General features: G+C 41.5%; 4 protein-coding genes across 12 annotated transcripts in view; 3 read left to right on the plus strand and 1 right to left on the minus strand.

Annotated features, from left to right (window-relative positions):
• ABCF1 (ATP binding cassette subfamily F member 1) overlaps nt 1-30,913 on the plus strand; it is a 58,823-nt gene extending 27,910 nt beyond the window's left edge. The window contains exons 13-24 of the mRNA XM_070736697.1: nt 3,546-3,694; nt 7,314-7,397; nt 8,650-8,774; nt 11,550-11,662; nt 15,034-15,205; nt 16,676-16,750; nt 20,070-20,140; nt 22,477-22,509; nt 24,487-24,655; nt 26,790-26,854; nt 27,307-27,379; nt 30,397-30,913. Of these exons, the coding sequence (XP_070592798.1) occupies nt 3,546-3,694; nt 7,314-7,397; nt 8,650-8,774; nt 11,550-11,662; nt 15,034-15,205; nt 16,676-16,750; nt 20,070-20,140; nt 22,477-22,509; nt 24,487-24,655; nt 26,790-26,854; nt 27,307-27,379; nt 30,397-30,563 (1,296 nt within the window). The 3' untranslated portion in view covers nt 30,564-30,913. The remainder of the gene's footprint in view (nt 1-3,545; nt 3,695-7,313; nt 7,398-8,649; nt 8,775-11,549; nt 11,663-15,033; nt 15,206-16,675; nt 16,751-20,069; nt 20,141-22,476; nt 22,510-24,486; nt 24,656-26,789; nt 26,855-27,306; nt 27,380-30,396) is intronic.
• A 6,581-nt stretch (nt 30,914-37,494) lies between these two features.
• Nucleotides 37,495-65,404, minus strand: PPP1R10 (protein phosphatase 1 regulatory subunit 10). Of its 6 annotated transcripts, none has more exons than XM_070737892.1 (20): nt 64,964-65,404; nt 64,182-64,546; nt 54,665-54,782; nt 54,185-54,271; nt 52,941-53,076; nt 52,410-52,461; nt 52,207-52,284; nt 51,151-51,324; nt 50,881-50,986; nt 49,721-49,830; nt 49,051-49,151; nt 48,808-48,955; nt 47,829-47,990; nt 46,535-46,781; nt 43,536-43,611; nt 42,882-43,082; nt 42,301-42,415; nt 40,954-41,067; nt 40,543-40,815; nt 37,495-38,642 (listed from the first exon to the last, which is right to left on the minus strand). In XM_070737892.1, the coding sequence occupies exons 3-20, from the start codon at nt 54,769-54,771 to the stop codon at nt 38,533-38,535; spliced, it is 2,397 nt and encodes a 798-aa protein (XP_070593993.1). In that variant the 5' UTR covers nt 54,772-54,782; nt 64,182-64,546; nt 64,964-65,404; the 3' UTR covers nt 37,495-38,532. The 6 variants fall into 6 exon arrangements, with proteins under 6 accessions (XP_070593993.1, XP_070593989.1, XP_070593992.1 ...); XM_070737888.1 differs by having other exon boundaries at nt 40,252-40,815; XM_070737891.1 differs by lacking the exon at nt 42,882-43,082 and having other exon boundaries at nt 40,252-40,815.
• Nucleotides 65,286-78,088, plus strand: MRPS18B (mitochondrial ribosomal protein S18B). Of its 2 annotated transcripts, none has more exons than XM_070737896.1 (7): nt 65,286-65,456; nt 71,267-71,417; nt 74,544-74,641; nt 75,670-75,738; nt 76,219-76,285; nt 76,891-76,950; nt 77,331-78,088. In XM_070737896.1, exons 1-7 carry the CDS (start codon nt 65,370-65,372, stop codon nt 77,540-77,542), a joined length of 744 nt encoding a protein of 247 aa, XP_070593997.1. In that variant the 5' UTR covers nt 65,286-65,369; the 3' UTR covers nt 77,543-78,088. The 2 variants fall into 2 exon arrangements, with proteins under 2 accessions (XP_070593997.1, XP_070593996.1); XM_070737895.1 differs by lacking the exon at nt 65,286-65,456 and adding an exon at nt 65,726-65,860.
• Nucleotides 78,089-81,088: 3,000 nt separating this feature from the next.
• ATAT1 (alpha tubulin acetyltransferase 1) lies at nt 81,089-121,602 on the plus strand. Of its 3 annotated transcripts, XM_070737757.1 has the most exons (12): nt 81,089-81,689; nt 84,566-84,626; nt 86,213-86,304; nt 87,062-87,122; nt 88,702-88,815; nt 91,477-91,578; nt 94,239-94,284; nt 96,824-96,895; nt 99,382-99,601; nt 114,963-115,057; nt 116,312-116,366; nt 120,168-121,602. In XM_070737757.1, exons 1-12 carry the CDS (start codon nt 81,580-81,582, stop codon nt 120,526-120,528), a joined length of 1,389 nt encoding a protein of 462 aa, XP_070593858.1. In that variant the 5' UTR covers nt 81,089-81,579; the 3' UTR covers nt 120,529-121,602. The 3 variants fall into 3 exon arrangements, 2 of the variants coding, with proteins under 2 accessions (XP_070593858.1, XP_070593859.1); XR_011557891.1 differs by lacking the exons at nt 114,963-115,057; nt 116,312-116,366; nt 120,168-121,602 and adding an exon at nt 100,343-101,432 and having other exon boundaries at nt 81,345-81,689; nt 99,382-100,156; XM_070737758.1 differs by lacking the exons at nt 114,963-115,057; nt 116,312-116,366; nt 120,168-121,602 and adding an exon at nt 103,070-103,679 and having other exon boundaries at nt 81,345-81,689.
• The last annotated feature ends 294 nt before the right edge of the window (nt 121,603-121,896 follow it).

Raw genomic sequence — 121,896 nt, forward strand, 5'->3', positions numbered from 1 at the left:
CAGGGTCCGGGTCGCGCCCTCCGCTCTCCCGGCGCTGCCGTGCCTGGAAGGGAGGAGCGGGGAGCCCCGAGGAGGAGGAGGAGAGGAAGGGGGGGCAGTGCAGGGGGGCTCCGGTGGCACGAAGGAGCCGCTCGATGGGGGAGGGCCGGACGGGGGAGGCCGGAAAACCGGGCGCTTCCCAGCAGCGCTCCCCCGCGGGTTAGGGGGTGGTGCCTGAATCCTCTGGCAGGCGGAGGAAGAAGTCGGCCGGCAGGCTCGGACGCCCTTTGGGAACTCTCTCGGGTGCTCGATGGCGCTGAGCAGAACGAGGAGCACGTAGCTGGGGGTGGTGGGCAGGGGGCAGGCATTCTCACAGTGTGGGCCGCCGGCCGGCGAAGGCGATTTTGAATGTCGGGTGTGCGGGCTGACGCGCGCTCTCTCCATCTCCCTGCCAGCCCGCCCGAACATTCAAAGTAAGAGCGAAGTTTTTTCACTTGCGCCAGCCTCCGGAGAACGAGAGAGAGTGAGAGCGACGACAGAACAAGATAGAGAGAAAGTGAGAGAGAGAGAGAGAAATAGGGGGAGAGAAAGAGATAGCAAGAGAAACAGAACGAGAGAGAGAGTGTGTGAGAGAGAAAGCAAGAGAGAGAGAAAGAAAACAAGACAGGGAAAGTGAGAGAAAGAGAGAAAGAGGGGGAGAGATAGAGAAAGAGAGAGAAAGAAAACAGAGAGATGAGAGAGGAAGGAAGAGTGAGAGAGAGGAAGAAAGCAAGATAGATAGAGAAAGTAAGAGATGAGAGAGGAAGGAAGAGAGTGAGAGAGAGGAAGAAAGCAAGATAGAGAAAGAGAGAGAGAGAGAAGGAAAGAAAGAAAGAGATGAGAGAGGAAGGAAGAGAGTGAGAGAAAGAGAAAGAAAGCAAGAGAGAGAAAGAGAAGGAAAGAAAGAGATGAGAGAGGAAGGAAGAGAGTGAGAGAAAGAGAAAGAAAGAAAGAGATGAGAGAGGGAGGAAGAGAGTAAGAGAGAGGAAGAAAGCAAGATAGAGAAAGAAAGAAAGAAAGAGATGAGAGAGTAAGGAAGAGAGTGAGAGAAAGAGAAAGAAAGCAAGAGAGAGAAAGAGAAAGAAAGAAAGAGATGAGAGAGGAAGAAAGAGAGAGAGAGAAGAGTGGAAGGAAGAGAGAGAAAAATGATAGAAAAAAGGGGAGGAAAAAAAGAGAAATGAGAAAATGATTGAGGCAGAGAATGACAGAAAAGAGAGAGAAACAGAGAGAGAAGTGATTCTTGATTCAAAGCATATGGTAAAAGCACTTAAATAATAACAGAGAAAAAAACCCAGCCCTCACCTGTTTTTATTAATAGTTTTGCTGGTTGTTTTAGTTTTAATAGTAATGGATTTTGGTTTTTTTAAATTATTATTGACAAAATTGAATGGGTCCAAAGACGGGCTACAAGAATGGTGGAAGGTCTTAAGCATAAAACGTATCAGGAAAGACTTCATGAACTCAATCTATATAATCTGGAGGACAGAAGGAAAAGGGGGGACATGATCGAAAAATTGAAATATGTTAAAGGGTTAAATAGGGTTCAGGAGGGAAGTGTTTTTAATAGGAAAGTGAACACAAGAACAAGGGGAGACAATCTGAAGTTAGTTGGGGGAAAGATCAAAAGCAACCTGGGAAAACATTATTTCACTGAAAGAGTAGTAGATCCTTGGAACAAACTTCCAGCAGACGTGGTTGGTAAATCCACAGTAACTGAATTTAAACATGCCTGGGATAAACATATATCCATCCTAAGATAAAATACAGGAAATAGTATAAGGGCAGACTAGATGGACCATGAGGTCTTTTTCTGCCATCAGTCTTCTATGTTTCTATTAATTTCTTTTAATAAAAAAGAAGGTATTTATTTATTTATTTATTATTTATTTATTTATTTATTTCTATGCCGCCCAGTCCCAAGTTTTTCCTTATTTCCAGATTGCATTTCTTCTTGGTGAGGTCCCGCCCATTGCTTCTTGTACTACCTTCAGGTGGCATGGAGAATAAATAGATGCCATCTACTCTGTGGCAGCCCTTTAAGGATTGGGAAACTACTATTATATTCCCCCTCAGTTTTCTATTTATTGAGCTAAACATACCCATTCTCTTAGCTCTTGGTCATAGGATTTCGCCTCTAGGCCAGGGGTGTCAAACTCAATTTCATTGAGGGCCACATCAGGGCTGTGTGTGACCTCAGAGGGCCGGGGGAGGGCTTGCCTAGGGTGTGTGGCCATGGTGGCATGGCACGGGATTTGGGGGGCAGTAGTTTTAAAATGGCTGGGTGGGCCCCGGACACTTAGGCTGTATGGGGCCCCAAAATTCCTGATGGCAGCCCTGGGCCCACATGTAACATGTTTTTGCTGATAATGAAAAGGAAGGGAGACTACTATAGATCTATTTCGGGCTTATTTGCCTTCATCAGGTAGCCACAACCTTATTGGGATTCGGAGCGGCCTGGTCCTCTGTCTTGTAAGGCAGTGGCCTTGGCCTCTAGGCTACAGGCTCATCTCCTGTATCAGCTTATAGCAGAGAAGGGTTATGTGTGATTTTTTGCCAAATCAATTTGACCAAAAAAAAATCACACATACAGTATATTACTATTACTATTACTATATATTAGATTTGTATGCTGCTCCTCTCCGTAGACTCAGGGCGGCTCACAACAATAACAAAGACAATGTAAGAACAAATCTAATAATTTAAAAAACACTAAAAACCCCATAATTAAAAGCAAGCATACACACAAACATACCATGTATAAACTGTAAAGGCCCGGGGGAGATGTCTCAGTTCCCCCATGCCTGACGGCAGAGATGGGTCTTAAGAACTTTAGGAAAGGCAAGGAGCTGGTTCCAGAGGGTCGGGGCCGCCACAGAGAAGGCTCTTCTCCTGGGTCCCGCCAAACGACATTGTTTAGTCGACGGGACCCGGAGAAGGCCAACTCTGTGGGACCTAACTGGTCGCTGGGATTCGTGCGGCAGAAGGCGGTCCCGGAGATATTCTGGTCCGATGTCATGAAGGGCTTTGAATTGTGACCGGAAATTGATCGGCAACCAATGCAGACTGCGGAGTGTTGGTGTACTATACAGTACTATATATACTATCTATCTATCTATCTATCTATCTCTATCTATCCATCCTATATATACTATAGTATAGTATATACTATATATTATATATACTATATATATTATATATCTCAGCCCCGAGAGGCAAAAAGGAAAGCCATATGCTTCTTCCCATATTTGGATATATTAGGGTGATTCGACAGAAAAACTATTGTTTGTTTGTTTGTTTGTTTGTTTGTTTTATTTGCTGGAAACCACAATTTTCAGTTTCTTGCCACCCCCCAAAAAACCAAACCCAAAAAAGATTCACCATCACTGTTCTAAGGTTTTTAGGGAATTGAACAGAAGGTGCTAATAGAATTGAAGAACCTGTCTCCACCCTATCCTAACCCTGACCTTAACTCTAGCATCCGGAGCGGCCTGATGTCCTAACATGTCCTTCTTGTTCTTCACTGCCAGGTCTATGAGGAACTGCGGGCTACGGGAGCAGCAGCAGCGGAGGCCAAAGCTCGGAGAATCCTTGCTGGGTTGGGCTTCAACCCTGAGATGCAGAATCGGCAAACCAAGAAATTCTCAGGAGGTTGGCGCATGAGGGTCTCCTTGGCCAGGTACCTGTTGGAAGCCGAATTATCTGCCAGAGGGATGGAAAATAATGTAGAAACTAACTACTCCAAAGCAGTCCTCCTGTTTCACCGCTTTCCTTAGGTTAAGTCCATCCTAATCTGGTTCCCTCCAGGTGGTCAGGCTGTCTGGAGATGGTGAAGATTGTCGCGGGGAGGAAGGAAAATTAATGATCCGTTAGGACCTTAACCTTTAACCCCGTGGAGGTCGATGAATAGAAGCATCAATCCTTTTTTAAACAAGATACAGTGATACCTCATCTTACAAACGCCTCGTCATACAAACTTTTCGAGATACAAACCCGGGGTTTAAGATTTTTTGCCTCTTCTTACAAACTATTTTCACCTTACAAACCCACCCCCGCTGCTGGGATGCCCTGCCTCCGGACTTCCGTTGCCAGCGAAGCACCCATTTTTGCGCTGCTGGGATTCCCCTGAGGCTCCCCTCCATGGGAAACCCCACCTCTGGATTTCCGTGTTTTTGTGATGCTGCAGGGGAATCACAGCAGGGAAATCCCAGCAAAACAGGTGCTTCGCTGGCAACGGAAGTCTGGAGGTGGGGTTTCGAAGACTTTGGTGTTTTTGTGATGCTGCAATTTCACTAATGCTGGGAACCCCCACTTCCGGACCTCCGTTGCCAGGGAAGCGCTCATTTTTGCGCTGCTGGGATTCTCCTGCAGCATCCCAAAAACACAGAAGTCCGGAGGTGGGGTTTCCCATGGAGGGGAGCCTCAGGGGAATCCCAGCAGTGCAAAAACGGGTGCTTCGGCTGGCAAAAGGGGTGAGTTTGGGGCTTGCACGCATTAATCGCTTTTCCATTGATTCCTATGGGAAACATTGTTTCACCTTACGAACTTTTCACCTTAAGAACCTCGTCCCGGAACCAATTAAGTTTGTAAGACAAGGTATCACTGTATATTTATTTTAAAAAAAACAGAAATAAACAAATAAAAGATTGTCTCGAGGGACAACATAATATATACGTCTTACATGATGGAGGTTAGGAAGAGAAGAAGGAGGAAGGAGGAGGAAGTGAAGTAAGATTGGCAGGATATTGCATCATAAGAGGAGGATCTAATAAGGCACACATAGTTAACTCTTTCATTACTAAATGTCTCTGAGGTGCTGTCAATATACAGCGGGACAAAGACTGCATTTTAACACATCTGGGGAGGATCTTCTGCTAGATCAGAGGTCGGCAACCTTAAAAACTCAAAAGAGGCGTTTGGACCCATTTCCCAGAGAAAACAAAACACCGGGAGCCACAAAACCTGGGTGGGCGTGGCCAACGTAATGTCACTCCTACCTAGTCACATGACACACCCACAGAACTACGCCTTATCCAGATTCTGTGGCTCTGTTTTCTATGAGAAAAGGTGGTCTACACCTCTTTTTTTTTTAAATTGGATTTATATGCCGCCCCTCTCCGAAAACTTAGGGCGGCTAACAACAATCATGAAAATATACAATAAAATCCAATACTAAAAGCAAATTAAAACCCCTTAATATATAAAAACCAAACATACATACAAACATACCATGTATACAGTTGTAACGGCCTAGGGGGAGAAAAAAGTCTTAATTCCCCCATGCCTGGCGGCAGAGGTGGGTTTTAAGTAGCTTACGAAAGGCAAGGAGGGTGGGGGCAATTCTAATCTCTGGGGGGAGTTGGTTCCAGAGGGCCGGGGCCGCCACAGAGAAGGCTCTTCTCCTGGGTCCCACCAAGTGGCATTGTTTGGTTGATGGGACCCGGAGAAGACCCACTCTGTGGGACCTAACTGGCCGCTGGGATTCGTGCAGCAGAAGGCGGTCCCTGAGGTAATCTGGTCCGGTGCCATGAAGGGCTTTATAGGTCATAACCAACACTTTGAATTGTGACCGGAAACTGATCGGCAACCAATGCAGACTGCGGAGTGTTGGTGTGACATGGGCATATTTAGGGAAGCCCATGATTGCTCTCGCAGCTGCATTCTGCACGGTCTGAAGTTTCCGAACACTCTTCAAATGTAGCCCCATGTAGAGAGCATTACAGTAGTCGAGCCTTGAGGTGATGAGGGCATGAGTGACTGGGAGCAGTGACCCCCAGTCCAAATAGGGTCGCAACTGATGCACCAGGCGAACCTGGGCAAATGCCCCCCTCGCCACAGCTGAAATATGTTTCTCTAATGTGAGCTGTGGATCGAGGAGGACGCCCAAGTTGCGAACCTTCTCTGAGGGGGCCAGTGATTCTCCCCCTAGGGTAATGGACGGGAGGTAAGACCCACAGCCACTCCGTCTTGTCTGGGTTGACCTTAAGTTTGTTGACACTCATCCAGGCCCCAACAGCCTCCAGGCACCGGCACATCACATCCACTGCTTCGTTGACTGGAGATGGGGTGGAGATGTAAAGCTGGGTATCATCGGCATATTGATGATACCTCACCCCATGCCCTTGGATGATCTCACCCAGCGGTTTCATGTAGATGTTAAGTGCTATTGCTATTGCTTTCCATCTTGCCTCTAATACTTTTCTTCTCCCCCACCCCTGCCTCTCCTTAAATGGATTTATTTTTTTGCTGGTTGCTGGACTGAAGATTCTGCAGCATTTCTTCTATGTTGCTTCTGCTCAGTGAGGCCTCAAAACCTTTGTGCTCTGTTCCTTCGCTCCTGCTTCTGCCTCCTTCCTCAAGTTTCCATTTCAAGTACTCCTCAAATTACAACAAATTGCTTACTGACCATTCAAAGTTATGACAGACTCGTAAAATGGGACTTCTGACCTGATCATTTCCGTTTGGAAATGATTTAGCTTTACTGGATTTAGCTTTACTAGATAAATGGTCAAAGCAATGGAAACTGCAGTTTAATGTTTCCAAATGTAAAATAATGCACTTGAGGAAAAGGAATCCTCAATCTGAGTATTGCATTGGCAGTTCTGTGTTAGCAAAAACTTCAGAAGAGAAGGATTTAGGGGTAGTGATTTCTGACAGTCTCAAAATGGGTGAGCAGTGTGGTTGGGTGGTAGGGAAAGCAAGTAGGATGCTTGGCTGCAAAGCTAGAGGTATAACAAGCAGGAAGAGGGAGATTGTGATCCCGCTATATAGAGCGCTGGTGAGACCACATTTGGAATACTGTGTTCAGTTCTGGAGACCTCACCTACAAAAAGATATTGACAAAATTGAACAGGTCCAAAGACAGGCTACAAGAATGGTGGAAGGTCTTAAGCATAAAACGTATCAGGAAAGACTTAATGAACTCAACCTGTATAGTCTGGAGGACAGAAGGAAAAGGGGGGACATGATCGAAACATTTAAATATGTCAAAGGGTTAAATAAGGTTCAGGAGGGAAGTGTTTTTAATAGGAAAGTGAACACAAGAACAAGGGGACACAATCTGAGGTTAGTTCAGAAGCAACATGAGAAAATATTATTTTACTGAAAGAGTAGTAGATGCTTGGAACAAACTTCCAGCAGAAGTGGTTGGTAAATCCACAGTGACTGAATTTAAACATGCCTGGGATAAACACATATCCATCCTAAGATAAAATACAAGAAATAGTATAAGGGCAGACCAGATGGACCATGAGGTCTTTTTCTGCCGTCAATCTTCTATGTTTCTATGTTTTTTTCAGAGCCCTGTTCATGGAGCCCACGTTGCTGATGCTTGATGAACCTACCAATCACTTGGACCTCAATGCTGTCATCTGGCTTAATAAGTAAGTCATCAGCTAAGCATACCAAGGAAGAGAAAGGCAGTTGCTCCAGCTTATAAGACTCTTTCAAGTAATGAGATATTATTACGGAGCAAATAAATATCTTGGCCAAAATCCCAGGAGAACATTGTAAGGATGTACAGTAGTAGCCAAAATTGTGGAAAACTTTTGGGGAACGTGTACTGTATTTTTGAGGTTTGATGACTAATAACACCATTTTTGGGGGGGAGTAGTACACAGGTGGGTTTCAGCAGGTTCTGACCAGTTCTGGAGCGGAAGTCCAGCCAGTTTCAGACAGTAGCTGAGGGTTCTAATGAATTAAGGTCACAGAGCTGAGGTAAATTAATTTAATTTACCCTTAGCCCTTTTTAAGGCCACACTGTACCATGGAAAAAAGCAGCTCATGAAGAGATATGGCTTGAATATGCAATCTCTCCACCCTACGAGGTGTCAAAAAAGAGGAAAAAATTGCTAGGCACAAGACACTGTGAGAGAGGTTTTGTTTAAATGACATACCAGCAATCAATGATCTTTACAGTACAGTGGTGCCTCTACCTAAGAACGCCTCTACTTACCAAATTTTCTAGATAAGAACCGGGTGTTCGAGATTTTTTTGCCTCTTCTCAAGAACCATTTTCCACTTACAAACCCGAGCCTCCGTGGGGCCTCTCTAGGAATCTTCTGGGAGGAAACAGGGCCAGAAAAGGCAGGGAGAAGCCTCCATGGGGCCTCTCTAGGAATCTCCCGGGAGGAAACAGGGCCGGAAAAGGCGGGGAGAAGCTTCCGTGGAGCCTCTCTAGGAGTCTCCTGGGAGGAAACAGGGCCGGAAAAGGCGGGGAGAAGCCTCCATGGGGCCTCTCTAGGAGTCTCCTGGGAGGAAACAGGGCCGGAAAAGGCGGGGAGAAGCCTCCATGGGGCCTCTCTAGGAGTCTCCTGGGAGGAAACAGGGCCGGAAAAGGCGGGGAGAAGCCTCCATGGGGCCTCTCTAGGAATCTCCGCCCTCCCTGTGCTTTCCCCAATCGCACACATTATTTGCTTTTACATTGATTCCTGTGGGGAAAATTGCTTCTTCTTATAAACTTTTCTACTTAAGAACCTGGTCACGGAATGAATTAAGTTCGTAAGTAGAGGTACCATTGTACAAGTGTTCAGTTAGTGACCATTCCATTTAACAACCAAGTGTGGTTGCTGAAAATGAAGAGACTGAAGAAGTTGTTGTAGCAGTTGTTATTTTAATTCCCTTCTGTTCTTTCAGCTATCTTCAGACATGGAAGAAAACACTGCTCATTGTTTCCCACGACCAGGGATTCTTGGATGATGTGTGTACAGATATCATCCATTTGGACATGCAGAAACTTTTCTACTACCGCGGAAACTACAGTGAGTGGTGATAAGGAAAGGGGCTTTGTGAGATAGATAACCACATAAATCTAAATAAAACAAAAAGCTAAAGAAAGTGACAAATACAAGAACAATAGAACCTAGCTGGAAAACACATATAGTAGTACCTCTAGATACGAGTTTAATTCGTTCCAGATTCGAGCTCGTATGTCGATCAATTCGCATCTCGAACGAATGCCTTTAGACTTAACCAGATAACCAGAAGCAAGGATTCTTGCGCCACCTAGTGGAAGTTCGGCTCGTATCCAGAATTTGAGTTCGGGTGTCGAACAGAAATTTCCCTCGCGTCGTGGCTCGTAACTTGGAATACTCGCATGTGGAGCAGCTTGTATCTAGAGGTACTATTGTACTCTTGTTTTCCCCAAAATAAGACCCTGTCTTATTTTTTTTTTAACCCTAAAATAAACACTTGGCCTTATTGCTATGCATTCAAAAGCTGGATTAGGCTTATTATCAGGGGGTGTCTTATTTTGCAGCAAACAGGGTAAAATATATAATTATTGGATTCATAATGTGAAAAATCTGTATTTCAAGCCACAGAGCTGGAATATTTGTTTTTTTAAATAAATTTTAAAGAAATGTTTTTAAAATCCAACATGCACACTTTGTGATTTCAAATATAGATTTTTAGATTCTGAAGTCAAGAATTATTTAACTTAAAATGGCCCATCTACTTTAAATTAAATGCCAAATGCTTTTAATTATTGGGTGTTTTTTGTTGAAGGAAAAAATGCCCAGGTTTGCAAGCATGCTGTATGTACTTCAAGTATTACTAACTTAAAGAAAGTAAGGTTCTACATTTAGGCAAGAAAAACAAAATGCACAGGTACAGTATACAGTGGTACCTCGGTTCTCAAACGCCTTGGTTTTCGTACATTTTGGATACTGAACAAAATTTTCTGCAAAAATTTGCTTCGGTATCCAAACAGAAATTCGGATACTGAACAGAAAATTTTGTTTACTATCCGAAATGTGCAACCAGAGCAGCTTTGCAAAGCAGCTGCCACAAGATCTGAGGGGACGGGGTGAGAGGGAATGGGAGTCGGGATCCGACACGCCCCTCCTGGCCGCCCTCTTAACAGCCTCCCAGTCTCTACTGTCTAACTACTCCAAGTTGCAGGAAGGGTAGGGCTGGCTGCAATACCGGCAGCTTTGGGGGGCTCCTTTCCTCAACGGTTCAGTTTGTTACCTCCAGGCAGCTGCACCAACTTTTTATTTCCCGGTGGCGGCTGTTCCGGCGGCTTCCCTTCATCACGTGACGTTCCTGACGCTGCTGCTGCTCTTCGAAGGGAAGCCGCCGCCATCACCGCCGCCAGGAAAGAAAAAGTTGGTGCAGCTGCGTGGAGGTAATGAACTGAACCGCTGAGGAAAGGAGCCCCCCGAAGCTGCCGCTATTGCAGCCAGCCCTACCCTTCCGGCAGCTTGGAGCAGTTAAACCGTAGAGACTGGGAGGCTGTTAAGAGGGCGGCCAGGAGGGGCGTGTCGGATCCCAACTCCCATTCCCTCTCACCCCGTCCCCTCAGATCTTTATCCTATAGGAAATAGAGGAAATAGATTTAATTGGTTCCCAGCAAGTCAATGGGCTGGGAACCAATTAAATCCATTTCCATTATTTCCTATGGGATAAATTAATTGGGTTCTCGACCACACTTCTGGAACGAATTGTGGTCGAGAACTGAGGTACCACTATATGTGGTACCTTGCTCAATAGTAGTAACTGAGAGAGGGATCTTGGACTCCTAGTGGACAACCATTGAAATATGAGCCAGCTGTGTGCAGCAGCTGCCAAAAAAGCCAACACAGTTCTAGGCTGCATAAACGGAGGGATAGAATCAGGATACTGTGAAGTGTTAATACCACTTTATAATACCCTGACCTGGAATACTACATCCAGTTTTGGTCGCCACAATCTAAAAAAAATGTGGAAACTCTAGAAAGAGTGCAGAGAAGAGCAACAAAGATGACTAGGAGACTGGAGGATAAAACATAACAACGGTTGCAGGAACTGGGTTTAATGAAAAGAAGGACCAGGGGAGACATGATCGAAGTGTTCCAATATCTCAGGGGCTGCCACAAAGGAGTCAACCTATTCTCCAATGCACCTGAAGGCAGGAAAAAAACTAATGGGTGGAAACTAATCAAGGAGAGAAGTAACTTAATTTATTCGCCGCCTTCTCCTGACGGAATCAGGACGGCGAACAACAATAAAACAATATACAATAGTAAAAAAAAAACACCAATATTAAAAGACATTAATTCATCTATCATTTATTACTTCTGGCTGGAGCAGAATACAATTGCTCAATGGCACTAGGTCTGCCAGCAAAGCCATGTTTTTAAGGCCTTTCGGAAGGCCAGGAGGTTGGGAATCCCTCTGCTAGAGAGAACTTCCCTGAAGATGGGCTCCAGCACGAGTCCAAAAGCTTAGAAGACTAAACCTCTTGTCCCACTGACTGACCCATATGGCAGTGTTTCCCAACTTTGGCAACTTGAAGATATTTGGACTTCAACTCCCAATTCGCTTCAATTCAACTTCAATTCGCTGGCTGGGGAATTCTGGGAGTTGAAGTCCAAATATCTTCAAGTTGCCAAGGTTGGGAAACACTGCCATATTGGATCCTGCAAACTTATATTCGCCTTCATTTGTGAGAAATCCACCCCTTCCTTTGTTCAGTTGATACCAAGCTGTGCAGCAAGGTGGGTATGTAGAAACAGGCCTATCTCAGGATTGTATTTTGTCACGTTCCCTGGCAGTGACTTTCAAGAAGATGTATCAGCAGAAACAGAAGGAGCTGCTCAAACAATACGAGAAGCAAGAGAAGAAGCTCAAAGACCTGAAGGCTGGGGGAAAGTCGACAAAGCAAGCAGTAAGTGTCTAGCTGTGCCAAGAAATATTGCGCAATTACTGTTTTCTCTGGGCTTCCTTTTATTTATTTATTTATTTATTGGATTTGTATGCCGCCCCTCTCCGCAGACTCGGGGCGGCTAACAACAGCAATAAAACAGCATATAATAATAATCCAATACTAAAACAGTTAAAAACCCTTATTATAAAACCAAACATACATACCATACATAAAATTGTGAAGGCCTAGGGGGAAAGAGTATCTCAATTCCCCCATGCCTGGCGGCAGAGGTGGGTTTTAAGCAGCTTACGAAAGGCAAGGAGGGTGGGGGCAATTCTAATCTCTGGGGGAGGTTGGTTCCAGAGGGCCGGGGCCGCCACAGAGAAGGCTCTTCCCCTGGGTCCTGCCAAGCGACATTGTTTAGTTGACTGGACCCGGAGAAGACCCACTCTGTGGGACCTAACAGGTCGCTGGGATTCGTGCAGCAGAAGGCAATCCCTGAGATAATCTGGTCCGGTGCCATGAAGGGCTTTATAGGTCATAAGTAACACTTTGAATTGTGACTGGAAACTGATTGGCAACCAATGCAGACTGCGGAGTGTTGGTGTAACATGGGCATATTTGGGGAAGCCCATGACTGCTCTCGCAGCTGCATTCTGCACGATCTGAAGTTTCCGAACACTTTTCAAAGGTAGCCCCATGTAGAGAGCGTTACAGTAGTTGAGCCTCGAGGTGATGAGGGCATGAGTGACTGTGAGCAGTGAGTCCCGGTCCAGATAGGGCCGCAACTGGTGCACCAGGCGAACCTGGGCAAACGTCCCCCTCACCACAGCTGAAAGATGTTTCTCTAATGTGAGCTGTGGATCGAGGAGGACGCCCAAGTTGCGGACCCTCTCTGAGGGGGTCAATGATTCTCCCCCCAGGGTAATGGACGGACAGATGGGATTGTCCTTGGGAGGCAAGACCCACAGCCACTCCGTCTTGTCTGGGTTGAGTTTGAATTTTGAGTTTGAGTTTTCCTTGCTGAAGTGACTTTTTTGAGGAAGCAGGGCAATTATGCTGGAGCCCCTTCTGACTTTACTAATAGAATACAGCCTTCAGATCAGAATTAAAAACATGCCAGTTGTTAAGCAAATTGTCACACAGCCAACTTGATTTTACATTTATTTTTGCATTGATCATTAAGCAAATCACCATGATTTTTCTCCTTGAGCAGAGGGTTGGACTAGAAGACCTTCAAGGTCCCTTCCAACTCTGTTTTTCTGTTCACTTCATTGTCCTTGGGCCATATCAAAGTGCAGAGTTCCAGACACAAATTATTATTTTAAAATCTGATTCTTTAAAAAAAAAAATGGAATTGGATAAAATACAGTTTAAAATGAAATTGGAATAAAATACAGTTTAAAATGAAATTGGAATAAAAAACAATAATAGGTAGCTAAAATATGATAAAATTATATTTCGGTATCACCCCTACAATCTTTAACCCAATCAATCCCACATATACCAATCTCAGCTGAACCATTTTGCTTAAGTCCTGTGTTGGGTTAAATGTTATTTTAATATTCTGGATGCACATAAGGTAAGTTGTTTGAATATGTGGATCCTAATGGGTCCTTCGTTTGGTATACAGTGTTCCCTCGATTTTCGTGGGGGATGCGTTCCGAGACCGCCCGCAAAAGTCGAATTTCCGCGAAGTAGAGATGCGGAAGTAAATACACTATTTTTTGCTATGATCAGTATCCCAAGCCTTCCCTTAACACTTTAGACCCCTAAATTACAATTTCCCATTCCCTTAGCAACCATTTTAGATTATTACTCACCATGTTTATTTATTAAAGTTTATTTTAAAAAATGTTTTTTAAAGGCAGACGAAAGTTTGGCAATGACAAATGACATCATCGGGCGGGAAAAACCGTGCTATATGGGGAAAAACCGTGAAGTATTTTTTAATTAATATTTTTGAAAAACCGTGGTATAGACGTTCTGCGAAGTTCGAACCCGTGAAAATCGAGGAAACACTGTATACTGTATATAGACCAAGGTATCTGTCTCTCACCCTCTTTATAAGGGCAACAATCAAATAAGATGGGCTTTCCTGTTAATGGTTACAACTTTGAAGTTTCTTTTCTTCTACATTTTCTGATTGTTAAGCAAATCCATGGTTGTTTGCTACACAAGCCCACTGTCTGCATGGGAATTTTGCCAGAAACTGGAAATAAATGCCGATGTTCATTTTTAAAATTCATAAATTGTGGTCATGTGGCTGGAAGAATTCAAATGATGAGAAAACAAAGGCTGGTTGAGGAATGGGATCACCAAAATGTGATTACACGACTGCAGAAGGGCACCTGATCAGAAATTCTGGATTATAAATCCAGGGGTAAAATCCAGCAGGTTCTGACAGGTTCTGGAGAAGCAGTAGTGGAAATTTTGAGTAGTTAAGAAAACCGTCAAATACCACCTCTGGCTGCCCCCATGGTGGGGTGAGAATAGGGATTTTGCAATATCCTTCCCACAGGAGTGGGGTGGGAATGGAGATTTTGAAGTCTCCTTCCCCCCAAAGTGGGGTGAGAATGGAGATTTTGAAGTATCCTTCCCCCAAAAGTGGGGTGGGAATGGAGATTTTGAAGTATCCTTCCCCCAAAAGTGGGATGGGAATGGAGATTTTGAAGTATCCTTCCCCCAAAAGTGGGGTGGGAATGGAGATTTTGAAGTATCCTTCCCCCAAAAGTGGGGTGGGAATGGAGATTTTGAAGTATCCTTCCCCCAAAAGTGGGGTGGGAATGGAGATTTTGAAGTATCCTTCCCCCAAAAGTGGGATGGGAATGGAGATTTTGAAGTATTCTTCCCCCAGGAGTTATTTGGGAATGGAGATTTTGAAGTATTCTTCCCCCAAAAGTGGGGTGGGAATGGAGATTTTGAAGTATCCTTCCCCCAAAAGTGGGGAGGGAATGGAGATTTTGAAGTATCCTTCCCCCAAGAGTGGAGAGGGAATGGAGATTTTGAAGTATCCTTCCCCTTCCATGCCCACAGAATCAGTAGTTTAAAAAAATGGATTTCACCACTGCATAAAAACCTTTGGGGGGGAGGAGTGTCATAACTTCAGAGGGTTGGTAAGCAGCCAATCACAAGTCAAGGACTAATCTGTAGGCCATTCAGGTTTCTGCCTGTTGGAGATGGGCAAATCTGAGCTGATCCATGAAAAGAGCTAATCCCCACTCTGTCAGAAATCCTGAGTCCTGTCTCTGTTTGGCGCCATCAGAATCTTTGCCATAGTTTTTAGCGCTAAAGAAAAAAATGTTATTCTTTTTGAAAAACATGTTTCTGTCACTGCCTCTGTCTCCTCCCCATCCGTGCCCCAAAGAAGTAACCTGTCTTGCTTGATCCAGGAAAAGCAGACCAAGGAGGCCCTGACACGGAAACAGCAAAAATGTCGCAAGAAGAACCCGGATGAGGAATCCAACGAGGCCCCCGAGCTCCTGAAACGGCCCAAGGAATACACCGTGAAATTCACCTTTCCTGACCCACCGCCTCTTGCCCCTCCCATTCTTGGCCTCCATGGTAGGGATTCTCCTTTTGCAGGACAAATTGTAAGGGAAGGGGGGGGGTGCAGGGGTAGGGTTGTATAAAAGAGTGTATAAGATTGTATAGCCGCCCCGAGTTCCCGGAGAGGGGCGGCATCCAATAAATAAATAAATAAATAATAAATAAAAAGTCTGTGGAGAAGAACGGCCTAGAAATTGAATTAATTAATTTATTTATTTAAAAAGTGCATAAAATAGTGTTTACTATAGAAATAGCACAGTCAACACAATAATAATATTACAAGCCTGTCTTTGTCTTACATCTCAGACATATGTTACAGCTTACAAATACATCAAACTATCATCGAACAGACAGAGCTTACTACATCAGTCACAGTGAATCAGCAGAAAGAACAGAGAGAGAGAGACAGAATCATGCTTTCTGGCTCCCTCTTATGGCAATTTGCAGCACTACATCGAAAAGCTATAGTGCTTCAATACAAACAAACATTCCTTGTTAGCTTTTTTATATATTTCAAACCCAACTGTTTTGTACATAGTAGAATAGAATAGAATAAAATAGAATTTTATTGGCCAAGTATGATTGGACACACAAGGAATTTGTCTTGGTGCATATGCTCTCAGCATACATAAAATAAAATATACATTTGTCAAGAATCATGTGGTACAACACTTAATGATTGTCATAGGGGTCAAATAAGCAATGAAGAAGCAATATTAATAAAAATCTTAGGATATAAGCAACAAGTTACAGTCATACAGTCAACATGGGAGGAAATGGGTGAAAGGAATGATGAGAAAAACTAGTAGAATAGAAGTGCAGATTTAGTAGGAAGTCTGACAGTGTTGAGGGAATTATTTGTTTAGTAGAGTGATGGCGTTCGGGGAAAAAACTGTTCTTGCGTCTAGTTGTCTTGGTGTGCAGTGCTCTGTAGCGATGTTTTGAGGGTAGGAGTTGAAACAGTTTGTGTCCAGTATTAGTATTAACAGTATTAACCCAGGAGTGAGCGGGAGGGCTTTTTTCAAAGCAGCCGACAAACCATCAAACACATTAAAAAATGCCGAAAATTCCCCCCCAAAAAAGATGGCAGCACGCACAGCCGGGCACAGACCAAACCGGATCCGTGACGCCATCTTCATGTTACCAGCAGGTCACTGACAGTTTGGGCAATCTGATCCGAACCAGGAGGAACCCAGCCCTGTTCGGTTCAAAGTAAATCACAATCCTTTGCTTGGAGATTCTCAGTTCAGAACAAACATGGGACAAGGAAGGTTAAGCTATTAAAAAAAAATCCCAACAACCTCATTTCAATTTCTAATTGTTCAATCGAAGCTCTGCTATTTTTAACCAGCTGGGCTAAGAACTGTTTTTTGTTTTTCCAGACTGGCTGTTACTTGCTGTTGGTTCCATCTAAATTTTACTTTTGTGTTCTCGAGAAAATGTTTTTTCCTCCTTCTGATCCTTATCTCTTGGCTCCTCTTTTAGCTGTGGACTTCACTTACGAAGGACAGAAGCCCCTTTTCAAAAACTTGGACTTTGGAATTGACATGGAATCACGAAGTAAGTGATGTGGGGGGAGGAGAAGAAGGTAAGGTTTTTCACACTGGTAAGATATCGGATACGGATATCATTTGTCTTTCTTGGTGTCTGAAATCCTCACCAGGAGTTTTCTCCTTTTGAAAAATTCAAAGCGGCTGCAGCTGGGAAAAGTCACCTTTTGATTTAGTCCTCAACTTAGCTACCAAAAGCAAGCCCAAAATATCCATTGCTAAACAAAACAGTTGTTAAGCATAGAAACATAGAAGACGGACGGCAGAAAAAGACCTCATGATCCATCTAGTCTGCCCTTATACTATTTTTTGTATTTTATCTTAGGATGGATATATGTTTATCCCAGGCATGTTTAAATTCAGTGACTGTGGATTTACCAACCACGTCTGCTGGAAGTTTGTTCCAAGCATCTACTACTCTTTCAGTGAAATAATATTTTCCAATTGTTCTGGTAGGAGCCTCCTGAAAATTCAAGGATACAAATTTCAGACACACACACACCTTTGAAAATTCAAAACAATGTTCTTTATCACAAAATTCAAAATAAACTGAGCACTGTTTTTGGATTGCAAAGAGCACTCGTCCCAAAACAACCGGGTAGTCTGTACAATTTCCCTTAAGCAGTCTTTAAGTACTTAGCTAGCAGCCGTGAAGAAACTTCACACCCCTTCTTCTTCCACGAAGTGAAACACTCACACACTTTGCTCTGCATTAGTTTCAAAGACGTGAAAAATCAACAAACAAAGTCAAGGCACGATTCCTGAAGAACTGCGATCAGATACTCTTCCACAATGGCCAAACCCACACACTGCTATTTATAGCAGCAGCCCTAATTACTGGAGCCCCACCCAAACACAGGTGGCCTCTCTTATCTCCGGTAATATGTCCTTACTTGGTCTCTTCTACGCATAATTCTGCGCTTGCGTGGGTCCAAGACGTCTTCATCCAAATCAATGGAAGATAATGGAGATTGACTGCCTGGGCTGTGTGCCAAGCCCCCCTCTTCCAAGTCACTCCCACCTTCTTCTTCATCCGAGGAAACCAAACTCTGAACTGACTGTGTCAGCAATAAAACAGGCCTATGACATGTTGAAGTTTCCCCTGCATCCACCTCCACATTCCCTGGGGCAGGAGCTGGGCCAGAACCAACCACAACACTCATGTTGCTTTTGATCTTTCCCCCAACTAACTTCAGATTGTGTCCCCTTGTTCTTGTATTCTCTTTCCTATTAAAAACACTTCCCTCCTGGACCTTATTTAACCCTTAATTAAAGCAAGTTTGTCTTATTTGATGATCCTTCCTCGCACAATTGTACAGTGAATCACTGCAGTGATTTAAGTTAGTAACCCAGTTGTTTAGTGAATCTGGCTCCCCCTTTGAATTTGCTTGGGGGATCAGTTGACCCTGGGACATTTCAACCATCATAAATATTGGACAGTGGTCAAGCATCTGAATTTTGATCATATGACCACTGGGGGTGTTTCAAAAGTAATAAGTTTTTTTTTTAAATATATTTTTATTGATTTTTATAAAATAGTTACATAAAACAAACATATAACAGTGCACAGTGCATGTGCCCATCACCTAACAACACAACACCCCCCTTCACCCCCACCACCCATACTAGAGGATTCAAGAATTTGAATTTGTTTATCTATAATTCCTTGGCTCTATCTTGCATTGAATATTACTAAAAGAGTGATTGCAGTTTATTTTTCACATTTACATCACAGATTCTACTCAACATATAATCTTTCACCTTATTCCATCGTACCATCAGCTTCTCCAATTTGTTCTCATCAAAATTATTTAATCTTATTTCCATAATTTCGAAATGTATATGGTCCACCATGTACCAGTACCAATTTTGTAATGTCCATTTTGTGGAATCTTTCCAACCCAATACCACCACCGCTTGAGCACTTTCCAATGCTGCAGATTTTATTTCCTTGAATTCTCCTAGTTTTCTTTGTTTAATTAAAATCGCTATTTCTTTTGTAATTGTCCAGTTGATATTTAACATTTTGTTAATTTCATTTTGTACTTCATTCCAGAATTTCTGAATTTCTGCACACTCCCAAAACATATGCATAAAGATTCCCTTTTTTTGGCACCCATGCCAACAATTACCCTTCTCTTTCCCCTGGAAGTGTGCAAGTTGTGCTGGTGTATAGTACCATTTATGTAAAATTTTCCTTCTCATCTCTTTAACTCTCGTATTTTTGATCTTATGTATATTGTCTACTATTTCTTTCATTTCACTTTCATCTATTTGTAAATCATTTTGCCAACATCTTGTCAAACTTTTTGTTACTTCCTCTTCCACCTGCAGTAACATTCTATATATATTACCAGCTTGTGCTTTACTCTCATTAAAGATCAAAAGCAACATGAGAAAATATTATTTTACTGAAAGAGTAGTAGATCCTTGGAACAAATGTCCAGCAGACGTGGTAGTTAAATCCACAGTAACTGAATTTAAACATGCCTGGGATAAACATATATCCATCCTAAGATAAAATACAGAAAATAGTATAAGGGCAGACTAGATGGACCATGAGATCTTTTTCTGCCATCAGACCTCTATGTTTCTACGTTTCTATTCATAAAAATCTTAGGATACAAGCAACAAGTCACAGTCATACAGTCCTAAGTGGGAGGAAAAGGATGATAGGAATGATGAGAAAAACTAGTAGAAATAGAAGTGCAGATTTAGTAAAAAGTCTGACAGTGTTAAGGGAAATATTTGTTTAGTAGAGTGATGGCTTTCGGGGGGAAATGTTCTTGTGTCTAGTTGTCTTGGTGTGCAGTGCTCTGTAGGAGTAGGAGAGAGTGTTGGAAAAGGGAGGTTAGAGGGGAGGAGTGGGGAAAGGGAAGGAGATGAAGAGGAGGAAGAAAAAAATGGAAAAGGAAAGAAGAAGGGAGAGGAGGGGAGAAGAGAAGAGAAAAAAAGAGGGGGAGGATTGTTATGGAATAAGGGAAGGATATGGAATGGTAAAAGATCAATGCCTAACATCGATTTTATGTGTCAACATTGGAAAGGATAAGATCAATGTTTATTAATGGTGAAGAGGTTACATATTTGTGTATTTATATGAGAAACAAAAACTAAACTTTTTTTTAAGTGAAAAATGGCCATAACTCACTTTTTTTCCAGTGCTGCTGTAATTTCGAATGGCCGCTAAACAAATGATCATAATTCCAGCACTACCTGTATTGAAAGATGGGAGAGGGTGCGGAAATATCAGATCCTTTAAAACTTTGTCTGCCTGGCAACCTCTTGTTACTCATTGTAATTCCTTCTTTTCCTTTTCCCCTGCCTCTCAGTCTGTATCGTCGGCCCCAATGGGGTGGGGAAAAGTACACTCCTATTGCTGTTAACCGGGAAGCTTACACCGGTAAGTTCCATCTCTTCAAACTTTGCCTTCTCTACATGTGGATAGTCCTCTTGAGATTTTCTTCTCTCTGTTTTGGGCCCTTTTTGACCAAGCCCTAGATAAACACAAGTGACCATTGGGGAAAGAATTTAGGACGAGTCCTTGAAAAAATGACTTCCCTTTTTTTATTATTATTATTATTATTATTATTATTATTATTATTATTATTATTATTATTATTATTATTATTATAGAAACATAGAAGTCTGACGGCAGAAAAAGACCTCATGATCCACCTAGTCTGCCCTTATACTATTTTCTGTATTTTATCTTAGGATGGATATATGTTTATCCCAGGCATGTTTAAATTCAGTTACTGTGGATTTACCTACCACGTCTGCTGGAAGTTTGTTCCAAGCATCTACTACTCTTTCAGTAAAATAATATTTTCTCATGTTGCTTTTGATCTTTCCCCCAACTTCAGATTGTGTCCCCTTGTTCTTGTGTTCACTTTCCTATTAAAAACACTTCCCTCCTGAACCTTATTTAACCCTTTGACATATTTAAATGTTTCCATCATGTCCCCCCTTTTCCTTCTGTCCTCCAGACTATACAGATTGAGTTCATTAAGTCTTTCCTGATACGTTTTATGCTTAAGACCTTCCACCATTCTTGCAGCCCGTCTTTGGACCCGTTCAATTTTGTCAATATCTTTTTGTAGGTGAGGTCTCCAGAACTGAACACAGTATTCCAAATGGGGTCTCACCAGCGCTCTATACAGCGGGATCACAATCTCCCTCTTCCTGCTTGTTATACCTCTAGCTATGCAGCCAAGCATCCTACTTGCTTTCCCTACTGCCTGACTGCACTGTTCACCCATTTTGAGACTGTCAGAAATCACTACCCCTAAATCCTTTTCTTCTGAAGTATTTGCTAACACAGAACTGCCAATACAATACTCAGATTGAGGATTCCTTTTCCCCAAGTGCATTATTTTACATTTGGAAACATTAAACTGCTGTTTCCATTGCTTTGACCATTTATCTACTAAGGCTAAATCATTTACCATATTACAGACGCCTCCAGGAATATCAACCCTATTGCACACTTTAGAGTTGTTGTTGTTGTTGTTATTATTATTGTTGTTGTTGTTGTTGTTGTTATTATTATTATTATTATTATTATTATTATGTCAGTACAACACAGCAAACAAGATCAATATGCTGGATTTTGTATTTCATCACCAGTCGGGCGCTTCCCAAGCACCTAGGACTGTGTGATGTAGCAGCGAATTACGTTTGCCGATCCCAATAAAGCGGCCTTTTACAATTGACAGATGGAGATTTTGTCAATTCCGATGGTTTTCAAATGTCCGCTGAGATCCTTTGGCACTGCGCCCAGCGTGCCAAGTACCACTGGGACCACTTTCACTGGCTTATGCCAGAGTCGTTGCAGCTCGATTTTTAGATCTTCGTATTTCACTAATTTCTCTAGCTGCTTCTCCTCAATTCTGCTGTCTCCTGGGATTTCAATGTCGATGATCCATACTTTCTTTTTCTCCACGATCACAATGTCTGGTGTATTATGCTTCAGGATTCGTTCAGTCTGAAGTCGGAAGTCCCACAGTAGTTTTGCTTACTCATTTTCGACCACTTTTTCGGGCATATGATCCCACCAGTTCTTTGCCACTGGTAAATGGTAGTTCCAGCACAGGTTCCAGTGGATCATCTGTGCCACAGCATCATGTTTATGCTATTATTATTATTATTATTATTATTATTATTATTATTATTATTATTAATTAGATTTGTATGCCGCCCCTCTCCGTAGACTCGGGGCGGCTCACAACAGTGATAAAAACAATACATGGTAACAAATCTAATAATTAAAATCTAAAATAACAGTTTTACATTAAAAAGTCTAAAAAGAAAAAAAAAACCAATAGATAAAATACATACACACAGTCATATCATGCACAAAATTACATAGGCAAGGGGGGGATGGCTCAGTTCCCCCAAGCCTGACGACAGAGGTGGGTTTTAAGGAGTTTACGAAAGGCAAGGAGGGTGGGGGCAATCCTAATCTCCGGGGGGAGTTGATTCCAAAGGGTCGGAGCCGCCACAGAGAAGGCTCTTCCCCTGGGTCCCACCAGATGACATTGTTTAGTCAATGGGACCCGGAGAAGACCAACTCTGTGGGACCTAACCGGCCGCTGGGATTCGTGCGGCAGAAGGCTGTCTCGCAGATATCCTGGTCCGGCGCCATGAAGGGCTTTTTAGGGATTTGATGGGAATTGCAAGGGCAGAGATCCAAAGCAGTGCTAACTCCCTGTTTTCTTTTTCTTGTCATCTTTCCAGACCAGAGGAGAAATGAGGAAAAACCACAGGCTAGTAAGTATCGGGTGAGATTTCATTTGGGATGTGGTGGGAAGGCAGTGTTGCGTCTTTACACCTATATTTATCTTATCTATTTGGTGTAATTTTCTATTCTCTGTCTTACGTTTTTTTAATTTCTTTAGAGACTTAATTTTATTTTATTTTTTATGGATTTAATTTTATTTTGATTCCATCCTTTTCATTTTAAATTTTTAATATAAAGAAATTAGTAATTAGGTTGGTAATTGGATTAATTAGGCAATATTTGGTGATATTATTGGGTTTATTTTTTTCCCCTTTGACAACACTACTGTAAGAATTTTTCAAAAGTTTTTTTAAGGGTATTTTATTAATAGACGTTAACTACTTGTAAAGGGTATTGATTATATATGAAAATTGATGTGGAAGCGATTAGGAGAGATTTGAAACATTTCAGCCTATCCAATGTGAGATACTAGAATTCGGAACAGCTTAAATGGGGTCTTAGCTAATACAGTAATACCTCGTCTTACGAACCTAATTGGTTCCCGGGGGAGGTTCGTAAGACGAAAAGTTCGTAAGATGAAACATTGTTTCCCATAGGAAACAATGTAAAATCAATTAATCCGTGCAACGAAAAAAAACAATGCAAAAAACCGACGACGCCCGGCTGTCACCTTTTGAAACAGCCGGGGGGCTTCTCAGCGTCCTCCTGAACCCAAACGCCAAACCCGAACTTCCGGGTTCGGTGTTCGGGAGGCCGCCGAGAAGCCCCCCGGCTGTTTTAAAAGGTGACAGCCAGGTGGCAGGGCTTCTCGGCGGCCTCCCGAACCCGAACTTTTGCCGAACTTCCGGGTTCGGGGTTCCGGAGGCCGCCGAGAAGCCCCGCCGCCCAGCTGTCACCTTTTAAAACAGCCGGGGGGCTTCTCGGCGGCCTCCCGAATGCCGAACCCGGAAGTTTCTATAGCATTAAAAAATTGGGCAGCTATTTTTATTCAGATGTCAAAAGTGAAGGTGGTAGCATTGTATTCTATAACTTCCTGAAATTGATTTATTGTAAAACAATTTGATGTTGTTGTTATAATTTTCATTGTACTGCGATTGGAGAGAGAAAAAATAAAAAAGTTCTTTGCCGGAAGGCAGTGTAAAATTTGAGGGAGGATTATTGATGGACTCCTATGGGTATGGTCAGGTTTGCAGAACCAGTAGAAAAAGATTTCAAGTTCTAGTCCAGGAAATTAGGAGGGGTTGCAGACAATTCAATTCAATTTATTAGATTTGTATGCCGCCCCTCTCCGAAGACTCGGGGCGGCTCACAACAATAATAAAAACAATATTCCAGCGAAAACAAATCTAATATTAAAAAGCACATAAAACCCTATCATATTTTTAAAAAGCAAACAACATATACATACCTAAACATAAATATAAAAAAGCCTGGGGGAATGGTGTCTCAACTCCCCCATGCCTGGCAGTATAGATGGGTCTTGAGTAATTTACGAGAGACAAGGAGGGTGGGGGCAGTTCTAATCTCCGGGGGGAGTTGATTCCAGAGGGCCGGGGCTGCCACAGAGAAGGCTCTTCCCCTGGGGCCCGCCAAACGACATTGTTTGGTCGACGGGACCTGGAGAAGGCCAACTCTGTGGGACCTTATCGGTCGCTGGGATTCGTACGGTAGCAGGCGGTTCCGGAGGTACTCTGGTCCAATGCCATGCAGGGCTTTAAAGGTCATAACCAACACTTTGAATTGTGACCGGAAACTGATCGGCAGCCAATGCAAGCGACGGAGTGTTGCAGAAACGTGGGCGAATCTAGGAAGCCCCACAACCCTAACCTTGACCAAAATGAACGGGTTGAAAGAGAGATGGAGAAGATTTCAGAAGCGGAAACACAGAACACACCCTGCAATGCCAGCTATGTCAGATGTGAATGATGTGAGTTAATCTTTCGGGGCAGTTTGAGTGAGGTTTCACCCAATTTTCCTCTCTCTTTTTTCTCCCCTCCTCCTGGTAGAAAGTTGGCTTCTTTAACCAGCAATATGCCGATCAGCTGAACATGCAGGAAACCGCCACTGAATATCTTCAACGCAATTTCAACCTGCCTTATCAAGATGCCCGGAAATGTTTGGGGAGGTTTGGTCTTGAGAGTCATGCCCACACCATCCAGATTTGCAAGCTGTCTGGTAAGGGACACATTTCTTGGGAGAAGAGGGGGTGGGTGGGATGTTGGGTCAAGAAGCTCCACAAGGAAGGATGGGGAGCTGCTAGCATAGCTTTCTCTACCTTGGCATGTCCCAAATGTGTTGGATAATAAACGTTGTAGCTAAGCACCCCAATGTTAAGGAGTGTGCAGAGTTATCTCTCAGTAATCAAGATACACAGACACAGAGGAAACATGGAGGTCTATCAGATATCCAGTTGATAACCCAGAGATATGAGTAATAACTCAGTAATACTTGTAAGACTTGTAGATCTGAAGGTCAGCGGTTCAAATCTCATCACCGACTCAAGGTTGACTCAGCCTTCCATCCTTCCGAGGTGGGTAAAATGAGGACCCAGATTGTGGGGGTAATGGGCTGGCTCTGTTACAAAGGTGCTATTGCTAACATGTTGTAAGCCGCCCTGAGTCTAAGGAGAAGGGCGGCATAAAAATTGAATGAATGAATGAATACAATCCAGATACATTAAGTGTATAAAACATTATTTAGTTTAGCTCTCTACATGGGGCTACCTTTGAAAAGTGTTCGGAAACTTCAGATCGTGCAGAATGCAGCTGCAAGAGCAATCATGGGCTTTCCCAAATATGCCCATGTTACACCAACACTCCGCAGTCTGCATTGGTTGCCGATCAGTTTCCGGTCACAATTCAAAGTGTTGGTTATGACCTATAAAGCCCTTCATGGCACCGGACCAGGTTATCTCAGGGACCGCCTTCTGCTGCACGAATCCCAGCGACCAGTTAGGTCCCACAGAGTGGGTCTTCTCTGGGTCCCGTCGACTAAGCAATGTCGTTTGGCGGGGCCCAGGGGAAGAGCCTTCTCTGTGGCAGCCTCGGCCCTCTGGAACCAACTCCCCCCGGAGATTAGAATTGCCCCCACCCTCCTTGCCTTTCGTAAGCTCCTTAAAACCCACCTCTGCCGCCAGGCATGGGGGAACTGAGATACTCTTTCCCCCTAGGCCTTTACAATTTATGCATGGTATGTTTGCTTGTATGTATGATTAGTTTTACAATAAGGTTTTTTTAGTTGTTTTAGTATTGGATTTACATGCTGTTTTTTATTGTTGTTAGCCGCCCCGAGTCTACGGAGAGGGGCGGCATACAAATCCAATAAATAAAATAAATAAATGAAATAAATATCTTAGTCAAGAACAGCCCTAGTCATACACAATTAAATAAGTCAATACATACAAGCTTACTTGTTCAGCTTATAAATACACTGCTCAAAAAAATATAGGGAAAACTTAAGCAACACAATATTACTCCAAGTAGATCAAACTTCTGTGAAATCAAACAGTCCACTTAAAAAGCAACACTGATTAACAATCAATTTCACATGCTGTTGTGCACATTCAACTTTGTACAGAACAAAGTATTCAATGAGGATATTTCATTCATTCGGATCTAGGATGTGTTATTTGAGTGTTCCCTTTATTTTTTTTTTGAGCAGTATACATTAAACCAGTATTTGAACACACAGTTCTAAATACAGCATAGTCACAAAGACAAACTAGCAGAGAATAGCCGAGAGAGTCACACCTCTGGCTCCCTCTTAAAGCAATAGTGTTCTATGTAACCATATTTCGTTGGTTTGTGTTATATATTGCCAAGCCCCATTAGTTACGTACATAGTACTAACAACCCGGAGGGCACTAATTATTGGAATTTTAGTGATAACCAGTCCATCTGTGTCTTGAGCAAGACATAAGACGCAGGCTGTAGAAAGATAGGCCAACACTGACAGCCTTCAAAGGAGACTTGGTGGGTTCTTAAGAGGCTCAGAAGCTCTGATCCCCATCCCTGTTTACCCTTTCAGATGCCTTTTCAGATTCTGAAAGACGAGGTGCTATCTGCATCAGTTTTGAGGAAGCAAGTTTTTGTTAATTTTCTAATTCAGAGATCTCCAAACATGGCAACTTAAAGACTTGTGGACCTCAATTCCCAGAATTCTGAACAAGTCTTAAAGTTGTGAAGTTTGAAGAGCCCTGTTCTAACTCCTCCTTTCTTTCTTTCTTTCTTTCTTTCTTTCTTTCTTTCTTTCTTTCTTTCTTTCTTTCTCTCTCTCTCTCTCTCTCTCTCTTTTTTCCTTCCATTACCAGGGGGACAAAAAGCTCGTGTAGTATTTGCTGAATTGGCTTGTAGAGAGCCAGACGTCCTTATACTGGTGAGTTTATCCACAATCGTCCTATATTGAAGTCTGTGATATTTCCCCACCAGCAAACCCAAATCCTCACCTTGTCCCCTTCTGCACAAGCATGTTTCATAAGCTATCTGCACCATTATCCCATTGTGGAAGCTGAAGAGAAGCCAAGAGTCCTTAAAGAGAAGCAAGGGGACACAATCTGAAGTTAGTTGGGGGAAAGATCAAAAGCAACATGAGAAAATATTATTTCACTGAAAGAGTAGTAGATCCTTGGAACAAACTTCCAGCAGACGTGGTTGGTAAATCCACAGTAACTGAATTTAAACATGCCTGGGATAAACATATATCCATTGTAAGATTAAATACAGGAAATAGTATAAGGGCAGACTAGATGGACCATGAGGTCTTTTTCTTCCATCAGTCTTCTATGTTTCTATGTTTCTAAATGTCTCTTTGTTCCCTTTTCCCCCCAGGATGAACCTACGAATAACCTGGATATTGAATCAATCGACGCCTTGGGAGATGCTATCAACGATTACAAAGGAGGTGAGCAAAAGCTTGTTGGCTCTGAATTCCAGTGGCAATAATACGTCATAAACATAACTCTGCTTGCTTTTTTTACCATTATGCTGTTCTTACAAATTTGATAGGTGGTACCAAAAGGAAGGGACCAGGCATTCCTGAAGTGACAATGGGTTTGTCCTATCCTGTCCCATATCTTGCATTTGTTATCGTAAATCACCTTTGCTCTATCCAATCACTTGGCAGGATGGGAAAGGCTGAAAATGAGAGGCAACATCTTAGTACCGAAGAATGTTAAGTTTCTGGTCAAGTCACTATGAATGCCAGAACAAATACAGTGGTACCTCGGTTCTCGACCACAATTCGTTCCAGAAGTGTGGTCGAGAACCGATTTGGTCGAGTACCGAATTAATTTATCCCATAGGAAATAATGGAAATGGATTTAATTGGTTCTTAGCCCCTATTTCCTTTATTTCCTATGGGATAAAGATCTGAGGAGCTCTATAGTCTAAGCACTCCAAGCTGTAGGAAGGGTGGGGGCAGCTGCAATACCGGCAGTTTTGGGGGGGCTCCTTTCCTCAGTGGTTCGTCTTGTGCCTTTAGGCAGCTGCACCAACTTTTTCCTTCCCGGCGGTGGCAGCGGCTTTCCTTCAAGCAGCAGCAGCGCCAGGAACGTCACATGAGGAAGGGAAGCTGCTGACGTTCCCGGCGCTGCTGCTGCTCGAAGGAAAGCCGCCGTTGCGGAGAAAGTTGGTGCAGCTGCCTACAGGTAACAAGATGAACCAATGAGGAAAGGAGCACCCCCACCCCCCTGAAGCTGCTGGTATTGCAGCTGCCCCCACCCTTCCTACAGCTTGGAGCGTTTAGATTAGGGACTGGGAGGCTGTTAAGTGAGCGGCCAGGATGGGCGTGTCGGATTCCAACTCCCATTCTGTCTCGTCCCCTCAGATCTTGTAGCATTTCGGATAATAAACAAAATTTTATGTGGCTGTTCGGTATCCAAATTTTTGTTCAGATACCGAAGCAAATTTTTGCTGAAAATTTTCTTCGGTATCCGAAATGTACGAGAACCAAAGCGTTCGAGAACTGAGGTACCACTGTACATTTGTAGGTCAGGATTGAGTAACGGAATAATTTGTACATAAACACAATTTATTTTATTTATTTATTTATCTATCTATCTATCTATCTATCTATCTATTTATTAGATTTGTATGTTGCCCCTCTCCGCAGACTCGGGGCGGCTAACAACACTAAAAAGACAATATAAACAATTGAAGCAGCAGTGCCCAGCCACACCCGGCTTTGCTGCAGATCTGGAAGGCAGAACCCCCAAAATAATCAGGGCTAAGACTTCATATTTTGAGTGGTTTTGAGGATTCTTGGAGATTTCTCAATTACCTCTGTCAACCATTCTTTCCCCCAACGGGTGAAAAAACATAAAGATAAACCAGATTTTTAGCTTTGCTCTTTCTGGTGGCTACTGAAGAAATGTTGATGGGCTGCAATTTTTTGTACCCTCAACCTGGGATATTTGATGTCTTAAGAAATAGTTGCTTTTAAAATGGATACTGTATTTTTCAGAGTATAAAACGCACCCCCCCCCAAAAAAAAGAGACTGAAAATTTGGGTGCCTCTTGTACTCCAAATGTATCTTTTTCAGGAACTTTTTTTTATAGCTGTATTGTGGCACTAACAATCTTACCGGTTCTTCCCAGCTTGCAGGCTTTTTTTTCCTTTTTCATCAATGTTTCTTCCAGCTCTAAGTCCTTGGGGCGCGACTTCTCCCGGGGCGGGGGCAGCTGCGGCTTCTCCTCCTCATCTGCGCTCCCAGCCAGGGGGCTGCGAGAGGATTTTCTCCACGCGCTTCAGGAATGCCCACCCCGCCCCTCTCGCAGCCCCTTCGCTGGGAGCGCTTTCATCCCGAGCTTTCAGCAAGGGGGCTGCAGTAGACAGGGCAGGCATTCCCGAAGCGCTCGGAGAAAGCGCTCTCGCAGCCCCCTCGCTGAGAGACAGAGAGAGAGAGAGAGAGCAACAAACAGAGCAAGATGGAAAGAGAGAGGGAGAGAGAAACTAAGTGAGAAAGAGAAAGGGGGGAGAGAGAGATAGCAAGAGAGAGAACAAGAAAGAGAGAGAAAGCAAGAGAGATAGAAAGAAAGAGTGAGAGAGAAAGAAAGCAATAGAGAGAGAGAGAAAGGAAAGAGGAGAGAAAGAGAGAGAGAGAGAGCAACAGAGCAAGATGGAAAGAGAGAGGGAGAGAGAAACTAAGTGAGAAAGAGAAAGGGGGAGAGAGAGATAGCAATAGAGAGAACAAGAGAGAGAGAGAAAGAAAGAGAGAGAGAAAGAAAGAGTGAGAGAGAAAGAAAGCAATAGAGAGAGAGAGAAAGAAAAGAGGAGAGAAAGAGAGAGAGAGCATCAGACACAGCAAGATGGAAAGAGAGAGGGAGAGAAAAAGTAAGTGAGAAAGAGAGAGAGAGAGAAAGGGGGGAGAGAGAGAGAAAGCAAGAGAGAGAGAAAGAGAGTGAGAGAGAGAGAAAGCAATAGAGAGAGAAAACAAGAGAGAAAGAGTTAGAGAGAGAGAAAGCAACAGACAGAGCAAGAGAGAAAGAGAGGGAGAGAGAAAGTAAGAAAAAGAGAGAGAGAGCATGAGGGGGAGAAAGAGAGAAAAAAAATTAGAGGGAACATTGCCTGACGGCAAAGGTGGGTTTTAAGGAGTTTGCGAAAGGCAAGGATATTCTTCAGCCACCACGAATCACAATAATTCACAAGCCGCTCTAAACCATAAGCCTCAATATCTTCTAGCCACACCTATGCAAAGGTGCACCATGGTGTATACATTTGTCAACCAATCAGATTACATTACAATTTGCAGATTCACCGTGACTAAGCAGTTTTACATTTTTAAAGTCGTTACATTGATTACAGTTCTTCATTCTGTAATTTAGAATATTACATCAGATACATCTCTGATCCTAACACACACCCAAAGAACTTTATTTTTTAATGGAGTTTGGAGGTCTTAACCCATCTGTCTTTTCCAGCGGTGATCATTGTCAGCCACGATGCTCGGCTTATCACGGAGACCAACTGCCATATGTGGGTGGTGGAGGACCGGACAGTCAACCAGATTGATGGCGACTTTGAAGACTACAAGCGTGAAGTGTTGGAAGCGTTGGGTGAAGTCCTGGTCAATCGACCAAGAGAATGAGGCCGTGAGAAGAAGCAGAAGTCATCCGAACATGCAAAGCCTGGTTTCCATTTTTCCAGTGGGAACTCCACCGTCTCAAAAAGCAGAGCTTTTATTTATGTGACACAGAGGGACAGATCTTGAACGTATGCAAGGAATTAAAAACTGTTGATATTTTAACTCTCCTTCCCTTTCTCTCCCACCCGCATGGAAGAGAACTTCTCAAAAGGTGGTGGGTGTCCCATCATGCCCCCCCCCCAAGCAGACTTCTTGGAGACCACTCTCACTTTACAAATCTCCTTTCCTTCCACTGTTTTTAAGAATAGTTGGAACACAACATGTAAACTTAATAAATTAAAATGTGGCCGTCACTGTTGTGGATGAAATTCCCTGATTTTTTTTTTAGTTTGGTCAATTGTGAATTGAAGAAGGTTGGATTGGCAATTAGCTCCCAGTGAGTTCGGAATAAGTTTCAAACACACACACAGTCAAAAGGAATAAAGCAAGTCTATGAGTCTACAGAGAGGGGCGGCATACAAATCCAATAAATAAATAAATAAATAAGTTTATGAAACAGTCTTGAAACAAGCTTCGAGAGGAGTCAAATTACTCTCAAATTACGCTAGGGAATGCGTTTGACCCCAGGGAACATGTGTGGTCCCTCTCGATTGATTCCCCTGACGGGGAGTGTTTTCCCAGTTTGCATGCTGCTCCGAACCCAGATAAGAAGGTGGCTACGTTCAAGGATTACATTGGTTCTTGTTGTTCTCGGTAGACACCATAGTAGCCATGAACAGCGCGGCAAACCTGCTGCTGGACAAGGAAGCTAAACAGAAGCTTTGAACGGCATCCAAAAGCCGCCTCCCACACCATTTGCTGTGTGTGCCGGGCAGAGGCAGCTCTTATGGGCCAGGCCGATGACCCCAAAATACCAGCTTGATTAAGCTGGCCGGGCCCCAGGTCAAAAGAGGGCCCTAACCACGATAGCCTATGCCTGCCTAACCAAAAACAGGCTCTGCGAGTTCAGTGTGACTTACTCCCCGGTCACTGGATAGAGCAGCTTTCCCCAGCCAATCATTTGCTTGCAGCTTCTAATAAGTAAAATAATAAACATTGACACTACAATTCCATTGGGCCCCAGATCGGAGAGTTGTGGGTGTGTGAAATGTTTATTTCTTTTGGGAAGGTTGGGGCTATCAGAAAATAATTGAGAAGCACTGGATTAAATTATCTTTGTGGTCCCTTCCAATTCCATGATTCTTTGGTTCTGTGAGTCCACTATATGGAAGCAAGACCAATGGGGTAAAATAGCATCTTCAAAGAAAACCCGGAAAGTCCAGTTGCTTCTTGAAAAAGCACCTTTGGGTCAACCATGACCTGGATGACTGAGAATCTCCATAGACCAGTGTTTCCCAACCTTGGCAACTTGAAGATCTTTGGACTTCAACTCCCAGAATTCCACACCCAGCATTCGCTGGCTGTGGAATTCTGGGAGTTGAAGTCCAAAGATCTTCAAGTTGCCAAGGTTGGGAAACACTGCCATAGACAACCGCCTTATTGGCTAAAGTTGCCTTGGGTTAAAAAAATGCACTATTAATCGAACATCTGAAAAGAATCTCAGTGAACCATGGAAAATGAATGGAAAATGTAATGGGCTGCTATAGGAATAATCAAACTAGGAACTTTAAAGTGGTTTTGCTTCTCTTCAAGCTACATGTTGACTTTTGCAAAAAGCCAAACAGGCGTGCTCGCTTTGTATGTCAACGTTATTTGTTGAGTTTCACTTTCATCTTTCTGAATTTCAGTATTTGTGTCACGTCTCTTCCAATCCCATTAATATCTGAATAGGGTTCAATCCAAGGCCGTTCATAAGGTTGTTTTATCATAATCCATTAGGGCCATGCAACCTGATTTTCCCACAGTCACCCTCAAGATGCTTCCCACATACCAATAGAAAATAACCTGGGTGTTTTTGGTTTTTGTTTTAACACGTGGCAGAAATGAGCTAAGCTAGATGTCACTGTATGCTTTTTCTCATTTCTAAAGATGTGAAGGGACAATGCTGCCCTGCGATCTGTAATGCCTGTGCATTTGGTTCTGTACAAACCCTGAATTATGCAAAATTAGAAATAATAATAATAACAACAACAGCAGCAGCAGCAGCAGCAAAAACAAGAGTTGGAAGGGACCCTGGAAGTCTTCTAGTCCAACCTCCTGCTTGGACAGGAAACCCTACACCACTTCAGACAAATGGTTATCCAACATCTTCTTAAAAACTTCCAGTGTTGGGGCATTCACAACTTCTGGAGGCAAGCTATTCCACTGATTAAATGCCTGCCAAGCCCCCCTCTGAGGGTCAGCGTTCCCCGTAAGCTGCGCGCATGCACATGCGCGTGTCCCAAAATACCCCCCCCGTGCACCCTTTTCCATGGGTGCGCGCTCCCCATCCCCCTGCCAGCCCGCGGGGGGGTTGCGGGTGCGGGGAGGTGCCGGCAGTAGGAGGAAAGGGAGCCGCGGCCGCCCCTGCCTCCCCAAGGTGCCTCCAGCCCCCTCGCGCCCCTGGCCTCTCGGCCCTGCCCCCTGCCCGCCCGATCCGCCCCCTCTGCTCCTCCGCCGCCTCCTGCCTTGGGGCTGCGAGAGAGGGCTTTCTCCGTGCGCTTTGGGAATGCCCGCCCCGCCCCTCTCGCAGCCCCTTCGCTGGGAGCGCTTTCATCCCGGCTGCAGTAGAGGCAGGGCAGGCATTCCCGAAGCGCTCAGAGAAAGCACTCTCGCAGCCCCCTCGCTGACAGAGAGAGAGGGAGAGAGAAAGTAAGTGAGAAAGAGAGAGAGAGAGAAAGGGGGGAGAGAGATAGCAAGAGAGAGAAGAGAAAGCAAGCAAGAGAGATAGATAGAAAGAGTGAGAGAGAGAAAGCAATAGAAATAAAGAAAACAAGAGAGAGAGAAAGAGAGAGAGAGCAAGATGGGGAGAGAGATAGAGAGGGAGAGAGAAAGTGAGAAAAAGAGAGAGAGAGCAAGAGGGGGAGAGAGAAAGAGAGAGAAATTACTTTTGATTTAAAGCATATGGTAAAAAGCACCCAAAAAATAACAGAAAAAAACCCCCAGCCATTTGTGTGTGTGTGTGTGTGTGTACTCTTGAACCATTTCCAATAGCTCACCTGTTATTGGAAATGGTTCAAGAGTTCACACACAGACACACACACACAAGGGGGAAGGAGACAGGGATGGAAAAAGAGAAGATAGTACAGTAATAATAGTAATAGATTTTGGTTTTGTTTTATTATTAATTTCTTTTAATAAAAATTAGTTTATTAATTAATTTCTTTTAATAAAAAAGAAGGGAATTTTTTTCTATTTATTTATTTATTTATTTATTTATACTTCTATGCCGCCCAGTCCCAAAGAGACTGTCGCTCAGACACTATACTTTTCCGCCCACACCAAAAAAAAATTAGAGGGAACATTGCTGAGGGTCCCATTTCACAGTCGCTCCCTGTTTCCGATGATACTTCACTGATCGAAGCAGTCAGCAGTAAAACAGGCCTCTGACACTGGTAGGATTCACCCGCATCCACCCCCACAGTCCTTGGGGAAGGAGCTGGCCCAGAGCCAACCACAACACACACCAGGGACCCAAAGCTGCACACGCAACGCATCGGTAGCAGCGGTGGCTGCAACCCCTGCCTGAAATCCTTGGTTGTATTTGCACACTGTTCATAGATGACATTTATGTGGATCAAGACACAATATTCATATAATTGATGCAACAGTTCCAGGAGAGAAAAATATTTACAGTCTTTGCAATCCCAAGGTTTAAGCTCTTTTCCTCCATTTTCTCTTTATTAAATTGTACATACATACTAACAATTTATCATTTGAGTTACAAGTAAACAACATTAATACATAACAAAAATAAAAACCAAACAGATATCTAGGATTTGTCGTCAACATTTCCCCAAGCTATTTAAATTTTCCTCCTTTGCTGCAGGATAAGGATGGACTTCCTTGTAGAGAGATTAATACATAGTAATTGGCAAATTGGATGGATTTAGCCTTCTGATATTACACGGTAATTTGCTGGCTTGCTCACCCCTGGAACAATAAGGTCTTGATCAATACTAGTATGTACTAAGGATGTTCCTTCAGCGTGTGCCCATATACACAACAGAGATTTGATTGAAGGCCATTGTACCAGGGTGAACTCTGTACTTTTTAAAAAAATCAATAAATGGCTTTCTAAAAATCCACACCATTATCAGAACACCTAGTGCAAAAGGGAGTATGTACACACCAATGTTTTTACTCAGTCTTGTATTTACATTTTAGCCTTTGCAGTCAGGTGATTTGTTATTGAAACTGACTCTCTTTAGAGAATCATTTCCTTCCATCCTCGACTGAAAGTAACACGTGGCCCTTTCTTTTCCTGTTTACCTAATTCTGTGACGAATTTCTATCTTTTGACCATTTGTATCAAAACATACAAGAGAGAAAAACATACCGACCCTGGATTCATTCACTTGTGGACACATAGATGAGTTTCATCTAAGCATTATTTTAGTTCAATAAAAGTTTCAATAATGCTGCAGATCTCTAGATAAAAATCCCAAGGATGCTTGAGAATTCACAGGGCATGTAAGATACTACTACCCTACCATCTGCACAGAGTAATCAACCTCAAATCCATCCTGCATACGAGATGTGTTTTATGATAGTAACCTATCTCACACGACATGCTGTTATAGTGTTCAGTTTGGGCTTAATCTGTTAGGTGGCTTAACCACTGTGGTTTTAGCAACCTTGTTTTCATGGCATGGTTTTTGTAAGCAAACCATAACTAAATATGTGTAGAGTCCCTGCCTTTAATAAGGAACTCTACCTGTAGTAAACAGTATGTTTACTGCAAGGGGAAGATAATTGAGGTACAGGTATATAATAGTATGCTTTATTGCTTGGAAGTTGCTATCTCTTAAATCAGCCTGTTTGTACCTGTAAATTATTTATTTATTTTTATATGTCACCAATCTCACTGCTAGAGTGACTTGGAGGATGGGGGTGTAATTTAAAGGCAGAGATAATGGCTTTCTTGCTAGAAAATTATAAATGGGCACTGGGCAAAAGCAAGCTAGCTTGGTGTCATCTTAACGACTGCTGACCCAGATCTTTTATATGAACCTATTCTTGATCCCACTTTTATTTCTCGCAAGAGGGATACCTCTATGGAAGGAAATAAAATTATGCCCAAAGATTAATCAGGATATTAACTGTGACCAAAACCATAGAGCCAACCATGATGACACCTCCTACTCCAGGTGTATATACTTGGTTACCTCTTAAGATGGGTGGACACAATAACTGCTCTTTGCAGATTCTAGGAGAATATTTAGCCTCCCTGTTTTTGTGATGTGAACTACCCTGTCTTAAGGCTATCCTGTAGAGCAGAGATCTTCAAACATGGCAACTTTTAAGACTTGTGGGCTTCACTTCCCAGAATTCTCCAGTCTGGTAAAGAAACGGCAACTGTCAAAATCCTTATCTATCTTCTAAGCCTTCTAAGTCACCCTTAATAGTATCAATTCCAAGTTCACTTAAAAGACAGTTGAGTGAAGAATCTTAACTGAATTCTTAGGAAATTATCGGGTGAGGAGTAGCTGATCTTAAGAGATGGACTCATGGTACTGTTTTCAACAAACTCATTAGAAATGTATTTATTATTAACTTGATATGTCACCCATCTCACCCTTACAACATCTAGTTTTATCCTGTGCTGTATTTTGCTTTTTTCTTGAGTTTCTATATTTTGGCCCTCAGCACTTTTCCTCCGAGAAAAGGAAGATCAACACGACTAAACATGTTCTCCACACACCAAATTATGCCTAGTGATCTGCTTTCTTCAAGGAGGAAGCTCAATAAAAGGCAAGAGTTCTTAGGGGAATAGTACTTAAACTTGAGATAATCGGAAGCATAGTAGCATGAAAAAGCTTAGCTACCATTAGAAACAATGGTTACCAAAGGGAACAAGTGTTCTTATTGTTCAATAAGGTCTGGAACATGGAGGGAAAATGCACAAGTTACTCCAAATTATTTTAAGGAACATATTAGTTCAACAGAAAAAAATATAAACAAACAGAAAAAGCAAGGCTTCAATTTTACATAACAAAATTATTTTTCACATAGGGTGGTACTTGGGAAGGATGGATGACACACAAGAAAATATGACTGTTGCATGCTGTAAAAAACACGTGATTCTTCCTTTTAAGTTGTTTTGGTACCCAAAGTGAAATCTTTTTATAAATCTTTGGGAATCTTCTAATCTTTTTACAAAAGGTTATATTATATGCAACTCACTGATCCCATTTGACTGTTCTTAGCTGTGTGTACATACTACCTTCCAAAGAGACTCATATTATCCACAGTACAATTTTTTATTCTTATTCTTTCAAGTCTAAATATCTAACTGAGGAAATAGATATTTAGACTGTATTCTTCCTTCAGGATAATTTTTAAACCATTTGCAAACATTTTTGGAAAAAATACAGAACGTTTGATGTTTCCTAGGAATAGTTTTTTGAAAGAATGTATATGGTCTTTGCCAAAAATTCTTCCAAAGAAATGCTTTTAAAATTTTTAATTGGTGTGATTTTTAACCCAGGGAAATGGGGTCAGGGGCTGGCTTGACCTATAAATGATCCCATCCAAGGAAGGATCTGCTTTATACTCAGGATAATAATGGAAAACAGCTCAGAACTGAGTATGTGGATTCCATCCATTCCCTCCTCCCATCCAAAGAATATAACTATTTATCTAAAAATTGTTCAATAGTGCTAGCATCTTCAAGCTCAATCATAACTGGCTGGTTAATGTACATTTTAAAGACCTGGAAAATTATATTCATTTTTTTTTGCCAACAGAATGCAATTTCCAAGTTCGACAATGAATACGTCCACACTATCCATAGTTAAATTAGATATTTCTTTTTCACCATGTTTATTACTAATGTACAAAATATACAAAACTTAGAGCAAGACATTTTGTTCCCCCTCAGGATAGAGGTTGCTGCACCCACTTCAGGATGAGGGGAGATGAGAGTCCACATCTTAAATGAGACCGTTTAAAATAAAATAAAAACACAACCAACAAAGTAAATCAGGAAAACAAAAAAGTTACCCCTTAAACCATTAAGTCTCCAGATTTGAGTTTTCACAGAAAACAGTTTGTAGGTTTCCCCCAATGGCAGACCTAGCACCAAGGGAAACCACATCTGTGCAGTTCAACATAGGGTACTGCAAGGGGTATTTTTACAATGGGGACATCCTGGTTTCAAGGGAGTATTATTGTGCAAGTGGCTAGAATTCCCCATTCTCCCATTGGGCCTTTTTAGGCAGGATCAATAGATTTCTGACCCTTGGATCTCCCAGAACGATGCATAAGCAGTTGCTGAACCCTCTCCCTTGCCTCACACACACACACGTTCTTTTTTTTCCTGTCGATGCCAGCTCTTCCTCCAGACCAAAGCAATTCATCAATCAGTCTGGTTGATGAAAAGTTGAAGAACACTGCCCAGTTAAATCAAGGCTGCGAGTTAAGAACATCCCCTTCCTTTTTTTTGCTGGTTCCACAGGAATATTTTACATAAATTGCTTTTAGAACAAAAACAACAACACACCACCACCCTCTTTCAAGTCTCTTGTGCTTTTCCAAAGTCATTGGTTGCCTCACCTCCCCAGATGGGGAAGAGGTGGGCGGGGAAGATGCGTCCCAACAGTTTCTCTTTGGAGGGTGTGTCAGTTCGTCAGTAGCAGCAGATGCCGAAGGAGGAAGTAGTCACGTTCCCTTGCTCCAAGCATTCAAAAGGGCCTCACAGAAGCCATAAAAAGCAGACGCAGCATCAGTTCAGAAACGGGGAACCCTGAGGCTCGAGTTCAAGGGTCAGTGGGAATGTGCGTCAGATGCCACAGTCAGGGTAGGTGAGGAGGACGCGCAGGTTCCTCTTATGCTAGGGCAAGGGCGGCCCGTTCACTCCGGGGTGATAGAAGGCACAGTTGTTCTCGTATCTGCAGCTGCCTTTCATGGTGAAGTGACGACACACAGGGCGCTTCGACCTGTCTGGAGGGCAGAAGAGGAAACAAAACAGAGCGGTCAGCCGCTGCAGAAGCAGGAACGTCACGCGCATCACTTCCCCCGGCAAGCCCACTGCTCTCTAATCTAGCAACAACTCCAACCCGGAGCCCCCGACATGCACGGCACAAAGATCATCACTGTTAAAATGGCAAATTGCATGGCTTTAAAATAAAATAGGTTTATTTTAAAACCTACGAGGGTCGCCCAGAAAGTAATGCACCACATTTTTTTTTCTCAGCCTACAGTACGAATGTGAAACTTTAGATATAATTATTTGAATAGTCGACAGTGTGTGTGTGCGTTTCTTCAGACAGATAGCGTAGTTGACCCAGTGTTTCGAAATGGCATCTGTAAGTGATGTACAATGGTACCTCTACCTAAGGCGGCCTCTACTTATGAACTTTTCTAGTTAAGAAATGGGTGTTCAAGATTTTTTTGCCTCTTCTCAAGAACCATTTTCCACTTACAAACCCAAGCCTACGAAACTATAATCAGAAAAGGCGGGGAGAAGCCTCTGGGGGGCCTCTCTAGGAATCTCCTGGGAAGAAACAGGGCCGGAAAAAGTGGGGAGAAGCCTCCATGGAGCCTCTCTAGGAATCTCCTGGGAGGAAACAGGGCGAGAAAAGGCAGGGAGAAGCCTCTGTGGGTCCTCTCTAGGAATCTCCTGGGGTGAAACAGGGCTGGAAAAAGTGGGGAGAAGCCTCCATGGAGCCTCTCTAGGAATCTCCTGGGAGGAAACAGGGCGAGAAAAGGCAGGGAGAAGCCTCTGTGGGGCCTCTGTAGGAATCTCCTAGGAGGATAACAGGGCCGGAAAAGGCGGGGAGAAGCCTGTGGGTCCTCTGTGGGTCCTCTCTAGGAATCTCCTGGGGTGAAACAGGGCCTCCACCCCACTGTGGTTTCCCCAATTGCATGCATTATTTGCTTTTACATTGATTCCTATGGGAAAAATTGCTTCTTCTTACAAACTTTTCTACTTAAGAACCTGGCCACAGAACGAATTAAGTTCGTAAGTAGAGGTACCACTGTATGTTACAAGCAGCGTATTGTCATTGAATTTCTACTGCGGAGAAAGAAACTGTTGGGAAAATTCACAGACGACCTAGCTCTCTCAGACATCCACTTGTTTGGGCCATTAAAGGATGAAATTTTGAGGATGACGAAGAGGTTATTTGCACAGTGCAGAAATGACTTCGTGACCTAAACAAGGAGTGGTACCGACAGGGCATACACGCCCTTGTGTCTCGCTGGAGGAAGGTCAAAGAACGGGATGGAGGTTACGTGGAAAAATAGGAAGTGTAGAAGAAACATCATTCTTTCTTGTGTGTAAGTTTCATTGTGTTCAATGAATAATTGTTGAAGAAAAAAATGTGGTGCATTACTTTCTGGGCGACCCTCATAGATTGACATTACTACACGTTGAAGTATTTGGGTTTTTAGAAGAACTCTCCCACATTCCCACCCACAAATCCCTGTAAATAAAATGCCACTCTTAAAATGTATATTTATGGCTGCCTGCTTCCCCATGCAACTCAGAATGCTAAAACCGATCCCTCTTTAAAAAGCTGATCCGCCCCGTGGGCGCAGAAATATTTACCTCCACCATGGCCGCCTCCGTGCCCCCAGCCGTGGTCCCCTGGGTGACCTCTGCCGTGGTCCCCTGGATGTCCCCTGCCGTGGTCCCCTGGATGTCCCCTGCCGTGATCCCCTGGATGTCCCCTGCTGTGGTCCCCTGGATATCCCCGGTTGTGGTCCCCTGGATGACCACCTGGATGTCCCCGGTTGTGGTCCCCTGGGTGGCCCCCTCCTCCGTGGCCTCCGTGGCCTCCGCTGCCGTGTCCCCCTCCGTGGCCACCGCCCATGTTGTTGTTGGGAGGGCCCCCCCTACCATTGGGGGGACCACCACTCCGTCCGCCTCCTCGCCCTCGGAAAGGAGGCTCTCCACCTCTGCCGCCACGGCCACGATGGAAAGGGCCGGGGCCGGGTCCTGGGCCGGGACTGCCCCCTCTCATGCCTCCGTGGGGCCCACCACGCATGCCGCCATCAGGAGGATCCCAGTATCCATCATTACACTGGGGAGGAGGTGGGCCCATCATCCGGGGTCCATTGGGCACCCCGGGGCCCGGGGGCATGTTAGGACCGCCTGGGCCTCCATGTGGTCCTAAGGAAAGGAGAAGAGGGGTGAGTTGAGTTAGCTTCAAACCCATTAATGCCTCTAAGCTGCCATCTTGGCACCTTTCTATGGACCGTGATGCCACCCCACCTCCTCCCTTTCCCTTATTGACAGATCTCTGCTTACCAGGCATAGGCCCTGGCCCTCCGGGAGGGAAGTGCTGCATGTTTTTGGGCCCTGGTGGGAATCCGTTGGGGACCGGTCCAGGTCCTGGTCCTGGTCCAAGAAGTCCATGTGGGACTGTAACAAAAATAAAGAAGATGTTATCTAAACCAATATCATTTTTTAAAAAACCATTGTTTTTGCTAAATTTTTTATTTATGCCATGATACAGATCTGTTTATAAAGTATTTTCTATGTGTGTATATTTTAAACATCTTGTAATGTATTTGTTTTATATGTAAATATTTAATAAAGATTATTTTTCTTAAAAAACTATCTAGACCACTGATAGCGAACCTTTTTCCCCTCTGGTGCCAAAAGTGTGTGCACATACACTATCGCACCTGCGCGAATGCCCACACCCATAGTTCAATACCTGGGGAGGGTTAAAATTGCTTCCCCTGCCCTCTGGAGGCCAGAAACAGCCCATTTCCCAATTTCTGGTGGGCCCGGTAGGCCCATTTTTCACTCTCCCCAGGCTCTAGAGGTTTCCCATGGAGGCCCCCCGGAAGCCGAAAATGGCCTCCCAAATCCATCGTGCAAGCCAAAAATCAGCTGGCTGGTATGCACATGCTGCTGGAGCTGAGTTAGGGCAACGGTTCGCGTGCCAACAGATATGGCTCCACGTGCCACCTGTGCCATGGGTTCACCATCACTGATCTAGACTAATGCTCAGACTGGATTAAGATATCTTTTTTTTTTTCCTTTTAAGGGCACTAAATTGACTTGCATCTGAGTTCCCATTTTCAAATCTATACGAAGGGGAATAACTATGCCTGACACAACGGATGGGCTTATGGGAATGAAACTAATCCGCCTTCTGCCGCACGAATCCCAGCGGCCGATAAGATCCCACAGAGTTGGCCTTCTCCGGGTCCCGTCGACCAAACAATGTCATTTGGCGGGCCCCAGGGGAAGAGCCTTCTCTGTGGCGGCCCCGGCCCTCTAGAATCAACTCCCCCAAGAGATTAGAACGGCCCCCACCCTCCTTGTCTTTCACAAGTTACTCAAGACCCACCTATATCGCCAGGCATGGGGGAATTAAGTCATCTCCCCCAGGCTTTCTTATATTTTATGTTTGGTATGTATGTGCTGTATGGTTTTTAAATTGTTGGGCTTTTTAAATATAATTTTATTATTAGATTTGTTCCATTGTTATACTGTTTTTATTATTGTTGTGAGCCGCCCCGAGTCTTCGGAGAGGGGCGGCATACAAATCTAATAAATTGAAATTGAATTGAAATTAATTCAGCTGAAGGCAAGTTAACAGCTAAGGAAAAACAGCCCGTCAATCTCGACTATTCTTTTTACCTCCTGAAGGACCTGGTCCAGGCTGGCCCTGCAAATTGCCGAGCAAGTGCTTAATCTTATCAGAGTAATCTGGTTGCTTCATCAGCTCTTCCGTTTTGTGATTGTTTGAGCCGCCCTGCACAAAAATAAAAGAGAAATGGTAGGGATTAGAACATGGGTTGTATCCTACCCCTGCCTTACCTCCCCCATTGCTGCTCTGATCCTACACATGAACCTGTTTGTAAATGCAAGCGAGCGGAGATTCAGTCTCGCACTCTTTGCATGAAGGGTCCCACTTGGAGCAGAAAATGGGCTTCAAGAAAGAATCCCATTTATCAGCTTCACTTACTGATAACTTGGCAATTCTCCTATTATTATTATTTCTTAATTATCCTGGGTCTTACTTTCTGGAACCTACATTTTTGGGAGGTGGTTTGGCCAATACGAGATATACAAGCTGGGGAATCGTTTAGGGTTCTGTACTACCTTCAAGGCAGACGACACGTGTCAATCAAGGGCCATGTTTCACGCTTTCTCAATCGGTCATCATTTCCACTATATATTTTTTTAAACAACAACAATCCTATGACGCTTCTAGTTACCATGATGGAGGTGAGAATCTCCTGCATGTTGATGGAAGAAGAGCTGGGGTTGGGGCCCTGCGGATTCTTGCCTGCCCCCATGCTGCCCATGAGGTTGGCCAGCACCGGGGGCAGCTTGGAGCCCCCAGCTCCGTCCGGAGACTGCGAGGCGGTGGATGGGTCGAGTCTTTCATCGTAGGTGGCCTCATCCATGGAGCATTCCTGAGAGAGGTGACAGAGGAGACACAAGGAGTCAGGAGGGATTGGCTGCTGGGGAGCTGGGTGCTCAAACCCGAGAGAGGTGAGACTGGCAACAAGAACATGGGGGCGTACAAAAAGGGGGGGGGCTGGTGGACCCTAGGGCAGAGCAGCTACGTTAAAAAATGTTCCCCATCTCCACTCTCTTCCTGTTACGCTCAAAGGGAAACAGAGATATAGAGAGGAGAGATAGGTTGCAGCACATAGGACTTAACAGCACCCTTTTAGAAAGTTCTCTGCTAAACATAATGGAACTTGGGAGCCTTATCTGTTAAGTATCCTGAGCTAAAAGAATAGTTGTCCTATTTTAAAATTTAAAGCCGTGCTCTGACCTATCATTCCCACTCTACTACAGCCCACTTAGTTTTGTCTGTTTAAAATAGAGGGTGGGATAAGAAAGAAACCAAGCATATTTACCTCATCTAAAGGAATCAGCTTGGGTGGCAATGGTTCATAGGACTCTGGGTCGGGTTCGTGAGGGCTGTCAGGAACACTGAGAGAAAAAAAGACAAAAAAAACATCAGCCTGATGTTAAATAAAGGGTGAAGAGGGGAAAAAAAGGTCAATTTGTATTATTTTATTTATTGATTGATTGATTGATTAGATTTGTATGCCGCCCCTCTCCGTAGACTCGGGGCGGCTAACAACAATAATAAAACAGCATGTGACAAATCTAATATTAAAATAATTAAAGATCCTTATTAAAAACCAAACATACACACAAACATACCATGCATAAATTGTATAGGCCTGGGGGGAAAGGAATATCTCAATTCCCCCATGCCTGACGACAGAGGTGGGTTTTAAGGAGCTTACGAAAGGCGAGGAGGGTGGGGGCAATTCTGATCTCTGGGGGGAGTTGGTTCCAGAGGGTCGGGGCCGCCACAGAGAAGGCTCTTCCCATGGGTCCCGCCAAACGACATTGTTTAGTCGATGGGACCCGGAGAAGGCCAATTCTGTGGGACCTAACCAGTCGCTGGGATTCGTGCGGCAGAAGGCGGTCCCGGAGATATATTGGTCCAATGCCATGAAGGGCTTCATAGGTCATAACCAACACTTTGAATTGTGACCGGAAAGTGATCGGCAACCAATGCAGACTCCCGAGTGTTGGTGTAACATGGGCATACCTAGGGAAGCCCATGATTGCTCTTGCAGCGGCATTCCGCATGATCTGAAGTTTCCGAACACTTTTCAAAGGTAGCCCCATGCAGGGAGTGTTACAGTAGTCGAACCTCGAGGTGATGAGGGCATGAGTGACTGTGAGCAGTGATTGTCCTTGGGAGGCAAAACCCACAGCCACTCCGTCTTATCCGGGTTGAGTTTGAGTCTGTTGACACCCATCCAGACCCCAACAGCCTCCAGGCACATCACATCCACTCCTTCATTGACTGGACATGGGTTGGAGATGTACAACTGTGTATCATCCGCATACTGATGATACCTCACCCCATGGATGATCTCACCTAGTGGTTTCATGTAGATATTAAATAGCAGGGGGGAGAGGACCGACCCCTGAGGCATCCCACAAGGGAGAAGCCTAGAGGTCGACCTCTGACCCCCCATTAACATCGACTGCGACCGACCGGAGAAGTAGGAGGAGAACCACTGGAGAACAGTGCCTCCCACTCCCAACCCCTCCGGCCGGCACAGAAGGATACCATGGTTGATGGTATCGAAAGCCGCTGAGAGGCCAAGAAGCACCAGGACAGAGGATAAACCCTGTCCTGGGCCTGCCAGAGATCATCCATCAACGCAACCAAAGCAGTTTCCATGCTGTAGCCGGGCTTGAATCCTGACTGTTGAGGGCCTAGATAATCGGCTTCTTCCAAGGACCGCTGGAGCTGGAGCGCCACCACCTTCTCCTTTATGGGGAAGGTTGGAGACTGGCCGATAGTTATTAAGAATGGCTGGGTCCAGGGAAGGCTTCTTGAGGAGGGGGCGCCCAAGTGCTTCCTTGTAGGGAGCCGGGAAGGACCCCCTCCCCAAAGAAGCGTTGACAATCTCCTGGACCGAACTCCGTGTCACCTCCCCGCTGGCCGAAACTAGCCAGGAGGGACACGGATCCAGTAAGCAGGTGGCGGAACTCACAGCTCCAATGGCCTTGTCCACTTCATCAGGTGTCACCAGATCAAACTCTTCCCAGACAGGTGGACAAGTATGGGCCCCAGTCACCTCGACGGACTCATTATCAGTCGACTGTTATCCAATTAAGTCGAGGTCGGCCCGGATCCGAGCAATTTTATCAGCAAAAAACGTGTTAAAATCCTCAGCACTACTCTGCAAGGGCTCCCCAACTCCCCCCTGGTTAAGAAGGGAGCGGGTCACCCTAAACAGAGCGGCCGGGCGGGATTCCGCTGATGCAATCAAGGCGGCATGATACGCGCATCTTGCCACCTTGAGCGCCACTTTGTGAGTCGTATTAGCTGAGATAACTGAGCCTGGAATGTTAAAAGTAGGTGATTTAAATCTCTGGACAATATATGAATTAAAAACTTTCTTCCTCCTCCTCCCACAGAACCACCGTGAGAAGAAAAATCCAAATGATTAGCAACAAAACTGCACTTAATAGAAGTTGAACAGACAAACCACCACTAAACATTTCACTTTAGGATCCAGAGGCTTATTGGAATTGAGAGCATAGCAAACACTCACCTCACAATCACACTGCAATGAGGATCAATCAGGCAAGCAGTCAAAAGGGACAGCTTGAGATCAATTGGCTCCGAATCACTATCTAGCATTACTTTATATAGCTTAAACCCCCAAGCACATGACTATTGTGATTTTGCCATGTTGCGCTGACAACTGGGGTAGTTTCCCTTCCCTTCTACCGCAGTATTTCAACACGGCTACTTCAGCATGTATCGTTAGGATTTAGTTCCCTATTTCCCACAACCCCAGCTCACCACATAGGGTCAAAGAGTGTGGGTGGGGAGAGGAGGCCCACACATTGAAATGTATACTTCAGGTTACAATTTCAACAGAAGGAATAATCTTTACATCCATCTTAGGCTCTTTGGGCCTTACAAATGCTTCACCAGAAAACATAGGTCAGTAAGCCTTTGTCAAAGAGCCGAAGTTTATATGATTATTTTTCTCAAAACGCCAATGCGGGAAGCACAATCAGAACTGCTCAAATAGTAAGCAGTACAGAAAAATTGGACTAGCCATATCATTTCCTTCAGCATTTTTAAACAATTTCTCAGCAATAATTCATCATTGCTCTCTTCCCCAGTGTTTGTGAACTGACCTTTTTATATTTAATAAAAATTGACATAAAATTGAATAAATAAATATTTAATTAATCACTAAGTCAACTATGCATACAAATTTTCCTGTTAAGGAATAGCTTAGAATCTTGAGTAGATATCCCCCGTTACAGATACATTTCAAATATGTCCATTGGTTTTACTCACCTCTCTTTTGAGAGAAAGATCTCCTGTAAAATGCCTTTCTCGCGCTCAGCTTGAGTGAATTTCTCCTGACTCCCACTTCCTGGATGGACCAATGGAGCCAGCAAATCAATAGGCTTTGGGTAGACCCAGGGGACCTTCTCTTCCATCGCATCATGGCTAAGTCGACGGGCGGTCTCAAAGGCATGGCGATCCAACATTATTTCTCGCTTAGCAGCCTCACCAAAGTCCTTGATCTTATTTACATTAACTGTAGGAGATTGGAAAAAAATTATATTCATGTTTTATTTGTTTGTTTTCTCATTCGTTCATTCATCCATTCATTCAATCTAGCCACTTATCTCACTCGCATGTGACTCGGGAAGTATATACAGTAGAATTAAAACACAACAATTAAAACCTTCAACCATTTAAACAGTAAAAAGCTATGGTTAAAAAAATAAAATAACAAAAAGACCGGGGAAAATAATTTTAACCCATGCACAGACCAATCATTTAATGGGCTCCATGCTTCTATGAGACTTTAAAAAGTTCCATGTAATTTAATAAATATCTAAGATTAGCTAATGGACAAAACTTTCTAAGAGCACAAAATGCTTTAAATGTTTTAAATAAAAAAGCAGTGAATAAGCATATTTACAACCAAACATAGAAATGTATATCTTTGTTAAACTTTTGAAACAGAAAAATGTTAAAAAGTGAAACATTGGGGTATATGTGCCTCTCCTGTAAAATTGATGTTTTGAGAGAAGCAACATCCATTATGGCAGATGTTTAAGGAAGCCATCCAAAATATTGTTTAATTGTCCGAATATATTCAAAGTGGGAGATTTCAATTCCTTATCCTATTCCATCCACTTTGATTCTGATATTTGAAAGATCTTTGCCATCAACCTTTTTGTTCTCAGAATAGAAAATGTGTACATCTCTGAACACCCAAACCTATATATCAGGCCTTTGATCAATTTGTCATAGCGATCATGCTTCAATCTCTACATTAGCTTCAGAAGCAGAAATATTACTAGTTTACAATATCTTTACCGCTATGAGATCAGAAAGGTAAATGGGGTGGGGGTGGGGGTCCATGAGCAAATAAAAGTTTAAAGTCCTTGCTCTAGATACCCCGTTCTCCCCAAAATAAGACATCCCCTGATAATAAGCCCAATCGGGATTTTCAGTGCATGGCAGTAAGGTCAAGCGCTTATTTCAGGGTTCAAAAAAATATAAGACAAGTTCTTATTTTTATGGAAATGTGGGTAGATGACTCCGTTTTGTGAGGCTTCCCAGCATCACCCACCTCTTTCTGTCTCATCCAATTCAAAGTAGAAATACTCCCGCAGTTTATTGTCTTCAGGCCAGCTCACAGTTTTCTTCTTTTTGCCTTTCTTTGTCAACTGGGTTGAATCGGCCGGGCTCTCAGTCGGCTTTGAATCCAATAAGCCTCCATGCTCAGAGGAATCTGGAAAAGCAACAATACTTTAAAGCATGCTGAAACAGACTAACTATCCTGGGCCTTGAAAGCTTAGAACTACGACGCCTAAAACACGATTTGAGTATTGCCCACAAGATCATACGCTGCAACGTCCTTCTGGTCAACGACTACTTCAGCTTCAACAGCAACAACACAAGAGCACGCAACAGATTCAAACTTAATATTAATCGCTCCAAACTTGACTGTAAAAAATATGACTTTAACAATCGAATTGTCGAAGTGTGGAACTCATTACCGGACTCAATAGTGTCAACCCCTAACCCCCAACATTTCTCCCTAAGACTCTCCACGATTGACCTCTCCAGGTTCCTAAGAGGCCAGTAAGGGGCGTACATAAGTGCACTGATGTGCCTATCGTCCCCTGTCCAATTGTCTTTCCTTATCCCTTTTATCTTATATATTCTCTCCTTTATATATATTCTCTTCTTATCTACTTCTCTTCTTCTTTACTTCCTATCTTTATATACATTACTTAATGTCTATTCTCTTTCATATGTACTGTATATTGGACAAAGAATAAAATAAAAATAAATAAATAAATAAAATAAATGCTATATGCGTCAAGTACTTGGAATAATAAAAGAAAGAAAATCCACCACCACTCAAAGCACCTTAGGGTTGCCATGGTATTCCAGATATAACTTGCATAAATGAACACCAGTGACCGGCTGGTTAATTTATCTAGGAAAAGGCTGCTAGCCTAGGCAAGTAAGGTGGAAAAAGTATCACGCTACAGATACAGCCCATCTCGTAACACGGAAGACATTGTTCTCCCTTTACTTACTTGTCTCCATAGGTTCAGGCACCTCTACAGCTGGCACAGGGGTACCAGGTCGATCCACCTCCATTGGTTCAGAAACTGGGTTCATCTCTGGTGAAGCTGGCTTGGTGGCAGCGGTTTCTGGAACTGGCTTCCCTTCAAAGGGACTTGGCTGTGAACCACGAGAAACAAAGCAAATCTAGTTGATTTCTAAATTGAAAGCCATCTCTGAAAAAAGTAGGATTGCCGGCTCTGCACGTTTCCTACCTTAGCTGCAGTTGGAGACAGGACTTTCTTTTTCTTTTTAATCTTGATTTCTGGGACAGGGGCAGAGTTTAGGGCATCCAAGAAGCCTAATCCTTCCATAGCTGGAGAGTAAATTGAAAAGGGCTTAAGAATCATTCTGTACTAAAAGTTTCCTAATGAGATCAACAGCCTTCCTGACCCTTCTCTCCCGAGCCACTACTCCTCCACTGATGTCCCAGTGTGGCCTTCCCCTGTCCCACCCCAGGTCAGTGCCACCAACATTTTTGGCTTTTACCCGCTCTTGCTCCCAACCACCTCCCCAAATCACCTCTGTGTAAAATAACTGTTTTTTATATTGAAATAAAATGGCCCTGTTCTGTCTATCAATCAAACAAACATATCCAAGGTTCACAAGTCTATGGAGAGGGGCGGCATACAAATCTAATAAATAATAATAACAACAACAACAACAACAACAATCTGAGCATAAAATTGTTCAAAACCCGGCTAATATGCATGGAACATTTTTCTGCACTATGTTTTGTGCACATTCCTATTCAACATGAAAAGATTTCAGCAGTTGGGGAAACTATAAATCAACTAATGAGCAAGACCTCTGTTCTCACTGCTTTTCCCCTAGAGCCCATGTTGCTCCTTAACTCCATGGCTATGAAAAAGGAGAATGACTTACGCTGTGCGGGGATGATCTTCACTTTAATTTCCTTGGTTGCATTGGGCGTGGTATTGAGGGGTTTGTATTTCTTCTCAACAGGTGGATTTTCTCCCACTGGGTTTGATATGCTATGGAGAAAAACAGTCCACAGGTCACTCAAGAGAGAAGACGCTGAATAGTTTCACAGGGTTGGTAATGTCTTTCATGTCAAACAGATTCCCACTTCCCGGTAAATATTTGATCTACCCACAACAAAACGAAACAAAACCAAACACAGACCCAAACTCAATGTTGCTTCATTGTAGGCCCTTTTGTGAATATGTTGTCTCCATTTGTGCGTGGGATGATGGACTATTTGTAATTTTAAGGGTATGTCATGGGAAGGTTTGGACTATTTGTAATTTTAAGGGCATGTCATGGGAAGGTTTGGAAAGAGCTTGTTTATTTGTATCAAGTGTAGCAGAAGTGATAAACAAAGAAAGTAATCTAACTGGTGTTCTCCCTGCAACCGATTTCTTTCTTGTTTTTTCAAGCCCGGATTAGATTTCTCAGAGCACTTCCTAAATATTTAAATGTTTACATCTAGTTATTACTTTAAAATTAAGTCCTTTTAATTGTTTGAATACCAAAGGATTCCAGTTCATATATTAATTGGAAAATATCAAGCATTTATAAAAATGCAAATTGAACAAACTCAAGGGGTCCTGGGTCTGAACTTGGTTGTTTTCTTATAAACGTTTCACTGCCCTAACTAGTTTCAGTAATGAAATTGTTTGCAAGAAAATCACCAAGCTCAGAGAACACCAACGGCTCCGAATTTCAACCCTGAGCTACAAATATTCTTCTTTTATCAGTGAACAAACTTTCGTCTAGTCTCCAAATACATTTCTTTTGTTATGCACAAGAAGCAAGAGTCTATGGAAAGGGGCGGCATACAAATCAAATCAAATCAAATCAAGAAAGAAAGAAAGAAAGAAAGAAAGAAAGAAAGAAAGAAAGAAAGAAAGAAAGAAAGAAAGAAAGAAAGAAAGAAAGAAAGAAACTTTTCCCCACTAATGTCACTGTTAAGTTTGAGTTACAAAGTAGAAAGATGCAGGCTTGCATCATTTACATTACTGGATTCAGTCCCATGCATGATAAATTAAAAGACAAAGTGAATTTAAGATTGTATTACTTACATCTGTCTTTTCAGTGGTATTGGCTTGAAACTATATTTATCAGGGGCTACTGCAATATTTATGTTCTTTTTCACAGGAATGAGTGATGGCGTTTCCATTTCCAAACCTACAAGCAAACATCAGTAGTAGAATCATTTAAAAATCGCAGAGCGGTTCTATGAGCATGAATTGAGCCGTTTGCTCCAAACTAATGAAATTCTAGCTAGGCTAGATTATTAACCTAATTATTAACTTAACCTTACAGCAATTAACAATTCGAACTGCACTTACCTGTGGAACGAAATTTGGCATGGCTAGGTGCTGTGGTCCGGAGAGATTTTGGTTTTTCTTTCTTTTTTTCAGGAGTTTCCTCGGGCTTCACTTCTGATTTGGTTTCCTGAGGTTTCTCCTGTATGGAAGGTGCTTTGCTTCTGTTTTCTTCCTTTCGTTTTTTCTTTTCTCGTTCTGCGAAGAACAAACGAAGCCAGCGGCTTAGAAGGGCTAAAGGATTAATTGTATGCTGCCCCGAGTCTTCGGAGAGGGGCGGCATACAAATCTAATAAATTATTATTATTATATTATTATTATTATTATTATTATTATTATTATTATTATTAATGCTTTTTAGTCTTTCTGAAAGAACCCCTTTTACAATAAAGCATCCAATCACATTTTCGCCTTACAAAGATACTTATACAAAGTGGATGATACACTTTAAACAACACTGCAGTCCCAGATTATTGTCATAAGAATAAATACAGTGATCCCTCGAGTTTCGTGATCTCGATCTTCGCGAAACGCTATATCGCGATTTTTAAAAAAATATTAATTAAAAAAAAAAAACCACTTCCGGGTTTGGCTTCGGGAGTCAGCTGGGAAGCGGCGCGGCTGTTTTAAAAGGTCGCAGCCGGCCTGGGGGGCTTCCCAGCACCCCCCCGAACCCCCAACCTGGGTCTTCCCGGCCGCCCACGCAAAGGGGAAACCCCGGCTCCTCGCTGATGCCCGCCGCTCGCCCGCCCGCCAGCAAGAGGGGGAAGACCCAGGGAAGGTTCCTTCGGCCGCCCAGCAGCTGATCTGCTTGGTAGCGCAGCAGCAGCGAGGAGCCGAATCGGGGTTTCCCCTTTGCGTGGGCGGCGGGGAACGCAAACTCCACCATCTACGCATGTGCGGCCATAGAAAAAAGGGCGCGCATGCGCAGATGGTGTATTAACTTCCGCAACCCTACATTGCGAAAAACCAATTATCGCGAGGGGTCTTGGAACGGAACCCTCGCGATAATAGAGGGATCACTGTAATACAATAAAGCTTTCACAGTCCATGCTTCTGTAGAAATATAAAGTTACTAACCTGTAGGCTGGGAACTACTCTGAGAGCGGATCACACCCATCCAGTCGCTCACCAGTATGGAAGCCAGTCGACGAAGTTCTAATCAAGGGAGAATGTACAAAGCACTCAATTAATTAAAAAAGATTACGTTGAATAAGACAAATGTCACAAATTCAGAATGGTGTCCGGTATCAGAGATCTGTATATGGACAAGTGACAATTACCTTCATCTTCACTTGTTTTGCTGAGCTGCTTTACCAATTTGGCAGTATTGTTCTGGGGGGAAAAACAGGAAAAGGAGCAGCCTGTTAAATGACTGTTAGGTGGGAAGCAGGCAGGACGGGGTGGAACGCAAAGCAAACTGTCACCCAGAGAGCGACACTGGTGAAGCTGTAAGTGGAGGACTTAACAGTTCACTTGAACAATGATTGTTCAAGCCACTCTCACCTGGTCACATGGCTGGCAAGCCACTCCTACCCAGTCACATGACCACCAAGCCACACCCACAAAATAAGCCACACCCACAGTGTGGCAGTAAAAATTTTGGCTGCCCATGACTGATTACAGGGTGTATCATCGCATATTATGAAACTGGGACTATTGTTTTGAGTCTTGAAATATGTGAACCTGAAGAAAAGTTAAACCCCACAATCCTCTTCCTTCCCTCCAATTTGGGAGAAAACATTTCTTTTTGCTTTGATCCTGGAAAGGTCAAATTAAAATAATAACTTCCACTACTGTGCAGATAAACTAACTTGTTTCAGATGATCCACGGTCAGAGGTAAGTGCTGGAGTGTGAGCAGAATCTGCTGGAGAAGTGGTACGTTACTGGATGCTTTTGAATTTGTTAGCCACGTGTTAAGGAGCTTATAACCACCAACTTTGATGAATCTGTGGAATGAGCAGACAAAGTCGTGGTTCATAGGGAGAATATTAGTTTGCTTAAACCTAACTTGTAGAATAACTACAAGTAGCAGGATCCACACTTAAAGTCAAGTAATAATCATATTACTGTTAATGTCTGGAAAGAATATATGTACTGTCCATATGTGTATACCCACTCGCATGCTTAAATTGCAAAGTTTATATTTTATTGAAGTGTCATAATAGTAGATAAGAATGTCCAGGAATACCGAATTAGAAGAAGTATGTCTTCCTTTCTCATTATCATCACTGCTCCCATCTACTCACATTTATACTCTTTCATTCCATTCCGTTAATAAATTACCAATGTATCAGAATCTGACTAAAAGAAGATCAAGGTAAATAGAGGTGGAGAAAAATGACCAACAGCCATAAAAAAGGTCATGGGGTCAAATTAAAATAATGGTAGTTAGCAGAATTTGTTAATAAAAAAACTCCACTTGTTTTTAATACACTGAACATCTTGCTTTTGAAACTAGAAGATCTAACTTCACTCCCCACAAACATTTATTTATTTATTGGATTTGTATGCCGCCCCTCTCTGTAGACTCGGGGCGGCTAACAACAGTAATAAAAAACAGCATGTAAATCCAATACTAAAACAACTAAAAAACCCTTATTGTAAAACCAGACATACATACAAACAAACCATGCATAAATTGTAAAGGCCTAGGGGAAAGAATATCTCAGTTCCCCCATGCCTGACGGCAGAGGTGGGTTTTAAGGAGGTTACGAAAGACGAGGAGGGTGGGGGCAATTCTAATCTCTGGGGGGAGTTGGTTCCAGAGGGCCGGGGCCGCCACAGAGAAGGCTCTTCCCCTGGGCCCCGCCAAACGACTTTGTTTAGTTGACGGGACCCGGAGAAGGCCAACCCTGTGGGATCTAACCGGCCGTTGGGATTCGTGCAGCAGAAGGCAGTCTTGCAGATATCCTGGTCCGGTACCATGAAGGGCTTTATAGGTCATAACCAACACTTTGAATTGTGACCAGAGACTGATCGGCAACCAATGCAGACTGCGAAGTGTTGGTGTGACATGGGCATTTTTGGGAAAGCCCATGATTTAGCAAAACTTACTTTGAGAGTATATCTTGTGCTCGGGTCTGCAACAGAATGTTCAAGTAGATGCAACGACTAACCATCTTCTGCGCATCTTTCATTAAACTGAAAAACAAAAGCCAAAAATGGAAATTTTCAATTTGATTGCAGATAAAATGAATGATTAGTCTGCCAATAAGTAAAAGCCAGTTAAAATTGGGAGAAATAGTTATTGGGGGTGGGGTGAGGAGGAAATTGATCCACTCAATTATTCCATTCTTGAACATCATGTGTAACATAACAGTAGGAAATTGTGAAATACTGACAAGCTCTTTCTAAAAAATTGGTCTAACGATATTCTTCTATATTTTTTCCACTTAAGTGGACTTATTCAATTCATATCAATTCAAAGAAAAATAAAACTTGGTTTCAACAAAGAATTTAAAGTAATACGGTATTTCAGTATGCCAATATTTTACAGTTGCAGGCCATTAATGGATTCTTAACACTGACACTTACTTAAAAATTTTAGTGATGCCTTCATGAGTTTTTACTTCTCCATCTTTGCCAAGGAAACAATCCAACCCCTTGAGAAGCTCTTTTGGATCTATTGGTCTAGAACCCATGTTTGTAAATTCTGTCAAAAACAGGAGAGAGATTATATTAAGTTCTTCTTTGGGAGGATAAAAAAAAAAATCAAAACTTTAAAAATGATTTAAAAAATTAAAAAAAGGTTAGCAAGGTTTGTCACTATAGCATAGTAAACCAAATGCAAAAACATAGGGGACAAAGTCACTCTCTTACAAGGTGCAAAGTATTATCATATATCTTGAGTAAGCCCTTCAATGGTGATTCTTGAAGTTTGGGAGATCCAATAATATTTTAACATCTATTAATGTTCTGGTAACAGAAAAAAATAAAGAGCCCCAGTCCTTCATGTAAATTCATCTTCACTTGGCCTTAAGCTAGAGTCCATTTCTAAAATATGTAAAATACTTATTTTGTTGGTTCAACTAAAATCAAGTAAATCAATTTAACTAAAGTCCACAGCACCCATTCAGTCCAAATTCTGGAACACTGCCCCTTTGCTTTATTTTTCAATTATATTATTTCTCCTATCTCCAGAATTGCCATTTGTGTCTTCAGCTTAAGAAAGCCAGCCCAAGGAAGATAACATATATGGATTTCAGAGTGCAAGTTTATTCACAAAAAGCCTCACTGAATTCAATTTTATTTATTCCTGATTAAAGTATCCAAGACTATATTCTTAAGATCAGAATGTAATTGCTGAAGATATTATTTCCCCACCTCCCACACTATTTGTCTTGTAGCATGCAGACTATTGCATACAACTACCAACCAAAAGCATGTAAGATACTACCGGTGTTACAAATGTATATCCCAGTGAAACTCCAGGGTCTCATTTGTCTGACATCTAATTGATTAAGCATAGTAATGAAGTTCTGTGCTTAGATTTCTATTACCCTATACTGGTGGCCTCTATAAACACTCATTTGATTCTGGATTCATGCAGTATTTGCTCAGCAAGTGCCAAAAGTACCTAATTTGGTAATAATTCAAATGAAAAGTATTTCAAGCACCCCATATAAATGGTATTTTCCATTTGCCCAGAGGTCTTAAGTGCAGTGGGAATCAATTAGCTGATCCACAAATTATAGCCAAGTGCTCATCATAATCATAGGGTTTATTGTTTGTGCTCAGAAAGTTGTTTAACATAGCTTTCTCTGAGACTGTTACGCAGTTCAGAAACTTGTCAATTTTTTCATGAAAGAGCAGTTTGAAAATCAAACCAACAGAAGGCATCAAAAGATCAGTAATTTGTGAATGTCCTTGATCTTTTGTTCTATATTTTCTATGAACAAAATTTTAAATTAGAAAAATTGCAAACAGGCTTATCTGCTCCAGTAACGTTTGGACCACATGTGGCTGACAGCTATTCAAAAGCTTTGGCCCTTAATTTTAACTATACTTTAGAGCAGCCATTTTTAAATTCCTAATGTGGCTCATCTAAAAACTTTTTAAGGTGTGAAAACATACTGGCATTTCTATCAGTTCATTAAGCTGTGTAAATTAAGACCTATAGTGTGGGATTAGTTTATAAATATTGTGGTAAATGGAGCAATTTATCACCATATTGCACTAAAGATGTACTTGTTGAAATTATGGCAAGCCTGTAGGTTTAACTATCTTCATTCCACTGAATTATATGGACATGTTCGGTAATGGGTTTGCAATTGCATTTAGAAGTATGTAGACAGCATAATCAGGTGCATCTGATTAAATCCTTGTAAGTTTGATGCAATGAAAACTGTCCATCTTAAAGAAATGAGTTTGTCCAGGAAAATTCCGTTTTGAATACAAAATGAAATGAATAAATGTGCCTCAATGAAATAACTTATTTTATGTCATCTTGCAGCACTTTTGCAAAATTAAGTATACTGTACTAGGTTTTTGCCTTCCTCATCAATATGCCAGATATTTTTTTAAAGAACTGTCCACAGCATTAAGTAACTGTATCTGTGGTGGAAGCAATGACCAAGTCAATGGAGGAGTCTTATTTTCCACAGAAAGTATCTTCAGTTCTTCTAATATTGCAAATTGGACTAAGCAGATATCCTATTTTTCCAAAGCCATGTAGATTAAGTAGTGTAGAAATTATCTCCCCCTAAAGCAGGAGGGCCCAGGTCCAGGTGTACTCCTATGTTGGATATAGTAATTCTAGGAAGTCCATGGCCGGAATATATCAATATCCAGTTGTATTTTCATATGGAGGAAAATACTATCCAGGTACAAATTATAGTGGAGTGGGACTTTAAAGTTGTTACCAGCCTGTGGTGACTTGTAGAGTCCTTGTATGGCTTCAGTCCAGTTCTGAGGAATTGCTATTGAAGATCTGTATGGTGAGTTCACCCAGTAATGGAAAGACCAAATGAGGTGGGCTTTGGAGACTGAACTCCTCTTTCACCCACAACATGGCCTTCCACATGCAAGATAGCAATACATTGTTGAGGAAAACTTGCACTGATGAAACTTGGGCTCAGCCTGCTTTGGTGAAGGGGACCTCAGTCTCCAGAGCTGTCATTCTGGCACTTTTTCAGCACTACAACCCCAGGAGAGAATTAAAAATACAAAGGTTACTTATAATTTATGCCATTTGTTTCTAAACCCCACATCGGTAGTGGTTTTGCCAACAGTACTTTGACACCTCCTCCAGTGACCAGGGGAAAGCATTCTTTTCATTCTGCCCTTGATCACGATTGCCTGATAAAAGACTGAAGTCCTGGCTGCTAACTAAAGTTTTGTTAGTTGCAAACCACATTTCAAAAACATTGTTACATAATGACGCTGATTTTATTTTTTGAGATAGAACAAGGCAGGCTTTCATAGATCTGCTCCATTTGACCTGGCACTTAATGATTGAGGTTCTGCAGTTCTATAAGTGAAGTCATTCCAAGTGATGGGTGCATTACAGATCATGTAAGATTCCAGGCTGTTCTAAACTTAACCTTATCTAACAGACTATGATAATGTTACTATGAAAGTTATATATTTATGAATATTAATAAGGAACCTAGGTAATTTGAGAACTTTACATTATAAACCAGTGTTTTTTTTATTTACAGAAGTAAATACTAAGAAATCAGTGTGGCCATCATCTTGAATTTAATCAAGGTTTACAGAATAAAGCTTCACTTTTAAGAAAGGAAAGAATCCAGCAGCCCCTGAAGACTAATATAAGACAAAATATGCTTTCAGAAATAGTACTGGACACGTAGCAAAGAATATATTCAAGATATTCAAAGGATATTCAGCAATATAACCTTTTTAGTTTCCAATTTTTTAAATAAATGTTCTAAAGCAAGCAGCCCAGAATATATCAACTAATTCAACATTTTAACTCAAGTAATATGTAATCTTTCATAAGATTTCCGCCTGATCAAGTGTTAAGATTCTATCAAGATTTCAGTAGGAGTTAAAGGCAATTTAACAAAAAGTAAAAAACTATACTAATATTACTATGTAATTTCTTTGGCAACTACACTTATGTAAAATGAGTTGCAATTCAAGAGCCTTTGGACTAAAAGGATAAGAGTAGTTTAGGCCAGATATACCATTTCAGCAAAACTGCTCATTCTTTCAATCAAATGTTGTTTTAATCTTGGTCCCTTATTTCCAGAGTGTTGGATTACATATTTTAATTTGAGGAACTGAAGTGGCAACCCAGGTGCCATTTTTAAGTTTACATATATATTTTAAAAACTGCGGACTAAACAGGCAGTTTTATGGCAGTTAATTATTTGAATTGTAAAACTATTAAAATGTCCATTTTGAATCAGGTTCTAAAACTATAAAGCTATGAGAAAGGTAATGTTTTAAGACATATCTAATTAGGTTATTATATTAGCAGCAAATATTTTTTTTTTCTGCAACCAATTCCACTTTTAGCACATCTCCATTAATTTAATTTGTTTGAAGCAGGTGTCTTCAAACTTGGCAACTTTTAAGACTTGTGGACTTCAACTTCCAGAATTCCTTGGCCAGCTATGCTGGCCAGAGAATTCTGAGAGTTGAAGTCCATAAGTCTTAAAAGTTGCCAAATTTGGGGACCCCTGGTTTAAAGTAGTTATCGTCTGAATAAAAGTTTCATTCCAAATTTATCAACAGTTCTGTTTCAGAAACATTGTGAAAACATGTTTTCTTATAACTAAAGCCAGTAAAGATATATTCATTTGGAAGCACCTCTCACTAAACCTGCTCTCAAGTATGCAAAGGTGAGCAAAACTACAATTGAACAAAATTAAAATTCAAGAATGTAACTTGTAGTACCAGCTAAATTAGACATTTTAAAATTCATAATAATTACAATTTGGAACCGGGCTTTCTATGAAGTTCAGTGCTGTTCAACACGATTCATTGATAATGTTCATAATTATGCCCATGCTCTTTCACCTCACATCTGAAATGTGACTGAATTAGAAAACCTTTTGGCTCAAATTTGAAACTGTTAGGAGACTGTGACATCATGCTGTTAATAATTCTGCATTTAGTTAAATCTCAAGTAAAATATATGCAAGTCATATGCTGGGGGGTTTTTTGGAGGGGGGGAGGGCTTGAGAAATTAGTTTCCATTCTATTTCTTAATCATTAAATTTTTACAACTTTTGCATTGTCATTAGCCTGTCATCCTATTTTTATTAGTTTAGCATGGATGTGAAAAAAACAATCTACAAGAACATGTAAGCTTAAGCTTTGCACAGCAACCTCATCCTAAATGTACATATAAGAAAAAATTAAAGTACAGTATCTTGTACCTCATTCCATTTTTAAATTTCATTTTAAGAATGTACATGGAACTAATTTTATTATGAAGCACAACATTAACATGGCTGAGCTATGGAGCATCTAATGAATTTTAGATACATTCTATTTGTATCCTAAACTGTTGGGTTTCCAGATCTTTGGTACTTGATGTGCTTAAAATTAAAGGTAATTTTATTATTTCATGAAATTCTCAACTTGATTCAATCTCATACACTTGTTACAAACTTCTTAGTTCAGCTATAGTTCATATAGTTCAGTAAAAAAGCTAATCTGAACAAATTATCTAGTCATCAAGTGGCAAATCTTTAATGTTTCTTTAACCCAAAGATTTAGAAGCTACACCTTAATTTGTTTTTGATGTCTTATTGTTTCTTAGTATTTAATATTATGTCTACATTTTATACCCAGATCTGGTGGATTAATATGGTTCTTTATATTAAGTTTAAGTTACCTTGATCACATTAGGAATTTCAATGGAATAAAACATAATAATACTGTACTTTCATTTTTCCAAAGATCAACCTTCACCAAGGGGATCGGCAAATACTAAATATTTAAGTTACCATCACTCTAATTGTCAGACAACTGCACAGTAACTTTCATAGCCAATTTGCAATACAGACACTATAATTTTTGTACATTGTACAATGCAACAGAATACATTTTAATAGTTATCTATGACCAATGTATAAAAAACATATTTTGAGAGGAACTGTAATTTGAGGGATGTCACGCTATATCCCACCAAGATATTCCCATGAAAAATGTGACAAAAAGCAGGTTGTTAACTGTTGTCAGACGCAAGCCAGTCAGGTCTTCGCCATTATGCTCTTTTGGTTATCACGAAAAAAATCTTAGGACAGCTTTCCAAGAATCTCAGCGCTTGGATTTGCTAGAGCAAAAACAAGTTAACATTTAAGTTCCCAAAGCCTGGATAAAAAAAACAGAAAAATGAAGGATACTGAAGGGGGAGGAGAGGCAAGATTTAGGTACTAGAAACAAACATTATGTTGCATTTCCTCTCCAACGTACTCCAATTTACCCAAAAATTAATTATCCAGGATGACTCCAGAGAATCATTCATTTGTACTCATAGACACTAATATCAAGTTTTTAATCCAAGACATTTTTATATCCTACAATTCTATTAATTTGTTAGCAAAACGCTTTTAAATGTGTTCCCAAGGGAATTGCTAGTTACAATTCCTGTTGGTTTACTAGCTATTACAAATACTGTACTGCTCATTACTGTACCGTGCTAAAAGCCCCCACTCCAAGAATGTCATATCAATCCATCAGTTGTAGAGATATTTGCTACAGATATAAGCAAATAAATCAATTCCATTTGAAGTCAGAATTTCTTGATGGATCCAGCTACTTTCATTTTCAACAGTAAAACTGAGTTTTTATCAAGTCTTATTAAGAGACTAGATGAGCCACTTGAGCAGTAGTCTTTGAATCAGTAATATTTAAAATATATCTTCAGGCATACTTAGAAGCATATCCTTTTAAGAATCAGTTTAGGGAAGAACGTGGCAATACTCTTATGCTGCTGAACACAAAGAATTCCCCATTTAATTGGACATATATTTGAAGCCCTATTAAGTAGATTCATTCAGGGTTCAGTTTCCATCCAAATTATACTTACATGGAAATTAGCAGGTGAAATTTCCAGTAAGTATGTTCAGGAGTAAAGGTTATATTCTTTGTCCATATAAAATGAGTATTTTCTCCTAAGAGATACCTCTCCATTTACTTAGTACTCAGTAAGTAGGGGAATATATTGCCATGTTGAACTATTATCAAATTTACGCACAAGTTCTATTTCAGTCCTGATTTCCTTCAGATGTTTAAAAAAGACCAACTTTGTCTTATATAAAGAGAGCAAGCAAAGAGGGCTGGCTTTCCACGCTTTTACATCACAGAAGGAATTTTACCCAGGTTGTTCAGTGTTATGACATGTCATTGCCTCATCTAACTGACATAATAATGTAGCTCAGTATTTGATACAAGAGCTAAGCCACAATAGTAGTTAAACCTGAAATCTGTGGCAGCACAATTCTGTTGAAATTACAGCTTGACCTTCCATAATTAACATTTAAGAATCCTAAACAAACCAAGATTCTAAATCCATTGTTTCTTATCCATATAAAAGAATTATCTAAATAATGGATTTGGGGAAAACCTTTGTATTTTCCTATGCATCTTTTTAATTAATTTCCTGGCAAGCTGCTATGCTGTTATTCAAACAGTAATTGTATTAAAAACTGAATTTTAATTTCAGAATAGCCCATTTCATGCTAATATTAATAGTTTTAACCCTCAAGACTTATCTGACAGTATCTTTGCCCTATTTTGCTCTAATTTACACTGTTCATTTTTGTAGGTTGTTCTAATCAGACAAGAATTTCATAACCAAGTGTTTTGAATACACGTTACTAAAAACACTTGAGGGAACTTATTTTATGCCAAGTTTAAACTCTAAGCCTTCCTTATGCAGCAGAGCACCTATTTCCTCCCCCATTAAATTGACTTTGTATTGCAGAGTACCTTGAGATGTCATGATGTACCGATTATCAAATTTCAGTCCAACGAATTTAAAAAGGGGGGGAGGGGGATATTTCCATATGAAATGCTACCACCGGAGGCATAGATGGAGGCATTAATTTCAGCTTTGTGAAATATTTCTCCCTCAGTATCAAATAATAATTACTTAAATGAGGAAAAAAATCACAAAGGCAGCATTTCTTAAATGCTATCTGATGCTCATGCAGACCCATTTAAGAAACTTTCATGGAATTAACTAAACTGGGAATAATTTGAGCAGCCTCAATAGATTGGAAAACATTTAAAACCCATTATAGCCTGCATGCATCAGGAGTCACTTCATGGTGTTGACATGGAAGAGAACAGCAGCAAAAATAAATGAATAAAACCAAAGTGGTCTGGAACAGAAATGAAGGTTGTGAAATGTAATTAATACCATAAAGATTTTGCTTACCAGGTGGAATTGTGGCTGTTCCCCTCCCTTTGGTGAGGTAATACAAGAAGCTGGATTCCCATTTTTTCCTAATGAGCACTTCTTTCCTAGTACATTGTACAGGAACGATGGAATGTGGCAAATTAATACAAGACTCCCCCCTAATTTCCTTTGTGTACATATGGCCAAAGAAAATGAAAATGCAACACCCTCCCTTTTTTTGTAGTTCCAGCAAGTGTCAATGACACTAAATATTAGGGATCCAGTGGTAGCATTTCATCTTTCTTAAGAGTTAAATCAGACAAAACTAGAAAACATGCTTCCCTGACCCATAACCCATTTCAGAGACCCCAAGAGGAAAGGGGGAAAGACACAAAAAATGTTGTCGGTCTATCACAAATATAGCCACTTGATAAATTTGTCCCAAAACAAGTATCACAAACACGCAGGTATCACAAAAACCCAAAGTTTGCATGTGATGTTGAAAGCTTAAAAAAAATAATCTGTGGATTTATGATAATACTTTGCACTTCTAGCAAGCTGCGCCTAGAGATTTCCCAAAGATGAAGCAGTAGCGGAAGTTTGTTAAATCATTTTGGAAAAGTGACAAAACGGTTAGCCAGTTCTGCCCTCCCCCAACTGCTTGCTCAGAGCTCTAAACATAAGTGAAGGGGAGGAGCTAGCTACAAGCTGCTTGCATCAGCTCTTGAAAGCCTCGTGGGTTCTTGTATAGGAGAGAAGGCGCCATTTTAGAAGCACAGGCGATTAAGGAAATAAAAGCAAGAGCCTCCAGAATCTAATGAGGAAACTATATAGCAATACAACCCCATCACATGCACAAATTCTATCATTTTATATCAGTTCTACCAACTAGAACCTATTTAACAGTTCAAAAAAGGGGATCCCTTGTTTGTTGAGTGCTCGACTCAAAGAACTTATTATTCATCATTGTAAGGTCAGTACCTCCTGCCCCCTCCTATTTTTTTTCCAGTAGATTAAATAAAAATGGAAACATCCTGTAAAGGAAAACGGTAATGCTGATCGGATTAAAGTAAACACTGCCATACTGCAGCAAGGGGGTGAGAAAAATAGATGAAAACATTTTAAAAGCAAATTAAGAGCATTTGAATCCAATTGGTTTCTATTTTTCCTGTTTTTTTAAAATACCAAGTTTAAAATGATTTTCCAAACTCATTTTGCAATCTTTATTTCTAGATTGCCTTTTTGTAATACAAGCCTACATATACATTAGAAAACCTTCGTTTTTTTAAAAAAAACAAACCCCTTAGCAGACATCCTTAGAAACAGGTGCTGACACATAATCCAATCCTAAAAAAAAATGACTCGATCTGGCTAGTTATTGCTTTCTTTGTCCCAACTCTTGCCCTGCAATCTTTATGTACAGATTGCTTATTTAATTCAAGCATTTGTCTCCCACACAAAGAAGCAGCACTTTATAGTCAGTCACCACCATCTGTTATGTGGGAGCTCATTAACCCTTGACAGTCCTGGAGACGATGGATTTTCTAAGAGACCATCATTCTCCTTATATATACATTTTTGGTGGCAAAATGCCTGCGTCTAAAGGGTTAACACCTCAAACAAAGCCCGCTTTCCCAATTATTTTTTTTGTCTTTTCTTCGTGCCATTAGCTCACTTCGGCACGGACGAATTTTTTTTTTTGGTCAGTTGGTTGAAAATTGCGACACTTACTATCCAATTAATTTTCTCGTCGGCAGCGCTTCAAGGTTTAGCTTTTTTGGATTAAGCTGTGTTTTTAGAGAAAAAAACCGAATTTGGTTTTGCTCATTTTTGAAAAAAAAGCCAACTTTTTGCAATAAAAAGTTGCTTGGTTAAAAAAAAACATCAGGGAAAGTTGTTGCTAAATATTAATTTTGGTTTTATGTTTTTTTGAGTGGCAGTTGGTTCTCCTTCAGATCAAAGAATTTTAACAGCTTCCCAATACAGACGGATCAGAAATGTAGATGGCTTTTTTGTGTCGTCTCAGAGGCTGAATTGTGGGGCAAATTTTTCTTTGGTTTCACGATGTTCAACGGTGTCTCAAGCTCAAAGGAAACCTATAAAATGAAGAAACAATTACAATTAAATTTCAAGAAGTGGAAACTTTTAAAAGCAGATAAAATATAGCATTTGGCCACCAATTGCCTTTTCGCAAATCTACCTTCCCATTGGGTTAAAAGAACCAGAGAGGAAATAATTCATCGGATGATGTTAATTTAATATTTTGACGGCTCGTTTTTGAGTGGCTTGGGATTTTTAATTTTTATTTTTTTTGGGAGGGGGGGTTAGGGAGAATGGAGTTTAGGGCTTCCTTTAAAGGTTCAAGTTTCAAAGAAAGAAATAGGATTGACAAATGTCAATTAACACTATTAGGGGGGAGGAGGAGAGGAAATAAAATTATCAGACCGTAATGCCCTTTTGTCCCCCCCCCACAGCCGCTCCCATAACAACGTTGCCAGAAACACAGTACTCACCTTTAAACAGACCCCAGAATGGCCGAAGGGAGCGCGCGCGGAGGCTTTTATATGACGGCACTCCCTCCGCTCAACGCCTCCTCCCACCGTCGCGCGCCGCGTCCAAAGAACAAAGCCCCGGCCGGTCGCCCCGCCCAACCGGGTCCCCCGTTGCCCTAAATACGCGATGAAATTCAGATCGACGCACACGGTTCGAATCCAATTTTGAAAAGCGGCGCAACGGTCCGCCCGAAATTAAAAAATAACCGGGATTAAGCTCGTGACGCAGTTAGGAAAAAACAGGGACGCGCATGCGCGTTCGGTTGCCAGGCTCGCCCGTCGTAAAGCGTTTTGCGTGCACGCGCGCGGCCACGGGGTTTTCCTCGCGCCCGTGGAGGCTGGGAACCAAGACAGATGGACTCGGAAAATGGGCATGCGCGTAGCTTCGACGCCTTTGAACGCAGAGCCTCCCCCTCCTCCTCCCGAGAGTGAAAACAATTTTTGCTCATGCGCAGTAAGGACCCAGCACTGTTGGCTTCCGGTGGGGGTTTTATTGTAGGAGAGGGGAGGGCAATTGAGGCGGAATTAACTGTGACAAAATATATTGAAGCTCCCAAAATGGATTTTTTTTTAAAAAAAAATTGATGGTGAAGTTTGTTTGCAACACGTGTGATGGCTTTCCCTGGAGTGAACTGGCCGATGATAACTAATTAAAATGACCTGGGGGCGGGAGGAAATACTTCAGGTTTATTTTCAAAGTCACCTTGAAAAAATAATAATAATGAAGCGCAATGGCGCATGCGCAACGGTGTTTGTGCTTTGCGCAAGATGGCGGCCCCCAGTCGAGCCATGTTGCTCTGTGGGAACTTGGTCTCCTTAGCCGCCCGCGCGACTTTTAATAGGACTTGCGGGCCACGGGTAAGGTCGCTTTTTTTAATAGTTAGTGTCATATGTGGTAGATTAACTTTTTTAAAAAGTTAAAGTTTTTATCGTTTTACAAAAAATCCATGGTGTCTTATTATTTTGCATTATCGTTAGTTTACCTGAGGGTTTAGCCATGCTCATCTCCATCTAGTATAAATTGTATTGAGTATTCCCTAAAGTATACTCGTTAGATCACTAAAACATTAGTAAATATAGAACTGTATGTCTTGCATACCCTCCCTGAGTCTGAGGAGAAAGACGGCATGGAAATCTAATATGTACGTACGTACATCCATAACGGCTTAGTTGTAGGATTTCTCCAAGATGATCAGTATCGACCACCGAGGGTCGATGTTGTTATTTATAGTTAAATACGCTACTAATATATAGAATAGATAGAATAGAATCCTTTATTGGCCAAGTGTGATTGAACACACAAGGAATTTGTCTTGGTGCATATACTGTCAGTGTACAAGTATTAAAGTAGTATTTGTTCAATTACTTTCAGATTATAAATATTTGGAGGGCTGATAAACAGTCTGAAACTTCACGAAGGGATGGATCAATGAGCTGAAGGGCTTGGGGGACCCCTATCTGTGCACTCTGCTGTTTCTAAAACCTCTTGGTTTCCTTTCTTCCTTTTTCTCATAATTGATTATTTCCCTTTCTTTAAAAGAGCTGTAATGTTCATAGCTTGTTTTCTGTTCAGTAAGAACAAATGTTCATTCTAGAACATACATTCTGTTAAAAAGATCTCTTTTCTAGAGAATCCCTGTGTTTTCTCCTAGCCTATATTTATTGAAATAACCGATACAGTTTTGCTTTACAGTATTCCCAAAGCCTACATTTTTAAATTGTCTAGATCAGGGGTAAGCAAAGTTGGCTCTTCTATGACATGTGGAGTTGCACTCCCAGAATTCCTGAGCTAGCATGATTGGCTCAGGAATTCTGTGAGTTGAAGTCCACAAGTCATAGAAGAGTCAACTGTGCCTACCCCTGGTCTAGATGATTAAATGCACACATGTTCTACAGTGTAATAGAGTTTTGGTACCATGGTTACAGCATAAAATTAAAATTAAAACCCACCTCTGCCGCCAGGCATGGGGGAATTGAGATCCTCTTTCCCCATCTATGCATGGTATGTATGTATGTTTGGTTTTTATATTAATAGATTTTTAATGTTCAATACCAAATTACTATTGTACACTGTTTTATTGTCGCTGTTAGCCGCCCCGAGTCTCTGGAGAGGGGCGGCATACAAATCCAATAAATAAATAAAGGAAACTGACCCTCAGAGGACTGTTTCAACTAGCCATTGTGATATTGTTGTTGGTAATTCTCACTTGTATCACTATCTTCCCGGGCTGCGATGGCAAACATATGGCACATGTGTCACAGGTGGCACGCGGAGCTATATCTGAGAGCACGTGAGGCATTGCACTATTTCAGCTCCAGCACGCTGGCCAGCTGATTTTCGCCCTCCTCAGGCTTCAGAAAAGCCTAAGGAGCCTGTGGATGGCGAAAAATTTACCTAACAGCCCAACCAGAAGTTCATTTCTGAAAGTGGCCTCCCCTCCACCCAACAGGCCTATTGGAAGTCTGGAGGCTTCAATGAGTTCTGTGCACATGCGCAGGAGGAGCAGTGGGGAGTGTTGTGCACATATGCGTGGGGGGAAGGCATTGCATTATGGGTATGGGCACGTGTGTGTGCCATACCATGTGCATGCATGCCCTTTTGTCACCCAAGCAAAAAAAAAAGATTCACCATCACTGTTCTAGGGGAATACTCAGCTGGCACATCCTCCTCCTCTCTAACCCTGTTGTGAGCCGCTCCAAGTCTTCGGAAAGAGGCGGCATACAAATCTGATTATTTATTTATTTATTTATTTATTTTATTTAATTTATTTATTTAATAATTAATTAATTAATTAATTAGATTTGTATGCCGCCCCTCTCCGTAGACTCAGGGCGGCTCACAACACAATAAAATAATTCATAACAAATCTAATAATTTACAATTTAAAATATTTTAAAAACCCCATTATTAAGCAGACATACATACAAACATACCATACATAAATTGTATAGGCCCGGGGGAGATGTCTCAATTCCCCCATGCCTGACGACAAAGGTGGGTTTTGAGGAGTTTATGAAAGGCAAGGAGGGTAGGGGCAGTTCTAATCTCTGGGGGGAGCTGGTTCCAGAGAGTCGGGGCTGACACAGAGAAGGCTCTTCCCCTGGGGCCCGCCAACTGGCATTGTTTAGTTGACGGGACCTGGAGAAGGCCCACTCTGTGGGACCTAATCGATCGCTGGGATTCGTGCAGCAGAAGGCGGTCTCGGAGATATTCTGGTCCGAAGCCATGAAGGGGCTTTATAGATCATAACCAACACTTTGAATTGTGACCGGAAATTGATCGGCAACCAATGCAGACTGCGGAGTGTTGGTGTAACATGGGCATACCTTGGGAAGCCCATGACTGCTCTCGCAGCTGTATTCTGCACGATAAATAAAATAAATAAACCCTTAGTGTTTGACAAAAATAAGGCTGCTGTTGCTAGCAAATTTTTTAAATGAATACATTTGAGAGTGCCTGGATATATGGGGTGTGAAAATAACCTTTGGAGTCAACCTAGGTCACAAATGATCTGAGTCAAAAGGAGGAACGTGGGTGGGGTAAGAGTCTCAGAAGGGATCCTCCCTTGTTCTCTGGCAAGAAAAAACAAAGCAAAGGAGAGGAGAAGAACTTTCAGACTTCCAAAATTTTGTCACAGTAACTTTACATTAAGGGTAGTATTATTACTCATGATTTTGTTTCCTCTGGGCTGTCTTTCAGATCTGAAAAGCTGGATAGATTTGAGATGTGTGACTAATAGAATCAAGACTTCCTCAGAAGAAAAAATATTTTAAAAAGACCAAATTCCTTTTCGCTTAAAATAATCCCATGCAAAACATTCAGTAGCAAAGTAATAAAAAATATAGAATTGTTCCAATTTCTTATAGAAAAAATGTAAAGGGTTGATGTGTTTCCAATTCAAAAACAACATAGTTATTGAACTTGTCCCGAAAGTATAAAACCAGAAACAAAAGATAAGGCATAAACACATAGGAAATCTGTCTTTCAGAGACAGTTTTTCTGAAACAGTGAAGGAGGACAGCCCATAATGGTGAAGGCGAACCCTTTCAGCACTGAGTGCCCAAAAGGGAGCATGCTCATCTGGGCCACAACCCGGAAGAGGAGCTGCCCAGGGCCCACGCACATGCCCGAAAATGAACATATGTGTTTCTAGTCTTCCAGGTTTCTGGCACATATGTATGTGCAACGATCAGCTAGCCAGCTTGTATGCTCATGCAGGAAAATGGAAGACCAGCTCTTGCAGTTTCTGGCACCACACACAAAAAGACCAGCTCATCATCTCACACGCAAGCACACCAGAAACCTGGAATAGGTGATGCTGCGCATGCCCGGCAATATGGCTCCCCGTGCCACTTCACAAAAGACTATTTGTAGCTCAGAGTTCAACTGCGGGATCATTGGTACTCTCTGAGCTTGGTTGTTTTCTTGCAAATGTTTCATTACTCAGCTCGGTAACTAGAAGAGAGTGGGTTTTGCTCTCTTTAATTACGAGTGGCCTGCCCTGTCAAATTACACCCAAGACACCACTACATTCTAGGACTGATGATGTTACCTAGTTGAGTAATGAAACATCTGCAAGAAAACAACCAGGCTCAGAGCAACAAGGATCTCATGATTCCTAACTGATCCTTTACTGCTTCCATAAGTCTCTGGTTGGTTTCCAGTGAATTTGGGGGTAGATTATGTGCTTTCTTGTACATTAATTACTAAGCCATACTGAGATATTGAATTCCATACTTCCAGGATAATAAAGCAATTACAACGAAGTAGAATCAATCATTCTTAAAGATGAATTTTATATATGTGTTGTGGTTGGCTCTGGCCCAGCTCCTGCTCCAGGGAATGTGGAGGTGGATGCAGGGGAAACATCAACATGTCATAGGCCTGTTTTATTGCCGACAGAGTCAGGTAGTGCGGTTTCCTCGGACGAAGAAGAAGGAGGGAGTGACTTGGAAGATGGGGGCTTGGCACACAGCCCAGGAAGCTAATCTCCATTATCTTTAGTCGATTCGGGTGAGGAAGTGTTAGACCCACGCATGCGCAGAATTATGCATAGAAGAGACCAATTGAAGAAATATTACAGGAGATAAGAGAGGCCATCTGTGTTTGGGTGGGGCTCCAGTAATTAGAGCTGCCGATATAAATAGCAGCGTGCTGGCTTGGCTGTTGTGGAAGATTGTCTGATCGCTGTTCTTCAGGACCGTGCCTTGCTGTTTCCGGACTTTGTTGATTTTTCACGACTTTGAAACCAAAGCGGAGCAAAGTGTGTGTGTTTCACTTCGTGGAAGAAGGAGGGCTGTGACGTTCCTTCACAGCTGCTAGCTAAGTACTTAAGGACTGATTAAGGGGATTGTACAGACTACCAGGTTATTTTGGGACGAGTGCTCTTTGCAATACAAAAAGGGTGCTTTGTTTCTTTTGAATTTTTGTGATAAAGAACATTGTTTTTGAACTTTCAAGTGTGTGTGTGTGTGTGTGTGTGTGTGTGTCTGAAATTTGTACCCTTGAATTTTCGAGAGACTCATACCATAGAGCCCGGCAGAACAATATATATAAGCCGCCCCGAGTTACATGTTGTAAGCCGCTCCAAGTCTCCAAGGCAGCGTATAAACCCGATTAATAAAATAAATAATAAATATACAAACAAACACGGTCTAATATTTGGGGAAATGCAGCTTTGGAGTGCATGGCAATAAGGCCAAGAGCTTATTTCAGAGGATGTATATATGTATCACATATTTTTGCTGATAATGAGAATGAAGACTAGTATAGATCTATTTCAAGCTATTTAGCTCTCACCAGGATTTGAACCTGGGCAGTCTGCCTATAAGAGCTAAATGAGCTGATAGCTTGAAATAGATCTATACTAGTCTTCCTTCATTTTCATTATCCACAAAAATATGTTACACATAGAGAATATAGTTTGTCAGCTATAAAATTAATTGCCTGAGTGCTCCCTCCCATATTTGGGTTTATAGGTTGATTTGACAGGGGAAAAAAACATGTGAGGGACCGTGTGTGTGTGTGTGTGTTTATTTAGTGACTTAAGAAGAGATAACTAGGCATTTTGAGTTTTAGTTTTCATAATCCCTTTACTGCAAATAGCTAGGGGGTAACCATTGCCTACCCATTAGAGATATTGCTCCTGATTTCTGAATGTCTGCTTGAACATGCTTTTTAACTTTTGCTTTTTTTTCTCCTATTATTTCATTGCTAGCCATGCTGGTACCTGTATTTACTACTTACCTTGCCTTGTTTCCTAGCATATACCCACTGCTTCCCTCCTGCTGCCTAAGCAATTGGCCTTTCGTACGTACTGCACAGAAGTCAACCAAGAAGAATCCACAAAGCCAGACGGTCATGAGACAGATTCACTTTACAAAGAAATGCCATGGAAATACTTGGAGAGTGAAGGTATGCATGAATAGAGGTAGAAAGGAAGAGCTTCTGTGGGTCTAGAATCTGATGAAAAATGCAGTTTAAAAATGCAGGTGTTTTTTCTGTAAATTTAGTTAATTTTGGTTACATAACAAACCATGATTGAATAACTGTGGTTTACTGTAGTGTGTTAAATAAGTGTTTTTGTGTTTACAAAATGTCTACAACCACAAAGATCGACAATGAGATTTCTTAATATGTTACATGTACTCACACAGCATGATAGTAAAATAACAGGTAGGTTTTGGCTTACAACCAGCCTTTTGTGGTGTCCCAGGGTCACATGGCCATGAATTATAACACATTTGTTGAAAACTGGTGTTTTTCACTTAACAGCCAGGACATTTGTTTAAAGACTGCAGATTTATTTAACAACCATGGTGATTCATTTAATGACCACTGCAAAAAAAAATTGGTCACTTGTGATGACCTGCTTTATCACTTTGTAAGTTGAGGACTACCTTCATAAAAAATAAAAATGAGCAAACAAACCATTATATAGTTACATATGTTCATTTCTACTTGGGGACAGTATAATTAAAGATCACTGCAGTTGTACCTTTGCCCTCACAAGAGTTAATTTCTGAGAACTCTTCAATCTGGAATAGCAGCACTATAAATTACTGGGTTCACAGCTAAACTGAAATTTCTCACTTAGCCCGAGGTAGGAGCTCGTTCTTCCAGAGACACAAACAATGTGAATGAAAGGATCATTCATGCTACCTTAATTTTCGTGAGGCAAAGGCAGGGAATCGGGATATGTAATATCTTATGGAAGTAACACACATACAAAGCTCATTAAAGAATGTTTCTTAATTTTTAGGATGAGATAATGTATTGAAGTAGATTGTGTGCACAATACAAAACATGTTTTATTTTGAATCTGGAATGACACATTGTAATCTGGACCCTTTTAGGGTGAGGCTCAGTGTGGGAGAAACAAAAACTGGTCCCTTTTGGTTAATTCTAGGTTTTACACAAAACAAAACCCGGAAGGATACTGAGTGGTTTTATAGGCTGCATTAGGATATGACTCATTGGTTAATTATCCCATGCAGGGATTAATTCACACACACTATAGAACATTTTGCATAGTCCTACAGTATGGGTATTTTATGACCTTTCTTGCCACAGTGGTGAAGTGACTTATTTCAACTGGTAAGTTAGTAACCCGATTGTTAAAGGAATGTGGCTTCCCCATTGACTTTTCTTGTTAGAAGCTCACAAATTGTGATCACATGACCCTGCAACCATCATAAATGCTTGCCTGTTGTGCCAAGTTTGTTTTGTTTTTTTATTACGTGGCCAGCAATGGTCATAAGTATGGAAAAACAGACATAAATCAATCTCTGTCATTTTAACTTTGAACAATCACTATACCAAGAATGGTAAGTCATGAAGTACCTGTGATGTGAGTGTTTTGTTTGGCTTAGAAAGCCTAGCAATTGTGACTAAACCGGTAAATGTAGGGTTCGTGTCATGTAATGAAACCTCAGGCGGTTTCATTGCTCATGTTTACATGTTTATAAGCGGACAGCTGCTGCTGTGGAATGCTTTATTCAAGAAAGATGGCGAGATGGACATATAGATGGTCCTGTATGAAGAGTCTTTGCTGTATGGGATAAAAGTTCTACATCTCTCCATTTACTTATTGCAAGTTTGCTTTTCCTTTCTGGAACAATAAAAAGAATTTGGAGGTGATTCCCAAGCTTGTTCTGTTTCAGCATCAGAGGTGGGATTACCATAATTTCCCTACCACTTCGTTCATGTGAGCACACACGCTCTCTTCAGTCCATGCATGCACCTTCCATGCATGCATACAGCCTACTGTGCATTCGTTTTGCTCGGGTGTGCAGCTTGTACCCGTGCACATGGCTTGAAAATGTGGCTAAATGGGACGGCATAATGCTGGGTCACTACTACCGGTTCGCCCAAACCTGCTGAATGGTACCTCTGTTCAGCATATTTTCCTAGTGTCCTAGTTTGCTTTCATCTTTTTTGGGCTGGGCCTATTCATTTGTCCTTGGTTTCCTTCCAGGTGAGGCTGAAAAAAAGGCAAGACCCAGGCCTAGTTCAAAATACGGCAAGGGATACTGCTAGTTAGAAGTCAGCAGAGATCTAAGTGTGCATCTGATTTTTTTTTAGTATAAAATAATTCCTTCTGTTGCTATAGTGCACAAGTCATACAGTCAGGAAAATTGCCTACTCTCATATAATGTTTCTATTTCCTATATCAAAGAAACTAGATATACAGTAATCTCCCGCTACTCCGTGTTTCATCTTTCGTGGATTCGCTACTTCACGGGTTTTCAAAGGGGACTTAAATCCATTAAATCCATTGAAAATTTTAAATCCATTAGAAATTCATAAAATTCTTCTACAGTACTACTGTTAAAGAAACTGGTAGGATATCACATGTAGTTCCAGCTGAGAAACATTATAGAATGACTGTTTAATGCAAAGGGTGGGTTTTAAAAGTCCAAATACTTGTTAAATACATAAAAAAAATATTTCCTCTACTTCACGGAAATTAGTTTTTCATGGGTGGTCTTGGAACACATCCCCCATGAAAAATGGGGGGTCACTGTATAGGATTACCTCTAAAATGATTCATTTGGTAACTCAGTCCATAGTCTTTTCCGCTGTAAATTTTTCAAAACATAGGTCAGGTCTGACTATATAGTATATAAGCAAAACTGCCATTTCTTTATTATTGTTTCCATTAAGATACATTCATTTAATGAGCTTTAATTACTATATATTTCCTATCAACAGTCTGGGGTAATACCATTTATTGTTAAACAATTAAAAAGTTGGATTAGCTAGTCGGAGAAAGGAGAAGCATGAGAAAAAAAAGTTAAAGTAATTTGCCTTGATTCTGTTTGGTATAATAGGGGACAAAGGGACACACTGCTGGGCTTTCAAGATTTCTGTTATCATATGCTAGAAGTATAAAATAGCATTTCTGGAATCCTTGAGCTGTTTCCTGACCTACTTCTAAGGGTTTACAGTGTATATAAGATGGTAACCTACTGCTATATGTATACTGAGCACATGCTCAGTTAGGTACAGGCCATAATTTTCTTTTTATTTCCCCTTTAGAATACATAACTAAATATGGCAACAATCCCGTTTGGTCTGGATACAGGCGTAATTTCAAGGGTCAGGTTCCACCACAGAAAACCCGGAAGTTATGCATTGTAAGTACATTCTGTTTATGTAGGTGACTGAACCCAAAGAACTGAGCATAGTGTTTGCTAATGCTTATAGCAATATTGTCATCCCTTCCCTTCTCTTTCTATAAACAACTCAAGGTGGTGAACATACTCCTTCCTAATTTCTCCACACCAAAACCCTTTGAGATGGGTTGGGCTGACAGCTGTCTTTCATGCCTAAGGAAGGATTAGAACTCACGTTGTCCTGGTTTCTAGCTATCACCAAACTGGCTTTCTTTAATTTGTTAATTAGTGTAAAAAGAAACCAGTAAAAATTGTATGGACAGTTGGATAAGTGGCAGCATATTGGTAATTTGTACTTGAAGGGCTATTTCAGGCTTAGGTGGTCAATTGTGTGTAATTTTATTAACTGTATACAGTATATTGCATGGTTTGTTCCTGGAATGTACCATCTTTTCCTCTTTGAACTGGCTAATCTGGTGATCTGGGGCAGGAGGGACAGATTCTTACTATAAAAATTGTACAAGCTCCTAAGACACTGAATACAAATTTATCCTGTCTGTTCCTGCTTGAACCAATCAAGATGAATCCATGGGGAGGTCAATTATTGTCAAACCAGCTACTTGTAGTTCCAGTGAGACTTGTCCCAGAATGCATAATTATGGACTTTTGTTTATAATAGGACAAACAATTACATTCTGGGACAAGGACGATCAGTCTTTGTCTTAGATTATGTAATAATATATAGTAGTGTTTTAACAATATACCTTGGTCTCTTCTATACTAAACATTTGCAGTTCCTTCAATTTCTGCTCATAGCTGCCCCGAGTTTGCGGAGAGGGGCGGCATATAAATCCAATAAATCTAAATCTAATCTAATAAGAAAATTCCCAGTTTCCTAGTGACCCTTGGACTTGTTCTAGTTGTCTGAATGTTTCTTAGAGTATGGTGCCTAACATTAGGCACATTATTATGATGAATGCGAGCATTTATAGCATTTTCTTCTCCTAATTTTTACACAATAAATTGTTTTGTTCTGTCTGTACTTACAGAGAAAAGGTCAAGTCTGTGGAAATCCCTGCCCCATCTGTAGAGATCGACATCTTTTTGTGGATTATAGGGTAAGAATTGTAGGATTTTATTTCTTATATTTTGGTTTCAATATATCTAACTTACCTAAAAGTCCCCAGAGTAGAGATGTAAACATGTTCCATGGATGAAACAGAAAAAAGAGGCAACAAATAATGTAAACAATATAAAATAGAGGTAGTTCTGGAGCAGCTGGACATAACAGTCTTCAGAGAGGGGCGGCATACAAATATAATAAATAATAATAATAACATCTATAAGAGCAGCAATGAAATGTTAATGAAAAACAATTGTCGCAGCACCCACCCACAAGCTAACTGGATGAATTTTTAACGGGAAGTTTGAAAGATGCCAGTACAGAAACAATTCTGCTCTATTTTGTCATCAGTGGTATTCAGGCAGCAACAAAACAGTTAGGAATTTAATACATCAAAACAGTTGCATTGGTCGTATAAGCCATGTTTCCTTTTCTAACTGCTGACTAAAATTGGGTATGCTCTTTCATCTTACAGAATGTGAAGCTTCTTGAACAGTTTATCTGCCCCCACTCAAATGTCATCTTTGATGCAACCCATACAGGTAACACAGCTATTGCATTTCATGCCTGCTCCATTTAATTCCCTGTCCCTGGTATTCTCTCTCTCCCTTTCCCTCTTATTTATGTAACTCTTCTTGCTACTTCTTCTCTCCTCCTACTCCATACACAGTGTTGTTGCTGGCCACATTTGCAGCAACCACTGTTATTTTCCAAAACCTTATTTTAGAAACTGTCCCAGTTGGTTTGCTGCTCTCCAGGCAAGATGTCAGGACTTCAGAGCGACAGCATTTTAGTACAACATCTAAGGACCTCAGTTCAAAACCACAGGAGGTGTTATCTGTTTTCTTTTGGGAATATGGATAGCACACACAATCAAGTCCCTGAATGCAAATCGGTCTAAAATACACACAGTACTTAGCGTAACCTTTGGGACATACAATATACATACAATATACTTGTCTTGTTGATTTGAGCATGTGTGAACAAAGCAGGCTAGATTGAGAGACTGGGGATTTATCAGGAGTATGGGAAGTTGCTGAGCTGTTGTTGCTAAATGAGGACTAACTATATTTCAGGTACAGATTTTTTTGTTTTGTTTTTGTGATCTCTTATTACATCTTGGAAACACATTTTTCTTACTTCGTAGGTGTTTGTAGAAAGAGGCACAAGGAGCTAGTCAAAGCCATTGATCAAGCTCAGGAGAATGGTAAGTAGCGTAAAATAAGGCAAGGTTGAGTGGAAGGTGACCAAGTGTTTTGGAGTTTTCAGAGCATCAAGGGTGAAGATTGGAGTGGCTCACAGAAGGCTTGCACTCGCATTTTTACTATTTCTTTACTTTCACCATACCCATTTGCCATTTTTCTGCCAAATTTGAGTGCTTTGGAGGTTGTAGATAGGAATGCTGCTTGCCTGCCTTCACCCATACAAGCCATAAGCTATCCACCCTATGCCATGGTGTATAAACTCACTCAATTCATAGAATATGCTAAGCTGGGCCCTCCCCCAACCTTCCATTAGATAGAAGGTGTGAACCCAGATCAATCATGGTGGTCTTTTTGATGTTTTCTCTTGTGCTTCCTTTGTCAGGACTTCTGCCAGTTAGTACTCCTTTGATCTCTTTCCGAGATGTAGATTGGAGCAACCAGCATCCATCTGTTTCCAAGACTCCTCCATCCCCAGCTCTGTGTAGCAAGACATCATGGTATCCTTGGTATGACTGGCAGCAACCTCCGGAAAAAAAAGTTAAACTCTTCAGGAGGATTTACAAGGATTACCTAAAAGAAGAGAGCAACCTTTAATAAACCAAGCTTTCAAAAAAAGCAATTACAACATTCCCAATGAAGCCTGTAAACTGATCCTTTAAAATCCTCTGAAGTTATATAGTTCAGCTGTTGCAGGACTGCCGTTTTATCTCCTCCAGAAGGACTTCTAATGTCAGCAAATTGAATGGGATTACTGTTGATTTTGGTGATTGAACTTTCCTGGAAACAAGTTACTGAATGAGGGGAAATATACTGCTCAAAAAAATAAAGGGAACACCCAACACATCCTAGATCTGAATGAATGAAATATTCTCATTGGATACTTTGTTATACAGTATACCAAGTTGAATGCACAAGAGCATGTGAAATTGATTGTCAATCAGCATTGCTTCCTAAGTGGACAGTTTGATTTCATAGAAGTTTGATTTACTTGGAGTTATATTATGTTGTTTAAGTGTTCCCTTTATTTTTTTGAGCAGTGTATAATGGTAAAGCAAAACAACAACAATGAAAAGCTGTTTATGTGTGTATCTACAGTGTGATGGGATTTCCATTTTACAATAAATCATGGTTTTATTAAAATAGGATGCTGTTGACCCGATTCATACAGATTTGTTCACCACACCACTCTATGGGTTAGTACAGGGGTCTCCAAACTAGAAACAATGCAGAACCTTCAAGGTAACTTTTCTGTGGCAGTTGTTTTAAATCCAACAAATATTTGCAATTTTAGCAATTTGTAAAAATGCTGGGTTAAGTTAAAGTGTTGACAGTGTGCATCTGTTGTAAAAAAAAGGCCAATAGTATGTTAAGAATAATAAATGGTGTTAAAAAAATAGATGCAATTATCCTAATGCCTAAAAGTAACTCATTTGTATAACCACATATAGAATATTGTGCACAGTTCTGGTCACCACATCTTAAAAAAAGAGCTAGACAAAGTTCAAGGAAGGCAGCTAGGGTGGTCAAAGGTCTGGAGTGACTTCCCGACAAGGAAAGGTTCTAGACCTTTTTGGTCTAAAAAGGACTTGGATGAAGATACACATTTGAAGTTTACAAAATTATACATGGTGGGGATAGCTGAGAAACTATTGCCCTTCCGACAATACAAGAATCTGCAGTCCTCCAATGAAATAGAGTCCTGGAAGAATCAGGACAGACTAAAAATATTTTTTTACCTGAGGCAAAATTCAGCTCTGAAATTCACTGCCAGAAGATGAATTGCTAGCTTGTCTGAATCCAAAAAAGGATTGAACCAAATCACATAAGTCATAGGGATGGCTATTGTCTACTCTACACAGTTGGAAGTGTGTCTCTTGTAGGCCACCTGCTGGAAGACTAGTAGATTCTCATGAATAGTTGATTACTCCTTGTGAGAGAAAAATGGCTGAATTCCATGGGCCAGGAGTCTTAATTCAAGGATTGAATGAAATCTCTGAATATCCCAAATTCTGGATTCCAAAATGGAGAATTTATCACTTTGATAAATATTGCAAAATTACTGTTTAAATACTTACAAGAGTCGTAGGACCTCAGTTCAATTTAGAAATATATTCAAAAATATTAAGGCTTCTCTGACAATCTGAAAAGTCAATAAATGCAGGTACATATTCTTTAAATTGTTAAAAATCTGAAATGATCAAATGATATGCTTATGTTCTGTTGGGCCTTCATCTCAGTAAAATATATTTGATCTAGTGATGATGATTTGATCTACAGGTTAAAAGTACTAGCTAGAAACCAAAACTGAATTCTACTCCTGTCTGTCTTAGCGCAAACCCAACTGAGACTTTGGGCCAATCTCTCTCAGCCCTAGGAAAAACAACAAGCTTTTGATAAAAACGTTGCCAAGAGAACGGAATTGTTAGGAATCAAGACTGAATCAAAGATACAAAAGTAACAATGCATTAATTTTGACGAATTCTTCCACAGGATATTTCAATTTTAAGAAAACTGTTTTAATTATATTAAGGACAAACCTAGGATGATCAGTGTATACATTTTTCTTATACCATACTGTAACAGCATTCCTATGCTGAGAAACAGTTTAACTCATACTCAGCAGTGGAAATATGAGAATGCTTTCAGGAATTTATTCCTTTAAAAAGTCAGTAGAGAACAGGATGTTCTCATAAAACAGGTGGAGATTCTTTAATAAAGGCAGAGCAAGAAACAATGTAAGCTTGCATATTTATTTAAATTGATGGCACTTTAAACATTCTTTCATGCTGAGAACTGACTTCCTCAGTGATTATCTGACCTCTGCAATTTCTCAATACACATTTCTGGCTTTGGTCATCCTGCAATTTTAGATACCTGTGAAAGGAAAGCACAACTGAGTCTTTTAAGGGAGACAGATCAGTTGGTGTAAGTGGAGCAAAGCAGCTTGTCATGAATCCATAATCTGGCTCTCTACTTTGCAACCAACCTCAATTGGGGAAGTATGTAAGTATTAGAGCTACTTTGGTTGCAGGGGTTAAGGCAAGAAATCACCAGTGCTCTAATCTTAAATGAGTTTTCTTAGACAGGAAAACAGCTGATGAGTTGTCCCAAACATGCTTTTTCAAGAGGCAACTGGACTTTCGGCTTTTTTTTTTCTTTGAAGACATTTCTCATCCAAGAAGCTTCAAACATTTCTTATCCAACAGCTCCAAACTCGACTGCAGGAAATACGACTTCAGCAACAGAGTGGCCAATGCTTGGAATGCACCACCTGACTCTTGTGGTTTCTTCCCCAAACCCCCAAAAATTTAACCTTAAATTGTCTACAGACCACCTCTCCCCATTTCTAAGAGGTCTGTAAGGGGCGTGCATAAGCGCACCACTACGCCTACCATCCCTGTTCTATTGTCCTTTTACCGTTACTTTTTACTTATGTTTATACAAACTGCTACTATACATGTTTGACAAATAAATAAGCTTTCTTCAGCTCTGGGTGACTCAGAATCTCCCAAGGCACTCAGCTGAAGTATTTGGATCAAGTGGCTCTTCCTCTCAGCCCAACCCACCTCACAGGGTTGTTGTGGGGAAAAGAGGAAGGAGTATTAGATTACTCCTTGATTTTCACTCAAGGGAGTTATTTTCACTCAAGAGAGTTGTAACTCAAGGGAGAGTTATTTGTAAAAAATAACTCCCTTGAGATAAAACATCTCAAGGAATTATCTAATACTCCCTTTCCCCCCCCACAACTCTGTGAGGTGTTTGGTTTTTTTTTTACAAATAACTCTCCCTTGATAAAATAATTCAAGGAATTATCTAATACTCCTTTTCCCCCCACAACCCTGTGAGGTGGGGTTTTTTTTACAAATACGTAACTCAAGGGAGTGTTATTTTTCATAAATAACTCTCCCTTAAGTTATTTATAATAATAACAAAAGCGGGTTAGAAGCAAAAAGAAAAAAAATAGAACTTTTCAACGGAACATCGACACCCGTTTGTGGGCGTGGTTGCCCGCAGTCTGGAACGGTGAGATAATAAAAACCGCGGAAACAAAGGAGATTCAATAAGACTTTATTACATGTATTTTTAAAAGGTTAGAACAACGGGCGGCACAAAAGATGGTGCTGCTGTCAATATTCTTCCATCGCTCAATGGTAGAGAAGCGGAGCCGCCTCAGCCTCCCTCACAAACACACATAGCCACACACACACATCCATCACTGCCGCCTTCCAACCTCTTCCAAATTCCACTCCCGGCTTCCTTCGGAACTCGCCACGGATTTTTTTAACAATCCAAGCCAACGGCCGTTCCGAAGGTCCCCGGGGGGGTTCCACCCACATCCAACCCCGCCAACCGCCTCCGAAGCCGCCGTTCCCCCCCCAAGCACGGCACTATTCTCACACGGCGCGCGCGCTCCCGTCCCGCGAGGCTGAGGATGGGGAGGCGCGACCAGCCGGAGCCGAGAGCCCGGTTGCTATAGGCGAGTTTGGCGGCCCCGGTTGCTAAAGGCGGAGCCGAGCGCGGCACGTCGCTCCGAGACGGACTCGGGGCTTTTTGCGTTGCCAGGCGGAAGTCCGCGGCCTAAGAAGGGAGGAGAAGGAGAAAGGAAGGAAGGGGACCCGGATGCCGCAAGTATGGAGTTCCCTTTCGACGTGGACTTGCTCTTCGGCGAGCGGATCGCGACGGTGGATCAGCACTTGCAGCCGTCGGGCAGGAAGGGAGCCGGGCTCGCCGCCACCCACAGGTAAAGGCGGCAGTGTAAGCTTCCGAGAACGCCTGGCCATTCCTAGGCATTGTTCCCCGGGGAGTCAAGGAGAATGCGTGCCCTGGCTTCCCGTCTCGCCGGCGCGCGAGTTACGCCTTCCTCCGGGCCAGCCTCCTCCCCCCCGGCCGTCTCGAGCGGGGCGGGGCCGCACAAAGAGCTCGAGCTTCGGAGGCGGGGGGGGGGGGGGAGGCGACCGCTGTTGGGCAGTGTGTGTGTGTGTGTGGTCCGCAGGCCGCCCCTCACGAAACAGAAGAAGGCCAATGAAGGACAGTTGGGGGGCGGGTTGTTCAGGAGGTTCGTGGGCTGTAACATAAAAAATTATGGGTCCGTCCGCGCCCCTGATTTTCTACACACGCAGACACACACACACCGCAATCTATGGTAAGACCAAAGACCTCAAACTCAAAAAATAAAGGGGAAAACTCAAAGAACACAACCAAGATCTGAATGAATGAAATATTCTCATTGAATGCTTTGTTCTGTACAAAGTTGAATGTGCACAATAACATTTGAAGTTGATTGTCAATCAGTGTTTGTTCCTAAGTAGACAGTTTGATTTCACAGAAGTTTGATTTATTTGGAGTTATATTGTGTTGTTTAAGTGTTCCCTTTATTTTTTTGAGCAGTGTGTATATGTGTGAGTGTGACTATATGAGTGTGTGTGTGTGTGTGTGTGTGTAAAACAAGTTTTTGCTCAATTTGAAAATTAAGGCAGACGAGGATAGATCTATTTCGGCCTTGTTCTGGCCTCATTAGCTTGTATGTATGTACCCTGATAGTAAGACACACCCGATTGTAAGACATATCGAGGGTTTCAGGGGGGTCGGCTAATATAAGCCGTACCCCGAAAGTAAGACATATGTCTTACTTTCGGGGAAACACGGGGGTATTGCCGGGGGGGGGAGCCCGATGACGTCGCTTCCAAGCTCCCCGCGCGCCCCTCGCCTTCGCCTCGCCGCGGCGCCACCGCCTCTTCCCCGGCTTGGCAAAGTGAAGGACGGCGCTGGTCCGAAGCGAGCCGAGTGGGCGGCGGCTTGCAGCAAAGGCGCTCGTCCCAGCAACCGAGTCCTGCCGTCTGCGGCTCCACGCGTGCACCGAGGGAAATCCTTTGTGCCTTGCCGCCGAGCTCTCCCACCTGCTCGGTGGCCGCAAGCCTCTCCCTGCCACCGCGCTGCCGAGGGAACCGCCGCCAGGGCTGCTGCCGCGCTGCCAAGCAGATCAGCTGCTGGGCGGCCGAAGGAATCTTCCCTGGGTCTTCCCTGCCGCCCACGCAAAGGGGAAACCCCAATCTTCGGCTCCTCGCTGCTGCGCCGCTGAAAGGACCCTTTCAATTTTTTTCCAATGTAAGACATACCCCGAAAGTAAGACGTAGTGGGGCTTTTGGGGGTAAAAAGAAAGTAAGACACTGTCTTACTTTCGGGGAAACACGGTATGTATGTATGTATGTATGCTGCCCCTCTCTGAGGACTCTGTTTACACTGTAACAACATTGCCAAAAAGGCACTAAGAGTTGCTAATCTAATCTTGCCTAGTTTTTACACACACACAATCTGGTAAAAGCAAAGATGTCAAACTGGCTAAACGTTTACACTGCCAAAAAGGCACTAAAGAGTTGTTAGTCTAATCTTATGTACTTTCTACCCCCCACACACACACACAGACACACAGAGAGAGAGAGAGAGAGATCTGTGGTAAGAGCAAAGGTGTCAAACTGACTAAAGGTTTAAACTGTTAACAACATTGCCAAAAAGGCACTAAAGAGTTGTTAATCTAATCTTGGCGTAGCTGCTTCTCTGGCAATATTACAGTGCTAACCAGAGCATACAAAAACATTTTTAGACCAATACTCCAATACAGCTCACCTGTCTAGAATGCACCACTGCATTTCAGACAATAATACAATTGAGAGAGTCCAGAAATATTTCACAAGAAGAGTTCACCACTCATCTGCACGCAGCAGAATACCTTATTCTACCAGGCTTGAAATTTTGGGCTTAGATAGCTTAGGACTACGTTGCCTCCATTATGATCTAAATGTAGTTCATAAAATCATCACAATGTCCTACTTATCAATGACTACTTCAGCTTCAACCGCAACAATACACGAGGACACAATAGATTCAAACTCAATGTAAACCGTTCAAAACTCAAACAATAACAATAAGAGTTGGAAGGGACTTAGAGGTCTTCTAGTCCAACCCCCTGCGTAGGCAAGAAACCCTGCACTACTTCAGAGAGATGCTTATCCAACATCTTAAAAACTTCCAATGTTGGAGCATTCACAACTTCTGGAGGCAAACTGTTCCATTGATTAGTTGTTCTGTCAGGAAATTTCTCCTTAGTTCTTGCTTCTCTCCTTGTTCCTTGCTTCTTGTTCTACCCTCAGGTGCTTCGGAGAATAGGTTGATTCCTTCTTTGTGGCAAGCCCTGAGATATTGGATCAATGCTATCATGTCTCCCCTGGTCCTTCTTTTCATTAAACTAGTCATGCCCAGTTCTTGCAATTGTTCTTCATATGTTTTAGCCTCTAGTCCCCTAATCATCTTTGTTGCTCTTCTCTGCACATTTTCTAGAGTCTCAACATCCTTTTTGCATCATGGCGGCCTTACCAAGACCTTATAAAGTGGTATTAACACTTTACGTGATCTTATTCTATCCCTCTGTTAATGCAGCCTAGAACTGTTTTGGGGAGTTGCTGCAAACTGCTGGCTCATATTTAAATGATTGTCTGTCCTGGGTTGGCTGGTATCGGATGCATCAAATTATCCATTTTTTTAAAAAAAAAATGTGGACAAGTATTTTGTTCTTGTTTTATTTTTGCCTTTCTAATTGTTGTTTCATGTTTGTTTTACCAGAGCTGATATGCAGCAGCAACTCATGAAAATCATAGATGAGATGGGCAAAGCCTCTGCCAAGGTAAGTTAAAGTTTGTTAAATAACCAGTTATACTTTTTGAGGAAATAGAGATAGCAATAATTATTGGGATAAATTTTCTAAATAAGCTCACTGATTGAGCTAGAGTATAAAAACCAGTTAAACATTGCCTTGCCAGATGTGATTCTGCTCATCTGGTCCAAACCTTAAGAGACACTTAACATACACATCCTTTTGAAGTAGGAAGCTACCACATATGGATCCAAAAAGAACTTAAATAGGCAAGACCCAGGATTTCTTTTTATTTCCCAAAGTTTGCATTTTTTTCCATGTGCTTAAGCCCAACTTCCATTTTTCCAGTTGAGGTGGCATTTTTTTCCTGTTTTCATAATGGCTTTCCTTCTTTTCATGTACCTCCCTTAGAGAATTTCTGGGTTTTTATCTTCTCTACTTACATGCTTCCTTAATCTTTGGTTAAGGCAGTTTCAGCCTAGTTTCACTTACAGATAGTCAGAGGTGGGTTCCTACTGGTTCTAAATAACTGTTAGTAAGTTTGAGGCCTGGGTCTCTCGAACAGACAGCAACCCAGGCCTGCCACACCCTCTAGCTGGTTCTTTTGGCATTAGTGTATTATTTGTTTGTTTGTTTATTTATTTGACTTTTATGCCATCCTTTTATGTGTAGGTGTCACCATCTTGTTTTTTTGCTTCTGCGTGTGCGCTGCAGGGTTTTTTGTTTTGTTTTTTAGTACTGGGCATGCGTGTGCGATGCATCCTTGAACGAACCGGCTATAGAAGAATCTGGAACCCACCCTTGACTTACGGCCACAATTAAGCCCAAAATTTATTTTGCTAAGTGAGACGGTTTGTAAAACACCTTTTTCAGTGCCATTGTAGCTTTGAACGGGCATTAAATGAAAGGGCTGTAAGTTAAGGATTACCTGCATTCCTTTTGGTTCAGAGTGCTCTGATAGGTGTACAGTCCCAGAATATGCAGGCTAAAAGAGATATAGATTATGGGAAGCGAAGGGTATATTTATTTGTTTAATTTGACTTCTATGCCGCCCAATCCCAAAGGACTCAGGGCGGCTTACAGCAGTATAAAAATTACAATTAACAACAATAATAAAAAGAAGTCAAGGAAAAAAAACTAATTTCTAAAATCATCATTAAAACTAAGACAATTAATAGCATACATAGTAATCATTCAAACCAATTCAAACAATGGACAGTGGTTGTTTTATTTTTCTCTCTAAGCCAGGGATGTCAACTCAGTTTCATTGAGGGCCCCACCAGGGTTGTGGTTGACCCAAGCGGGCATGGCCAACTGGGTGGGTGTGGCCAACTGGGAGGGCATGGCCCGATTGACACCACTCCCCAAACTCCTGGTATGTTTCCTCTTTGCATTGGGTAGACTAGGCCAAAGCGACGTGGGCCGGCCCCTTACATTTTCCAGAATGGCCCTGCAGGCCAAATCAGACCACATACTGGCCTGGATCAGGCCTGCAGGCCTTGTGTTTGACACCCTGCTCTAAGCATTAGTTAAGGTGCCCATCACATAATTGCATCTTCTCTTCCACCCTACCTTCTGCCATCATTTTGGTGAAACTCAAATCTCATTAATTTCAGGCCCAGAATCTGCCAACTCCAATCACCAGTGCCTCAAGGATGCAAACCAACCACCATGTGCTCTACATCCTGAAAGACAGCGAAGCAAAAATGTGCGTCTAATATCAAAGAGAATTTGGATTCTATGTACAGCCTGCCTGTTTGGAAGTAACACTTGCTTTAATTCGGAAGGATTGATTTCCAGATAAATGCACAGGGCCAAGCTTTTCAAATTGTGGGTCGGGGGAATTCCTAAGCAACTTTGAGTAGTGAAACAGGGTTGTTGTTGTTGTTTTGAGAAAATCTGCTCAGGTTTATGAAAACAAAATGGAAACATTTTCAAAACTCACTCCTGCTTCGGCTCATTTTGCTCGTAGAAGCTCACATTGGGTAGAATCCTCCCTGATATGTAGCTTAAATTCACATGAATTCGTTTATCGTTTTGAGGGTGCAGGGTACTGCAAGAAACTCTGGCACATCAGAATTGCATTGCAGCCAAAGGTTGCCTTTGAGAAGGGAGTCTCTACTACATATGTAATCCTACTCTCTTGAATGTTTTTTGTCATCACTAGAGTGAAGCTTGATATTGTAAAGAGTATAGATGCTACAGAGTTGCATTGCACCTTCTCCAAAAACCTTTGTTCAACTGTAGTGGGGCTTTTTATGTTAGTGCCTCTTGCAGTATAGTTCTTCCTTTTTTCTAAATCTAATTCTAAATCTATTTTCTAATTCTAAATCTAATTCTCTTCTCTTCTATTTTATTCTAAATATTTGCTGAATGTTTACCACTTTTAATCTATTTTTAAAACCTCACTTTTTGTAAGCTTGATAAATAAATGAAATTAAGCTTTCTTCTTTTACTGATTTCAGGGCTGGCAAAGGGATTATAATTGGCTTCCTCAAAGTTGGTTACAAAAAACTCTTTGTATTGGTAAGTAAACCAGAAAAATCACCCTTGATACGTGGAATTTTTGCCACTAGTGGAAAAAGGTGCTGGATCACCAAAAAAGATCGGTGCAAGTTCTAATCAGGAAGTTAGGCCAAGATCTCTTCCATCCCTATAATGAAAGAAGCTTTAAATCAGAAGTTTTCAAACTTAGCACCTTTAACACTTGTGGATTTCAACTCCCAGAATTCTGGTAGTTGAAGTCCACAAGTATTAAAGTTGCCAAGTTTGAGGACCCCTGCTTTAAATTATACTGGTATATTTCCAAACTAGGTTATTTGAGTCATATTCTCAAAGTATAAATTTTCTACTGCAAGGTATCTGGTTCCCTGGCACTCGTAATAATCTTTTTTAAAGCTTGGTGAAAGTTGAAAAGAAGTCTGACAAAGTTAAATAGTTGGTTTTGATGCACTATTTGTTATCCACATCAACAAGATTGTGATTTTGGAATTGTCCCCTTTCTTACAAATGAAGGGGGCGGGGAGAGATCGAAAACTTCCATTATGGACTCTGAGTTAATCACCATTACCCTATTTTTACAAACATGCTGAATGGCCTCTTGAAAAGTAGAGAAAGGAAGATGGTTTAGGGACTCAGGGACAAAGCTTCATTCATTGAGCCATTGCTTCCTGTTATGCTCAAACGAATCCCAACAATAAGAAAATCAAATGATGCATCTTGATGAATACTGTAGTGCTTATTTGAAATCGGCAAAGGACAGCTGAAATGCTTTTTTTTTTTAAAAAAATGAACCATACAGTAAGTAGGTAGTCATTCTTGTACTGATTCTGATTCAACACATTTTCAGTTTTGCTATTTAGCCTAATTTGCTATGGAGAGGTTGTAAAAACATGGTTGCAGTTATTGTATGTGTTCTGACTTGAGGCACAGTTTGTGTGCTAAACTTGAGGCACAGAAGGTGCCTGCTTTCTTGTTCGCAAAATAAACACCCCTCCCACACACATACACACACACACTGCTTAACAATCTTCTATTTGTGCAAAATGAATAATTTCTTGAGGGGCACTCATGAATGGTACTGTTGCTTTTGAACAAGGCTTCCACAATTTGTATCCTCGGGGTGTTTCAGATTTTTTTTTTTGCACTGTATTCTGCTCACATACTAGCTGCTATGGATTCTTAGCATAAAAATTAAGCTGCTTTATTTCAGGATTTGGAAATAGAGCACTATTGCCTTTGGTTTTATTATACCTCTGTTTGTGGTATTATTATCTATGTTTTTAGAAAGGGTAAATTTAGTAATGCCCCAACTGCCAAAAATTATTAAGAATATCCCCAAGAAAAAGCTTTAAAATGACTTTGTGAGGGCAGAGCCAGTGACTCTGGGAAACTGTAAGCAACTGGTGAGTTGAAGCAGAATAAAATGGCAGCTCACCAGGCCTAATGCTCTTTTAATGCTAACCAGCATGTAAATTATTGCTTTGAGCAGAGAGTCCAAAGATGGATTCAAACTGTTCTTTTGAAAAAATTGCAGGAAAAGGTAGCCTGCAGCAGAATGCCTGGTTCGGAGAGATCTGAGCCTGTCTGTTTTGGTTTTTTTCAGGACCGTCATGGGGCTCACAATGAAATGGAACCACTGTGTGTGCTGGATTTCTACATTCACGAGTCTCTTCAGCGGCACGGCTATGGCAAGGAGCTCTTCCAGTACATGCTGCAGGTGCAGCCTTCTTTTTCGGAGTTGCGTAATCCAAGAAATAATGTTCTGACTTGGATTAAGCCACTGTATTTCATCATTACCACTTGCTTCATAGAAAAGGCAAAACCTTCCCCTTAGCAACTTAAGCCTACCGAACCGAGGCATGGGCATAGAGAGTTGTCATAATCCAAGAACTTTTTTGTTCTGACCTAGACTTCACAAAATTGTGAAACAGAGTCCTCGTCCCGAAAAAACCCTCCTTTTTATTTGGCTAATGTGAATTCCTAGCATTCATATACAGAAAAGTCCTGGAAATAAGCCTTTCAAGAGTGAATTGCAACAACAGACCTTATCAGTCCTTGGATAGTTGCCAGACTGATAGCTTCCAGGTGCAACACTGTACAATGAAATACTTGGCAAGGAGTCTCTGTGAGGCAGGGACTCAGATAAGCAAAAATGAACTAATTGTCTCCTGCAAAGAACCACTCCCCTTTTACTCCTATTTATGGGAGGGACCATTCAGAGGCCACTGTGCCTTTATTCCTGAGTCAACCTCTATTCCTTAATTGTTCCCTTTTCCTGACATCTGACATCCTGACATGCACACAAATTGGGAACAGGCTCCAGCTGTTCTTCTGCCCCACATCTCCAACTCAGAAGGTAGCTGATAACTGTCGGATGGCCCTAGCCCCATCTCTACCTCCAACAGAGAGCACTCAGCAGAGCCTTCCCCAGACTCCAGGACTGGCCCAAGTTCCTCCCCAGTTCCTCACTGTCTGAATCTGCGGCCAGCTGCACTGGCAAGCCACTACAGATTTGAAAGATTTCTGAAATTCTAAAGCTTGTATCAAACGAGAATTAACAGGCTTCCAGTAGCATATTCCTTAGCTTGCTGCCTTCCACATCTGCAAGAAATACATAATTTATGTGATGGCTGTAAATTTGGGGAACTGAAATTCTAATGTATCTGGAAGCCCCAAAATTGGAAGAAACACTTTAATAAGAAATGAATTATTCAACTAGCCAAATTGAAGGGCATGGATGGGACTGACGAAAGCTTTGTGCAGCACAGGGGCTCTATTTTGAATAAAAAATTGTTTTGTAGCATAGCTCTTTTAATCAAGATGTATTTTCCCTATTCTCTAAATAATGGTTACTATAATATATTTTTTTTACTTTTATTTGGGAGGGAAATTAATTTTAGGAAGGTTAATAAAGAGTTTCTCGTACCTGGACATTATACATTTTAATACAAGTAGTCCTTGACTAAGCATCATTTTTGAAGTTACAGTGTTCCCTCGATTTTCGCGGGTTCGAACTTCGCGAAAAGTCTATACCACGGTTTTTCAAAAATATTAATTAAAAAATACTTCACGGGTTTTTTCCATATACAGTGTTCCCTCGATTTTCGCGGGTTCAAACTTCGCGGAATGTCTATACCACGGTTTTCCAAACATATTAATTAAAAAATACTTTGCGATTTCCCCCCCTATACCACGGTTTTTCCTGCCCGATGACATCATATGTAATTGCCAAACTTTCGTCTGCCTTTAAACAGCATTTTTAAAAATAAACTTTAATAAATAAACATGGTGAGTAATAATCTAAATGGTTGCTAGGGGAATGGGAAATTGTAATTTAGGGGTTTAAAGTGTTAAGGGAAGGCTTGGGATACTTTTCATAGCCAAAAATAGTGTATTTACTTCCGCATCTGTACTTTGCGGAAATTCAACTTTCGCGGGCGGTCTCGGAACGCATCCCCCGCGGAAATCGAGGGAACACTGTACCACGGTTTTTCCTGCCTGATGACGTCATATGTCATCTCCAAACTTTCATCTGCCTTTAATAAATATTTTTTTAATAAACTTTAATAAATAAACATGGTGAGTAATGATCTAAATGGTTGCTAAGGGAATGTGAAATTGTAATTTAGGGGTTTAAAGTGTTAAGGGAAGGCTTGGGATACTGTTCATAGCCATAAATAGTGTATTTACTTCCGCATCTCTACTTCGCGGAAATTCGACTTTCGCGGGCGGTCTCGGAACGCATCCCCCACGAAAATTGAGGGAACAGTAGTTGCACTGAAAAAGTTTTTCAGGCTTATGTCTGTTGCAGCATTCCCCATAGTCATGTGATCAGAATTTGGTTGCTTGGCAACTGGCATGTATTTATGATGGTTGCAGTGTCCTGGGGACATGTGATTACCGTTTGTGAACTGCTGATAAGCCAAGTCAACAGAAAAGCCACATTCACTTAACTGTGTTACTAACTTAACTGCAGTGATTTACTTAACAACTGTGGCAAATACAGTCATAAAACGGGGCAAAACTAATTTAATTGTCTTGCTTAGCAATGGAAATTTTTGGGCTCAATTGTGATATTAAGTCAAGGACTGCCTGTAAATAAAAAATTCAAAAAAAGAGAATAAGAATCTTGGATAACCTAAAGCCATTGTCTGATTATTTCTTTCTGAGGTGAAATTGTTAGCAAGAAATAACTGCCTTTGGTCTGAGAAGTAAACAGCCTGCAAAGCTAAGACTCAGTTGCTTCCCCCGTCCCTCTTTTCAGATCAGATGTAACCTGGTCCAATTTTAAAAAGATAAAATAATATCTGTCTCTAAATCTTATTTTCCCCTTGAGAAGTAAATTGCAGAGAAATTCTTTCTCGTTTTATTCCCTCAGCGAGAGCGAGTAGAACCGCATCAATTGGCAATCGACCGGCCATCAGAAAAGCTCCTGTGCTTCCTACGTAAACACTACAGCCTCAGTGACACAATCCCCCAGGTGAGCCATCATCTTGAAAACAAAGCCAGCTATCACCTAATAATATTGTTTGGTTATCTGTGTGTTTGTACTTTATTATCCTTTTGAACAAAACCAGAAAAACATAGAGCTGGGACATTCTCTTCAAAAAAAAATTCTCCTTATCTGTAAGATTTTTTTTACTGAAATCTTAGTTTTCTCTTTGTTTATTTTCAGACTTGACACTTCTACATATTCTTCTATTTTTATTATTAATTAGGCCCTGTTCCTTGTGTATCTTCCAAGATCAAAACTAAATACCGTATTTTTCGGAGTATAAGATGCATCGGAGAATAAGACGTATTTTAGTTTTTGGGGAGGAAAATAGGGAAAATAATCTGCTCACCAGGTATTCATCTGGCCAGCCTCCTTAAGTCTGGTCAGCTTCAGCACATTACTTTATCCCCTGGTGAGGGCTTTTAAAAAAAACCTATTCGGAGAGAGTAACAATTAAAGACCTTGCAGGTCAGTAAGAATTGAAAATATTGTTATAATGCACCTGGTTAGGGCCGAAAAGAAACATTTGGAGCAAGTTAGACCAATTTTAAAAATCTACAAAGACTTAGGGCTTGGAAAACATTATTTGCAGAGAGTAACAATGAAAGAGCTTGCAATCCAGTAAGAGCTGGGAACATTGTTAACACATGGTTAGGGTCGGAAAGAAATATTGAGAGCAAGTAGAAAATGGGGGGGGGGGGGGGAAGCCCTGCAAAGACTTAGGGCTTAGAAAACATTCTTTGCAGAGAGAAACAATGAAAGAGCCTGCAAGGTAAGAGCTGGGAAGATCGTTTGCAGCAAGTTAGGGCTCAGTGGGGTGGGGTGGGGATCTACATTCAGAGTATAAGACGCACCCAAATTATCAGCTCTTTTAGTGAGGAAAAATGTATGATTTATACTCCGAAAAATACAGTAATCTGCAAACGCCTACAGTTTATACTTTTCCTTCTTTATTTCCATGCCTTTTACCTCTATATCTTGTTTAATGTTCCTATTTAATACTTCCAATAAAAGTGGAGACAAGGGACATCCTTGTCTTGTTCCTTTCTTAATGCTAACCTTCTCAGTCATATATCCATTTACCATCACCTTTGCAGTTTGTTTATAATATATCACCCTAGTCATATTAATAAATCTCTCTCCAAAGTCCATCTCTTTTAGATGTGCTAGCATAAATTGCCAGTTCACATTATCAACGCTTTCTTTGCACCTAAGAAGATCAATGCCATTTGCTTCTCAGGATGCGCTTCATAATAGTCCAATGCAGTGATGGGCTACCAAAATTTTTACTGCCACACTGTGGCCGTGGCTTATGCATTTTCGTTCAACATCTTTCAGTGCAAATTGTGTGTTCTGGGGTGGAACTCCATTTTTGCTATCCCACTGCATTCCCCCCTGTCCGGGCAGTGGCGCACCCCTGATTATCTACTATATAAAGTGTATGTACACACACGCACGCACAGCTCTTCTAAAATTATACACATTCAACCTCATTTACTGTGATAGGAAAAACATACTCAGAGCCCAGAAGGGGAAAAAAAATTAAAAAATAAAAATTTTGCTACCGGTGCTGCGTACCTGACCAAAATTTTGCTACCGGTACTGTGTACCTGACTGTACCCGTAGGAGCCCACCACTGGTCCAATGTATTTAAAATTATTCTCGCATTGTCTTTAATTTGTCTCTTAGATAAAAAAAACCATTTTGTTCTGGATGTATACATTGATTTTAAAATCTTTTTAGCCTTTCTGCTATTATTGACACAAATATTTTATAATCAGCATTTAGTAAAGATATTGGTCTATAGTTTATTATCAATTGTAAGTCTGCATCTTCTTTCGGTATGAGAGTAATATTTGCTTCTACATATGTGTTTGGTACCTTTACCTCTAACAAAAGTTCAACACTGGGATACTTAAAGTACTTTGTAAGTTTTTATATAATTCTGCTGGCAATCCATCTGGACCCGATGTTTTCTCATTCTTTTGCCTCTTGATTGAGTCTGTGAATTCCATCATTGATATACTTTAATCTAACACAGAGTTTCTCAAATAGTGAGGCAGCCCCCCTGGGGGGCCGCAGAGCTATGCTGGGGGGGGGAGTTGAGCCCAGGGAAAGTGCTTTTTTGCCGCAGGGAGTAGGGGTTTTTGAACCGAACAATAGCACACAACACAGAGAAGGAGATTGAAGTGCATGTAACAAACCCTTAAGAGACCCCATGGAAAAATATTTAACAGGGATGAAAAGAAAGGAGGAGAGAGACGGAGATAATGAGACAAACGTAAGTCTCTCAAAAGCTAAGATGACGAAATATGATGAAGCGCATGTAGCGCTTTGCTTCACTGTGACTACGGTGTGAGATGAGGAATGACCGGTGTGTTTACTGTGTCTAAAAATGTTGGTAGCAGGTAGCATGAAGCCAAATAAATTAAGGTGTCACTTAAACACATTACAGCCCAATCACGCTGATAAATTTGTTCAGCGAAAACATGCTGAATATTACAAAAAAATCATCCTGGCAGAGAGTTGGGGGGGAGCAAAATAGTTACTTCTTTCTGGGGGGGGGGCATAACAGAAAACAATTGAGCAACTGATCTAACATCACATTGGTTATTTAATGCTTTTAATTTTTTTTCCTGTTTCAGGTGAACAATTTTGTAATTTTCCAGGGATTTTTCCACCAGCAGCATGGTGAGTCAGTGATATAAATATCTAGTTATATCAATTTGAAGTTGTCTGATCCAGCACAAAGTGTTTTAAAGAGGGAGATTCCTGATTTCAAAGTTATGAAGACGTACAGCAACAGTTGTTGGCTGTGTGGCCTAGAAATGCTGCAAGCTGATACCCAATACATTTGCAGGGCACCGGGTTTGGAGAAATTGGATTACATCACGATGTTATAAACAGCCTATAGCGAATAAATAGATCTTCTGGAGTTCTGATATATGGAGCACTTGAGAAAGTTGAGACAGTACATGTGGTCTCAATTTATGAATGGTCATTTAGCAAGCATTCAGAGTTACGACGTATCTGAAAAAGGGGACTTACCATTCTGATCCATAGTCTCCTCAGTCAGGCTTCCCCACTTCACAGCCATGTGACCAGACTTTGGGCACTCGGTTTACATAGCTGCATTTATGGCTGTCTGTTGCATTCCACAGTCACATGATCGAATTATTTACAACCACTACTACTTAATGGCAGGCTTGTAATTTGGGAACTACCTGTAGTACATTTATTCCTGCTGCTGCATTAACTCTGATTTTGCAGCTATTGGTACTACTATAGTGAGATTGCAAATATGCTGCTTGTGAAGAACTATAGCAGATAAACTGAAAACTCCTGCTACATTTAGTTTATTTATTTATTTGATTTGTATGCCGCTCCGAGTCTTCGGAGAGGGGCAGCATATAAATCTAATAAATAAATAAATGAATAAACTAAATGTAGCAGGAGTTTCCAGTTTATCTGCTGTATTCCTGCTTTTCATGAGATAGTACAATCTTTACATTTTTTGTATGTGCAGATGATTAATTATGGGAGTTTGTTAGATTCAGAATGAGGAAACCATGAATGATTCAAGTTGACAACAATAATGAATTGTTGGCCAGAATTAAACACAACACAGTAGATTATTTATTCTGTAGATCAGGGATACCCTGCATTCATTTCATAGCTTTTGTTTAATCGTGTAGTATAATTTTCAATATTCAGCAATGTTGCAGTTGATAAATATACTGCAATTGGAAGGGCCAGTCCTTGACTTAATGACAACATGGTTCCTGCAGTTTGCGGAATGAATTACCTAGCTTGAGTGATAGAAATCTTTCAACGACTGTGACATTGTTTCTGTTCTTTCACTCAGCCGTTTTCCCCCCAAATGCCATTACTCTGCTAAACAAATAATTCCTCAACACTGTCAAACTATTTACTAAATCTGCACTACTATTAATTTCCTCATCGTTCCCATCATCCATCTCCTCCCACTAATGACTATATGACTAGTGAAGGGCGAACCCAACGGTGTTCGGGTTCGGCAAGTTCGGACGAACTTTACGCAAAATTCACCCGAACCGAACCCGAACCCGAACAGGGAATCCCACCATGAGATTCCGGGGGCGGAGCTTTGACGTCACGTATACCAGCAGGTTGCTAAGGACGCCAAGGTGATCACTTCCTGGATTCCATGGAATCCAGGAAGTGATCACCTTGGCATCCTTAGCAACCTGCCGGTGACGTCAAAGCTCCGAGCGCCAAACGCAACCCCGAACTTTGCCCGAAGTTTCAAAAAATTTCGGGTTCATGTTCGGCATACCAAACACCGCAAAATTTGGTACGGATCCAAATTGTGCGGGTTCGGTTCGCCCATCACTATATATGACTGTAACTTTGTTGCTTGTATCTTTACAATTTATATTAACTGGTTCATGTTTTGATTGCTAATTTGTACCTGGACTATCATGTACCTTATGATTCTTAATGAACTTATCTTTTTTTAAATGTACACTAAAAGCATATGCACCATGACAAATTCCTTGTGTGTCCAATCATACTTGGGCAATAAAGAATTCTGTTCTGTTCTGTTCTATTCTATCATCACTCTGCAATTTTAGACCAATTTATTGGGATTGCTGCACGAATCCCAGCGACCGATTAGGTCCCACAGAGTGGGCCTTCTCCGGGTCCCGTCAACTAAACAATGTCGGTTGGTGGGCCCCAGGGGAAGAGCCTTCTCTGTGGCGGCCCCGACTCTCTGGAACCAGCTCCCCCAGAGATTAGAACTGCCCCTACCCTCCTTGCCTTTCACAAACCCACCTTTGTCGTCAGGCATGGGGGAACTGAGATATCTCCCCCGGGCCTCTATAATTTATGTATGGTATGTTTGTAGGTATGTCTGCTTAAAAATGGGGTTTTTTAACTATTTTAAATTTTAAATTGTAAATTATTAGATTTGTCAGGAATTGTTTTTATTGTATTGTGAGCCGCCCCGAGTCTACGGAGAGGGGCGGCATACAAATCTAATAAATAAATAAATAAACAAACAAACAAACAAACAAACAAATTTGTCTTCTTACACCTCCACATAATTTTGAATGGCCACTCTTCACAATATGATTTTTGAAACGTATTGTCTCATAAGAGCGGAAACTAATATTACTGGAGGTATTTTGGATATTACTTTCCTTCTACAACCAAATGCTCATTTGTTTTATTTACCCTCTTGTTGCAGCTTCAGCAAGAAAAGTGCCTCCAAAGCGCTCTGAGGGAGACATAAAACCATATTCACTGTCAGATCGAGAATGTAAGCAAAGTTCATTCTTAACAGAAAAATCAGCTCGAGCTTTTTGAGACAATTCAGGTGAATCAGTGCCTAAACTGGGTTGATATCCAGATTACAGCATTGTGGAAATGGTTCCTGTTTGGTTGTCTTCTCCCATTTTAGTACCCTACTTGGTCTACTTTTGGGAGGTGGGGCCCACTGAGTTCATGAGACAGAAGCCTACATGTGTGGTTTTGTAAGGAGCCAGATAAAACCAATGATAAAATAGTTAAAAGGTAGGGAGAGGGGCATCAAGATGCCAGCCATCCCCAGGTTGCATCCTGTTCATTGTGTGCCCTGTGAGTTGGCAGAGTCCATAACATACCCTTTCTGTCTGACCAGGTGGGATGGGTTGACATAATGGAGATAGCCTGGCCCTGTGTCCTGTAGTGCTTTGAAGGTACCGTAATAACACTTTGAATTGGACCTGGAAGTAAACCAGCATGGAGTGCAGCTTATGTAGCAAAAGTGTTGTACGTGCCATCCTTGGAATGCCTAAAATAGCTTGCACATCCACATTTTGGTCCTGTTAGAATATCAGTGGTTCTCAACCTTTCTAATGCCGCGACCCCAGTTCCTCATGTTGTGGTGACCCCAACCATAAGTCTAGCACCAATTCTCCCAACAGAGCTTTAAGCTGATTGGCAGGAAGGTCAAAGGGACACCCCAACTGTAAATGCCTAATTGGTCGGATTGTAAAATAATGTTCCAAGGCACCAGAATAGAAGCTTTAGTTCCTAACACCGTGGGAAATTTGACTTTTCCCATGGTCTTGGCAACACTGTGAAACGGTCGTTCGACCCCCAAAGGGGTCCCTACCCCCAGGTTGAGAACCACCTCTTAGATGAGAACCACCTCTTAGATGAACTGATGTAAATTGGGATGGGAATACTATTTAGTGTCCAAGAAAAATCTAAAGCTTCTTCCATTCAGGAAGAGTCTAAATCTTATACAGTGATACCTTGTCTTACAAACTTATTTGGTTCTGGGACGAGGTTCTTAAGGTGAAAAGTTTGTAAGATGAAACAATGTTTCCCATAGGAATCAATGGAAAAGTGATTAATGCGTGCAAGCCCAAAATTCACCCCTTTTGCCAGCCGAAGCGCCCGTTTTTGCACTGCTGGGATTCCCCTGAGGTTCCCCTCCATAGGAAACCCCACTTCCGTGTTTTTGTGATGCTGCAGGGGAATCCCAGCATCGGAAAAATGAGCACTTCGTTGGCAACGCAAGTCCGAAGGTGGGGTTTCCCAGCGAAGGGAGCATCAGTGAAATTGCAGCATTGCAAAAACACCGAAGTCCTCGAAACCCCATCTCTGGACCTCTGTGTTTTTGCGATGCTGCAATTTCACTGAGGTTCCCCTCGCTGGGAAACCCCACCTCCGGACTTCCGTTGCCAGTGAAGCGCTCGTTTTTGCGCTGCTGGTATTCCCCTGCTGGTATTCCCCTGCAGCATCACAAAAACACGGAAGTCCAGAGTTGGGGTTTCCCATGGAGGGGAGCCTCAGGGGAATCCCAGCAGCGCAAAAATGGGTGCTTTGCTGGCAATGGAAGTCCGGAGGCGGGGCATCCCAGCAATGGTGGTGAGTTTGTAAGGTGAAAATAGTTTGTAAGAAAAGGCAAAAAAATCTTAAACCCCGGGTTTGTATCTCGAAAAGTTTGTATGACGAGGCGTTTGTAAGATGAGGTATCACTATACTTTGATTCTGCAGGAATCAGAGAAATCAAAATTGGCATTTTCTAGGAAGAGTTCTTGTATGAAAACTAAATTGTAAGGTTCTATCTAGACTTCATTACAAACTTTAAAATGGGCTAGCTTCATTTTCTCATTATGTTAAGGTGAGAAAAAGTGGAGCAGAAAGAAATGGATTTTTCAATTTGTTCTTAACAGAGTTTCCTTTTAGGAAGGCAATCTTTCAATACTGAAGAAAAGCAGGCTGGTTTCTTCGGGCCTCTTTTGCTGATGATCTGGGCCTGAAAGCAAAAATCTGGAAAATAAAGATTGTGATGTTATGGATGATTTCGGTGTGTTAATTAAACAGTAAGACTGCTAAGATTAGACTAGTGGACAGATTTCTTTATTGTTCAGCTCTAGACAGAATCTTGCCAGACTAAACTATCTGCATAACTATTACGTACACTCTGTGAACTGCTAGAGAGGCTCTGCCTTCACCCTTTTCCTGCCTGCCAGACAGTCCAAACTCCGCTGTCCCTTTGTCCTCTGGGTAGGAGCCCTTCCCTCGTGTGACTCTATATTCTACAACAATTAATCAGACAGTAGACAGTAAGATTTAGATTAGCAGACAGATTCATCTTCTATCTACTGGGTTATGTTAAGTGTTAAGCCTGCTTAGGCAGTAATCTTATTTCTGTAAATGTCTGTCTGCTCGTCTTCTGTCTGCTAGGTTATATTAAGTCTGGTTCAGAACTGAATTGTATCTTCCCTTTTGTTTGTTTCCTTTTTCTTGTAGTCTTGAAGGAAGAGACTGAGCCCCCTTGGCCCTTCAACCAGTCTCGGGCCCTGATCCGTTCCAGCAGTTTGGGGAATTCTCCAGTGCGAGGCTGCCTCAAACCTTTTCTCAATGAGCAAGAGTTGCTGAAGAACTTGCGCCTCTGCCCCCCACATGCAGCTGCCCAACACCTGATGAACGGTGATCCGGGCAACTTGCTTTCACAGAGGCGGAGAACCAGGTAAGGAGGGAGAGGCATTTTGGAACTTTCTGTTTTACTCACGGGGCTAATGGGATGTTGCAACCCTGATCCTGTAGTAGACAACTTAAATGCTACGAACATGGGCTGCATTGGCTCTTTTGCTTCCAGTCGCATACAGAAGTCTTTCAATTCTCAACATAGAAGCGCAAGGAGGAAAGAGGAGCTTTTAATGCCCAAACAACACTTGAATTATCTTTCTGGTTCAGGTTCTTCTTAATTGTCTAATATATCCCTACTGTTGCCTACTAATCATAAAGTCGCTTCCTCTCCTGAAATCACACAATCACAGCATAGTGGAACTAAAGCTTGATTGCTCAGGGCAGCAGTCTCAACTAGGGGCGGAGGGAGGAAAGGGGATCATTTGGTATAAGTGACGGGCGAGCACACATGCGCAACTCCATTTGCATGCCGCTCGGGCAAATAGAGCTGAACACGTGTGCATGCGCTCACCCGCTGATTGTGCAAGTGGAGCAGTGCACATGCCTGTGCTCGCCCGCAACTTCTGCGGCCCAGTTCCAAACAGGCCGCAACTCAGTAGTGGGACGCAGCCCTGGAGTTGTGCACCCCTGGCTTAGATAGTCCTGTGAACCAGGATGGCAGCAAAGATAACGGAAGTCCCATGGAGAGTCTTTGGCTTAAAAGAAGTGGAACCAATGCCGCAGAATCTCCATTTCATTTTCTTCTCCGGTATTCTAAAATTGTTTAGCTGGAACAAAAAAGGCAATATACCGTGGCTTATTCAATAAGTGTAACTTATTAAGAAGAGAATTTGGGCACGTCATTGAACTCCTGTTTTCCTCCTGTACACTTTTCTAGCTGTCTGTGTTGTATTGCATGTGCCATTTTGCATGTTTTATTACACTTCTTAGCCGAATACTAAAAACTTTCTGTCGGACCTGCTACCAATTAAACGTCTAAATAGAAACAATCCTTGACTCCATTTGTGGAGAAAGGTATAATTTTATTAGAAGTCGTGTGAATTGTAGTAATGCAAAGACAGAAGCGAACGTCACGCAGCAAAATCCCTACATTCAGTTATTTCCTCCCTTTAGCTACCTCCCATTGCCCACTCCAGTGTAACCAATGCAATTCAGGCAAAATGTTTGCTTTATGGCCAATCCAAGCATATGTGGCCTCCTCTTTCTTCTCGCTAGGTAACCTTGAGGCAGCATTTGAAGGAGATACAGCGCTTACTTTTGTTTTCCCCACAAACCTTCTTTCATTCCCCTCTCCCAATACTTCATGGTAGTCTGTCACTATATAGCAGCAAAGCATAAGCAAGCAGAAGGGCGCAATTTCCTTTACTGTTTACATTCTGTCCTCAGTGACTGTCAATGGTTTACTTAAACATATGAAGACAGTGAATATTCCAAGGATTTGTTTTTTTAAAAAAGAACAGATTTAGAAGGCTGGATCGGCAGTGAACGTGCAGTGGCATGTTGTGATGGCTTTGATGCTGTTAAAAAGCATGTTAGATATTGGAAAGCAAGATGTGGAAGGAGCTTTAAGAGAAATACTTTCACCAAACTCCAAGTTGATCTCCTTCGGAAGTGTTAAACTGCCATTTTTATAATCCTCAGCCATAAGAACAATTTAGCTGGTCTGGCTGAGAACGATGGGACATGTCAGCCCATATTTTTGGAGGATACCAAAGTTAGAAATATATTTTCTTGTCGCATTTGGCAAAACCAGGATTGGAAATCATTTATGTGTTTGTCTAATATGCAATACCAGCATGAAACTGGGCCATTTTGGTGACAGGTTTATTAATTTAGTTAAACAAAAACCTTGTACAAGACTCCTTCCTAAATCTGCTTCCACGTAATTTTGTGTTTTTAATGCCATTGCTTCTCTTGAGAACTCATTGACTTCATTCACACATTGGTGTAAGTTTGAATTATTGAATAAATGATTTGATAAGCTGGGTTTACACAACACACCAAGCCATAATCAAGCAAATTGCTGAACACAGTTTATCAATCCTGTTGTTATTATTTTTGCACCTCAATCTTTATTATTACTTCTTCAAATTGCCATATAAATGGATGGTGTTTCAAGAGTAGAATAGGCAAAAATTGATAACTTTACTGATCCTAAGAAATCAGAGCCAACTATCACATTGGCTCTTTTTTGTGACCGTTACTATCACTAAAATACAGGTAGTCCTTGACTTAGGATCGGTTTCTAATTACCATTTGGAGTTACAATATTGGAAAGAGTGCTACACAGTGCATAGAGTACTTCTGGCTGTTGTAAAATGTGATCCCCACTCCCACAGTCAAGTGATTGCATTTCTCGTGCCTAGCAGCTGTCTCACATTTACAACTGTTTGCAGGATCATGTGACCATAATTTGCAAAAAAAAAAAAAAAGCCTGTTCCGAAGAATGGATTTTGAATTAACAACATTGTGATTCATTTAATGACTGCAGCAAAAAAATGTAATATTGGATCAATAGCAATAGCACTTGGACTTATATATTGGATCAGGTCACTTGGGTATCTCCATTTTTCCAGCTGACTTGACTTTTTGCCCCAACTGTGGTCGTAAATTGAGGACTATCCATGTAGTAATACTCCAGCATGTATACACTTGTAGGAATACTCTAGTGTCTATACAGGTAGTCCTTGACTTATGACCACAATTGAGTCCTATTGTTAAATGAGACAACTGCTAAGTCATTATCTCACATTGTCCCATTTTAAGACCTTTCTTGCCTTTCTTCTTAAGTGAATCACTGCTGTTGTTTAGTAACACGGTTGTTAAGTGAATCTGGCTTCCCTATTGATTTTGCTTGACAGAAGGTCGCAAAAGGGGATAACATGACCCTGGGACACTGCAACCGTCATAAATAGGAGCCAGTTTCCAGGCATCTGAATTTTAATAACATGATTATGAGGACGCTGCAATAATTGTAAGTGTGAAAAACGGTCATAAGTTACTTTTTCCACTGCCATATCTTTAAACAGACACTAAATGAATTGCAATGGCGCTTAGACTTATATATCGCTTCACAGTGCGTTTAACATCCCCCTCTAAGCGGTTTACAGACTCAATATATTGCCCCCAACAATCTGAGTCCTCATTTTTACCGACCTTGCAAGCATGGAAGGCTGAGTCAATCTTTGAGCCTGGTGAGATTTGAATTCCCAAATTGCAGGCAGCCGGCAGGCAGCAGAAGTAGCCTGCAGTACTGCATTCCAACCACTGCACCACCGCGGCTCATGGTTGTAAGTCGAGGATTATCTGTAACAATTCTGTAATTTATAGGTAGTGTCATTGTTCTCAACAAAGAAATGATTATTATCTTTAATTGGATGGATGCTTTTCTTCAGTCTGAGATCTAACCTGTCTCCTTTTTTTCTTTCTTAATATTCCCACCCCCTCTTTTTTTCTTTCTTCTCTCTCTCTCTCTCTCCCTCCCCCATTCTCCATCTTCCACTGCCAGCTCCCTGAATCGCTCTGAAAACAGCCATTGATCGCCGGTCTCTGCTATATTTGTGTCTTGAGCACTCTCTAGCAGCAAGATTTGAATTTCATCTGGTTTCTTCATCCTCTTCTTTTTAATAAGCTTTATGGGTATACAGCCTATAAGGATGGGCATAAGCCTATAAGAAAGTGGGTTTATTTATATAACATGGTGTGTGTCTAAGTTTCACTTTTTTAACATCACAATTCCCAAATATGCTTAAGAAGTGGAACCCAATTGCGATTTGGATGAGCAGATTCTCCTACTTGATTATTTGCCTTTTAGATCCAGCTATTTATGAAGATATGCTTTAGTTCCTAACTTATTTAAGTTTACAGCTGGGAAATTATTAGTGGTGACCCGGCATTACATTAATATAAACTGATGCCTGCTACAGTATGGATTTTGCCAATTACCCGCACCATGACTAACTTAATTTAATTTAATCTAAATTAGATTAAATTAGAAGGGACCCCAAGTCCAGATGGTTCTGAGTGTCTTGGATTTTTTTAAAAAAGAGCAAGGACAATTAAAATGGAACAGAATACAAGCATCCAGAAGCCAAATCTGGAACCCAAAGATAGAAAGGGTAAATTAATTGTCAACCATAAATTATTGTTGAATTACGTAAGGATTTTCTTTTTGGGGGCCTGGTAGCCGAAGGAGTAGTCTTATACTGTATCAGATGGTTTTTACAGTAAAGGTTTAATTTAATTTAATTAGTACTGATACTGATACTATTACTACTCTGTGGATGAAGGCCATTTTTAGTATTGGCTTTAGATCTTGAAGATAATGTATGTTTGTTCTTTCAGAGAGTTGAATGTGAGTTAGTAGAAGCATTGGTACATGTGGTGTTGTCTCTAGTAAATAGTTTCAAAGAGTTTGTAGCAGGTCAGAAACCTTGGTCGTTAATAGGAAATAGAAATAGATAGATCTTCTTAAGTAAGTTCACAAAGGATTATTTCTCTGCAGATTTTGACTGAAAGAAAATTAAGGAAGTAATTGAAATCTTTGCAGATTGTCACTGAGCTAACTATAATATTAATATTTCAGCGAGGTTTATTTATATACGGTTCTGGTGTTTGGCAAGTGATCTATTTCAAGATAAAAGACCTTCTGTTTAGGAAAAGTTGTAAAAATGATTCTCCATAGTATCTCTGATTCAAAACTGAACCATGGAAATAAGGGGGGGAAATCCAAGTATAAAAGGGCTCAGCTAAGTTAGTTTAAATTTATTTAAATTTAGATATACTTTTTGACCAAGGGAAAGAAACACTGCTAGATTCTGTCTTTCCCTATAATCATGTTATTCTCTTTCTCCCTGTCTCACTCACTTTCAAACACACATATTCAGATTACACATAATCTAATGAGAAATATTCTTTAAGAAGCTTGCCTTGGTCGGTCTTGAAAATACCTTTCAACCCTTTAAATGGGGCTGAGTTAAAGCACGTGGTTGGTAGTCTTTTTTTTTTAAAGGAAGAAGCAGAATTTACTCTTTTCTTCAGGTCTGCAGCAAAGTTTGCTATTTATTATCATTTAAGTACTGTAAGACTTTCTCTTGGCTTTGATACATTGGATTTTGGTACCAAAATGTACCATTGAGTTCCCTGTCATTTTAAATGGCTAATGGTAATGATAAATCATGTTCATTATGTTAGGATCTGGTGGAAAGGCCAAGCAGGTGCCAAGGTCTCAGTGGGCGGCCTTGACCCCTCCCAGGCCACACATGAACTCTGTTTTATAAACCTGCCAAAACCTGCCAAAATCATTAAAATTGCAATGTCATTGTAATGTGATACTTAAAATAGGCTGAATATAGTTGGAAAGCCAAAAGAGATATTTCAGTTCTGATCCAATGCTAGAAGAGCCAGAGTTAAGAGAGCTGCATTAAAATACATATCAAGGCTCTTCTGGGCTCTAGAATGCGCCAGTGGCAACGTAGGGCAGGGATGAGATAGGAGTGAGATGAAGTGCATGAAATGCTCTAGACCAGTGATAGCAAACCTTTTTTTAGCTTGGGTGCCAAAAGAGCACATGCACACAGGATAGCGTGCAATTATGCCCACACCAATAATGCAATGCCCTCTCCTGTGCATGCGTGCACAACACACACACACCCCATGGTGCCCACCCGCAAATGCACGCAGGCATCACTGAAGGCCTGCTGGGCTGTTTTTCACCCTCCCCAGGCTTCAGAAAAGCCTCTGGAACCCGTAGACGGCAAAAAACAGCTTAACGGGCCTACCGGAAGTTTGTTTCCGAACTTCCAGTAGGCCTGTTGAGCCCGTTTTTTGCCATCCACAGACTCTGGAGGTTTTGTGCCATAGGTTCACCATCATGGCTCTAGACTAAGTCCATCTTCTGGTGTTATTACTTTGATAGCCATCAATTCTCCAGATTGGACATGTTTAGCTAGATGGCCTAGGCCAGTGATGGCGAACCTTTTTTTCCTCAGATGCTGAAAGAGCATGGACACGTGCTATCGTGCATGCCCAAGTGCCCACACCCATAATTTAATGCTTGAGGAGGGTGAAAACAGCTACCCCACCCTCTGGAGGCCAGAAATGACCTGTTTCCCAACTTCTGGTGGGTCCAGTAAGCTTGTGTTTCGCCCTCCCCAGACGCCAAAGGTTTCCCTGGAGCCCTGGGAGGGTAAAAAACCCCTACCCCATCCCTCCGGAGGCTCTCTGGAAGCCAAAAATGCCCTCCCAGACCCTCTCCGCGAGCCAAAAATCAGCTGGCTGGCATGCACATGCACGCTGGAGCTGAACTAGGACAATGGCTTGTGTGCCAGCAGATATGGCTCTGCATGCCACCTATGGCACCCGTGCCATAGGTTCGCCATCACTGTCCCAGGCCCTAGGAGCTTAGGAAGGGTCCCCCTTCAACTAGAGCAGTGTTTCTCAACCTTGGCAACTAAGATGCGAGGACTACAACTCCCAGAATTCTGGTGGAGAGCTCTGGGAATTGAAGTCCACACAACTTAAAATTGCTGAGAAACCCTGCTTACAGATGCCTCCTTCTCCCTGTTAGAATACTTGTAAAGGCCCAGCCATTAATTTGTTGACAAAGCTATTCCATTTTTCTCTCTCCCTCCCTGCTGTTCTTCCTTTGGCTTCACCGCCTTCCAGATTGGGAACGCCCAAGAATTTGACCCTTTGGGCATTTTGCTGGGATTAGAGAAAGCTGAGGACCAAGTGACTACTCTTAAGGGAATTAAGGTATCAAGTTCTCCTCTTAACACCCACCTCACAAAATGAGAATCTTACGTAGGTAAATTGTCCCTTCATGAGCCATGTAAAGTCAGGTATGGCCCTTTTGTTGATGGAAGTTACATGTCCATGAATCTAATTATTTACTACCTTTGGTTTTGTTTTGACTATAGGTCCATTTCTCTGAGGGCCATCCTTCCATAATTCTGGGCTGTACTTGGAGATGACTTAGAGAGTCAGTTTGGGGTAGTAGTAAAGGTGCTGATCTAGAAGCCGGGGACTGTGAGTTCTAGCCTTCCCTTAGGCATGAAAATGTGCTAGGTGATTTTGGGCTCCTCGTTCTCTTTTCAGCCCAACCCACCTTGTTGTGAGGAAAATAGGTAAGAGGGTTAATTATGCTTGCTACCTTGAGTTGACTGAAGTATGTTAAAAAGGGGATAAAAATAATAATAGCAAAAACAGCATCACGGTGGTCCTAGAAGGCCGGAATTTTTGCTTTAATTTGCAATTCTGTTACATTTAACAGTGTATGTTAAGCTTGTTGGAAGCTTAACATATGTATTTCCTTTCATGTGCCACTGAAGTTGCCACGGCTTGGGAAGAATGATAGAACACAGATAGTTCTCATCTTATGACCCCAATTGAGGCCAAAACTTCTGTTGCTAACTGAGATATGGAATGATGTGAGTTTTGCTCCATTTTGTGACTTTTCTTGCTTCAATTGTCAAGTGAATCACTGCAGTTGTTAAATTAGTAACACTGTTGTAAAGGAAATCTGGGTTCTCCGTTGACTTAACTTGTGACCCTGGGATTCCTCAACCTTCATAATATGAGTCCGTTGCCAAGCGATTAAATTTTGATCACGTGACTATGGCGATGCTGCAAAGGTCATAATGAAAAACAATTATGTCACTTTTTTCAGTGCCATTGTAACTTTGGTCATCAAACAAAACGTCGTAAGTTGAGAACTATCTGACAAAAGGTAAACTTTGAACCACATGGGTCCTATAGCTTGTACAGAATGAAGTCCCAGCCATTAATCTACTAATCCATAAACTCTAAAGGAAATTCAAGTGCTAAATTCTTTGCTGTTTCAGCCTGGTGCCATTTTCTTGTCTTTCTCTGTTTTGTGGTCAGTTGCTTGTGTTTATATGTTGTCTTTTTAAATGTTATTCTACCTGTGATAGGTTATTGTCCTTTGGTCAGCCCCCAACACCGTCGAGTGTTTGCTGAGTAGGTCAAAAAGATGTGTTTGGTGCTCCTCAAAAGCAGGGGAAGCTGAAAAACTCAGCTTCATTTCCGATTTTGAGAATTCGGGGAAGGAAATGAAAAATTAGGAGCTGAGATTAAGGGTTCAGATTTGTAAGCACAGAAGGGAGAATTGGTAGGTAGTGTCAAATGTAAACTATTAGGAGTCAAGCCCAGAAAACAGAGGATTACCGTATTTTTCAGAATATAGGAAGGAAATGAAAAATTAGGCGTGAGATTAAGAGTTCAGATTTGTAAGCACAGAAGGGAGAATTGGTAGGTAGTGTCAAAGGGAAACTATTAGGAGTCAAGCCCAGAAAACAGAGGATTACCGTATTTTTCAGAGTATAGGATGTACCTCCCCCCTCCTCAAAAGAGTTTGAAAATTTGGGTGATGCTTATATACAGAATGTAGCTCCACCCAGAGGCTGAAAACAGCCTGCGAAACCTCTGTTTCAGAGGCTGAGCAGGGCTATAATGGAGGCTTCAGAGACTGAAAAAATGCCTCTGAAATGGAGGTTTCACAGACTGAAAAAGCAAGGCACAGAGCTCACAACTAGTGAACCTGTAGCTAAAGTTCACCTCCGGGAACAGCTGATTGAGGATATTCAGGGAGGCCATCCACCCCACTCACCACTCACCCCACTCAGCTTTTTTCTTATTTTCCTTCCCTCAAACTAAGGTGTGTTTTATACTCCGGTGCATCTTATAATCCAAAAATATGGTAGTCAAATGTTCTGTTTGTTGTAAGGAAAGGAAATGTGGGAAGCAAGTGTGTGCCAAGTTCATTCAAGCACTGTTCCGGGGGAGGAAAAACTGATCTAACAAATATACAATTGGTTAGCTTTCTCAGTGTGCAGTTGGTACTTGTACTAACCCTCCCCATCCTGTCCAGTTGTGCAACTCTGCAGATGTGTTTGCTGTGCCAATTAGGAGTACTGTAGCGACCATTATAGTCTTATGGCTAGAGGCTGTCAGGTGGAAGAACAACCAAGATGCAATCTAACACATCTGGATGTCCATAACCTGGTGCCATCCAGACGTGTTAGATTGTGAGAATGGCTGTGTTGACTTGGGATTCTGGAAGGTTTTTGAGAAAAGCTGCAATATTGGGGAAGTCTAATACAAGTCTATATAAGTCTAATAAATAATAATAATAATAATATTGGTAACAGGGATGGGAGGAATCTTAACTGACGCCTGTTGGATGACTTGGATCAAGTTATTTTTCTGTTAGCCAGATTTCCTCAACTTGCAAGGGTGAAAAAGCAAGGAGATGTATGTTCTGGGATCTTTCCAAGCAGCTTGGGGAAAGGTTAGGCTAAAAAAAAAGTAATTCTGATTCATAGTCCAGATACTAAAATCCTTCTTGCCTTTGAACAGTACTAAATTGTTCTCTCAGTTCTTGTATCTTCTGAGATTTTTTTTTCTTTTACCAGAGTTCATTTTTAGGGCTCTTTTTGGCCCCGGTGCCAATATATTTGCTCCCATTACTTATCTAACAAAATTGCAGGGGCACTGAATGGTTAACCTGAAGCCAAATGCCGCCACCTCCCCTCCTTTTGAGTTGACCATCACTTCCTCTGAGATCAGGCACCTGAGTGACAAACACTGATCTCCACCATCTACACCAGGGGTGTCAAACTCGCGATCCATGGGCCAAATGGTGTCATGCGCTGGCCATGCCCACCCCTGGTTTAGCAAAGGGGAGAAGTCGTGATACATTATATGATAACTTGATGCCGCGGGTTTGACACCCCTGATCTATACTGGAAACCCAGAGAACTAGTCTGCTGGGGGGTCAAAGTATGATACTCAACATCAGAAGACTTGGTGCTGAGAACAAAGCACAAAGAGAATACTGCTATTGGGTTGAAACCATGCTGGTTTCCCCATATTTTTTTTTCAATGCATCCAACTAGGCCCTCCAACAGACTCGTTTGATCCAGTATTGGGTTTCTCCTGTCTTCCAAGAAACTTGGAAATCAACATCATAACTCTTTGAGAAGGAAATCAGGTTGGCAGCCTCAACTGTGTATCTGATATCCTCAACCCAGTGACAGTCTTTACTGAAGGTTCCTTGTAGAAAACCATAGGCTGGACTTCCCCAACATCTCCAAAGGTGTTAACCCAGTTCCCATGATTTCCCCATTTGGAAAGGCTGCACTAGATGTCAACTCTGTTCGTTTGTGGAGAACTCTTTCTCTCTCTCTCTCACTCTGCCCCTTCCGCTCTCCCCCCTTTTTTGGTCTGGCAGTTTCCCAGTTTTCTACCTTCTTGGTCCCCATCCCTTCTGAACAAAACAGCCAAGTTCCTGACTTGCCTTTGGCTGTTTAGTGTGTGACGTGATCAGATAATTAACTTTTGTTTACATTTCAATAATAATAAAAGTTTGGATTTTTTTTAAACATTATAATGTGTGGTTTTGTCTTTTTGTCACTGTCTCCTGGGAAAAACTGTTGCTATACTTCTGTGGCCCACTTCCCCAAGGCCCAACTCTTCCAACGCATGAAGGGGCCCATTAAAGAGGTGGAGAAGATGGGGCTAATAGAAGTTTGATATTATTTTGTGCTCATTAGCAACCTTTGTGGATTTGTTCCATTCTTACAAAATGCATCCTCGGTAAGGGGCGGCATATAAGTCCAAATAAATAAATACATACATACATACATACATACATACATACATACATACATACATACATACATACTTACTTTAGGGGTGGTGGAGATCTCTTTCAGAAAGTTTCAAACTCAAGAAATTGGGGTCCTAGTGGATAACCATTTAAGTATGAGCCAGCAGCTGCCAAAAAAGCCAACACAGTTCTAGGCTGCATAAACAGGAATAGAATCAAGATCATGTGAAGTGTTAATACCACCTTATAAGGCCCAGACAAGGCCACCCATTGAATACTGCATCCAGTTTTGGTTGCCACAATGCAAAAAAGGATGTGGAGACTCTAGAACAGTGGTTCTCAACCTGTGAGTCGGGACCCCTTTGGGGGTCGAATGATTGTTTCACACCGGTCACCTAAGACCATGAGAAAAGACAAATTTCCCATGGTGTTAGGAACTAAAGCTTCTATTCTGGCGCTTTGGAACATTTTTACAATCTGACCAATCAGGCGTTTACAGTGGGGTTGTCCCTCTGACCTTCCTGCCAATCAGCTTAAAGCTCTGTTGGGAGAATTGGCGCTAGGCTTATGATTGGGGGTCACCACAACATGAGGAGCTTTATTAAGGGGTCACAACGTTAGAAAGGTTGAGAACCACTGCTAGAAAGAGTGCAGAGAAGAGCAACAAAGACGATTAGGGGACTGGAGGCTAAAAATATATGAAGAACGGTTGCTGGAACTGTGTAGTCTAGTTTAATGAAAAGAAAGACTAGGGGAGACATGATAGCAGTGTTCCGATATCTCAGGGGTTGCCACAAAAAAGAAGGAGTCAACCTATTCTTCAAAGCATCTGAGCGTAGGACAAGAAGCAATGGGTGAAAACTAACAAGGAAAGAAGCAAGAACTAAGGAGAAATTTCCTAACAAGTTAGAACAATTAACCAATGGAAAAAACTTACTTCCAGAAGTTGTACATGCTCCAAAACTAGACATTTTAAAGAACAGATTGGATAACAATTTGTCTGAAATGGTATAGGGTTTCCTGCCTGAGCAGGGGGTTGAACTAGAAGACCTCCAAGGTCCCTTCTGACTCTTGCTACTCTATTGTAAAATAGGGCTCATTGGGCCCCAAAGCACAAAGTTGCGCATAAAACTGAGACTGTCATAGATGTTCTAGTCACTTATTAAGCGTCTTCCTGATGATTCACTCAGTGAGATTGAAGAGTAATAATATAAAAGGGAAAAATAAAATTGGGGGGAAACGGATTAAAGATGTGACTCGAATTCATCTCCTGATATCTTGTATTCTTTCTCCATGGCAAGGCAATTTTGGGTAGAAAAAAAATAGGACCTCAGGAATTCCTTGTACTGCAATCAGGTATATACAATATGCATTTTGAAAGCAAGTACATGCTAATGAATCCTGAGATTTTATAGTCCATTACTTAGATCTATTCCAGCTTTCCCCTGCCACTGAATTGGATTACCGCTACCTTCCTTCCAATCATTGTACTCAACATTAGTAAAGTACATTTTCTCAAACCTTAGATTGAATATACCATGGATTAAACCCAGAGGTGGGATTCAGCAAGTTCTGACCAGTTCTAAATATTCTCTGCCTCCCAAGTTTCAGCTGATCGGGAGGAAATGGGAATTTTGCAGTAACCTTCCCTGGAGTGGGGAAGGAATGGAGGTTTTACAGTATCCTTTCCCCTCCACGCCCACTAAGCCATGCATACCTAGCCATGCCCGCAGAACTGATAGTAAAAATTTTTTGAAACTCATCACTGATTAAATCTGTGGAGCAGAATTAGGCTGGAGGGTTTTTTTTAGCAGTAAGCACAGCAGCTAAAGCCACCTGAGGGTTGGGGGTGGACTTTAAGTGTGTAGATAAATTAATAGTCTTTGTGCCTATTCACAACAGTTTTCTCCCCACTTACCAGTGAAAAAGACGGTAATAATCCTAGATAGAATAGAATAGGATAGAATGGAATAGAATAGAATACTTTATTCGCCAAGGGTGATTGGACACACAAGGAATTTGTCTTTGGTGCATATGCTCTCAGTGTACATAAAAGAAAATATAGATTTGTCAAGAATCGTGGTGCAACAATGAGTGCCATGGGGGTCAAATAAGCAATGAAGAAACAATATTAATAAAAATCTTAAGGATACAAGCAACAGGTTACAGTCATAAGTGGGAGGAAATGGATGATAGGAATGAGAAAAAACTAGTAGAAATAGAAGTGCAGACTTAGTAAATAGTTTGACAGTGTTGAGGGAATTATTTGTTTAGTAGAGTGATGGCGTTCAGGGAAAAACTGTTCTTGTGTCTAGTTGTCTTGGTGTGCAGTGCTCTGTAGCGACGTTTTGAGAGTAGGAGTTAAAACAGTTTATGTCCAGGATGCGAGGGGTCAATAAATATTTTATATATCAGTACATATAGTTGTAGTCCCAAAAAACACTAGAAATTTTCCAGCTAATCAGCTGATTTGGAGTTTGCTGCAAGCAGAATACCGGCTAGGCCTCTAAGATTCCTGAGAGTCCTCATTTAAAATCCACTCCTTCACTGATCATTGTAAGTTATATCAGTGTGGAATGAGGGGAATTTACAATGGGTCATCATAGTTTATGTGGCTCTCGCAGCATGAGTCCATAGTGCCACAGTGTTTAAGAGTGCAGTACTGCAGGCTACTTCTGTTAACGGATGCCTGTGATTTGATAGTTCAAATCTCCAGGTTGACTCATCCTTCCAAGGTGGGTAAAATGAGGGGCAATATGCTGACTCTGTAAACGGCTTAGAAAGGGCTGTAAAGCACTGTAAAGCAGTATATAGGTCTAAGTGTTATTGTTATTATTATCTCCACAATGATTACAATTAAGGCACTTTGCAACCAATTACAACTCTATAAGATTCCACAGTCGCATGGTCATTATTTGCAACCTTCATGATTATTATTTTATTATTATTATTTATTGGATTTGTATGCCGCCCCTCTCCGCAGACTCGGGGCGGCTAACAACAATTGGGGTTTTTTAGATTACTTTTTAATATTAGATTTGTTACATTGTTTTTTATTGTTGTTAGCCGCCCCGAGTCTTCGGAGAGGGGCGGCATACAAATCTAAATAATAATAATAATAATAATAATAATAATAATAATAATAATGATGATGATAAAAAACAACATGTAACAATCCAATTTAATAAAACAACTAAAAACCCTTATTATAAAAACCAAACATACACACAAACATATCATACATAACTTGTAATGGCCTAGGGGAAGGAATATCCTAACTCCCCCATGCCTGGCGACAAATAATAATTAATAATAATAATTTATTAGATTTGTATGCCTCCCCTCTCCGAAGACTTGGGCGGCTCACAACACGATAAAAACAGTATTATACAGGCACAAATCTAATATTTAAAAAAACCTAAAAACCCTATCATAGTTAAAAACCAAACAGCACATACATACCAAACATAAATTATAATAAGCATGGGGGAAAGGTGTCTCAAATCCCCCATGCCTGGCGATATAGGTGGGTCTTAAGTAGTTGAATTGTGACCGGAAACTGATCGGCAGCCAATGCAGGCCACGGAGTGTTGTAGATACGTGGGCGAATCTGGGAAGCCCCACGATGACTCTCGCGGCTGCGTTCTGCACGATCTGGAGTTTCCGAACACTTTTCAAAGGTAGCCCCATGTAGAGAGCGTTGCAGTAATCAAACCTCGAGGTGACAAAGGTGGGTCTTGAGTAATTTGCGAAAGACAAGGCGGGTGGGGGCCGTTCTAATCTCTGGGGGGAGTTGATTCCAGAGGGCTGGGGCCACCACAGAGAAGGTTCTTCCCCTGGGGCCCGCCAAATGACATTGTTTGGTCAACGGGACCCGGAGAAGGCCAACTCTGTGGGACCTAACCGGCCGCTGGGATTCGTGCGGTAGAAGGCGGTTCCGGATGTATTCTGGCCCCATGCCATGTAGGGCTTTAAAGGTCATTACCAACACTTTGAATTGTGACCGGAAACCGATCGGCAGCCAGTGCAGAAACGTGGGCGAATCTAGGAAGCCCCACGATGGCTCTCGCGGCCGCATTCTGCTGTGTTAATGGTAGATATTTTCACTTCTTTTTCCATGCTGTAGCATAATATAAATGTATTTTTAGATGGGCAGATAGTACCAATGGACGACGTTTAATTTTTTTATGGTTGAAGTATTTAGATCAGAAGTGGATTCCTCCCGGTTCGGACCGGTTCACCTGAACCGGTAGTGACCAACTGGTGATGTCACAGAACTGGTTCGGTCAGTGCTGGTCCACGGGCACCGCCATTTTTTTTAAAAAAATGGAAGTATTTTTTGGAATGTTTAAAATTCTTTTTTCTTCTGAGCATGCGCAGAAACCGAGTTTCTGGCACTGCGCATGCGTCACCCTCTTGTTTTGGGGATATTTTTTAAAAATCAGACTTTTTGCCACTGCGCTTTACATGCTTTGTGCGCACATGCCCATGAGGCACGGCTATGCAGTGCAGGAGAAAGCGAACAGGCAGCGAGGTAAATTAGAACCCACCTCGATTTACATGTGCTGATGAGAGGTATAAAAATGCCATACATGTCTTTTCTGAGCAAAGGAAGCTGTGGCCCACTGTCTTGATTCCATTTCATGCTTGCCTTTCCCGTACAGCACATCCTTTGTCCCGTTGCATTTTGGCTTGTTGCTCCTTGTCCCACCCATTGTTTCCTGCTGCCTCATCTCCACCCCCTGCTTGTTTTTCCCCTCCCTTCCTCCAGGGGGAGCTCTGAAAAGGACAGCCTGATAGCTAAGAAGTGTTCCTACAGCCGCTTCAGCAACTCTGAAAGTGCCGAAGAACCGGAGGAAAGACCAAGTGAGTGACAGCTGATGAGCGGGTGGCAGTAGTGAGTTGTGGTAGGGGACAGCGCACCAATAGCAGGCACCAGATTGCACAATTTGCACGCAACTGCAACTGGTGCCAGTCCTATGTGCCCCACCTTTTTCTTCAATTTTTTGTATTTTTTGGTTTGCGCGCATACGCAGAAGCAAAACTTTGTGAGGGAACGCGCTCGTGAGAGAGATTTTGGCAATTTTTTGCTTCTGCAGATGCACGGAAGCAAAAAAAATCACCAAAATCTCACAAGATATCCTGGATCCTCCTTCAAAACAGAAATGCAGATGTTAGGATTCTCAAGATACTGAACATTGTTCTTGAATGTTTCAAAATTTTCCCTTGTGTGGGCAAGGGCTGCTTTGCAAGTGAGGTTATTTAATGGAGTTCAAACGCATGTATTTGAGCTTGTATTTTTCCTACGGTAAAATCAGGTTTGGCCAGCTTAGGCAGAGAATTGTTAATAATACTCTAAGAAAGAAAAAAAGTAAGGGAAGATGGAAAGATTACAACAGGAGAAGGTTATGTCACCCTATAAAATTCCATGAACGAAGCAGCAAATTTATTTATTTATTTAGCGCATAGCATAGCATACATGGACTAGCAATATATGTTAGAATTTCAACTAAGTTAGTAGAACCCAATAAAATATGTTAAAAAGACCTATGTTCCAATCAATGTCTAGTCCAGGGGTATCAAACTCAATTACATTGAGGGCCACATCATCATTATGGTTGTCCTCAAAGAGCCAGTTGTATGTAAGACTGATATGTATCGTATTAGTTCAGGAGTGCATTATGTCTAGGCTATCTAGCTACTAAAGCACAGCATTGTTTATATTTAAAAAATCAGATACTGGACCGATATACGACCTCAGCTTACAAACGTTAACAATATGATATACAGTTTCATGTGGGACCCCTAATATGCACTGCAGGGAGGATACTATGCCGTATTGATCAAGCAGCAAATAGTTATACAATTAAAATCTCATCTGGAACAGTCTTAAATTTTTTGCACACAAAACCAGGGATCTCCAATCTTGGCAACTTTAAGCCTGGAGAACTTGGCTGATTCAGGATTTCTGGGAGTTGAAGTCCTTTAAGCATAAAGTTGCCAAGGTTGGAGACCCCCCTGCACTAAACAGCCCTTTTAGAACAGAACATAAAAGCCTACAATATATTAGCTTGCATTAGTAAAATGATAACTGAACCTGGCTTCTTCCTACTTTTTTAGGGGATATAAAGAATAACTCTGATTCACCAAAAGCAACTCCAAGATCAGACAGCAGGTAAGTTTGTAGTTCTTTTCATCTTCATTTCCAGAGAATCACAGAGGGTCAAAAAGCTTGAGCATGATAGCTCAGCCTGCAGTGATACTATAAGCACAACACTAATAAACATCCTTTGGACTGCAAGGCTATCAAACCGCTCAGTCCTAGAGGAGATCAACCCTCGCTGATCTTTAGAAAGCCAGATCCTGAAGATGAAACTCAAATACAGTGATACCTTGTCGTACAAACTTAATTGGTTTCAGGACGAGGTTCTTAAGGTGAAAAGTTTGTAAGATGAAACAATGTTTCCCATAGGAATCAATGGAAAAGCGATTAATGCGCGCAAGCCCAAAATTCACCCCTTTTGCCAGCCGAAGCGCCCATTTTTGAACTGCATCGCAAAAACACCAAAGTCCTTGAAACCCCACCTTCAGACCTCTGTGTTTTTGCGATGCTGCGATTTCACTGAGGCTCCCCTCACTGGGAAACCCCACCTCCGGACTTCCGTTGCCAGCGAAGCGCCCGTTTTTGCGCTACTGGGATTTCCCTGCTGGGATGCCCCTGCAGCATCACAAAAACACGGAAGTCCAGAGGTGGGGTTTCCCATGGAGGGGAGTCTCAGGGGTGCTTTGCTGGCAACGGAAGTCCGGAGGTGGGGCATCCCAGCGGCAGAGGTGGGTTTGTAAGGTGAAAATAGTTTGTAAGAAGAGGCAAAAAAATCTTAATCCCCGGGTTTGTATCTCAAAAAGTTTGCATGACGAGGCGTTTGTAAGAAGAGGTATCACTGTACTTTGACCATCTAGTGAGAAGGAAGGACTCTCTGGAGAAGAGCCTAATGCTGGGAACGACTGAGGGCAAAAGAAGAAGGGGATGACAGAGGATGAGGTGGCTGGATGGAGTTACTGAAGCAGTAGGCGCAAGCTTAAATGGACTCTGGGGGAGAGTAGAGGACAGGAAGGCCTGAGGGAACGTTGTCCATGGGGTCGTGATGGGTCAGACACGACTTCTCAACTAACAACATAATAATAAATGTCAGCAAATGAACTAGAGTGAGTAGCTATGAAGCGACAGTTAGATCGGAACTGGAAAACTACAGAGCTTTCCCCAACCCAGTTCAGCATCTTTCAGGTATGTGGAGCTACAACTATACTTACTCCAATCAGAGTTAGTACTAAAGCAGTTCAAGAATCCAACTAACAGAGCATCCAAATGAGAAGACCCAACTTTTATTTAAACATCTCCAGTGAAGGAGAGTTCATAACCTCCCAAATCAGTTCCATGTTGAACAGTTCTTGCCATTAGGAAATGATTCCAGATGCCTTACCAACATCTGTTCCCTTGTCATGTGAACCGATCACTTCTTGTCTAGTCTTCTGGAGCAACTCTGATTCATGTTCTACATGACGATTTCTGGCCTTTTCTCCCCTTCAGCAGTTTCTACTATGGGAATAAGAAAATTAATCCACTTTAGCCAATGGATTTTGAGGTAGAAAAGCACTGTAAAAGCTATGAACCTGATTTATTAAACAAATTTATATGCCCACTCAATTCATAGAATTATAGAATCATAGAGTTGGAAGGAACCTCCAGGGTCATTGGGTCCAACTCCCTGCTCAATGCAGGATTCACTAAACCACCCCAGAAAGATCACGGTCCAGTCTCTGTTTGAAGACCTCCAGTGAAGACGAGCCCACCACCTCCTGTGGCAAACTGTTCCACTGGTTTATCACCCTTACCGTTAGAAATTTTTTTCTGATATCTAATCTAAATCTACTCCCCTGCAGTTGGATTCCATTGTTTCTAGTCCTTCCATGTGCTAATGAGAACAATGCTGATCTCTCTGCTCTGTGACAGCCCTTCAGATATTTTTAGACAGCTATCAAGTCTCCTCTCAGTCTTCTTCTTTGCAGACTAAACATCCCTAGATCCTTTAACCATTCCTCATAGGACGTGGTTTCCAGACCACTCACCATCCTTGTAACTCTCCTTTGAACTTGCTCTAGTTTATCAATGTCCTTTTTAAATTGGGGCCCCCAGAACTGAACACAGTATTCCAAGTGTGGTCGTACCAAAGTCCTGTAGAAAGGAATAATTACTTCACATGAGTGAGATTCTATGCTCCTCTTGATGCATCACATGTGATGACTTTCGGCAGCTTGCAACGTTACTAATCCACAGTCCAGCGCACACCCTGATGACAAATACAATCAAATCAGCCACTTAGAAACATAGAAACATAGAAGACTGACGGCAGAAAAAGACCTCATGATCCATCTAGTCTGCCCTAATACTATTTCCTGTATTTTTATCTTAGGATGGATATATGTTTATCCCAGGCATGTTTAAATTCAGTTACTGTGGATTTACCAACCACGTCTGCTGGGAGTTTGTTCCAAGGATCTACTACTCTTTCAGTAAAATAATATTTTCTCACGTTGCTTTTGATCTTTCCCCCAACTAACCTCAGATTGTGTCCGCTTGTTCTTGTGTTCACTTTCCTATGAAAAACACTTCCCTCCTGAACCTTATTTAACCCTTTGACATATTTAAATGTTTCGATCATGTCCCCCCCTTTTCCTTCTGTCCTCCAGACTATACAGATTGAATTCATTAAGTCTTTCCTGATACATTTTATGCTTAAGACCTTCCACCATTCTTGTAGTCTGTCTTTGGACCCGTTCAAGTCACTTGATTGATTTCAGATCAGGTTCTGATCCTCAAGTCTGCTGGTCTTCAGGGCATTTCAGAAAAATATCAGGGTGGGAGTCTGTATTCCTATCACCAGGGGTATGATATTCCACAGGGAAGGAGCCACCAGAGCGAGTCCTTTTTCTTGTTCCCATCAGATGTACTTCCCTAATAGTGGATCTCCTCGCGGAGTCAGGGCGGCTTACAAGAGTAAAAAGATAGGTAAAAATAGAATACTGTACAATTAAAACTTTAAAAAATAGGTTAAACCCAATGTAAAAACAAATAATCATCCTTCATTCATACTAATGTCCGGAGTGGAACTATCGCTCATGGTCCCCAGGCCTGGCGGCATAGATGTGTTTTTAACAGCCTTTGGAAGGTGAGGAGAATTGGGGGGGGGGGGTATGAATCTCTGTGGAGAATTGGTTACATAGGACTGGGGCTACAACAGAAAAGGCCCTCCCCTGCAGACCCGTCCGTCGGCATTGCTTGGCCGACGGGACCCGGAGGAGGCCAACTCTGTGTGATTTATTCAATTGCTGGAACATGTGAGGTAGAAGATGGTCCCATAAATAATCTGGTCCCATGCCATGTCCTACCTTCCTGCTCTGGTGGGCCAGTATCGACAATCCTCACCTTTTGTAAGAGTCTTAAGACTCATTTATGTCATCAGGCTTGGGCCGATTAGATCAGTATTTCCCAACCGTGGCAACTTGAAGATATTTGGACTTCAAATCCCAGAATTCCCCAGCCAGCAAATGCTGGCTGGGGAATTCTGGAAGTTGAAGTCCAAATATCTTCAGGTTTTCAAGGTTGGGAAACACTGGATTAAATCTTAGCCCCTGGCCAACAAATGATTGTATGATTGCTGTACGAATGGGTGTGATTGATTTTTAATATAATTAGGGATTTTAGATAGCTACGCAATTTTAATTTAACTGGATTGGTTTTATTGTAATTTACAGTTTTTTATAAGTTGTAAGCCGCCCCGAGTCTTTGGAGAGGGACTGCATAGAAATCCAATTAATAAATGAATAAATAAATTATACGTGTATAAATTATCTACCTGTTGTTGTTTTCTTAAATCTTCCCTGATCTCTCTAGATAATTGCTCTTTCTCTCCCTTAGATTTAAAGGCACCGTTCTGAGCCATTTCCATAATCCAGAACCAATGATAATTAGGCAGATGGAAGAGTTAGCCTATATTCCTGAGGAACCTTCACCTCTCATGATGGATGCTCAAAGTCTTGGTGATTCAGCCTTTCGGGAAAAGACAAAGAACTTTGCTGCTTTAACGGTCCCTTACAAGAATGCCATTTCCAAAAACAACCATCATTTTCCCAGGATTGCTCTGAAACAGAATAAGGGGCTGTACAATCTGGCCCCAAACTCATGGCAGATGAAGCCACTGTTGGTAGGAGCAGGAAGTCCTTATGAAGCCAAGTGGATCCACCACAAGTATCTGTATTGCAATACTAGACCTTGGTAAGGAAAATGGACCAAAAATCATGGCTGTTGAGTTAACAGATAATGTTGTCTATAGGAAGCAGAATAACATTGCCAGCAGCATTGTTAAAAGTATTAGTTATTGATGTCTTCCTCTTCTCTGTTACTAGATCTGACTAAATTAGTAGCATAACTTTTCTTAGGTTTGCGAACTTTGCTTCCTTAGATCAGAGTAGAAGCTATGTAGTATTGTTTGCTACTCATTCCATATATTGAAGTGGTTGAATTTGCCCCTCTAGAAAAGCAGTTCCTAACTTTGACGAATTAAAATGTGTGGACTTCCAACTCCCCGAATTTCCAAGCGAGCCATGTTGGCTGGGCAATTCTAGGAATTGAAGTCCACATATCTTAAAATTGCCAAGATCGGGACCTCCTGCTCTAGATAATGCTAAAGTACAACTGACAGCAGCTCAGTTGACATGTCAACTATGAAGGGTACAGAAGCTGCAATTCAGAGACCACCTCTGCCTGTATTTTAAGAGTACCTGCCTGTATTTTAAGGGCATGGTCTTGTTTGCTTTATGTTACTTTCTGTTTTTTCATTTTGAAATTCTTCTAATTTCTTTGTTGCAAATGGAAGTTTGTTAAGTTAGCTGTTAACTGTATCTGAAATCAAATTCCTTTCTCCCCCTTTCTTTCAAAATTTGTGAGCCAAATATAGGTCTCCAAATGAGAATGAAATCAAAACAAATGTATGCTGTAAACTTGGGGATTTGATCCACATGGAAACTTGAATGCAGATTTAAAACATTGTTTAAAATGTGATAGATTTGAATTAAGTTATCTCCTTTGGAGATATACTGTGCCATATTGAATTTACTTAAATGTTAAGGAAGGACAGGCTAGAGTTCTGTGCTTTTGTCTTGACAAATAAGAAATTTTTGGAAGGGATATGTGCAATAAAATATCCAATTTAATCAAAATGGATTTAGAACTTTGGGGTCTAAATTAAGATCTCATTGTAGTTCAGTTTGTTTTAATTCTTAATTGGTCTACATCAATTTACATGATGTAGTTGGAAAAGGCTGATTGAAATAAAACTTGCATTTTTCATTCATTGTTGATGCTTGTCAAGTCCTTTTAACTAACAAAATTTAATAGAATATGATAGGACAAAATATACTTATGGCGGAAGTGACTTTTTAAAATTGAAGCATGTGTGAAATGTGAAAGTTTATTGTGTTTTCTGATTTAGGACAACCATTTTAAGAGAACAGAATTATGGGTTGTTCTCCATGAATATGGAGTTGAAAGTTGATTGTTGTATGCGATAAGGAAGTATAGGCTGGACATAAATCATGAGTAGAGAATGAATGGTATGCTTAGCAAATGATTCAAAGTTGCAAAACTT

Source organism: Erythrolamprus reginae, chromosome 2 (assembly GCF_031021105.1).
Source record: "Erythrolamprus reginae isolate rEryReg1 chromosome 2, rEryReg1.hap1, whole genome shotgun sequence".
NCBI classification, from domain to species: Eukaryota; Metazoa; Chordata; class Lepidosauria; order Squamata; family Dipsadidae; genus Erythrolamprus; species Erythrolamprus reginae.

Bases quoted from the DNA above. Each gene is read 5' to 3' on its own strand.
- PPP1R10 (XM_070737887.1), bottom strand. From the start codon at position 62,649: ATGTACACAAAGGAAATTAGGGGGGAGTCTTGTATTAATTTGCCACAT. The intron at 49,152-49,720 runs GTAAGTCATTCT...TTTACTCTCCAG, and splicing joins GAAGATCATCCCCGCACAGC to CTATGGAAGGATTAGGCTTC. The intron at 47,991-48,807 runs GTAAGTAAAGGG...TTGCTTTTCCAG, and splicing joins GCCTGAACCTATGGAGACAA to ATTCCTCTGAGCATGGAGGC.
- ATAT1 (XM_070737757.1), top strand. From the start codon at position 81,580: ATGGAGTTCCCTTTCGACGTGGACTTGCTCTTCGGCGAGCGGATCGCG. The intron at 94,285-96,823 runs GTGAGTCAGTGA...CTCTTGTTGCAG, and splicing joins ATTTTTCCACCAGCAGCATG to CTTCAGCAAGAAAAGTGCCT. The intron at 96,896-99,381 runs GTAAGCAAAGTT...TTTTTCTTGTAG, and splicing joins TTCACTGTCAGATCGAGAAT to TCTTGAAGGAAGAGACTGAG.
- MRPS18B (XM_070737895.1), top strand. From the start codon at position 65,741: ATGCGCAACGGTGTTTGTGCTTTGCGCAAGATGGCGGCCCCCAGTCGA. The intron at 74,642-75,669 runs GTAAGTACATTC...CTGTACTTACAG, and splicing joins AAACCCGGAAGTTATGCATT to AGAAAAGGTCAAGTCTGTGG. The intron at 76,286-76,890 runs GTAACACAGCTA...CTTACTTCGTAG, and splicing joins CTTTGATGCAACCCATACAG to GTGTTTGTAGAAAGAGGCAC.